This window comes from Lampetra fluviatilis, chromosome 16 (assembly GCF_964198595.1).
Source record: "Lampetra fluviatilis chromosome 16, kcLamFluv1.1, whole genome shotgun sequence".
Classification (NCBI taxonomy): Eukaryota; Metazoa; Chordata; class Hyperoartia; order Petromyzontiformes; family Petromyzontidae; genus Lampetra; species Lampetra fluviatilis.
The window spans coordinates 1,874,856-2,010,280 of record NC_136290.1 but is presented as its reverse complement, the minus strand read 5'-3'; the positions used below and the strand labels follow the sequence as shown (position 1 = coordinate 2,010,280).

Below are 135,425 nucleotides of genomic sequence, written 5' to 3'. Positions count from 1 at the left end.
GACCCCCTCTCAATCAGAAAGATTTCTGGCTCCCAGGTGCCTTTTGTAATGGGTTCCGGAGACACTTGTAGAGGTAACTTCTTTATTACAATCCAACACTCCAACAGTCCTGATACTCTGTTACAGCGTAGATGTAGTGGTGGTGTTGACGTGCGCCGACTGTGACAGTGATGGATCACGGGGCGGCGCGAGGTGCGGGGTTGGGCACGCGTTGTGGGCGTGGTGTGGACGCGCGCGCCGGGAGTGACAGATGACGGGGCGGCGCGGCGTGGGTGCTGAGGCACGCTGAGATGTGGGAAAACAGGATCGTAGCCAGCGCCCAGTGATTGGTCGAATAGGATGGGTGCTCGCAGCGACGTCCGCAGGTGGGGTATAAAGGGGGACGCGCGAGAGCACTCGGGGAGAGTTACCCAGCTGAAGACCAGAAGACGGAGCTGAAGACCTAGTGCCCCGAGACCCCTAGTCCCGCCGTCCTTGTGGGGACCGGGGCCCTGTGTGGCTCGGAGGCGAGACTGTGGGACCCGGGGTCCGACGCCCACGGGGGTCGGGCTGGGGACCCACAGTCAAGACGGACACCCCGGGCAGGGAGTGTCCCGAGTAGCTCAGTGGGCGTTAGTCGCCAGGGTAGCTAAGTGGGTGTTTGTCACCCGAGATACTAAGTGGGTGTTTGTCACCCGAGATACTAAGTGGGTGGTTGTCACCCGAGTAGCTCAGTGGGCGTTAGTCGCCAGAATAGCTCAGTGGGCGTTAGTCGCCAGGGTAGCTAAGAGGGTGTTAGTCACCCGAGTAGCTCAGTGGGCGTTAGTCGCCAGAATAGCTCAGTGGGCGTTAGTCGCCAGGGTAGCTGAGAGGGCGTTAGTCGCCAGGGTAGCTAAGAGGGTGTTAGTCACCGAGTAGCTAAGTGGGTGTTAGTCACCCGAGTAACCAAGTGGGTGTTAGTCACCTGTGAACGAGTTTGGTAAAAATAAAGAGTGTGTTACCCGTGAAGTCGTCTCCCGCAGAGTTACTACATTACATAGGTACACAGCCTAGGTACACAGCCTAGATCCACTACTCTGGCTACGCTCTGGAACTCGCCCTCACAAGGACGTAGAGCTGGGAGTTCCAGAGTACCACCACTGGCCCTCACATCGTCCTAGGGTCCTCAGATGGCTGGTCTTGGGTCTTAGGACTTGAGCTACAACTGGCCTCGATCGTCCAGGGAGCTGCCCTTTTTTGCCTCGTCCCCAATGAGGGGTGGGGTTGTGTGCGCCCCCAGATATCCCACAGAGCACACACAGCCCCCCCCGTTGGTGGCGCCAAGGGGCTTAAGCGTCTGGGTTGCCTGGGAACCTAGCGCCTGGAGCCAAGGGGCTTAAGCGTCTGGGTTGCCTGGGAACCCAGCGCCTGGCGCCAAGGGAACAGCCCCTCCCCTCTTATGTCACTACATTACCCTCCTCTATGTAGCCTCCAGCCGTCCCGGCTGTCAATAATTAGAAAGTTTAAATTAACGAAAGGGAGAGAAGAAAAAATACACGAGCCTCAACAGGAAAAGAAAAGAGAACAAGAAAGCAACCATAAATACCCTAACCAACCTGTACAACTTTACACTATATACAAGCGTTGATCAATAAAAAGGTGAAGCAATGACACGTGAACAAACGACCCGCGGCACAAAATATACAGATTCTGACGCGTTGGATGCACAACCAACACCGGTAATCGAACCGAAATCACACAACCACCGCATGGATGCCAGGGATCTGCCACCCTGCCACCCTGCCACCCTGCCACCCTGCCACCCTGCCACCCTGCCACCCTGCCACCCTGCCACCCTGCCACCCTGCCACCCTGCCACCCTGCCACCCTGCCACCCTGCCACCCTGCCACCCTGCCACCCTGCCACCCTGCCACCCTGCCACCCTGCCACCCTGCCACCCTGCCACCCTGCCACCCTGCCACCCTGCCACCCTGCCACCCTGCCACCCTGCCACCCTGCCACCCTGCCACCCTGCCACCCTGCCACCCTGCCACCCTGCCACCCTGCCACCCTGCCACCCTGCCACCCTGCCACCCTGCCACCCTGCCACCCTGCCACCCTGCCACCCTGCCACCCTGCCACCCTGCCACCCTGCCACCCTGCCACCCTGCCACCCTGCCACCCTGCCACCCTGCCACCCTGCCACCCTGCCACCCTGCCACCCTGCCACCCTGCCACCCTGCCACCCTGCCACCCTGCCACCCTGCCACCCTGCCACCCTGCCACCCTGCCACCCTGCCACCCTGCCACCCTGCCACCCTGCCACCCTGCCACCCTGCCACCCTGCCACCCTGCCACCCTGCCACCCTGCCACCCTGCCACCCTGCCACCCTGCCACCCTGCCACCCTGCCACCCTGCCACCCTGCCACCCTGCCACCCTGCCACCCTGCCACCCTGCCACCCTGCCACCCTGCCACCCTGCCACCCTGCCACCCTGCCACCCTGCCACCCTGCCACCCTGCCACCCTGCCACCCTGCCACCCTGCCACCCTGCCACCCTGCCACCCTGCCACCCTGCCACCCTGCCACCCTGCCACCCTGCCACCCTGCCACCCTGCCACCCTGCCACCCTGCCACCCTGCCACCCTGCCACCCTGCCACCCTGCCACCCTGCCACCCTGCCACCCTGCCACCCTGCCACCCTGCCACCCTGCCACCCTGCCACCCTGCCACCCTGCCACCCTGCCACCCTGCCACCCTGCCACCCTGCCACCCTGCCACCCTGCCACCCTGCCACCCTGCCACCCTGCCACCCTGCCACCCTGCCACCCTGCCACCCTGCCACCCTGCCACCCTGCCACCCTGCCACCCTGCCACCCTGCCACCCTGCCACCCTGCCACCCTGCCACCCTGCCACCCTGCCACCCTGCCACCCTGCCACCCTGCCACCCTGCCACCCTGCCACCCTGCCACCCTGCCACCCTGCCACCCTGCCACCCTGCCACCCTGCCACCCTGCCACCCTGCCACCCTGCCACCCTGCCACCCTGCCACCCTGCCACCCTGCCACCCTGCCACCCTGCCACCCTGCCACCCTGCCACCCTGCCACCCTGCCACCCTGCCACCCTGCCACCCTGCCACCCTGCCACCCTGCCACCCTGCCACCCTGCCACCCTGCCACCCTGCCACCCTGCCACCCTGCCACCCTGCCACCCTGCCACCCTGCCACCCTGCCACCCTGCCACCCTGCCACCCTGCCACCCTGCCACCCTGCCACCCTGCCACCCTGCCACCCTGCCACCCTGCCACCCTGCCACCCTGCCACCCTGCCACCCTGCCACCCTGCCACCCTGCCACCCTGCCACCCTGCCACCCTGCCACCCTGCCACCCTGCCACCCTGCCACCCTGCCACCCTGCCACCCTGCCACCCTGCCACCCTGCCACCCTGCCACCCTGCCACCCTGCCACCCTGCCACCCTGCCACCCTGCCACCCTGCCACCCTGCCACCCTGCCACCCTGCCACCCTGCCACCCTGCCACCCTGCCACCCTGCCACCCTGCCACCCTGCCACCCTGCCACCCTGCCACCCTGCCACCCTGCCACCCTGCCACCCTGCCACCCTGCCACCCTGCCACCCTGCCACCCTGCCACCCTGCCACCCTGCCACCCTGCCACCCTGCCACCCTGCCACCCTGCCACCCTGCCACCCTGCCACCCTGCCACCCTGCCACCCTGCCACCCTGCCACCCTGCCACCCTGCCACCCTGCCACCCTGCCACCCTGCCACCCTGCCACCCTGCCACCCTGCCACCCTGCCACCCTGCCACCCTGCCACCCTGCCACCCTGCCACCCTGCCACCCTGCCACCCTGCCACCCTGCCACCCTGCCACCCTGCCACCCTGCCACCCTGCCACCCTGCCACCCTGCCACCCTGCCACCCTGCCACCCTGCCACCCTGCCACCCTGCCACCCTGCCACCCTGCCACCCTGCCACCCTGCCACCCTGCCACCCTGCCACCCTGCCACCCTGCCACCCTGCCACCCTGCCACCCTGCCACCCTGCCACCCTGCCACCCTGCCACCCTGCCACCCTGCCACCCTGCCACCCTGCCACCCTGCCACCCTGCCACCCTGCCACCCTGCCACCCTGCCACCCTGCCACCCTGCCACCCTGCCACCCTGCCACCCTGCCACCCTGCCACCCTGCCACCCTGCCACCCTGCCACCCTGCCACCCTGCCACCCTGCCACCCTGCCACCCTGCCACCCTGCCACCCTGCCACCCTGCCACCCTGCCACCCTGCCACCCTGCCACCCTGCCACCCTGCCACCCTGCCACCCTGCCACCCTGCCACCCTGCCACCCTGCCACCCTGCCACCCTGCCACCCTGCCACCCTGCCACCCTGCCACCCTGCCACCCTGCCACCCTGCCACCCTGCCACCCTGCCACCCTGCCACCCTGCCACCCTGCCACCCTGCCACCCTGCCACCCTGCCACCCTGCCACCCTGCCACCCTGCCACCCTGCCACCCTGCCACCCTGCCACCCTGCCACCCTGCCACCCTGCCACCCTGCCACCCTGCCACCCTGCCACCCTGCCACCCTGCCACCCTGCCACCCTGCCACCCTGCCACCCTGCCACCCTGCCACCCTGCCACCCTGCCACCCTGCCACCCTGCCACCCTGCCACCCTGCCACCCTGCCACCCTGCCACCCTGCCACCCTGCCACCCTGCCACCCTGCCACCCTGCCACCCTGCCACCCTGCCACCCTGCCACCCTGCCACCCTGCCACCCTGCCACCCTGCCACCCTGCCACCCTGCCACCCTGCCACCCTGCCACCCTGCCACCCTGCCACCCTGCCACCCTGCCACCCTGCCACCCTGCCACCCTGCCACCCTGCCACCCTGCCACCCTGCCACCCTGCCACCCTGCCACCCTGCCACCCTGCCACCCTGCCACCCTGCCACCCTGCCACCCTGCCACCCTGCCACCCTGCCACCCTGCCACCCTGCCACCCTGCCACCCTGCCACCCTGCCACCCTGCCACCCTGCCACCCTGCCACCCTGCCACCCTGCCACCCTGCCACCCTGCCACCCTGCCACCCTGCCACCCTGCCACCCTGCCACCCTGCCACCCTGCCACCCTGCCACCCTGCCACCCTGCCACCCTGCCACCCTGCCACCCTGCCACCCTGCCACCCTGCCACCCTGCCACCCTGCCATCCGTCAGGTGGTGAGAAGGCGAAGACCAACATGTCTAGCACCCCTCTACACACACTTATCCGGACGTCTGTCTACGTCCCGGGTCGAGAAGTCGTACTTCAGGGCCGGCCCATGTACTGGGCAAAGAAGTCGCACTTCAGGGCTGCTCCAGTATCTACATTTTAAAATATATATATAAAATTGACATGACACAAACAAAATAAATCTGCCCGCTCCTGCCCAGAAATGGCGGACGCACGCGCGAACCGCATCTCCAAGGCATCCCATGCTTGCGTCCCAGCAGCCCTCACTGAGGACCACCACCGACATTACATGTCACCCCCTAGCACCCCCCGCCTTTCCGATGTGGCGTCTCCATCCTAAAACCGCGCACGTCGGCCATATCGGGGGGGGGGGGGGGAATTTCCATGTTACCACCACACCGCCTTTCCGACGCGGCGTCACAACCAGTAGCACGCGTCGGCCATATCGGGGGAATTTTAACCCAGTCTCTCTCCAAGACTCGCATCGCAGCATATAGCTGTACCGACCGAGCTGAGACGACCCATCGTTCACTCACTGCACAACATGCACCCTAACAACTGAGGGATACAGTCCCAACGTAACGGGACAACTACACCTGAACACTACGAATCTCCAGCCCACTGTTTCAACGCGCCTCGGAGTGTCGCAATCTCCGGGCCGTCAGGGCGAGCCTACAGCTCCAGATGTACCACAGAGGGTCTCAACCTCCGGGCCATCAGGTCAAGCCATCAGCCATTGCATGACGGGACCACACTCTCCGAGCCATGTGAGTGCACAGCCCACTAGGCTAGACATGCCACGGAGTGTCTCTATCTCCGGGCTGTCAGGTCAAGCCGTCAGCCATAGCACGACGGGACCTCAACTCTCGTGTTAGACACGCAACACCCACTGGGCCATCCTGGTCAGGATCTGCACCCCAAGATATTTGAGAGCCAGCACGACAATTCCAAATCCTTGGCAGCATGTCACCATCTCAAGATAAATGCCCCGTACAGTCTATACATCGTTAACAATGACAGCACAAGCTATACATTAACAATCACGAACAAAGCTCCATACAAACCATACATTGTTAACAATCACAAGCAAAGTTTCGCACACACATTGACAACACTCATGAGCGAAGCTCCACACAGTTTACTCAACAACAATCACGACTCCCCGACGACAACGAAGAAAATGTCAACAAAAATAATTAACCCGGAGCGCGTAAATGGACGAATTGTCAGGGGCCTGGTCTCCCGACCTCCAACCTTTGGCCAGAGCAAAGGCGACGACCAGCGTGTCGATCGATGTGCCGGCCCCGGCGCCGGTTACAGTAAGAATGGCGCCCTCACTGTCCGGTCGCAGCGCTGATGACGCGATATGCTAGGATGAAGCCAACTGTCTTCCGGCGGTGAAGGTCGCAGCGCTGATGATGCGGCGTTGTTTGGTTGGACCACGCTGGGCCCGGAAGTGACGTTGCTCCCAGCGGTCATTTCTCCCCCGGCGGAAGTGACGACACACCCAGAAGTATCCCCCACATTTGTGGCAGGAATGCCGGTGGCGGGAACGGTGGTGGCGGGCTCGGGCGAGCGCTGCGCCTCTTCTCTCCCTCCCGCCATCGCATGTGAGTGCCGCATCTCGCCCAGGAGGGAGGCGGTGGCGCCGAGCAGCTCTGTGAGGCGAAGCAACGCCTCCTCCATCCCTGCTCCCGACGCTGGAGAGGGGACGGTCGGCGGAGCAGACAGCTGCTCAGCCGGCGGCGCTGCGTCGCTGTCGTCCGGCGGCGCGGCGTCGTTGTCGGCCGGCGGTGCGGCGTCATTGTCGGCCGGCGGTGTGGCATCGCTGTCGGCCGGCGGTGCGGCGTCGCTGTCGGCCGGCGGTGCGGCGTCATTGTCGGCCGGCGGTGCGGCATCGTTGTCGGCCGGCGGTGCGGCGTCGTCGGCCGGTGTTGGCCGCCCCATCGCTCCTTGCTCCTCGACATCGCCGTCAGGACTGAAGGTACGTGGCTTACTTCTTGTCTCCATGGCCACTTCTGATGCCAAATGTAATGGGTTCCGGAGACACTTGTAGAGGTAACTTCTTTATTATAATCCAACACTCCAACAGTCCTGATACTCTGTTACAGCCTAGGTACACAGCCTATGTACACAACCTAGATACACTACTCTGGCTACGCTCTGGAACTCGCCCTCACATGGACGTAGAGCCGGGAGTTCCAGAGTCCCACCACTGGCCCTCACATCGTCCCAGGGTCCTCAAATGCCTGGTCTTGGGTCTTGGGTCTTGAGCTACAACTGGCCTCGATCGTCCAGGGAGCTGCCCTTTTATGCCTCGTCCCCAACGAGGGGTGGGGTTGTGTGCGCCCACAGATATCCCACAGAGCACACACAGTCTCCCCCGTTGGTGGCGCCAAGGGGCTTAAGCGTCTGGGTCGCCTGGGAACCTAGCGCCTGGCGCCAAGGGGCTTCAGCGTCTGGGTTGCCTGGGAACCCAGCGCCTGGCACCAAGGGAGCAGCCCCTCCCCTCTTATGTCACTACACTTTTATACAGGTAACGAGCTGAGATTAGGAGCACACTCTTATAGGGAGTGCTCCTAATCTCAGCTTGTTACCTGTATAAAAGACACCTGTTCACAGAAGAAATCAATCAATCAGATTCCAAACTCTCCACCATGGCCAAGACCAAAGAGCTCTCCAAGGATGTCAGGGACAAGATTGTAGACCGACACAAGCCTGGAATGGGCTACAAGACCATCGCCAAGCAGCTTGGTGAGAAGGTGACAATAGTTGGTGCGATTATTCGCAAATTTGAAGAAACACAAAAGAACTGTCAATCTCCCTCGGCCTGGGGCTCCATGCAAGATCTCACCTCGTGGAGTTGCAATGATCATGAGAACGGTGAGGAATCAGCCGAGAACGGTGAGGAATCAGCCCAGAACTACACGGGAGGATCTTGTCAATGATCTCAAGGCAGCTGGGACCATAGTCACCAAGAAAACAGTTGGCAACACACTACGCCGTGAAGGACTGAAATCCTGCAGCGCCCGCAAGGTCCCCCTGCTCAAGAAAGCACATATACATACCCGTCTGAAGTTTGCCAATGAACATCTGAATGATTCCGAGGACAACTGGGTGAAAGTGTAGTAGAGTTAACTACTCGATGTTCACAAACTGGGAGAGCAAATCGTTAACAAGGTTTTCCCGCTCAAACTAACGGTCAGGGTCTCACAAGCTGTGAGAGCTGACCGTAAACAAGGTTTTCCCGCACGACCAAACGGTCAGGGTCAGATAGGGTGAATTGGGATCCAAAAGCAGATTGGGAACGACCAATCACAGGGTTCCACAAGGTGGCCGGGGATTGGATAACCCGGCCACGAACAAGTATAAAGCCAGAGCGCTCAGAGCTCTGAGGGAGTTCGACTACACGAAGACCCAAGACGGCGGAAGAAGCCTAGGACCCTGGACCAAGCCCTCCAGCCCTTATAAGGGCTAGGGTTCAGTGTAACCAGTGGTCGGGGAGACATCCCCTAGGTCCAGTCAGAGGACATTGAAAGAGTGCGATATTAAGTATCCTGTAGGGTGCGGAGGCTTGTACGTTCTGAGTGTAACGGGTGAGGGGACCGTATACCCCTCAGTGCATAGGGACTGTGTTCATAAGACGAATAAAAGTGTGTGCTACAAAAGACGTTGAAGAGTCCGTCTGTACAACACTACAAAAGTGTTGTGGTCAGATGAGACCAAAATGGAGCCCTTTGGCATCAACTCAACTCGCCGTGTTTGGAGGAGGAGAAATGCTGTCTATGACCCCAAGAACACCATCCCCACCGTCAAACATGGAGGTGGAAACATTATGCTTTGAGGGTGTTTTTCTGCTAAGGGGACAGGACAACTTCACCGCATCAAAGGGACGATGGACGGGCCATGTACCGTCAAATCTTGGGTGAGAACCTCCTTCCCTCAGCCAGGGTATCGAAAATGGGTCGTGGATGGGTATTCCAGCATGACAATGACCCAAAACACACGGCCAAGGCAACAAAGGAGCCGCTCAAGAAGAAGCATATTAAGGTCCTGGAGTGGCCTAGCTAGTCTCCAGACCTTAATCCCAGAGAAAATCTGTGGAGGGAGCTGAAGGTTCGAGTTGCCAAACGTCAGCCTCGAAACCTTAATGACTTGGAGAAGATCTGCAAAGAGGAGTGGGACAAAATCCCTCCTGAGATGTGTGCAAACCTGGTGGCCAACTACAAGAAACGTCAGACCTCTGTGATTGCCAACAAGAGTTTTGCCACCAAGTACTTAGTCATGTTTTGCAGAGGGGTCAAATACTTATTTCCCTCATTAAAATGCCAATCAATTTATAACATTTTTGACATGCGTTCTTCTGGATTTTTTTGTTGTTATTCTGTCTCTCACTGTTCAAATAAACCTACCATTAAAATTATAGACTGATCATTTCTTCGTCAGTGGGCAAACGTACAAAATCAGCAGGGGATCAAATACTTTTTTCCCTCACTGTACAATCATGGAGTCATTGGTTGTGATGCAAACATCCGATATCTCTTCTACGTGGCCTCTCATCTATACTTTCTCACATGCTTTGCTGTAGAGTTTGCTGCATGGCAATCACACTTTTAGAATAAAAAATTGCTTCAGAAATGCAATTTGCCAATTTATTTGGAAACCTATTTCACTGGTGACTAGGCTGAGACAATGCTGGGATCACGGCTTCTACCCAGATTCAAAACCAGGGCCTCAGCGGTTCTAGCTCAGTATTTTGACAGAACACTCTGCGTGATTAATTGAATGGTAACTTTGTAAGAAGAATAGTCATGATTTGCCATAGAACACCCCACTCATGTCATCCAGTCATTTCTCCAACACACGAAGCAGGCCTGCATGATTGTTGAAGTTAACAAAACACGTTAATTAGCTGTGTTCAACACAATTCAATGTGCATTTCCCCCCCTCTTTGTATTTTTTTTGTCCAGCCCAGTTTGTACTGAGTCACGACGAGGTAAGTGTTTGCCAGAATTGGGTCACAGGTGCTAAAGTTCCCGTGAAGGGAAATGCTCGAAGTAGGCGCTTGGTTTCTCTAAGTGCAACACAACCTTTGTACACGCAGTGCTGCAGCACACACAATGCAAACGTCCAATTATTATTATCGTGGAGTTGTATGAATGGAGGGTGGGGCACTGCAGAATGTGTTTTTCAGAGAGCACTTTTTGAGAGATGGAAGGACTTTGTTTGCTTGTTGTTGAGTTAATCATGTTTTCTGAGTTCGTTTGTTGAACTTTTACACCGTACGTAGCCAACCGTGCAAATTAGAGGTGCGAGGAAAGGACAAAAAACTAAATACAAAAAGCAGTTCTAAAGAAATGCGTTTTCAATCTAGAGTATTTAAACGTGCACAGCTCCAGTGGCTTCCTAAAATCGGAAAGAGAGCGTTCCAGATGGCCGTAGAAGCGTGTTTGAAAGCGCGAGATGGGATGACTGTCTTGTTATTATTGAAGACTATTGTTGGGGAAAAAACGTAAAAGTTAAGCTGCTGATGTTGATACGATGACAATATTATACATATATTGTACACAACTACACTCAACATCGTGGAACCTTTTGCCAATATCAAAATAAGAATAGGGTTGACCCTTTCTGGCAATAAAGCAGGTGTTAAAATGTTTAAACACCAAATAGATACATTTTGCAAGGCATCAAGTCTGCATTAACCAAACGTACTTGTGGTGAACATGCAACCAAACATGCTCTGATAGTATAACGCAGTCTTTGACACTGATTGGCGTATACCAGAGACAGCCTTTTGTTTGGCCTAGTCTCACCAGTGTCAGACCAGAGAACGCCAAAAAGGTCCCATGATATAGTTGCTATGAATGTCTGATACGTACATCCCCCCTCTCTCTCCCCCACCTTTGCTCCTCCCCCCCTTTCTTTACCTATATAACCTCTTGCCACGGCAGCTCTCTCGCCCACTGCATTGGTATTGCTGCTACATTGGCATTGCTGCTACATTGGCATTGCTGCTGCATTGGCATTGTTGCTGCATTGGCATTGTTGCTGCATTGGCATTGTTTCTGCATTGATTGGCATTGTTACTGCATTAGCACTTGTGCACCGCCCATGCTCCTGGTGCACCGCCCATGCTCCTGGTGCTGTTGATACACTTGGGCGACACCCATCCCCAAACCTTTATAAACAGTTTGCCTTTAAAGGCTGACTCCTTTGCCTGATGACGACCGCTTGTGTTGCCATCGAAACGTCGTGATTTGTTTTTATTTATTTTTTGTTTCTAACTACGTGAATTTACTGAAATAACCTAAGAGTACGTACATTGTCTTTGTACACTTTTATTATTGTTGTACAACTTGATGCAGAGCTCTCACAACCTATCAACTTTCTCCTTTTCTCCAGGCTTAACTGCCTCTTTACTGCCCTTCAACTCCATGAACTGCCCTTCAACTCCCTTAACTGCCTTTACGCTTCACAGTTGACACGAGGGAGCTGGCATGTGGACTGGCAGGAATTAAATGTCTCAATCAGCCTGGGCCTCAGGACCGGTGTAGGGGCAGCGCGGTGGCGAGATGTGAACTACCTCGCCTGGCAGGAGGTCGTGGGTTCAATCCTGACCCTGACGCCTGCTGGATATTTGGAGTTTGTATGCCTCTGGGTCCCTTCGGAATTTCCCCTCCACGTTCAGAATCAACACGCGGTTAGAGTATTTGGCTGCTAAAAATTATTTCCGCGTGATCAGCCACTTCATTGAGAAATCATTCGTGATGGCCAGGTGGCTTCTGAAAAAAAGAGCTCAAAATATAGCTCAGTGGGCCTTTGCTGGTGAAATCAAAACACGTTTTAGTTACGTTTCAGAATCCACGTTTCAGAATCCACGGGCGATAGTTGCCGTCTCTCTTGCGCCCTCTGGTGGCCACGGGGGCTCGCGACACGCTGCGCGGAGCGTGGCATGGCGAATGTCCGCATTGAGACTCCAACAATCCGCGGTGTGTCCCGAGCTCCTGTGGGATTCCCTGCAGCTCCTCTCGGGAGGGAGGGGGAAGTCTCACGCCGCCGCCGCCGCCGCCTCACGCCGAAGTAAGAAAAAGGTAGCGGATATCGCTAGTGGTAACGACACGGGCGCGAACCCGAGTCTGAAAGAGTTCCATAATTCTTGAGAAGTAACCACTCGGCCACGCCGCCACCCGCTGGTTGGAGGCGCGCACGACCCCTTTGTAGGCGCAGCTGTGACTCGGTGGAGCCGGGGTCACGTGAAGACGCCACGCAAATCATTGGTGCTAGTGTGGAGCGTTGCGAGTAAGAGTCAATTATCAAGACACTCCCACTAACTCCTCCTTCCCATATCTGTCCCTTTAAAAAACACAACGGGGTTTTGTTTTCACATCCCACCAGCCACAACACGGACTACTATTACAGGGGTCGACAACATTTAAAAGAAAACGAAGAGAGCGATTTTTGTCTTTGACCAACATGACACACATTCTGAAACAAAGTCGGTGATGGAATAAACTACGTCTATTTAGTCCCCCCCCCCTAGTTATTATTTAATAATACCAGTTTGATGACATTTTGTTGTCACCAATACATTCCATCGTCACCCATTCCTTAACATATTGAATCAATTACTTTTTCTGTTAAAACACATTCCTGCGGAGGGAGCTGGTAGGAACGTTGGGTTGCTCGGTCAATGGCCAGGGTCAATGGCGGCGTGGTGTATTCTGCAAATATGCCTGACTGTGAGGGCGGGCACAAGCCGGCGTGAGTAGGTTAAACGTTGCGTTTTATAAGGGCACCACGGGGTGACCAGCCCCTCCCCACTCAGCCCCACCCCCCACCCAGCCCCACCCAGCCCCTCCCCACCCTCCCCACCCAGCCCCACCCTCCCCACCCAGCCCCTCCCTGCACGACGGACGGACACAATAATCCCCTGTGGGCTGGTGTAACCAGGAGGTTCCTACCAGTATTAGGTCTAAGATTTATAGTTTTTGTAAACGGATGCCCGCAAGGGGCAGCCAAAGAGCCACAAGGGGGCAGACAAAGAGCCACCGCACGCGTCTCCAGAGCCGCAGGTAGCCGATCCCTGGACTATTGGGAGTGCGTAACTTCAGCAGCATTTGGTTAAACAAAAAGCAAACTCTGAACGGGGTTTGAGATTCAGTGTCTCATCAGCAGAGCCACGGCTGGTGAACTGCCAGATGTTTAGACAAAGACCCTTGCTCGGTGATGTCAGTGCTTTCCTTCATGTTCCATTGGGAATGGTGTGGGTACGTGCCTTTGGACATCTGTGAAATCTCTCCTGGATATTTGTGAAAAGAGCTTCATAGCTCATCTGATTTCTCCAGGATACATAATGATTCTGTACTCTTAGGTTATTTCGGTAAAGTAACGGAGATATGGAAATAAAGAAATAACTGTTCACGTTTCGATCGCAACAACAAGCTTACGGGAGAGGTTTTCCACACAACTCAGACATAATTTCAACTGAGGAGATGGATGCAAAATTGAGCAATCTTTTGAAGGACGTTGATCAACCAGGTAGGGTGTTAACTGTTGTTAGCCGACTCTGAATTGTATTACATTTCTGCATTTTGTGAAGTTTGATATCTAAGCTTCCTTATCACATTTATTTTCTCTTTCACCCAAGCCCTCTTAGAATATTATCCCCACCCTCTCGCCCCTTTGCGCCCCTTCCCCCTCTATGTAATGCCTCGTCACAGAGGCATGTTTCTCTCTTTCACTTGAGGACGATCGCTTGTTGTGTTGTTCTTGTTGCGATCGAACCGTCGTGATCGATTATATATTTATTTCCCTATCTACGTAACAGCACACGATGGGGTGGGTGGCCAACACCACGCCCGCCCGCCTTTGTCTCCCCAGTGGCGATGTTTACACACAGCACCAGGCACTTATTTGAGGCTGAGTCGACCTAGGGGAGGCCGTGAGCGGGAATCGAAATTGGGTCGCCAGGTTCGAAGCGCAGCATAGCGCTAACCGCTCGGCCACTGCTCCCCACCCGCAACCAGCGTCAACCCTCACCAGAACATTATTCATGAGAGAAATGTCACGCGACCACTTGGGGATTTGAACCAAGAACCTTCAAATGAATTGGTGACTCGATGCTCAAACACAGACATAGAAGCTGCGAGTCGTCCAGCCGAGCAAATACAGTCGTTTTAATCCCAAGGCTCAACACATTACCTCGGCGCACACACAGGGAAGTCACGTCGTTGCACGCACGGTACAAAGCGCCAGCTCCCGATTCATTCGCTCCGTAGCCCATGTGTGCGCGATATGCCGCAGCAATAGAGTCTTGTCGCTCTCCCATACAAAGCAGCCGGCAGGTGTGCGCAGCTGTTGAAACGTTGATATCGACCGTGTCCGGTAAATTATGAATTTAATTGAAATGTATACAGTACTACTTCATAATGCACAGAGGTGATTAATAACTTCACGGGCAGAACACAACTTGATCTCAGAGTTTACACGAGTATTAACCTGATTGACTTTGGCAAACATTTGCATTAAATGAAGTCATCTGTACTCATGCATGTCAACATTTGGTTAAGATTATGTTTTGTATCCTGTTCAGGCTCATGTGTTGGCACGAAGGCCATTCCACAAGTGTTCTGCTGAAATGGACGAAAATCCGCAAACACGTTTTGTCTTTTGCATGAATCAGACCCCATGTGTTTCCTGCACAGCTCATTTTATGTTTACTGTGACTTCAATAATCCAATTAAAATGTCTGAAGAAAAAAAGTAATGTATTCAATAAAGGCTGATGATTACTGTCCCCATGAAGAGGTGATGATTTTTTTAAAATTAAGTTTTCGTGGCTATTTAATGAGCCAAATTGAAGTGTGCTTTCACTGCTAATTACTACACCAATGTTCCCGGACACTGAACAATGGCGTGTACATAAAATCAACGTGCTTCCAGTTCAACGGCATGGATTGTATCACTGCCACACAAACACACTTGACAATTAAATACACGCGGACAAACATTGGGCTGACTTAAAACAACAAAACATTTGAAACTACCGTGTACAACGCCCAAAACTGAGCAACTGGGAGAACAATATATACAGCACTTTGTGGAAATGCGTTACGGCAATCCCCTCGTCATTTTCTGTCGCACGAACCCTTACGTTTTGGTGTAGCGTCCACATGATGTTCTATTGTCAACAGAATTACCAAACACGGATCCATGACAACCAGGACGTTTGCCAGCCATTGCAGTTCGCACTGACGCGAACCGATGGTGCCAGCCGTGGTGGGAAAAGTGAAAAACTTCACTCAGCTCAGCGCCGATACAACGTTTTATTCGGGAATCGGCGGAGGAAATGCAATTCACAAAAGGTCAATTTGTATTCAGCGTTGCAGTGCACGAACAAATCAAGTTGAACGAATGTGATTTGCATCAATGTCCACCACGATTGTCCTACCACGCCCAGCAAAGTCCAACTTTGCATGAGCGTCCTCAGCTGATGCAGAGCCGTGTTATCATCAGCCGTTATGATTCGGCATTATCATCATCTTCATCATGTAAAAGCACTTAATATATTAATGTTATAAATAATGGTACTTACTTTTTGCACCTATAAAGATAACTCAATACAACACGACGAACCCATGGCAACCTCCCCTTTCTTTCTTCTCTGCCTCTCGCCATCACCAGCTGATAATAACGAAATAAAATTTATGGCATATCCACCCATCACTTTAGTCTTTCCAACGACCGCTCTGCATACCCAGAAGATTCCAAAGCACCGTGACATCGTCATACGTGCGAGGCCCATGGCTTTTTTTTTGGCTAATTCACCCTGAAGTGCTCGAACGTCCTCATGAACACTGCGCCATCAGTCGTCTGATGGAAAGTGAATGTCCATTCACTTTTCACAGCATCTTGAGATGCCGTTGTATTTCGAATTTTGTATAAACCTAAATTGCATTGCAATACCATTGTATACTGAGAACAAAATCAGTCTGGGTAGGTGTAGATGGTGGACGAAGAGGTTAAAGGTCATCTCCAAGTCCTTACCTCTGGCTGTCAGTGCCGATGAGCACCGTCCAACCTCTCTGTATTATTCAGGTTGTCCCACTGCTCAGAGCATTATGGGTAAACGTGTTCGGCAGGAATTTTGCTGGTCGGCAGAGCCGCACAAATGCGAATGGCCTCTGCTAATCGGAATGGTTGCAGTCACCGTCGTGCCCAGGTGTATAGGCTGCGAGACCTTGGGTGTGCACGGAAAGAGGGGGTGAAGGGAGCATCATTTGTCGGCCCGCACAAAGGAAGCGAACATGCTGTCATGCGCGAGCAGCGCGCTGGGCGTGTCATACTCCAGCACGCTGCCGCGCTTCAGCACCATCACCAGGTCCGCCGTCAGGATGGTGTGCACACGGTGCTGCACGCATAGACGCACACAAGAGACAAAGATTCCCCGTCAGCCCACACAAGATTGTTGGGGTAAAGTGCTGTTCGCGAACGCCAACGAAGGCCATCGTGGCGTCCGAGGGGTGATGTGGCCAGCAGCGTAGTTGATATTTACATCCCGCACCAGGCACATATTTAAGGCTGAGTTGATGTAGGGAGGCCCTAGACCGGTTCAGATGTCACTCAACACCGACGTTAGACATGGCTTGGAATTTAACCCATGTCATGGGGTTCATAGCACAGGGCTCTAATGACTACAAAGACAAAGATTTCCCCATAGCCATTCACAGATTGTTGGGGCAAGTACTATTAGTGAGCAACTATGAAGCCTGACACGGCACATGAAGCCTCCCTTCATGGCCAACACCACGCCCGGCTGCTTTGTCTCTCCACCAGTACTAATATTTACATACCACACCAAGTACTCATTACAGGCTGAGTCGACCTAGGGGGGGGGGTCCAGGACCGGCAAAAATATTCATAACTATTACTGATCATGAGCAGGAATCGAACTGAGGTTGCAAAATTCACTGAAGTGCATTAACTACTATGCCACGCTGCATAAAAAGACACACGCACATGGAAGCACTCTTATGCTGGTACATGTACACTGATACTCGCATGTCAATATACATTCAATGCTTGCATTTGCATGTAGAGTACATTGACATAGGAGTAAACGTTCACACGTGGCACACACACGTGGCCAGACATGAGCATCATCACTCTTTCATGTGAGTGTAGATATGCGCATGCGCACAAGCATGCGCATTCATTAAGAGCATAAAGACAAATATAGCCTGATTAGCATTAACAGACTGTTGGGGCAAGTACTGTCAGCGAGCACCTATGAAGGCCGACACGGCACACAAAGGGATTGGTGGCCAACACCACGCCCGGCCACCAGTGGTGATGTTTACATACCACACGAGGTACTCATTTGCTGAGTCGACCTAGGGGAGGCCCAGGACAGGTTCAGATAAACATGACTGATATTGGCCGTGAGCGGGAACCAAATTCGATTTGTCGCGTTCATTGCGCAGCGTGCTAACCGCTGCACTACCGCTCCCCACATGCACCTCTATACATGACTATCCTTTGCGATCAACATAATTTTATAATGAATGCATGATGAACGTTTTTATGCAGGAGCACAGGAGAAGATCTTGACTTAAAGCTTTCGTGACTGCAGGAATTCATATTATTTTGGTCATTTGGTAAAGTCACGTAGATAGGTTCAAAGAAAATAACAAAAAACTACGACGTTTCGATCGCAACACAAGCGGTCGTCATCAGGAAAAGGGGGTTAGCTTCGAAAGGCAAACTGTTTATAAAAGTTTAAAATTGGCATAGCCCAAATGTCAGCAGCATGGGTGGGGCAGCTATTGTTAATGTAAGTGATGGGCACGGACCGCGATTGGCGGTGGGTTCCACCAATTAAAGGGCTGCCAGGTAAAAATTTGCATGTTAATGTGAGATCAGTGAGCGGCCTCCACGGCGAGTGCGCTGAGGTGGCTGTGTTGGTGTGAGATCGAGACGTCGTAGTTTTTTGTTATTTTCTTTGAACCTAACTACGTGACTTTACCGAAAGACCCAAATAAGAATACAGGAGAAGATATTCAAATATTGCCACACGGTTCTCTGAAACAGACCACTGTTTCATACCAACCCCAATGTTTTCATCTCCTTACAAACCACTTCAGATGTTATTACTCAAGCCGTCATGTAGTTGTGGCTGGGAGAAATCAATTTGTGCTCAGTAATACTCACAGCAATGATGACTACTGTCCTGTTGGCAAACGCTGTCATCACCACCTTCTGGAGAATGCTCTCCTGAATAAGAACAAAAGAACAAAAGAAGCAAAGTAAAAATGCACACAGTCCCTCTAAAGATCATTCTACCTCTTCTGCTCGTGTTCTACCACTGCAGTCGCAGGTTTATCCAGTATCGAGCACGTGATGTGGCCAGCAGTGGACAGACCCTGGTACATGATGACGGTGATAATGTGGCCCGGTCTGTAGCCCTGGCAAGGTTTCTCTTGGTACACAGCTCCTCCAAGGGCTGACAGACGCTGCGTAGTCCGTGTCTCAGTCACGTGTGCCAGTGTTGCTCGAGGAGCCCCACTTTCCGCATGTTGCCTGTTAAGCTGCCCACTTCCGATCGAAGGCGAATTAAACATCGACAATGTTTTATTTCGCGCCCAAGAGTCCTTCGACATTTTACAGGCGTTGTTGTCAGTGCCGGCCCTGAAGAGGGCCCCTCTGAGTGGTGACACTGATGACTCCAGTGGTCTGCAAGGCATTAACCATCGTTGGTGGTGGTCGGTTTTCAGCAGGATAGTTCTGCTGTGCCGTGATGAAGGACACATGCAACAGAGTGGCACCATTGGCTGTGTCGAATAAACCTTCTCCATCAGAAATCCTCGTTTCAATTTGATGTGGTGCGGGGCGTTGGTACGGATATGTGTGAAACTGAAAGTGTGAATGTGAGGGTGTGTGTGCAGGTGCGAAGGCGTGAGTGTGTGAGGGTGTGGAGGTGAATGTGTACATGTATGTGTGTGGGGGTGTAACGGGTGCGAGGGACTGGTAACCCTTCAACCTTCAATTCATTACCACTAAACCATGACTGAAATAAGCTTGTGCCAGAGGCGTCTATGACGTCTCCTCGGGGCCGTCATAGAAACAACAAAAAAAACACTACGTGTGGCCACGTGGAATGTTCGAACGCTCACTGCGGAGGAGAGGCTGCCACTCCTCTGTCGGGAGCTGGACCGGTACCGCCTGGATCTCTGTGGTATTTAGGAGGTCCAGTGGACCGGCTCTGGCTCCTGCCACCATGAGGGGTCGACAGTCCTCTTCTCGGGGCAGGAGACTGCCAAACAACAGGGAGTGGCTCTTATGAACAAAAGAATGAAGGGGATGTGAGAGCATGGCATTGAGGTGTGGGAATCTGTAAGCCCCAGGCTACTTTGGGCTCGCCTTCCCATCAACCAGAGGCGAGGAGTAGTGGTCATGGTTACTTATGCCCCCACCGAAGACGAACATCCATGGAGGGATGCAGGCAAGGCCGATGAGTCAGATGCCTTCTATGACCTCCTGTCACAGATGCTAGCTAAAGTGGCCCCTCGGGATAAAGTCATCTTGTTGGGTGACTTCAATGCCCGAGTTGGTCATGATACCGGAGTGATTGTTAGGCATTAGCCAGATCAGCTCAATAACAATGACAGGAGGCTGCTAGATTTTTGTACAGCCCATGGGCTTGTAATTACCATCATGCTGTTCCATCATCAGCACATCCACACAACATCATGGATGCATGTCGGGTCCAAGCAAGAACATCTGCTGGACTACATAGTGATGGAACAGCGGATGCGGGCCCATGTCCTTGACACCCGGACCGACCTTGGAGCTGATCTGCCCACTGACCATCAACTTGTCATCTGTAAGATACGCCTGCCATTCTTCTACTCCAGTGGTGGGTGTACACCCAGGACCCCATTCAAACCCTTAGTGGCATGGTCTCAGCTAGCTGATGAAAGTTGCAAGCGAGAATTTCATCATCGCTTGCGGCTGGGGTTGGCATCGTCCCCCACTCCTCCTGATGTCGGGGGGAAATGGGCGAGGTTTAGGACTGCGGCTCATGCAGCTGCAATGGCTGCATTGGGTACACGGTCCAGACCTCCCCAGAGACCCTGGCTGACAGAGGAGGTGTTTAAGCTGGCTGAGAAAGAGCAACAGGCCCACTCTCATTGGCTACAGCATCCCACGTCGGAGAATGAGGAGGCTTACCGCAGCCTTCGCTTGGAGGTTCGGAGAGCCGTGAGGCGCTGCAAGGATGGGTGGTGGTCGCGGGTTGCTGAGGAGATGGAGTCTGCCTCAATGGCCTGCGATCACAAATCGCTTTTTAATTCCATAAAAAAAGTTACCTGCAGCGCCACACCTATTACCAGCATTAGGGAAAGAACGGTGATCCAATCTCCGACCCCCAGGAACAGGTTTGCAGATTTGCTGAAGATTTCTGTGAGGTCCTGGGGGAGGGGAAATCCCTCAGCCTGGAAAACAACGTGGGACAAAGTGGGGATGACCCTGCCGAGGCTGCGGTGCCTCAAATATTGGAAGAAGAAGTCACCCCTTGTGAGTGGCTGGCTGAGGTGCCATCTGTTGAGGAAGTACAGAAGGCGATCCAGAGTCTGAGACCAGGAAAGGCACCGGGCAGAGATGATCTCCCAAACGAAATGCGGAGGGAGGGTGGCGTTTGTGCACAGACTGCCCTACATCATGACATCATAACAACAGTCTGGACCACTGGACGGGTTCCGCAGGATTGGAAGGATGTCCTAGTCGTCCCCCTCTTTAAGAAGGGGGACCGCACAGACTGTAACAACTACAGGGGCATCTCACTCCTCAGTGTGCCGGGAAAGGTCCTGGTAAGGCTTATTCAACATCGCCTTGCTAGGCATGCTGAGGAGAGGATTGCGGAGCCCCAATGCAGTTTCAGGAAAGCGCGGTCCTGCACAGATGCCATATTTTCTGTCCATCTGCTACAGCAGAGGTGTAGGTAATTCCAACAAGACCTACATCTCTGCTTTATTGACCTGGTCAAGGCCTATGATACCATCAGTAGGCCTGGGCTCTGGGTTGTTCTTCGTCCTTTCGGAGTCCCTGACCCTCTGCTCATGATCATTAAGGACCTTCATGATGGTGAGCGGGCCCGGGTAAAACTACGTGGCCAGGAGACGGAGCCATTCCCTGTACACCTTGGGGTGCGACAGGGATGCCCTCTGGCTCCCACATTATTTCACATCTATTTCGACCAAGTAGTTCGTGAATACCTTCAATAGCTGTACCGGAGGAATTTCCATCTGGTACAGATACAATGGGAGGCTGATCGATCCCCGGGTGCGGTCAAGGTATGGCTCCCTATTGCTCAACTATGTTATGTATGCTGATGATCTGGTAATTGCTGCTCACTCAGAGGAGGAGTTGGAGGCGCTGCTGCTGAACCTGGAGCTTGCCACTAAGAGGTGGGGCCTTACGATCAGCCCCACCAAAACTAAGCACCTGCCTGGGTATTTTGTACCAATGGAAACTCCACCCCTACAACTCCAAATTGGTAATAGGGCAGTTCTGGAGAGGGTGGAGAGTTTCCCATACCTGGGCAGTGTGCTCATTACCGGCTCTGGTTTAACAGCAGAGGTCTCACTCTGAATCAGTTGAGCGGCATTATCTTTTCATCGGTTGCGTAACACTGTGTAGAAGCTACCTGGTCTGTCACTCCGCACGAAGCTTCAGGTCTTCTCGGCCACAGTCATACCCTCCCTTATCTATGCTTGTGAAACGTGGACCCCCCTAATGGAACATCTTCGCCAGTTAGAAACAATTAGGATGGCCTGCCTACGATCCATCCTGGGTTCAACAAAGCTGGATTGTGTGAGGAGCTCACAGGCAAGTCTGCGTTGGCTGGGTCATGTAGCCCGCATACCCAGCCACCGCATGCCTAAACAGCTTTTGTTCGGCCGGATCGAGGGGGCTAAACGGGTGCAGCACGGGCTAGAGAAGAGATGGAGTGATGTGGTTGAGGAGGATGTGAAGCTAAGTGGACTTGCCGATGACTGGTACCAGCAGTGTCAAGATTGGCCTCTGTGGAGGAGGCTCGTGAAGGACGCTACTGGGCAGTTGGAGGCATTGCCCTCCAACAACAACGAAGGGCAGAGAAGCGACGCTCACAACAACGAGTGGAGCGCCGGGTGGCGAAAGCACAGCAAGTTGGTACAGTAGGGGGCACAGGCGGTGCATCAGCCAGTCTTCTCAGTCAGTTGACCTGTGGCATCTGGGACTGCCCCGTGACCTCCTGCCAGCGGGCGTTCGACACTTCACGTGGCCTCAAAGTGCACATAGCCTGGCACAAGGGTCGTGGTGACGTCACCGTCACTTAGTGGCGAATGGCGGTTGTTGTTGTTGTTGTGTGGTGGGGGAAGCAGTCGTGTAGTCGTGAGCGCACCGGGCTACGAACCTGGGTTCGATTCCCGCTCATCGCCAACACCAGTGACGATTATCTGAACCAGTCCTGGGCCTCCCCTAAGTCCATTAAGCCCCAAATGAGTACCTGGTGAGGTGTGTAAACAATACCACTAGGGATACAAAGGCGGCTGGGCATGGTGTTGGTCAATGCCGACCTTCATAGGTGCATGCTAACAGTACTTGCCCCAACAATCTGTTAAGGTGGAGGTGTAGAGGTGTGTGGAGGTGTAGAGGTGTGTGGAGGTGTAGAGGTGTGTGGAGGTGTAGAGGTGTGTGCAGGTGTAGAGGTGTGTGGAGGTGTAGAGGTGTGTGGAGGTGTAGAGGTGTGTGGAGGTGTAGAGGTGTGTGCAGGTGTAGAGGTGTGTGGAAGTGTAGAGGTGTGTGGATGTGTAGAGGTGTGTAGAGGTGTGTGGAGGTGTAGAGGTGTGTGGATGTGTAGAGGTGTGTGGAGGTGTAGAGGTGTGTGGAGGTGTAGAGGTGTGTGGAGGTGTAGAGGTGTGTGGATGTGTAGAGGTGTGTGGAGGTGTAGAGGTGTGTGGAGGTGTAGAGGTGTGTGGAGGTGTAGAGGTGTGTGGATGTGTAGAGGTGTGTGGAGGTGTAGAGGTGTGTGGATGTGTAGAGGTGTGTGGATGTGTAGAGGTGTGTGGAGGTGTAGAGGTGTGTGGAGGTGTAGAGGTGTGTCTGGAGGGGAGTCGCTGCTGTTGGGCAGCTTGGAGCTCACCGTGGCCATGTCGATGGAGGCCGTCGCCTCGTCCATGATGAAGATGCTGGTTTTGCGCACGAAGGCTCTGGCCAGGCAGAAAAGCTGCCTCTGCCCCACGCTGAAGTTCTCGCCGTTTTCTGTCACCATGGCATCTGTGGAATGGTGGCAGCACGATCCGACATCAGGAGTCGAATTATTAGGCATCTCCAGGGCGACGTTTGAGAGCAACTGCCATCAGCCCAACAAGGACTACATTACAGTATTCCCTCGTTATCCACGAATCGCGTCTGGAACGCTACACGACTGCATCGAGAGAGAGATTGAGAGAAAGTGATGAGATAATGTCATGAGATAAAGTAATGATGCGCAGCATCATAATTTAAGGTAAGTTAAGTTAAAAACTATTATTTAATACGTTAATATTCATTTACTTTATGATTATTATAGCCATTTTTTGTGTTATTATGAAATGTTAATGTATTTAATCGCTCATTTATGTATTTATTTAAGGTAACCCATTTAGAAGATAGGTTTCCATAGGCCAATATCATTGTCCGCGAAATTTGCTGTTCATGAGCATCTCCGGAACGTATCTTTCACGAATAACGCGGGAATACTGTACAACCTTTGTTCTAATGCTGTGTAGCGTGCCACATTCTCCTGTGTATCAACATGTTCCACTGCACGAAAACAATCACCCTTTTGTTCTACCAGACATCAGCACTCTGGTCAGTACCGATTGGTGAAGAGGTGACCCAGAACCGGGTCAGATATTACACTTCACTGGCGTTGGCCGCGGACGGGAACTTAACTCAGGGTGGCGAACTCGTAGTGCAATCACCGCACCATCGTAGTGGCTGAATTTAAGCCCTGTTCTACACCACTCATTACATAACTTTCTGTTATCTGCGAGACGGCTAGCACAAGCAATCACGAGACATCGATGACCGGTAAGGAGCTATCCCTTGACTACACCCAGACAATAGTTAATCTCCCATGGCACCTGAGTCAGACAAAAAAAACCCGATGCAATGCATTGAAGATGGGAGAGAGGGGTAAGTGTGGAGGAGCCGTGACTGAGAGTTGGGGGAGGGGTTGACGCACCGAGGCCCCCCGGCAGCGCCTTGACCACGTGCTTCAGCTGGGCGATGTCAAGGGCCTCCCAGAGGACCCCGTCGCCACACGCCGCCTCCGGGTCCAGGTTGAACCTGTCACATAGCGTGGCACAGCAGCAGCGTGGCACAGCATAAGCCACGGCACAAACCTTCACGTCACATCGTGACGAGCGTTCATTATCAAAATGTGTTGCTGACGGTGCCACCGATATATATGAGTTTGCAATGTCTCTCTATGCAAAGTCTCTCTTCCCATGGTGGCATGGATATTTCTGTGGGTCCTCCAGTTTTTCCATCCATATTTATAAATCATGTGCGTTTAGCGTAATTGGCTGTTATAAATTTCCACGTGATATGCCACTTTGTTGAGCAATCATTTGTGGCCAGGTCACTTCTGAAAAAGAGCTAAACAGCTCAGTCGGACTTGCCTAGTAAAATAAAAATAGTTGATTGTAGTTTTGTTAACTTTCTGAAACATCAGGACAAACTAGATTTTAAAAGTCAAAGTGGTTTCCTGTACAAATGAGCACAGGGTGCTATTCTGTTTACACCCCTGAGGAAGCTGTGGAAATTCCACATTGGTATGGAAACTTAATTTAAAATTACTGCACGCACATTTCCATAATTGCTGGTCAGTTACGCATGTTAACAAAATATGACTTGCTGAATAAATGCTGTCATAATAAAAATCGCTTAACCCTTAAAAATATCCCCCCAAAAAATACCTGATAAACCTAACGCTAACACCTAACTTCATTAAAGTTAACAAATTACTGTGACTCGTAAAAATGTGTTTGGGTTAGATTGCATAAATATAAATGTGTCATGAACCCAGCACCACCACCCAACACAGCCAATCAGTGAGGTTTGTCACGTAAACAAAACGTGCCAATCAGTTACTACGTCAGCACACCGCTTGTGTGTTGGAGAGTAAACCCACAACATTTAAAATTTGAGCACGAAGTTTCTCTGGTGATTACAACTAGCTTCATCAGCCAATTTGCCAGGATTGTGAAGAAGTCTTTCTCTTTTAGTGTGAAAATCAGAGGAGGTTATTGTAACCATATAAATTATAATGGATTGTTAATCTGAAAATATGCAGACCATATTACCGGTTTGGTAACCTGAATAGGTATGTAATTAAACGGTGTATATGTCACAACAACATGTAGCTGTCAGAACAGTGTAAAACAAATTATTTCACTCAATTTCAATAGATTCTCTACATGGGCAGAGCTTCACTTCCAAACTGGACACCTTTATTAATTCAATTGCAGTAGTTTACAATTAAGATTAAAAATAAATGTATTAATTACATGCACCCGCAATTCCTAATCTGAGGGACAAAGCAAACTCCTGCTCCCCCCCCCCCCCGAATACAGAAGTCAAACTCTCTGCCTATGATTCTATAAATAAAGAGATATACAATAATTTTTAGGCGTGGGAGAGGGGTGGAGGTGACGCGCGGTGCACTAGGAGTGAGGAGGAGGGGTAACCTGATTGATCCACTAAAGAGGATGGGGTCCTGCAGGATGATGGACAGACGCGAGCGCAGCGTGTGCAGGGGGATCTTGGCAATGTCGATGTTGTCAATGATGATCCTCCCTGCGCACGGCATGCATGGGGAGGCGGCAGCGTTGTTACGGGCGTGCGATGGCGCCCCACATTCACCGAGCCAAAAAGTATCCATTTCAGTCGCGCTCACGAACCGTCGCGCGCGGGAATCGGTTGATCCCACGACTCGCGAAGCAAACGTGATGGTCGGGCTAATGGAGCGGAGTGCAACGGTACAAATGAGATGGGAAAAAACAGCAAAACACTACGAATGAGAGGGTAGAATGGCACATGGAGAAGCGATTCTTGAGTTGAATCAGAGCAACCGATTATGTCTCTCGTGTCTGGACCGGGGGTGGCAGACAAAGGGTCAGACTCAATCAAGCCTTGGTGAAATTGTCACAACACATTGCCTTAAGCGGTCTGTCCACTATTGTTATTAGAGACATCAGGGGCGTATTTCACAAAACTGCAAGGAACACTTGCTAACCTGTGAATTTACACCAACGTACATATGCGTAGCACAGAGATGGACATGCAAATGCATACACTTTACCTCATCGCGTATTGTGGTGAATGGTACATGATAAACACGGTGCGAACGAAGTTCAACATACATACAACGGCGCTATTACAGTACTGTATTCTGGACCAAATGCAACGATGTACTTCTTTACAACAGTAATGCAAGAGAACTTACATATTACAGAATTGTTAATTCCCAATTAAACTCTTTGCCAGAACTTATAAACCCCAACTCCACTATGTTTGTACCAAATTTCAGGTTATAACGAAGCATTTGTGCAGCACTCGTAGCAAACGGCAGTGTGAATGTGATCATTAAATTGTCACCTTCAAAAGTGTCCACCATCCGGAAGAAGGCCAGCGAGAGCGAAGATTTCCCACTCCCCGTGCGTCCACAGATTCCCACCTGGGCAAATGTTCATGGTTGCAGCATCAGGGTTCATCGGTTACTGTATACATCATGCAATACACGTAAACTAGGTGGGTTCTTCCCACTTGAGACTAACACGCTGACAAAAAAAGTAGGCCCAAACTAATTTAATTTGGTTTTGTATTATTATAGTTCTAAGCAAAGACTCGACGAGATGTCTGTCAATTTCACCTCACAGGCTCTTCTAGAACATCATAATAATACACCAATACCAATACCCGCCATTCGCCACTAAGTGACGATGACGTAACCACAGCGACAGTGCCAGGCCAGGTGCACTCTGATGTATACCACAGTCACTCACTCACTCACTGATTGAAAGAAAAAAATATTTTTTATCAGTCAGGCATCACAGCCAGGGAACGAATCGGCAAGACACAGCAGGAACTATTTGTCCTTCTGTACATGTGTGAAAAAGAGCTTCATAGCTCATCGGATTCCTGTTGCTGCTCTACGCCCCCTGTACCGTTCCCGTTCTGCTGCAATGTGCCTACTTCATCGAGGGTGATATTGGCCCTTCAAAAGAAGATAATTGATTGCTTGATTGATTGAAAATAATAAACGAACAAATAATAAATCCGAGCCCTGCTGGCCCATGCGTGTGTGCATTCGTGCTCCACCTTTTGGCTGGGCTGGATGTGGGCGTTGACGTGCTTGAGCACGGGCTTCAGCGTGCTGTCGTAGCGCACGGACAGCTCCTCGATCTTGATCTCACCCGACTGTGGCCAGTTGTCCGGCACCTGTGCTTGAGCTGCACGCGACAAGGCATGCATGTACCCTCGTTGTCGCTCGCGTGCACACGCACCCTCGTCGTCACTCGCGTGCACACGCACCGCGGCAGAACTGAGCTATCGCGCCTCACCCGCGGCGTGTGGGGACGTTGCCATAACGTCGGCGACGTCAGCCACGGTGATGATCGATCACATTCTTCACTTCCAGAAGGCCGTGGGGCCCATGGGTTGCGTAAATAAATTGTTTATTTCTCACGTGGAGAGAGAGGTATATGAAGGAGGCGTATTGCCCGCTTTATCTATTTTGTTCATCACATGACGAGGTGCAAGGGAAATCCGTTAAGGGTCGGCCAATTGGCACAGATTCACCTTCAGCTTTGTGCAATCACAAGTGTGCTTTGGGGAAATGTGTACTGCCGTTATGCAAGAAAAATGTGCTGTGCACAATGAAAGTTTCTTTTTTTAAACCTTACAAAACTCTATATATTGATTTGATATTAAAATACATCTTTCAGAGACAAACATCTTTTTCTCCACACACAATTACATTAGTTTAAAAAAATTATTTCATTACTTATGTATCTTCTGGACCAACAGTTTAAGCAGACGAACTCCAGTTTCATCAGCAGTGTGGTCTATTCATTAAATGTTGCGTGGTTGCAGTCATTTTGAGCAAATTATTAATTGGTATAAAAAGTCAGACTTGTACTTTACACAACGGCACATAAAGAGTTTTTGATTTGGATAATTATACTTGTTAATATTCCATAATTTAATCTGCCTTTCCTATCATCATACATTGTAACATTGACTGATAGGAGCTAAAAGCTTGAGTCATAAAAATCTAAAGACTATGTGCCACCCTTCTCAAATAAGCAATGGTCAAGGCTTCGTTAGCAGCGCTGAACCAATGTGCAAATTCCATATTCCCATTGGTGGGGGGCAGTCTGTCCATAAGATGGTCAGTGTTGACTTCCCCAAGAGTAGTATTCATTTTATCGACCATAAAGGTTGATGAGCTGAGTGGATCCTTAACTGGGATTTTAAATCAAACCCGATTGTATTTAAACCGCACAATATTCAACAATTTTTTTTATTTTACCACTGAGCTATATGGCACTTTTCAGAAGTGACCTGGCCACAAGTGATAGCCCAATGAAGTGGCTTATCATGTGGACAATTGTAGCAGCCAAATACTCTAAACGCGTGATTCTAAATGTGGAGGGAAAAACTGGAGGACCCAGAGACAAATCCACACGACCACGGGGAGAGACATACAAACTCCGAATATAAAGACGACTGAGTAGGGATATAACGCAGGCCCTCCTGTATACCAGGCGAGGTAGTTAATATCTCGCCACCGCGAGCTTTGTGCTGTCACCACAGTCACAAGACTTTCCTGGCAGTCTCCATTCAAAACGGCAATCGTGCGCGTGACCCAATCAGCAAAGAATAATAAACAGCCTGCTTGCCGTGACGGCAAGCTGCAGACATCAAGGGCTCGTGTGCTACTGCACAGCCTGTTATGGCAGATATAACTAAACCTGTCATCCGCACTTTTTGAGCTTTTTAATTAAATTTTTAAAGCCATTTTATCAATCCACTGCTGTGTCGGCGTTGGGAATTGTTCTTACCATACTTCACCACAATGTTCCGTGCAGGTTGATTAAGGGTGTGGCCAGGCCTGGCTTGCATATAACTTGACGTTAGCCACGGCTGGGAATTGAATTCGGTTCGCTACACGGGTTCGTAGCACGATGCGCCGACCCGCTGTGCCAAAGCCCCATCCAATATTGAGTTTGCAGGCCTGCAAATCCTATGGACTAACCACCGTGCCACAGTTCTTGGCGAGAAAATGCCGGAGAAGGCCCCAAGGGTCACTCACAAAGCAGCCCGTCGTAGGATTCGGTCTCGATCTGCAGGAGGTTGTTCACTCGCTTTATGGCTCCCATCTGCACCTCTATGTCCGCCAGGTTTCGCACGACCCAGTTCAGGTAGTTTGACACCTGCATCACAGCCCAGCGTGTGGAGGTCAGGGCGAACAGACAGGTTACACAGTGTCCAGTCGCTGATGTTAACATATCTCAGTCTTCGGCATTAGCTGCACACATCGTCACGGTTCAATGATGGGAAAGCCACCTTGTATTAGGCCGATACCATGAATCCCAGTTTAACACGTAGGCTTTCACGACCAATATTATTCATGTGTCGACACATTTATACTTACGTGGACTAACCCAAACACCTTTATTACCATTAATCTCAGCAACCCTGTGGACCAACAGGATATCATGTACCATGTAGAAAGACGTTCTCTGTTTATGATTGCATGTTTGGAAGTTATTTATGCTTGATGGATGGTCCGTGAAAAAATTGTCTTCCATGAAACCGGTCCCTGGTGCTAAAAAGTTATGGGGACCGTTGCCTGCCATAGAACATAAAAAAGCTCGCCTGCTAAAGAAATGCACCTCTTGACCACTTTCTATCACTTGTGGCCCTTCTGAAAAATAACTAATAGCTGAGTGGGCTTTACCTGGTAAAATAAAAAGTAAATTTTCCGATACTTTACACTCCTATCGTTCAAAAAGAAAATTGTTTTTATTGCTGTAACTTTCTGACCTGCCCCCTTTACCGGACATCTGAGTTTAAAGAACTTTGTAGCTCAACGGATTTCCCTAGGATAAATAAAAGATTATGATTCTCACAGCCCCCCCATCCCCACCTCCCGGGAGAAGAGTGTTTGAGCAGAATTGCGCTCCGTGCCGTTCCCAGGTGAAGGTAGCGGTAGTGGGCCTCACCATGAGCGCGTAGGTGAGGCACAGGCCCACGCGTGCCGACGACAGCGTGTTGTTCCACGAGTCGGTGATGGAGGCCACGGACGCGATCAGCACGATGCACGCCCCGATGTAATCCTTGCACCACGCAGAGAGAGTGAGAGACGGCACGGCCGCTAAACTCCCGCCGTGCAATTACCGCCGTCCTTCACTTGGCCACAAACGCCTCACAGAGTCTCAATAATATTTGAACTAATACTTTAAACTATTTTTGATTTTAGCAGGTAAGGCCACACTGAGCTGTATAGCTCTTTTTTTAGAAACGACCTGATTGCCCAATGAAGTAGCTTATCATGTGGAAATTTATAGCAGCCAAATACAAAAAGTGCATGTTTCTAAATATCGAGGGGAAAGCCGGAAGATCTGGAGAAAAATCTACACGACCACAGGGAGAACATGCAAACTCCAAATATACAAGCGGCAGGGTCAGGATCGAACCCATGAACTCCTGTATACCAGGCGAGGTAGTTAACATCTCACCACTGTGGCAAGATGTTCAGATTTCAGGATGGGCCCAAGTTGGGATGTTTGAACACTTCTCAAGTGAGTGTTCTGCACCAGAAAAAAAAACACATCCACGAGGGAATGACACTGCATGGATATAGGTCAGCAGAACACTTGACGTGCTGCCACCTGTTAGCCACGTCCTAGCTCAGTAAGGTGGGAATCATATAGGACATAATGAAAACTGCATGATCTTGATTTTAAGCTTTCGTGACTGCAGGAATCCATACTCTTTGGTTCTTTCAGTAAAATCACGTAGGTATAAATAAAATAAAATAAATCTCGACGTTTCAAACGCAACACAAGCGCCCGTCTTCAGGTGAAAATCGCGACAGCTGCGATGTCTGCTGCGAGCAGCATGATGTCTGCTGCCTTTACGTGACTTTACCGAAAGAACCAAAGAGTATGAAAACTGCATGATCCATCATCTTTGACTCCACATTGCAGTGTTACAAGTGTGAGGCACGATGCCATTGTATGTATTAATATGCCACCATCGATACATAACATAATTTGGCCATCATTATGAAGGCAGCACACGGTATGTATGGGCTTGAGGGCCGTACTGAGGCCATAGAGAGCCCAGGAATAGCCACGACTGCGTGGCTTTCACTGCATTGCTTGGAGTATTGCCCAAGTCGTGAAAAACTCAAACATTTTGATTAACCTTTAAGAAGGTAACTTAAAGGATTAAAGAACACAACCCAGGATAATGACGTAAGTAAAACGCTTAAGTCGAGCTGGGTAGGGCACATCTCAAGAAGGAATGATGGGCGATGGTTAAGTATAATAACGGAGAGGCGGCTAATTAATGGAATTAGTCCGATAGAACGTCCAGTAGGGAGATGCAGCAATGAAATCAGTTCATGGGTAGGTGCCAGATAGATTATTACATCACAGATTCGTAAGAGGTGGCAATAGCTTGGGGGGGGGGCTTTTTCCAGCAGTGGAATGACCATGACTGATGATGAGAACGATGCTAATTTTGTTGTACCAATATTCTTTAAGAATTCATTTAATTTATTGTATATTTCACATCACTTTAACTTGCCAGATAGATCTCCTGCCCAGTTTAAGTGAGTCCTCCAGGCTGGGCTGTCCAGGATGAGGGGAGACAGGATGAGTGGTCGTTACTCATTACCGGTTGTAACCTGAAGGATGAGCGTGGTGGTGAATAGCTGTAATCCAGTGCTTGGGACGGGATTCACAGATGACGCTGACTAATCAAAGACACGAGACTCCCAGCCTGGCAGACTATGAGATGGCCAGTAGATAGCATTACAGCAAATGAATTTATGACCGATATATACATTTAATTCATAAGGGTTCTTTTTCCCTTGCATATATGTGGCTTTTCTCCACATATTCCAAAAATTTACTCAAATGGAAAATGTAAGTGGCCAAACATCCCAATGCAAAGCCTTCAACAAAACATTGTGAGAATCATTATGCTTATCAAGATAATAAAAATCATAAATATAACAGACCGAATAGTTAAAATCAAATTGATTACGTATTTATTATTTATGTGTACCTGGCTGGCAGTAAATACACCCGTCAGATAATTTACCTCAATAACCAGACACTGCATGCCCCTGTGTTTACCAGATTCGGCCACCAGCCCCTAAAACCCTTACACTTGCTCATCCAGTGCACACTCACCACTCTCACCGCACACGCCCCACGTCGCTCGCCAAATGCCATCGCTGGCCAATTACCGCTGCAGCCAACTTACCAGGCGCACCTCCAGCCAGCGGTTGGCAGCTGACAGGAAGAGGTACGAGATGTTGTTGGCGTCCGTGAGCTCCAGCAGCCGCTGGCGGAAGCGAACCTCGTGCCTGCGCGAGACCGAGAACAACTACCGTGGGTCAAACACGGCGGAGACCTTTGGTGCACTCTCATGATCCAGCGCTGTGACAGACGGGCCGTGGCGGCTATGGTGCGTGTGTGTTGGTAAATGCCCGTGATCCAGCACTGCACCTCCAATCAGCAGAGTTGGCTACGCACGGTGCGAAAGAATTTCGATTTAAAGCTTTCGTGACTGCAGGGATTCATCTTCTTGGTTCTTTTGGTAAAGTCACGTAGAAGGGAAGTAATAAAATAATCATTGGAAGGACGTAATAAACCATTTCGATACACATTAGGGTGGGTAGAATAATACATAGTGTTATGTTGAAATGTATATATACAGTATATAATTTAATGTTGGGTTTATCTATGGCAGTATATAGTACGGTATATGCTCGTGTGATGTAAGAGAATAAAGTTTAGATGGAAGCGTATTATATCATTTTTACGACGTAGAATTGTAATGTATTACTTGCTGTTAGTAACTCAGCTTATTGTAGAGTATAGTAAGTATACTGATGGTGCTATGCAGTTTATACTTTAGCTTTTTATGTAGTTTATACTTTAGTTTTCTACGTGGTTGTTTAGTAACTGCAGCTACATATCATTAACATTCCTTTCCTTTGTTAATGCTACTCCCTGCACCCCCCCTTGGTGCTGTTGATCCTGCATAATGCATGGGCATAATATGACTTTGAAACCCCCCCCCGCCCACCTCCTACGCATTTACCATGAATATGCAAAATTCCTCTTCATATGCACATTCTTTTTGTTAAGGCGCTCTTCCACCTCCAACCCAGTTTAGATTTAAGCTCCTAGCTTGGTAGTGTCTCATTCTTCACCTGAAGACGGCTACTTGCGTTGTAGCCGAAACGTCGTGAGAATTATTTCATTTTATTTTTATTATTTTATTACTTCCCTTCTACGTGACTTTACCGAAAGAACCAAGAAGGTGCGAAAGAAGTTAAACATGCATACAACACTCGTTTAGTATTTAAAACTCAAAGTACGCAATTTTTCATTACATAAATTAAGGTCTACTGAGTGTATAGCTCTTTTTCAGAAGCGACCTGGCTATCACAAATTATAGCTCGACTAAGTGGCTTATCACGTGAACATTTCTAGCATCCAAATACTCTGAACGCGTGATATTGATTCTCAATGTGGAGGGGAAAACCGGAGGACCCGGAGAAAAATCCACGCGACCACGGAGAAAAAGATTTGCAAACTCCAAACATACAGCAGTCGTCACGGTCAGGATCGAACCCACGACCTGCTGTATACCAGGCGAGGTGGTTAACATCTCACCACCGTGGCAACCCCACGAAGGTGCAGCTATTTATTCCTGCATGAACAGAGGAGCAATGAAGAATACCGGAAGGCACGGATGGTGGTGATGCCCTCGACGGTTTCGGAAAAATGTGAGAATAGGGGCAGCTGGGTGCTGTCGTCCAGCTCCTGCAGGTCCCTGCGGAGCGACACAGACATCTGCGTTTCACGGAACGTTCATAATTACCAGAGGACGTCAAGTTCGTATATTAAGTAAATGGGAAAAAACATTGTCTTTAACCTTTCTGGCAATAATACTGGCAAAAAGGGTCCCGTAGTTATATCTGCTCAAACCTAGCTTTTAATGCTCTGATACGTGCATTGCCTTTGTGCTGTTCGCCTTTTGGCATCGTCTGGTCCAACACTGGTGAGACTAGCCCATGGAGAAGGCTATCTCTGGTGTAGACCAATCAGTTTCAAAGACAAAGCATATTATCAGAGCATGTTTGTTTGCATGTTTTACCACAAACATGTGTGGTTAATGCAGAATTGATGCCTTGCAATGGGTGTCTATTTGGTGTTTGAACATCTTAACACCTTATTCTTTGGCAGCGACCGCGACGGTTGTGGGTTTTCCACCATTAACATTAGCTTCCCCGCCCATGCTGCTGACATTTGGGCTACGCCCATTTCAAACCTTTATAAATAGGTTGCCTTTATAAGCTAACCCCCTTTTCCTGATGATGACCGCTTGTGTTGCGATCGAAATGTCGTAGTTTTTTGTTATTTTCTTTGATCCTATCTATGTGACTTTACCGAAAGACCCAAAGAATATGAATTTCTGCAGTCACGAAAGCTTTAAGTCAAGATCTTAACTCCTTCTGTATAGTTACAAAAAAGGGTACAAAGCCTGTTCTTTTTTCCCATCATTTTGATACTTGCAAAAAACGGTCCCATAGAGAAAAATAAATGTGACGGTGCATTGGCAGGGGTGCGAAAGCAGAAATGAAAAGAGCTCAACACATTCGTCGGTGCGAAAGAAGTTCAACATGCACATGCACGTACGTACAGGGCACCGCAGGCTGGTGCGCTCACCTAGAGGCAACACGGAAGTACTTCTGGATAAAGTAGTAGGCGATGGCGAGCGGCACGAGAGCGATGAGGAAGATGGGCGTCACGTAGGCGATTATCCCGAGCGCCGACAGGCACAGCAGCGCCGAGCGCATCAGTGACTCCAGCGTCGTCGGGATTTGCTGCGAGGAATCACCAAGAAGCAGTGGTCGGCATGTGCCTCTGTCTGTTTGTGCCTGTTTATCCTGTCTATCCGGGAGTGGAGCGGTTAGTGTAGCGGTTCGCATGCTGAGCTATGAACCCGGAGACCCCAGTTCGATTCTCGCTCTAACGGCCACCAACACCAGTGACAATTATCTGAACTGGTAATCCACCTCCCCTAGGTCGACTCAGACAGATTAGTAAAACATCGCCATTGGGGAGACAGAGGTGGCCGGGCGTGCTGCTGGCCACCCACCCCCTCGTGTGCCGTACCTGCCTTCATAGGTGCTGTTCTCTAACAACACTTACCCCAATAATCTGTAAAGACTATATGGCGAATATTTGTCTTTGTCTGTCTCTGTTATCGTGTATCAGTGTGCCCAGTATCATTATGACCATTCCCATGTGAACGTGTGTCCCTTCTGTGTCTATCTGTTCAGTAAAATTCCCTGTGCTTGCCCATGTGATAATGTATTTTCACATTTCTTAAAATGAAAGCAATATAATAAGGTACATCTCACTTTTAGAATTTACACCAAAAGTGAAGTACAAACACAGGATAGTTACTGCACGAGGCAGTAAAACTTCAGTGTGTATAGGTGAGCAATGTATAAACACAGGCTCTTATTCACAGATTCATCTTCTTTAGTTTCATCGCAGACTTGTGCGTCCTCTGGGTAATTAACATCATACTGGAAAATATTGGTCGCAAAAGCCTACGTGTATATCTCATGGTGGTTGTCAAGGGGGGCCCAACTCGAAGCCTTGGCCACCTGGGAGGGGGGAGGGGCAAGGCACCCCCTGCCCCCATGCTCGTTATGCTAATGGGTTCACCTATATAGATTTATCTTTTGCGTGTGGTCCCTATTATCTGTGTGCGTACATGCAGTACATTTTGCATCTGTAGATCGGGAATTCCATTTCACAGTCCAAAGACAACATAGTTTGGGAGTAAATAAAGGGTTTATGCGGCTACACGAGAGAGCTGTGACAACGTCTCATTACCGGTCAACAATCGTTCCTTGTTGAATTTGTCAGTGCTCTTTAACGGCTATCCCGCACACCCTCGTGAACAATTGTTATGAATTCAAATGTTGAGACGATAACAGCTTGTGGAGGTAGGCGAAGGGCAGCGGAAACTGTTTCTCTCCTGTACCGAGTCTCGTCTCTCAGGGGGAGTGACTGCCACTCAACAGTTGTGACCGTTCACAATGCTCCCCACAGCACTTACTCGTGGGATTTTAACATCAAAACTTCGTTTGACTGAGCTGCAGCGGCGGATCCAATGGGGCGAGTGATGTAGATTATTGCTTTCCGCCCAGGTGGCTTCGAAAAGTGGTATTTTATCGATATTTAGCAGAGAAAATGTATTTAATGTTTTATGCCTTTTTATGGTCTTTTTAAAAACCTTGTAATTTGGGGACCGCCTCCCTTGGGAATCTTTTAACTCGTTTATTAGCAACCCGCAAGTCATTTGGAAGTGACTGTCCATCTGTCCCACCCAGCCAGCCAGCAAAACTTTTAAACTTACATAGAACCCTGTGTCTCTCCACCTTTTGCCTTCTCTGTGCTGTATATCCCAATTTGTCTTACTTTGCCTCCATTTCCATCCGTTTCACTATGTCTCTGTCCCCTCTTCTACCTCTCCCTCTGTATTCCTCTCCTCCAACAATAAGAACAACCGCCATTTGTCATTAAGTGGCGGTGACATCACTACGGCCCTTGTGTTAGGCTATGTGCACTTTAAGGCCACGTAAAGTGTCGAACGCCCGCTGGCAGTAGGTCATGGGACAGACCCAGGTGCCATGGGTTGGCCGGGGTGGAGGGTGGGTGGCAGGGGAGGTGTGACATCATTATGATGCACAAACCAAGCTCAACGCTGTGACATGCGGGTGACATCATCACGCAGATGCGATCAGTCACATTACTACTGAGCACGTGCACTTGTGCGCTAGCCAGCCAGGCAGACAGGAATCCAGGTAGAAAACTTTTTTTTACATAGTATTATTTATCCAGAAAAGCTGGGAGGGTCCTGCATTGGGTTTTTATTTAAGATTAACTGCAAGCGGCACAGATCTACAACAGAAAATGGGAAATCCTTCATCCGAGCTGTGTTGGTCGTCCTCCAAATGTAAAGCAGATGGCAACTATTTTGATGACGAAGTGCAGGACCACACATTTGTAACAATGTCCGTCTCACAATGTCTGTGTCACACAGTTCTCACCTGGTCCATGATGTTCGTGTCAGCCGAGAAGCGGTTGAGGATGTGTCCCAGCGGAGTCGTGTCAAAATACCTGAAGTCAGAAAAAAAAAACATGACTTACACCTGACGGTACTTGCCTGTAAACACATTGTCAATACTTATATCCAATTCTAAAAACTAAAACTAAACCCTTTTTATTTCACCAGGTAAGGCCCACTGAACTATGTAACTCTTTATCAGAAGCGACTTGGCTATCACAAATGATAGCATAACGAAGTGGCTTACTTGTGGAAATGTATAGCAGCCAAATACTCTGAACGCACGTTGATTCTAAATGTGGAGGGAAAAACCGGAGGATCCGGAGAAAAATTCAAGCGACAACGGGGAGAGAGAGACACAGGCAAACCCCACATATACAGGCGTCAGGATCGGGATCGAACCCACGACCTCTTGTATACCCGGCAAAGTAGTTAACATCTCGTCACCGATACTGTTGTCTTAGCGCTCAAGACCGATGCTGCTGTTACTCTGATCCAGAAAAAAAAACTTCACATTGGAAGCCAGCAACCCTGAAAACTTTCATCCTATCTCAAGCCACCCTTGCCTTGGAAAAATTCCTAGGTAGGGTCATCTCATCACGTGACTTCCATTCACCTCTCTCTCCATCCTCTAACAAACCCAGTACAATCGAGTTTCTGCCAACACCATTCTGCCAGAGCTGCTCTCCTACGAGTGGTAAATGACCTCCTTCCTCCTCAGATAAGTTTTAGAGCATGTGACATTTCATCTCCCATCGTGCCTATAATTTTTAGTGATGCTTGTTTACCCAGGAGAGCCTCACTGAGTCTCAAGACTCGTTTTCAGGAGGGTCCTGCCAAGTTTTTCACAGTATGAGGGCAATATTGCTGCTGAGTGTAATCTCAAATGAGTCATTATTAGGTGATTTTTTTGCATTGGAATGTCTGGCCAATATTAGTTATATTGTATGATTTATTAGGTATTGGAGGAAACTGGAGAAACCCAGAGGAAACCCATGCCAAACAAGGGGGAGATCATACAAACGCCACAGATAAAGAAGCCTGAGTCGGGAATGGCAGACCCAGACCGTTGCTGCTGCATGGCACGAGTGTTTCCACTGTGTATACATATATTTGTGACACCGTAAGTAGCCAACCGCACTCATCAGAGGTGCGGGGAGAAAGAAGAACAACCACTGTGCCACTCCGCCACCCAGGGGCAAGTCTCGTGGAAGATGCCCTAAGGCACGTACTCATGAGAAGCTAAGTAACGCCAGGGGAAGCCTTCGTCAGGTGTGGAGGGGCTGATGGTCACTACCTTCGGGCTCATCTCTGCTAAAGAAGCACCGCAATCATGCCGAGGGCCTCCTGCGAGGGCCTCGCTCAGACGACTCAACCAACGTCCCTCGTGCATCACAGGGGCCCGGGCGTGCGCGCTGCTACTACCTCATAGGTGCCAGCACGATCCTCTTGAGCATGTTGTTGTGCACGTTCCTGGCCGTCTTGAGGCCGGTCCACTCCACGGTGAGGGACGTGATGAAGCAGAGCGCGATACCCGAGCAGCAGAGCAGCCCGAATACCATGGGGTAGATGCACAGGATGCGGCAGCCCTGCAGCTGCAAGGCGACACAGTGATTGTATTTCGGAATCAGAATCTCTATTTATACAGTACTGGAGGAATCCGCTGAGCTATAAAGCTATTTTGCATAGATATCCAATAGCGGCGGGTCAGAAGGTTACAACAACAAACAATACCAAAACGCGATAGTATAGCAAAGGTAAACAAATCACATAAAAACTATTCCATGTTTAGTTTACCAGGTAAATCCCATTGAGCTATTAGCTTCTTTTTCAGAAGCGACCTGGCCACTTCGTTGATAGCTCAACCAAGTAGCTTATCACGTGGAAATGTACAGCAGCCAAAAATACTCTAAACGCGTGTTTCTAAATGTGGAGGGGAAAATCCATGTGACCACGGAGAGAACACACAAACTCCAAATATACAGCAGGCGTCAGGGTCGGGATCGAACCCATGGCCTCTGGTATACCAGGCAAAGTCGTTAACATCTCGCCCTACTCAATAACAACCTCCACACTATCTCAATCACCATCACACTCAATCAGAATCGTATACGAGAATAAAGTGGAGTGTCCAAACAACTGGCAAGTGTCTCGTACACAGCGGCCTTACTGCTCACATTTGTAGGTATAGTCTGTTCTCCTACAATGTCTCGTGTTGTTTTCATAACGCGTATCGGATATAACGCGATGAATGTATTAGGAAAAACATTTTCTAAAACGCGGTTGAATGTAACGCGATTGAGTGAACAGAACAACGTCGCGCGAGTAGGAATAAACGGTTGTACGGCTGCCTCGGCGTAGCATCACACAAGGCGGGATGTTACTGGATGCTTATAGATGCTACCCACGTGCCTCAGGCTTTGTTCATCCTGTCTACACATCTCAAGTGTTATCACAGACTGCTTTGCCCTATATTATTTATTATAACACGGTGTTCTTCAGGAACACAACTACCGCGTTATAGAATAGACTGTACATGCCACTGCAGCCAACTATACGGTCAAACTTAACACTTCATGTGAGGTGATGTGCACTCATGGAGGTGCACCCAGGCCTGATGAGATGGGTGGGAATGTGGTGCAACTGGACAGTGACTCCAAGCTTCAGGGGGTCCCCCAAATTATAATTTAAAAAATATTTTGGTTTTAATTTACATGGGAAGGGATAGAAACCCAGAAGTGGAAAGTAAATGAAGATTGAGTCAAGAAAAGTAATGGCTCTTACCCTGGATATTCATACGTAAGCCGTAGGTACCAGGCTGTCCAATTACAGCTTGAATCTTTGTCATGTTATTTGATTACAACGTTTTCTGGATGGACTCCTGGCTGGATTCCTGTCTGCCTGCCGGGAGTGCGCCCAAGTGCGCGTGTGCAGTGGTGACGTCACCCGCATTGCACAGCTTTGAACCGGGTTCACGCTTTGTGCTGACGTCACTCCCCCCCCCCCCACCCTGGATGTGCATCCCGCGAAATTGCGATAGAGGAGCGAGGTAGAAGAGGGAGGTAGTGGAGGAAGGAAGAGGCAGAGGAATGGAGAGGAGAGGGGTGGGGAGAGAGTGAAAGGGCGTGAAATGGATAGTGAGGGAAAGTGACAAACAGTGGCAGGATTAAGGAGAGGGCAAGGCAGATTCAGATGGGAAAGGGAGAGGTGGGAATAAGGAAAGCGAGGGAGAAAGGTGAGAGAAACAGGGAGAGAAAGCGGGAGGGAAGAGGATGAGATGGTGTGGAGGAAGGAGAGGAATATAGAGAAAGGGAGGGAGAGCCAGAAGAGGGGACAGAGGAACAGAAAAACTGATAGAGATAACAAAGCGAGAAATCGAGATAAATTGGAAAATGCAATAGAGAGAAGGCATGGTAAAGGTGAAGAGAGACAGGGCTCTATATAACTGGAGGAATCCCTTGAGAAATTACGTATTTTTCACAGATGTCCAGTATAGGCAGGTCAGAAAAAATATCAAAAGTTTTGCTGGCTGGCTAGTAGGGAGGGAAGGATGATCACGTCCAAAGGACTTGCAGGTTTCTAGTTAATGATTAAAAACATACTTCATAGTTAACACATCCCTCCTACTTCCCCCAGCAGACATACCCTCATTCACTCACTCACCAATTCTAACGCCACACCCTAATACCCTAATTTCCCTCCCCCACAGCGTTCCTCAAAGCATCAGCAACTCCGCTCCCTCTCTCTCTTCCTCTTATAACGCTCATGCCCCGTGTGGGACCCCAACACGCTTGTTGGTGTTCTTCCGTTACGCTTCTACCCCTCGCGTTCCCCCATCCAGCCCCGTCTGTCTGTACGCTGTATCTTCCTGGTTTTTTTTCCCTACAAAATATATCTGGAAAAAATATACTTTTTAAACGTATACTTTGTAACAGAAGTATTTATGAGATGCTATGAGCATGAATGACGCTATATAACATGACAGTATTATTATGATTATCACTTCAGAGTGAAAGTCACCGCACGGACGTTGTGTTAAAACACGTGGGGATGGGGACACCACGTCGTGCCATGGCGATGCGCTAGACCGTCACTTTGAGGTCCTTATTTGTGCCGGACAGCTCGCGAACACGCAGCCCAGCGTGTCTAGCAGCCACGAGACGAGAGCCACGTGTTCGTTTTTTTGTGCGGGAGGGGGTTTCGTCTTCCTTCCGCAGAGAGGCTGCACGCTCGCCCCGGGCTCCGCCATACCGCCTGCGTGCCGTTGCCGTGGCTGCAGTTGGGCTGCTGCGCTGCGCCAGTGCAGTTGTAGGCATCGGACGTCCACTCGGAGAGCCAGAAGTCGATGGCCACCATGGCCGAGTGCTTGAGCAGCTGGGAGAGGATGAGCAGCAGCAGCAGAGGAGCGCCGCCCGAAGTGAGGTAGCGCAGGAACGCGCCCCACGGCAGCTTGGCACGCTGACGGAATACGGAAGATACGTCGTCCTCGTCATCGCTCTCCAGCTCCTCCTCTGCGGGCCGGGATTTCAGAGATCACACACAGAGCGCACCACCACGCAGGTGTCAGAGATCACACACGGTGCACTACCACACCGGGTGTCAGACATCACACACGCTGCACTGCCACACTGGGTGTCAGACATCACACACGCTGCACTGCCACACAGGAGAATGCCATTCAATCAACTGCACATGCTGAGGGTTCTCAATTATGGAGGATGTATCGAGCTCAATTAAACTTGTCAAGTACAATTAGAGAGATTACAAGGAAGAGTTGCGTATGTTTCCTGTGGCAATAGAGGAAGTACACTTTGCAGATTGAGAATGGGATTGCAGGAATGCGTTCATTCTGCACCATTGTTTTTATTTAAATGTTCCGCTATCTTCACTTATAAATTGCAAGGGGAAGGGGAGACAGAGGGAAGGAGAAAAAGGTGGAATTGCAACCATGAAAATGTTGATGATAAGGGTGATGATGTGCTTGGGGTAAGGCAAGATGGGGTTTTCTGTCACTCGTAAGATCTCCGACTGGTTGACAACGATCGAAAAATTTGACAGTGTACCACCACGAAGTGGTTGTAGAAGTCGACGTGTAAGTGTGGACGTTCCCTAATCCCAGCAACGTCTCACCCAACGCCCACACCCTTTTGTGGAATAATAATCTCGGGTGGAAACCACTTTCTGTTTGGTGCAAACTGGTTGCATTGCATGGATAATTAATTTTCAACTTCTTTCATACTGTACATAGCCAACGATGCTAATCAGAGGTGCGGGGGAAGGACAACAAACTTAAGACAAAAAACAGTTCTAAAGAAATTCGTTTTCAATCTAGATTTAAAAGTACATAGCTCCTGCGGCTTCCTAATGTCAGAAAGAAAAGCATTCCAGATGGCGCGATGTAGGGACCATCTTTGTTCGATAGCTATCCAATAGCCGCTGCTGCGAGGATGACCGCAGTTTGCGTGATGGTGTATGCTTCTTGACGAGATCAGCAAGGTATTTTGTTTCATGTGTGGGAATAACTCTGTCTGTAATGAGTGCGACCTTATCATGTATTAGTTCGGCAACCGAAATCCGCATTAATGACGGAAACACTTTAAATTTACACCACTATTTTATATTAATACGCTAGTTTGATATTGTATATATAACAAAAAAATTCTGCCTGAATTCTTGTTTGGATTCCTGGCTGGCGCATGCCCAAGCTTGCGTGCGCGGTGGAGACGTCGCTGGGCACATCCGCGTGATGACATCCCCCCGTGTCCCACAGCATTGAGCCGGGTTTGTCCGTTGCGATGTTACGACTCCCCCCCACCCCCACCCTCCACCCCGACCGCGTGTATCCCACGCAAATGCGTAGTCAGTGCGGGAGGGAGGAAAAAAAAGGAGGGAGGGACACGTCCTAAGGATGTGCAGGCTGCTTATGCTTAAAAAAAATTATTCGGCAGAAAATCAGGTTAGGGGCAAGACGTCAATCAGCGGCCATATTTTTCTTTCAATATTAAACCTTTGGGATTGTATTCTATCGGTATCATAACAATGTGGCGCATTACGCTTACAATGTCCGTGTCCCACCACAACCAATACACAACGCGTGATGACTACGTTCGGAGGGGGCGGAGCGTGACGGGCCCTGAGGGCTGGAGTGCGAGCGGCCGTTGGGGGTAGGTACCACACCTTCCTCCTCCTCGTCCTGCTGGGTTTTGAGCTGGGCTTCGCGCGAGTACATCGCCCGCCGGAGGTTCTTGCGCTCCAGCACGGTCTTGCTCTCAGATATCGTTTCCTGCAGCGGAAGCGGCACCAAAGCCCAGTTCATTTGAGGTCTACAATGACATTTGCTTACACCTGGCTAAGACCTCGAACGCAAGCATGGATACTTCTGTGGGTTAAGCTTCTGCTATTGGACAAAGAAGGAAATTAATGTCTGGGCTGAAAGGAACATCCCCTGGTGCTGAACTGAACAGGGAGAAGAATGGACGTCTGCATGTGAATTGGCAGCATGAAAATGTCATTTTATTGCGGATTTAGTCACGCAATTTTTTGTCCGCAACAAAAGTGTTGAAGGTAGGACGTGCTTTGTGAGTGGGTGCACGAAGGAACCTTCTCAAACTCCTGGTCCTGCCGGTTCATGAGCGTCTTCCAGTGTTCGTACAACTCGGGGTCGTTGTTCTGGATGTCCTTGAGGGTGCCCTCCCGAAGCACGGTCCCGTCCTTCATGGCGATTATCTGAAAATTCATAGAATGGAGTACGGGGGATGAGCAATGAACAGGCCATTGCGAAGTTTACATCCCGGCGGTTTTCTTATCATTCGTACATTTTAAACACGAATTTAATCACTGTAATATAGTAATACATCTTTGCACAGGAAAGGCTCACTGAGTAACGAGCAAAAACATTTGAAGAGGTTCCTGCTCAAAGCGTTTGTTCAGATGCAATCCACACACTCTGCCTGTGAGAAACCCTACCACACAAAACACCTGCACCAGTGCCGGGAAGTGCGAATCAAAAACGCACGCCACGTCGTCGCACACCACCGGTCTCCCGCAGCAGCTCTCACAATTCCGAATCCTCCTGCCGACGGTTCGTGCAGCACCCCTCTACGGCGGGTCACCGCCTGCCGCTCCAGCGAGGATCCCGGCCACGAGACAAGGAACGGGGCAGCGGCGGTGCCAGGACACGGCGGAAGGGGGTGGGGGGCGCGGCACCTACCCAGTCGGCGTGCGGAAGGTACTGCAGCTTGTGTGTGACGAGCACCACGGTGCGCTTGTCGTCACGCAGCAGCTTCAGGATTCCCTCCTGCATGAGGTGGTCGCTCAGGTGCACGTCCAGCGCCGAGAATGGGTCATCCTGAACGGGTGGGAGCGGAGGGTGAGAGGACGGGGGGGGGGGGGGGGGAGTCAACGCTGCTGAAAATGGTCGCCGGCGGTACGCGAGTCGGCCGAGGGACTCCTCTTCTCCCAGGTCAGTGCTCCCTCTGGCTCTGTCCGCAAACATCCCCACCGGGCCCAGCGGGGGTGGCTCATGGCTCCGGTTTGTTGATATAAAGGTGCAGCCTTGTCATTGATTGTTCGTGTACGTGTGTATGTGTGTGTTGAACTTCTTTCGCACTTTATGTAGCCAACCGTGCTAGCCAGAGGTGCAGGGGGAAGCACAACAAACTAAACACGTAAAGTTATTCTAAAGAAACGAGTTTTCAATTAAGATTTAAAAGTGCATAACTCCAGTGGCTTCCACGAGACCAAGCTCTAGAGAGACCCACGAGAGGATATTTTGTTCTGCTTGCTCACTCTCTTCGGACGTCTTGGAGGAAGTGGATGTATCCACGCTTGATCACAACACACACGGCCCTCCAATTAACTAACTGCGGTGTACCCATTTATGCTGCTGGGTGGACGGAAGCCGGAGTGTTTAAGAAATTCGGCCCATTGTTTCACCCGCCATACCAGGATACAAAATCGTGTCTTACTTTGATAAAACAAACATTACGAGATCTTAAGTCCATTGCGGATCATACCGAATCAAAATACGAAACACTTCACCATGTAAGGTTTGGGTTCGTCGCAACTTGTCTCAAATCACAGCTCCCCTGTGTGTGTTTAAACTAACGCGTAAGAACATGAACTCCACTTCGCCTCTGCGGGCAACCTGCGGCTCACGGGCCACCTGTTAACTACCTCGCCTCGTATACAGGAAGTCGTGGGTTTGATCACAACCCTGACACCTGTATATTTGGAGTTTGTGTGTCTCTCTCTCCCCGTGGTCATTTGGATTTTTCTCCGGGTCCTCTAGTTTTTCCGTCCACGTATAGAATCCAATGTGCGTTTCGAGTATTTGGCTATAAATTTCGACGTGAGAAGCCACTTCGTTGAGGTATCATTTGTGGCCAGGTCGTTTCTGAAAAAGAGCAATATAGCTCAGTGGGCCTTAGCTAAAAAAAAAAAATTATAGTCCAGATTTCCCATCACTGCTCTATGAGGTAGAAGATCATGCAGTCAATATATAAACTGTGACTAACAGTAGTTCTCCTCAATTCACTACCAGTGGTTTGCATGTGCCCTTTTATGACAGCTTGTTTATGTGAGTATGTATGTATGTTGAACTTCTTTCGCACCGTACAGAGCCAACCGTGCTAATCGGGGGTGCGGGGGGGAAGGACGACAAACTAAACACAATAGAGCGACGGAGCCTATCGACCAGCTGGGCGTCACACCAGGTCACAGATGGCGAGATGCAGCCATGCCTGTAAAAGAGAAGGCAGGTGGAGCGGGCAGTGCTGGCGCTCACCAGGAACACCATGTTGGTCTCCTGGTAGATGGCCCGGGCCACGCTGATTCGCTGCCGTTGTCCTCCGCTGAGGTTGATGCCCTGCAGAGCGGTGGTGGCGATGCATGCGGGAAACATTGAGTCAAAGGTACAGGAGGAAGCATTCAGAAACGACTGCAGTCCTGAGAAAGGAGGAAGCGCTAAACGTTTTGTAATCGTACACAAACCCTGCGTGATGCAGAGCATCGAAACAGAGTTTACCAATTTGTGCGATTCCAGAAACGTGTCCAACACTGCCCAGCTTCCTCTACACACAGCTCATCAGCGACCCCACCACCACACTGCCCAGCTTCCTCTACATACAGCTCATCAGTGACCCCACCACCACACTGCACAGCTTCCTCTACACACAGCTCATTAGCGACCCCACTACCATACTGCACAGCTTCCTCTACACAGAGCTCATCAGTGATCCCACTACCACACTGCACAGCCTCCTCTACACAGAGCTCATCAGTGACCCCCACCACCACACTGCCCAGCTTCGTCTACACAGAGCTCATCAGTGACCCCCACCACCACACTACCCAGCTTCCTCTACACACAGCTCATCAGTGACCCCCACCACCACACTGCCCAGCTTCGTCTACACACAGCTCATCAGTGACCCCACCATCACACTGCACAGCTTCGTCTACACACAGCTCATCAGTGACTCCACCACCACACTACCCAGCTTCCTCTACACACAGCTCATCAGTGACCCCCACCATCACACTGCCCAGCTTCTCTACACACAGCTCATCAGTGACCCCACCACCACACTACCCAGCTTACTCTACATAGAGCTCATCTGTGACTCCACCACCACACTGCACAGCTTCGTCTACACACAGCTCATCAGTAACCCCATCACCACACTGCCCAGCTTCCTCTACACACAGATCATCATTGACCCCACCACCACTCTGCCCGGCTTCCTCCACACACAGCTCATCAGTGACCCCACCACCACACTGCCCAGCTTCGTCTACACACAGCTCATAAGCGACCCTACTACCACACTGCACAGCTTCCTCTACACACAGCTCATCAGTAACCCCACCACCACACTGCCCAGCTTCCTCTACACACAGATCATCAGTGACCCCACCACCACACTGGCCAGCTTCGTCGACACACAGCTCATCAGCGATCCCACCACCACACTGCTCAGCTTCCTCTACACAGATCTCATCAGCGACCCCCACCACCACACTTCACAGCTTCCTCTACACACAACCCATCAGCGATCCCACCACCACACTGCTCAGCTTCCTCTACACAGATCTCATCAGCGACCCCCACCACCACACTTCACAGCTTCCTCTACACACAACCCATCAGCGATCCCACCACCACACTGCCCAGCTTCCTCTACACACAGCTCATCAGTGATCCCACCACCACACTGCCCAGCTTCCTCTACACACAGCTCATCAGTGACCCCACCACCACACTTCACAGCTTCCTCTACACACAGCTCATCAGCGACCCCCACCACCACACTTCACAGCTTCCTCTACACACAGCTCATCAGTGACCCCACCACCACACTGCCCAGCTTCGTCTACACACAGCTCATAAGCGACCCTACTACCACACTGCACAGCTTCCTCTACACACAGCTCATCAGTAACCCCACCACCACACTGCCCAGCTTCCTCTACACACAGATCATCAGTGACCCCACCACCACACTGGCCAGCTTCGTCGACACACAGCTCATCAGTGACCCCACCACCACACTGCCCAGCTTCCTCTACACACAGCTCATCAGTGACCCCACCACCACACTGCTCAGCTTCCTCTACACACAGCTCATCAGTGACCCCACCACCACACTGCCCAGCTTCCTCTACACAGAGCTCATCAGTGACCCCACCACCACACTGCACAGCTTCCTCTACACACAGCTCATCAGTGACCCCACCACCACACTGTCCAGCTTCCTCTACACACAGCTCATCAGCGACACCACCACCACACTACCCAGCTTCCTCTACACACAGCTCATCAGTGACCCCACCACTACACTGCCCAGCTTCCTCTACACACAGCTCATCAGTGACCCCACCACCACACTACCCAGCTTCCTCTACACACAGCTCATCAGCGACTCCACCACCACACTGCCCAGCTTCCTCTACACACAGCTCCTCAGTAACCACACCACCACACTGCACAGCTTCCTCTACACACAGCTCATCAGTGACCCCACCATCACACTACCCAGCTTCCTCTACATACAGCTCATCAGTGACCCCCACCACCACACTTCACAGCTTCCTCTACACAGAGCTCATCAGTGACCCCACCACCACACTACCCAGCTTCATCTACATACAGCTCATCAGTGACCCCCACCACCACACTTCACAGCTTCCTCTACACAGAGCTCATCAGTGATCCCCACCACCACACTACCCAGCTTCCTCTACACACAGCTCATCAGTGACCCCCACCACCACACTTCACAGCTTCCTCTACACAGAGCTCATCAGTGACTCCCACCACCACACTACCCAGCTTCCTCTACACACAGCTCATCAGTGACCCCACCACCACACTACCCAACTTCCTCTACACACAGCTCATCAGCGATCCCCACCACCACACTACCCAGCTTCCCTTACATACAGCTCATCAGCGACCCCACCAACACTCTGCAATTCACCAACTCTCAGACAAAGCAATTGAATGGCTAAATCTCTTTGAACTAAACCTCTAATAGCTAGTTTCTCTTCATTGGCCTACACAATCATCATCATCACGATAAACTGTGAAATATGCGTACGTTTGAAGGCTGGAACAAAAGTATCAAAATGTGTTCAGGCTTTGACATCCGTCATGGCACATCATACACCATGACAAACGCTTTTTTATTTATTTCTTCCTTCTGCTGTTATTTCAACAAACGTATGAACTGGCAAGTTTTTTTTATTATCAATTTAGGCTTCTATATATATAAAAGACTATAATATGTGTAGATAACGGACAAATCAATCTCCATCCAGGCACATTACTTTCACGTCTATTTGTTATGAGACAAGGTGAGAAATACGGAGTACCAGGATGCAGCAGGGAAAAATGTATTTCCAAAAGGTAGTGAATACTGAAGAGGCGATTGAAAATGCATCCCAGAAACTTTTAATACAGCAGTCAAAATGTTGGAATCAGGTCACCCAGTAACAGCTTCTGGTGAGTACTGCTAAGATGATGAATAGAAAATAATATGAATAATCCGATTAAATAAAGCTGAAAGGGGTAAACAGCATTTGCCACAGGATGGGAAATTGGATCACTTAATTACGATGGACAGAATGGAATAGTCGAGAGATAAGTAACACATCAGGGAAATATTTACCAAAAGTTTTGTTGGCTTTTTATACCAATTATCACCCAATTGTGATGCAATCGGTGTCACACCATGCAACAAAGACAACCCGCAGAAGTTGACATCAGAGCATCATTCTCGAGTCCCTTCTGTCAGCTTCATTATCCACACGAGCAGCACACCTTGTCTACGCCATGCAAAGAGCGTCCACTGCGTGGCAATCACAAAGCAATTCAGAATAACTATGAATTTGATAAGGATAAAACCAAAATGCATACACATTTCATGTTACTGACAATGAACTTTGGTTCAATGCATGAGGCCAAGGCTGGTGCTGGGTGGGTGCCCGGGGTGGGCCCTGCACCATCAACGTCCTGCTGGCCCACCCAAGTCCACTCCACCTAGCGGTCAATCACCATTACGGTGGCGGCTCCACACAGCAGCTCGACTGGACTCCCCCCTCACCCCCCCACGTCTGACAGCACCTGCAGCTGGGCCTGCATAAAGCTTTAATCCGATCTTAATGAATCACGTGGTAGTAAACTTTACCCTGCAGGAGATTTGGTTAGGCGCGCACTTTGTAATGATTGTTTAAATGGTGGTAGTACACTGACCCGCTCTCCGATCATCGTCTGGTCTCCCTGTGGCAGGATATCAATGTCTGGCTGTAGAGAGCAGGCGTCAATCACTGCAATGTACCTGTTTGAACAAACGAGGCACCAATTGTAAGGCACAACATGTGTACCCTGCATGGAACAATCAGGCACGCACGCACACACTCACACAGAGGAACGCATACTCATATACTCACACACTAAAGCACATACAAAATCATCAACTGCCGTTCACCATTTAGTGGCAGTGACGTCACCGCAGTGCCTGTGCTAGGCTAAGTGCACTGTGAGGCCACGTGAAGTGTCGAAGGCTCACTGACAGGAGGTCATGGTATACACCCAGGTGCCATGGGTTGACTGACGGAGATGACTGGCAGATGCACCACCTGTGCTCCCGACTGTGCCAAGTTTCTCCGTTTTAGTCACCTGGCGCTCCGCTCGTTGTTGTGAGCGTCGCTCCTCTGCCCTCTGCTGTTGCTGGAGGGAGACTGCCTCCAACTGTCCAGTAGCTTCCTTAACTCGCCTTCTCCACAGAGGCCAATCTAAACACCAATGTACCAGTCATTGGCAAGTCCAATCAGGCCCACATCCTTCTGTACCAAATCAGTCCATCTGCTGTCTAGTCCGAACCACACCAATTTAGCCCCCTCTATCCAGCCAAACAGAAGCAACTTCGACATGCGGTGGCTGGGCATGTTGGCTACATGACCCAGCCAACGCATCCTCGCCTTCCGGGGGAAGCACACTGATGAGCCTGCGTCCAGATCTTTCAAGGATCTGTGAGCTCCTCACAATCCAGTCTGGTTAAACCCAGGATGGATCGTAGACAGGCCATCTTGAATGTTTAAAACCGGCGCAGATGTTCCTTTAAAGGGCTCCACTTTTCACAAGCATCGAGAAGGGAAAGCATTACTGTGGCCGAGAAGACCCGCAACTCATATAAAGTTATGGCCCCGGTTGATTCGCACGGTGTTACGCAGCTGATGAAAATATTATTGCACTCAACTTATTTGGTTTGACATCTCCGCTGCCTGTCCAGAGTTGGTCATACGCACACTGCCCAGATACGGAAACTTCTCCACTCTCTGCACAACTGTCCCAAAACTAATCGGGAGTGGTGGGGCTGGAGTGTTTTATGACACAAAATACCCAGGCAGGTGTTTTGTTTATGTGGGGCTAATGGTAAGGCCCCATTTCTTAGTGACAGATCATTAGCATATGTAACATGGTTGACCATTAGTGAGTAATCCCTTAACCGCATCCAGGAATTGATCAACCTCCTATTGTATATATACCAGATAAACATTCCTCTGTTACAGCCACGGAAAGCTTCTCAAACCACATGTAATTTTTTTTTAAATAATGTAGAAGCCAGATGACATCCCTGTCGAACCCCGGGATGTACAGGGAATGGCACTGATTTCTGACGACGCAGCTTTACCTGGGCCTGCCCAACATCATGAAAGTCTTTAATGATTGAGAGCAGAGGGTCAGAGACCCCAAATGCATGAACGGTAACCCAGAGCCCTGGCCTATTGATTGTATAATAGGCATTTACGTGGTCGATAAAGCAAAGATGTAGGTCCTGTTGAAATTTACTACACCTCTGCTGCAGCAGATGGACAGAAAATGTTATATAGGACAGCCTGAAAAAAAATCAGCAGTTCACTTGGGAGATTATCTCTGCCTCGCACTTTTCCTGGTCTCAGACTCTGGATTGCTCTTGAAACTTCCTCAACAGATGGCACATCCGCTAGTCACTCACAGAGGGTGGCTACTTCCTCCAATATTCGCACATTCACATGCACACTCTTAAGAAAAACAAAGACAAAGATCCCCAGTATAGCCTTAACAGACTGTTGGAGCAAGTGCTGTTAGCGAGTAGCTATGAAGGCCGGCACGGCTCACGAGGTGGATGGCCAGCACCACGCCCAGCACACACGCTCACACACAAACAATCACGGACACACCCACACAAAACGGCTCAAACGCACACACATATACTCCTGGTCTAGTCACTGCACAATTAGATTGGCATCCTTCAAGAAACACCCCATCATGTCTCATCCATTACATTAATCTGTAGCCATATGAAGTTAAAGGAACAGCCCTGAAATCTGCTTATGCCACTTTTGGAAGGGCCTCCACCTTGCACGAGGCGGGAGCACCCTGTGCTTTAGCACATCACACGCGATCTGTCAATCAACATTGGGGAACCGTGGTGAAAGCAACATATTTTCAGGTAACAAAAAACAACGAAATTCCAGAGGCAAGAAACTTGCACCATTATTTCACTTGCTGTGCCAGGAGATTTAACTGAACCAGCAACTTCTAGATTGCAAGCAAATCCAGCATGTTAACTCACTAGTTATTTAATAAACTACAAAAGTCTATTTTCATTTTACCAGGGAAGGCCCACTGAGCTATACAGCTTTTTTTCAGAAGCGACCTGGCCATAAATGATAGCTCAATGAAGTGGCTTTTCACGTGGAAATTTATGGCAGCCAAATACTCTGAACGCATGTTTTTTAATGTGGAATAAAAAACCAGAGGACCGGGAGAAAAATCGACGCGACCACGGGAAGAACATGCAAACTCCAAATATACAGGTATCAGGGTCAGCATCGAATCCACAACCTCCTGTACACCAGGCGAGGTTGTTAAAATCTCGCCATCGTGGCATTAAACACGCCCACAGTGTGAGCACCAGCACAGTGTTGATGACGCTGTGCTCACCGCTGCTTGACGAACGGGCTGCCGAAGGTGATGTTCTCCTCCACAGTGGCATTGAGGAGCCACGGCTTCTGCGCTGCATACGCGACTGGACCCCTCTTGCGGCTGCCACAATGAGAGGAGCAGATGGAGGGCACGAGAGGCGAACACGAAGAAATTACTGAGCAGTCTAAGGCAATACTATTAAATAGTGTGATTATATATCATTGTATATATGCAGGACAAGTATATGCTGTGTGTATATATTTATCACTCGACACTTAAAAATGCTGTGCATTTATTTTATGAAGTAAAACATTAAATTGATGTTTTAATCCAAATAAAGCAGACTTAAGCCAAGAGAAGTCAATTGTTAAGTGAGCATATACAGTGAGGGGAAAAGTATTTGATCCCCTGCTGATTTTGTACGTTTGCCCACTGACAAAGAAATGATCAGTCTATAATTTTAAGGGTAGGTTTATTTGAACAGTGAGAGACAGAATAACAACAAAATCCAGAAAAACGCATGTCAAAAATTTTATAAATTGATTTGCATTTTAATGAGGAAAATAAGTATTTGACCCCTCTGCAAAACATGACTTAGTACTTGGTGGTAAAACCCTTGTTGGCAATCACAGAGGTCAGACGTTTCTTGTAGTTGGCCACCAGCTTTGCACACATCTCAGGATGGATTTGTCCCACTCCTCTTTGCAGATCTTCTCCAAGTCATTAAGGGTTCGAGGCTGACGTTTAGCAACTCGAACCTTCAACTCCCTCCACAGATTTTCTATGGGATGAAGGTCTGGAGACTGGCTAGGCCACTCCAAGACCTTAATGTGCTTCTTCTTGAGTCACTCCTTTGTTGCCTTGGCCATGTGTTTTGGGTCATTGTCATGCTGGAATACCCATCCACGACCCATTTTCAATGCCCTGGCTGAGGGAAGGAGGTTCTCACCCAAAATTTGACGGTACATGGCCCCGTCCATTGTCCCTTTGATGCGGTGAAGTTGTCCTGTCCCCTTAGCAGAAAAACACACCCAAAGCATAATGTTTCCACCTCCATGTTTGACGGTGGGGATGGTGTTCTTGGGGTCATAGGCAGCATTCCTCCTCCTCCAAACACGGCGAGTTGAGTTGATGCCAAAGAGCTCCATTTTGGTCTCATCTGACCACAACACTTTCACCCAGTTGTCCTCTGAATCATTCAGATGTTCATTGGCAAACTTCAGACGGGCATGTATATGTGCTTTCTTGAGTAGGGAGACCTTGCGGGCGTTGCAGGATTTTAGTCCTTCACGGCGTAGTGTGTTACCAACTGTTTTCTTGGTGACTATGGTCCCAACTGCCTTGAGATCATTGACAAGATCCTCCCGTGTAGTTCTGGGCTGATTCCTCACCGTTCTCATGATCATTGCAACTGCACGAGGTGAGATCTTGCATGGAGCCCCAGGCCGAGGGAGATTGACAGTTCTTTTTGTGTTTCTTTCATTTGCGAATAATCGCATCAACTGTTATCACCTTCTCACCAAGCTGCTTGGCGATGGTCTTGTAGCCCATTCCAGCCTTGTGTAGGTCTACAATCTTGTCCCTGACATCCTTGGAGAGCTCTTTGGTCTTGGCCATGGTGGAGAGTTTGTAATCTGATTGATTGATTGCTTCTGTTAACAGATTAGGAGCACTCCCTTTAAGAGTGTGCTCCTAATCTCAGCTCTTTACCTGAATAAAAGACACCTGGGAGCCAGAAATCTTTCTAATTGAGAGGGGGTCAAATACTTATTTCCCTCATTAAAATGCAAATCAATTTATACAATTTTTGACATGCGTTTTTCTGGATTTTTTTGATGTTATTCTGTCTCTCACTGTTCAAATAAACCTACCATTAAAATTATAGACTGATCATTTCTTTGTTAGTGGGCAAACGTACACAATCAGCAGGGAATCAAATACTTGTTTCCCTCACTGTATGTGAACTTGCTTGTGTATATACCGCAGTGTATAAACTATAGTGTCTGGTCCGTCTCCTTAAAGTGTCTCCAACGTCAACCAGGGACTTGGGGAGGTGCCTGCCTCAGCTGCTGGTCACTTTGAGCCCGTGGAGGAAATTCCACATTCCCATGGCGAGAGCTAGCCTCTCTGCATGGCCACTATTGGATTACCCAAAGAGTGGCAACCAATGTTATTAATTCCCCAGGGTTGACCAAGTTGACCCTGTAATTTTATGCTCACAACATTCCCACTAAGACGAGAACTCTGAGACAGCACCGCCAGCAGCCAGCATGCCGTGTAAAAGGCAAAGGTGCAGACCTGTATTCTCTTGCTCATGCCACTGCTGGCGGAAGGGCCTATCACTCAGGGTGAACTTTAGATTAACCATCTGTATGGTATATAATGGCCTACTCTTCCATTGCTGGCCAGACGTCTTTGGGCAAAGCGTGAGTTTTCCCCACCACACAGAACTTTTCTATTAAGTAACTGGTGCACCCATTTATACTGCTAGGTGGACAGAGTTTGGAGAGATTTAAGAGACTCGCTAATTGTTCCAACTGCTGCGCTGGGAGAATGGACCAAACCGGCGACCCTCTGGATTGCAAGTCCGGCGTGTTAATAACCATTACACTATGGCAATCAATATTTGCCCAGGTGCATCATGATATCCAACTCTTCAATATTCTACCTTTCCATAAGTAGTGGTGTGGTTGTTTAGAGTGTGGAGGTTCCCTTACCCAGGCAAATGCATTTATGACTGGCCAATAACTGTCAGTAGAAATCTGATGCCTGTGTAGGGGTGTTAGAGAGAGAGAGCCGTTATGCATGGCAGCTTATGGGAAACAAACACAGTGGGCGGGGCTACGTGAGTGCACGGGGGGGGGGGTGCTCTCAACGACGTCCGCACCAGGCAGCCCGGGGCCCCACCCCTCAGCGGGGGTGGAGTATAAAGGGGGATGTGTCAGAGGGCTCGGGGCAGAATGTTAAAGCTAAACCAGTGAAGACCGAAGATCGTCTAGCTAGAGCCCTGGACTCCCCTGGGACGCCGCCCTTGTCAGGGCCGCGCAGGACCGAGCCAGCGGCGTGGTCCCGAGAACCAGAGCTAGTGCTCTGGGACTCCGGGTACCGTAGCCCGACTTACCAGTGTCGGGCCAGACAGCCTCCCCTAGCCCGTTAGTGGAGGACTAGGAGGTAGGTCAGAGATAGCTAGCAGTGTATTCCCAGCTAGCCGGGTGAGGGGGCCGATACCCCCTCTAGTATTGTATGTCCACAGTTGTGACTACTTGTACGGAATAAATACGTGTGCCTCACCAACGGTGTCCAAGAGTCATCAAAGGTACTTCACCTGCAAGCAATCTTCTTCTTCTTTCGTACAGTTGATGTAGATGCAAAGCAACAACTACAATTTCACATTCAGGTGGTCAACCCAGATTACCGCGACAGGAGCCAGCGGAGTGTATCGCTGTGATGTCCCCTTCGTATTTATGGATCGAGCTTTGCGTCGTTATACGTTGTATGGTCTGTTCTGGATGACCAGGGTCCCACACTGGAGAGTTTTAATTTTCCAATTGTGCATCAGGTATCCACATCTGCCATGGGTTGTGCGGATGCGGTTTGGGGCAGACCATGAGCTTTGTGGAAGTCATATCCAGGGATCTTCTGCGTTGGGTCTTTCACAAGGTGATTGTTTGTGCATTATTTTGAACTACATTCAGCTATCTAAGCTTCATCGATGTTGAACTCGCATTGTTTAAAGGTTAAGCGTATGGGTCCAAAAGGGCTTACGTGACTTCAAGCGATGACAAGGGACGTTATTGAGGTCCTGATGAATGGAGAGGCGACTGTTTTCCTAAAGTCACAAGACTTCCCGGAGGGTTGCAGCATCGTTGCGGATGTGTGGGGGAGAGATGTGGGACAGCACGGGCAGCCAGGGAGTTGTGGTTGACTTGATTTTACTGGCTCTGCAGTGGTTTGCGAACGCTGCCTGACTTGTCTCTGAACACCGAGCTCCACGTCTTTGCGGCCCCGTGCCAGATTAACCCTGGTTGCACTGCTATATTGAATCGGCCCGCTTTAGCATGGTTGGATACGTACGGTGCGAAAAAAGATCAACATACACACACGCATATTCACCATGCACAGTCAAATATCATTCGGCTGGACAGATGGAGCCACACGGGGGAAGGGACATGACATAATCGACTGGTATCGTCATTTGGGAAAAATTGGGGACAATGTGGGTATACAATGGATATCGCACAGGCTAATGAACATGTACTCTTTGGTTCTTTTGGTAAGGTCTCTCTCTATTTAAGGCCTCGACACAGAGACGTATTTCTGTGTGCCTATGTGTGTGTCTCTCTCTGTTTGTCTCTGTGTGAGTCTCTCTCTGTTTGTGTGTCAGGTCTGTGTGTCTCTGTTTTGTCTCTCTCTCAAATTTAGCAATCTTTGGAAGAACGTAATCAACCAGGTGGGGTGTTGACTGTTTTGTTGGCCGACTCTCTGTTTTGTATTGCATAAAATTTCCAAGTTCACTATGTTTGTTTTCTCATTCATTTGTACCTGATGATGGTTGCTTGTGTTGCAATCGAAACGTCGTATTATTTAATTAGATTTCTTTCTACGTGAATTTTCTGAAAGAACCAAATAGTAATTCCTGCAGTCAAGAAAGCTTCGATTCTTATATAATTAACATGTAGTTCAAAGTCATGCACAGGGACTTGCCCGAAGAGTGCACTTGCTTTTGGCTTGCACTGTGTCAGAGCTATCCCCTGTGGAGGTTGGCAATTAATGGTGTTGGGCTGCCCTCCAATACCACAATGTGGTGGAGCAACCTTCGCTACAATGAGAAGAGTGCCAGGCAGCCAAAGCACAGTGAGATAGCTCTCAACACCTGTGCCAGTGAGCGTTCACTATTTGTGGCCTTATGGTGCCACGAGTCCCAATCACAGGCACTGGAGCCATGCCACCACCACTGACAGATGGTGGCGGCTGCTGCTGCTGTTCTTGCCTGAATACATCCGTCAAAACACTTCATAGCTAGTCAAGCAAATAGCTGCTGATAAGTGATGTTTTTAATAGACCACAGCAACTTCGCTGTATGAAGGCGAAAACTAAACTATTTTTATTTTAGCAGGTAAGGCCCACTGAGCTATACAGCTCTTTTTTCAGAAGCGATTTGGCCACAAATGATAGGTCAACGAAGTGACCTATCATTTATAGCTCAACGAAGTGGCTTATCATCTGCAAATTTATCACAGCCAGATACTCTAAATGCATGTTTCCAAGTGTAGAGGGAAAAACCGGAGGACTGGGAAAAAAATCCACGACCATGGGGAAAACATGCAAACGCCAAATATACAGGCGTCAGGGTCAGGATCAAACCCACGACCTCCTGCATACCAGGTGAGGGAGTAAACATCTCGCCACCGTGGCGCCCATATGACCGTGTTTACTCCAACCCCTAGCAGTCGGAAGGGTCGTGGATTCTAGCTGGCTCGAATGACTAAGATTCACATTCTGTTGATTCTTTCATGGCAGAATCCATGCTAGAATCCCGTTAAATAAAAAGGTTTCATCATTTGGAATCACCCACAGAAGAATCACGATTCTTGCGAGAATCAGGAATCTCTAATGCAGTGGTTCTCAAACGGGGGTACGCAGACCCCTGGGGGTATGTGGAAATGTCCCAGGGGGTACGTGACGTGATTTATAAATGTGTGAAATTACATCATACGTGAGAGTCATTGAATAATTCACGAATTAATCTGCCAATATAAAATAACTACGATAAGATGTTAATCCATATTGTAACCTACAACGATATAGAAGACCTTTCCAAACTCATTGATCGTACCAATGTGGTTTCCAAGAGTAACCGGCGAGCGCAAAGCGTCCGTTGAATTTGGTTTATTCGCTTGCAGTTACGAGCTAGTTAGTATACTCACGAAATGGAAAATTGGTTAAAATATTCATGTTCATTATTCATACATTTATTTCTCAGAACCATGTTGGGTCAGGTAAGGGGGGTACTCGGTTGAAACAAAATTCAACAAGGGGTACATGAGCCAAACAAGGTTGAGAACCACTGCTCTAATGGACATGAAGTGACATCGTACCACCCACGTCATGGAAACCTGGGAACAGATTGGGGAAGTTCCAGCATGCCGTGTGAAGTGAGCCCTGGATCAACCACAGGTCTGCTACTCCACACTCCGCATTGGAATAGAATTGCATAACACGACTTTTCATCTGCAATGGATTAAAAAAAACATGCCATGGTCGGTAGACATTATGATACTGAAACAAATAGTATTATCTGTGATGCATCTTGTATTCAGTGAGGACAGCAATCATTTTAGACCAATGTTCCTCGGTAAAACCGAGTCATGCTGGGGCCATTCAGAGCCATCCCGGCACAGATTGGGAGGCACCAAATAATCTAGACAAAGATCTCTCGAAAAGTCTGCAACAGACTGTTGGGGCAAGTGCTGCTAGCGTGACGCATCTATGAACGTCGATTACCATGGTTGGCTACATACAGTGCGAAAGAAGTTCAGCATGAATACAAATACGAGGAGGTGAGTGGCCAGCACCATGGTCGGCCACCTCTGTCTCCCCAGTGGTGATGTTTACACACAACACCAGGTACTCATTTGAGGCTAAGTAGACCTAGGGGAGGCCAAGGACCGGTTCAAATAATCGTCACTGCTGTTGGCCGTGAGCGGGTATCGAACTCAGGTCCCTGGCTTCGTAGCGCAGTGCACTAACCGCTGTGCCACCGCTCCACCCAACAAAGATATTTACCCACTGCAGAATGAGCAACTCACGATTCACCCTACCTCTGGCCCTGGGCCAGATTCAGACGTCTTCGCGTGAGGCCAGGGTTTCACGGTTTGGTTCTGGCCTGGCATGGCACATAATCCGGTACAAAACCACCCCTATCATGAGGCACCATGGGCTGGCTCAAATGTGCCAGTGGAGGGGTGCGATGACAGAATGTTCGTTTCAGATGAAAATCGATTTGCAATAAATACAAGGTACAAGATATGCAGCGTTGCCCATATTTTTGTTGGTCAATAAATATGTGCTGATCCTTGGCCTCTGCAACGTTGTGGCTGGATGCTTGTGTAAGTGGGAACTTTTAATGCATCCGATCCATTAGTGGAAGATGCTTCATAGCCAGATCAAGGACACCGTGATGTTGCTCCAGTGTATGGAGTCCCAGGTTCAGTCCCTCCCGAAGAATGACCATTGCTCATCTGCATGAATGGGCAAATGTGTCTCCAAAAACGGGGGCCAAAGACCACCGCAACGATGGACGGACAGACAGAAGAATGGGCATGCACATGCATGTTCTGATGCACAAGCACAGGGTTACGGAGGGTGGAGCTGAAGCGCGGTGGCGGTACCTGTCACTCTCCTCAGAGGAGCCGTCGCAATCCAGGGGGCTGCATGTAACATCCAAGTGCGTGTTAAGGTCAACGCTGCAGTGATGCGCCGATGCAAAAGGCAAGCTTGAGCATGGGCACAACCTGCTGCTACTGCTGCTGCTGCTGCATTCAGAAGCGGAGTATTTGGGCGATTCCCTCTGGGCCCTGCCTCACGTCTCTTCCTTGTGTGGTGTCCAGCGAGGGCACAGCAGAGGGCACGTGGCTCGACCCCAAAGCGACGGCTTTGGTTCTAGCGTAACTTCAACCCTCTTCTCTTATCCAACCCAAACCCATTCCCCCTTTTATCCCTACCCCTCTCAAATTTGGACGACATGTACGTTTATTTAAACAAATTATTTGGTGGTGATGCTGCTGCTGTTGTTTGAATTGGCAGTGGTGCACAAGCATAGCTAACAATACACTCTTCAACACGTTCATCAATACCACTGTGGCCTTAAAGGAAAAGTATATAATATGTATACTGTACTTATACCTTACCCTTTAAGGCTACAGTGTTATTGATGAACATGTTGAGTTTATTGTTAGCAGTGCTTGTGCACCACTGCCAACGAAGCAACAGCAGCAGCATCACCAAATAATGTTTAAATAAACGTAGATATTTAAATAAACGCAGATATATGCAGTATGTCATGTCTAAACTGTGCTTATACTCTTGCTTTAAGGTCGCTGTGATATTGATGAATGTTGTCAAATAAATGCTGTTAAAAGCTACTCTTTCAGGATAGCCGTGGTGAGAGTGTCGAGTTTTGTTTTGAAATTTTTACTTCGAAAGCCTTGCATCTTTAGAAAGGCCCATCGCTTCATTTCAATTAACTTGACAATTGCTACTTTGTGTAGGAATTACACAATTGTCTGTGGGTATGTGCATGCCCGTACGGAAATTGAGTCAAACTTTTTTTGGATAATTTCTGTTTCATATTGGGTGCACCGACATCTTGAGAATCTATCTCAACACCACCCAGTGCCACCCGCTGCTGCTATCGCCACTTGGTTTCCAGTTTATTTTGTCTAACCAGGTGAGACCAGGATCGTATAATTTGCAAGAGTGACCTGGGGCCTTAGTTTGTCAGTAAGAGGCAATCATTACTGTGCATCATCCCAATTAAGTAATTGCTTGGTAATTTGATTAATTGGCAAATTTAGGCCCTGATTCCAGTACACAATGGCCTACCCTTGCAAATGACGTCAGGGGATCTTTAACGTCGACTGTGAAGCAGCCAGTCTGTAGCATTACTATGGATTTATTTTTATTTTACCAGGTAAGGCCCACTGAGTTATATATGTCTCTTTTTCAGAAGTGACCTGGCCACACATGATAGGTCAACGAAGTGACCTATCATTTATAGCAGGCAAATACTCTAAACACACGTTGATTCTAAATGTGGAAGGAAAAACTGGAGAACCCAGAAAAAAATCCACGCAACCACGGGGAGAGAGAGACGCAAATTCCAAATATACAGCAGGCGCCAGGGTCGGGATCAAACCCACTACCTCCTGCATACCAGATAAGGTAGTTAACATCTCGGCACCATGGCACCCCTAATAATCAGGGCAGCCGTTTGATTTGAACCGTGAACCTCTCCAACGTGGCCAACACACTACGGGTGGGCCGTGTCACTGCCCTTGACACTGCCAAGCGTAGCGGTAGCGCACTGCACTCTGAATACAGCGTCCTGAGTTCAATCTCCGGCCATGGCTAACATCAGTTGCGAGTAACATCTGAACTGCACTCACTCCCCCCACTCTCCACAACGACACCAATTCACTCCGACCAGTTTGATGAAGCATGATGAAACAACCCACGTGACTGTAACGGTGCAGGGAAGCCTTCAGCGGTGAAATGAGAACAAGAAGAAAAATATTAATTAATTAATGAAAGTATATATTACTTAACACTAAAAATTGTCGTCAAAATATATTTCACGAGCTTGAATTTTCTGATCTTATCTCTGCTAGTTTAACACGTAGGCTTTCGTGACCAATATTGTCCATAATACAGGATTTTTGGGTTAGATCGCGTAAATATAAATGTGTCATTAAACCCGTCACCACCCGACATAGCCAATTAGTAAGGTTTGTCATGTAAACAGAACATGCCAATTCGTTACTAGTACAGCACACCGGTGTGTTGGAGACTAAATCCACAACATTTACAATCTAAGTACGACGTTTCGCCAGTAATTACAACTAGCATCATCATCCGTAATTACTGGCGAAACGTCGTACTCAGATTGTAAATGCTATGGATTTACTCTCCAACACACCGGTGTGCTGTACTAGTAACGAATTGGCATGTTCTGTTTACGTGACAAACCTTACTAATTTGCTGTGTCGGGTGGTGCCAGGTTTAACGACTTATCTCTGCTGCTTCCAGGGCGTTCGGGCTGGAAGTCTCGTGACAAAATCGAGCGCTATAGCTAGGCCTCGGCAAGATAAGGTAATTTACCCTTTTTACCGGGTAAAAGGGTAAAGGTAAAGGTGTCGACATGCCAAGGGGTAAGGTAAAGGGTAGGGTAAAGGTAGCTCGGAAGAATTACCCGGTAGGGTAAAAGTAGCGCGAAGTATTACCCGGTAAATACGGTAACTTGTTTACCGCTAGAAGCTCCGTGGTGCAGTCCGTGGCCTCCATTTAATAAGGAATATAAAAAAAACTTTTTAAAAACACGCTTTTATTTAATGTATGGGTAATGGCAGAACTACACGACTCCAAGAAGTGGCCCGAAGCTTGCCATAACGAAAGGGACCGTGGCCAATTACAGCCAACGTCAGTTGAGCGTGGAAAATTAGACCCAAGCCGAAACATAACATAAAAATTAATGTTTAAATATATATTTTATGATAGAATATCGTATTGTCATCAGTATGACATAAGTAGACCAAGTTTGCAGTCGATACCATATTGGGAAGTGGGTTAAAATTGAGTTACAAGATTTGAGGATACAACAACGACAACAATGACAACGACAACAACAGGCGTGTAAAATTGGAATCATCGAGTGTATTCTATATGACTAAAGCGCTCTACCTAGCATTTACCATTATAAACCTTTTTCATGTTTAGTTCCCTAGTAATTACCCTGTAATCGGGTAATTTGTATGGGGTAAGGGTAGAAGGTAGGGTAAAAGGTAGGCTCGTTGCTTTTTACCTTTTACCTTACCTGCTAAAGGGTAAAAGGTAGGGTAGAGTGATTGTATTGTGGTAAGGTAAAAGGTAGGGTAAAGGTAGGCTCGTTGTTTTTACCTTTTAACTTTTACCTTACCTTGCCGAGGCCTAGCTACAGCCCAGTATCAGTGAGTGCACAGTAGGTAGACGCGGTGTGAGCTGTGCAATGTGTGCGGTTATGTTTGCAGTACCTCCTTCGCCCATCTGGTGTGGAAGGACTCCCCACCCGACTAAAAAAGCAGAAACAACACAGCATTACAAGACGTGCCCACATCACAGCCTTGGGTGTGGTCAGCTGCTGTTACATGGGAATTGTATTCCAAATGCAGAAGACGTGTAAACTGGACACTACTCCATCCCTCTGTAGCCACTGGCGCGTCCTTGCGATCACCTGTTCCAGTTGACGGCTCCTGACATGGTCTGCATCTCACCAAGGGTGGCCAGCAGCAGTGACGACTTCCCACATCCAACCTGGCCCACGATCATCGTCATCTGCCCTGGGGATGAGTGGTGTAGGCGGAGTGGCAGAGAGATTGGAGTAGTGGTGGTGAGGGGGGGGTAATAGGTAGGGATGAGTCCGCCAGGTCAGGTGGTGGAGAGAGTGGTGTAGTGCTTGTCAGGGCGGGGAGGGGTGTGGTGAAGTTCTCAGTTGATAGATGATAAGCGTGTTTGGAGGATGGAAAAAATGGAAGAGGAATTTAAAAAGTTGAAAGGAAAGATGTGGAACAGACGGGGAAGAGGTGGGTGGTGGAGGACAGGAATCTGTAAACAGATGTTAAGATGAAGAGTGGATGTGCGAGGGAAGCAACAGTAGCTAGGAATAATGTGAGCGAACAGCCTTCGCACATCCACTATTATGTGAAGGAATAAACGGAAGGAAAAGCTGAACTGAAAAAAATAGATTGTGTTGTTGTAGTAACACAAATCATATCATAATTATCATGCTGTCACTGAGGACTCGTACAAGACCTTCATATTGCTCTGCTGGAAAATATAGTTTACCAATAGGCACCTGCGCAGATTTAAAAGGACTTCAGTGGCATTGCCCGAGCCCTCTCTACGTCCTCCAGAAAATAGCAGTGACAAATACTGCGCGTAAACTCGGTGATTTATAAAACTCCACCGAACTGTCATGATGTAGTTTTTTTACGACGGGCGATTAATAAGAAAGGGCAAAGGAGCAGGGTTCTGCTCATACCGTGAGGTACTTGGATGTTGATGTTGGAGAGAGTTGGGATGCCGCTGCCGGTCCAGTTGAAAACCCCACTGGTTACCTTGCGACCAGACACCATTACAAGGGCACAGACATGTTTGTTAAGTGTGGTGATAATTTAAAATGCTTTCATAGCAACAATAATAATTTTCTGCCCTTTGACAATCCATTACTGGGTGAAGGCCTCCCCGTGCTGCTTTGTCAGTCATGGGGGTTTGTTTTGGCCAAAGATAACCATGCTGGCCACGTCTCATACATTAGTGGTGAAACGTGCATTACAGCAGCCATTTCACTTTCACCGCCAATATTATTTGAACTAAATTCAAAGGGTTTTTTTTATCAAAAAGCCCTGCACATTCGCAATTTCCATGTTTTATGAAATCACCTTAAAAAATATTTATAATTGTATATATAAAACAGAAAATTTAGACAAACCCTTAACTACTATTTTAACTCAAGCTGGGACAACCAGGAGACTGAGGTAAAACATCGACTACCTGATTATTTTTATATTATTAACGACGATTTTTATATTATTGACGACTATTTTCATAGTCCATTATACAGGCTCCTTTCAAAATAGCGGCCTCCCCCCAAATCCAGCCTCTCTGAAGGGAGGAATCCGCCCAACAGCCACCCCGAGCATGACGTGGCCTATGATGTCACCAAGCCCTGCCCCTCACCTCCCGTCCAATGGCACGCAGGGGTGAAAGGGGCGAGGGATTTTTGTTCCAATTTTCTGTCACCCGATCAATGGAGAAATTGGACCGATAACCAATAGTGGTGATCGATCACAGCAATTTAAAATGGGATAGGCGAGGTCTACTACCGCCCCACGGCACCTGCAGACGTATCTAGCGTCATGCACGGCTCAGGCTGAGGCGGGCAGCACATAACCACGTGGGAGAGTGTAACTCTCACCCACCACCCCCCTCCCTCTTTGCCCCCCATTGCTTTGATGGTTACAATTCAATCGAAGAATGCATCGTATTTGTTTAAATGTCATCTTACAATGTTTGTAATAATTGTCTTTTTTCTACTCATCTGTACAGTTTGGTTCACTGGATATATCGGGTTCTGAATATTCTTGTAGTGTGACGGCATTATATATATAACATTTTAAATTAACCATAGGAAACCCACTGAGCTATATAGCTTTTGCAGAAGTGACCTGCCCATAAATGATAGCTCAACAAATTGGCTTATCATGTGAACATTTATAGCAGTCAAATACTTAAGCGAGTGTTTTAAAATGTGGAGGGAAAAAACGGAATAAGCGGAGATAAAACCACACGACCACAGGGAAAAAAAGACACGCAAACTCCAAATATACAGCAGGCGTCAGGGTTGGGATCAAACCCACGACCTCCTGCATACAAGGCGAGGGAGTTAACATCTCGCCACCCTTGCTGTCAATGTCCCTGTAGTGTACCGCACAGTCCACTGGATAATCCTCCAGTTACCTTCAAGGCCACGTCGTCTCCTTCACCGAGCGAGGGCTGCCGCCACGTCTGCGCGTCCAGAGAGCTCCAGTATCGCTTGCCTCCCGCCTTCCTGTTTATGGCCCTCAGTGGCTAAGGGCGGCAAGTGGCAGACGGAGGTTGCAGACCGACGCCAGACGACACACAGCTGTCACAGACGAGCTCTCACGTCACAGTCAATATAAACCTCTGATGACGATGGTAAGCACGTGCACAGAGGAGATTCCAAAGAACACAGGATGAGATGTTACTATCCTTTGTGCAAGCACTTCCAAGAGTTCATGAACAGTGAGTCTGGTGAAATTTGGGGAGCGCATCGTCAGTAGTGCTTCTAATAGCTAATAGTTGCAGGGGCAATGTGAAACCATTACACATTAATATGTAAGAACCAAAAGTACGATTTGATGCAGGTATTGTGAGCTTAATAATTGACAATAATCAATCATTTACTCAATCACTGGCGGAGCCAGTGGGAGGGGGGTTGGCACGTGCCCCCCCCCCAATGGACCGATCGAAATCCCTAATTTCGATCGGATCATTGGGGTTTGTTAGTAAATCGGCATTTTGCGACCCCTACTGCCACTGTGAAGCATAATATTACGTGCCAGGGACTCTATTAGATAGGACAATAGTCTGAGTCCATAATTGGCAATAAGTAACGGCAAAGCAGTTATAAGTGACTCATAGAATTGTGCGCAGTTGCATATACAGTACACGACTTCCCTGAAGGCATACTTTCAGCGAGCGCGATGCTGATCACACACGGTTCGAATTCGACACTCGATCGATGGCTGCGCCATCGCCGCACACGCGTCGAATAAAAAGCAAGGGAAAAGTCCTTACTTACAACTCCTATCATTTTTCATTGCTGGAGGGGTTGCCCCCCCACCTGAAAACCATGGCTCCGCCATTGGACTCAATGCATCGTTACACTCATAACACATACTTTACACAGTCTAGTTGTGTAATATTGCTGAACACCCTGTCCTCGTTCTTGCCAATGTGAATGTTTTTGGATTTTGTTGTTGTTGCTGTACTCCAGCACCACTGATCACCTTTGTAATACAGCCGGGTAACTGAATAAATGGGATCATCTGTGTAACAAATAAAACAAACTCAAACGTAATATAATAGAACCGCTCTTAATAACCACACATGTTAACAACTAATCGCTTTACGACGGGCCTCCATACAGCCCAATGTGTAGTGTATAGTAACGGAGTGTATAGTAGTGTAGTGTATACTCTTTGGTTCTTTCGGAAAAGTCACGTAGGTATAAAATAAAATAAATCACGACGTTTCGGGTGCAACACAAGCGTCTGTCATCAGGTGGGAAAGCATGGTCTGCTGCTGAAGCAGACTGATTTAAAAGGTTTGAAATGGCTGTAGCCCAAGGGTCATAAAGAAGTGGGCGGGGCTAGTGATGTTAACGTGAGAAATTAGCATGTTAATGTAAGATAGGAGAGCTGCCTCCTCGACGAGGGCACGGAAGTGGCTATGTTAATGTGAGAGATTAGTATGTTAATGTGAAATCGAAGAGTGGTGAAATCAAAAGGCATGAGTGCAACCCAAAGGGTGCAATCCAAAGGGCATGTGAGCATGAGAGTGCAATCCAAAGGCATGAGAGTGCAATGCAAAAGACATGTGAGCATGAGAGATCTAAGAGAGAAGCATAGAAAGAGAGAGAGACACACACAGAGAGTTGGAAATAACAGCTGACATAGGCAGGTAGGATGGAAACATCACAGTCAGTTAAGACTTTACCTGGTTAATAACGTCCTTCCAATGATTGCTCAGTTTGTACCCATCCTCTCGGTTGAAGTTGTGTCTGTATTTTTTAATCTGGATGGCTTCATGAACAAATCTCTGAAGGTAGCCGGTAGGTTTGCAGAGTACCTCCGTCTTGGAAAAATCAATTTCGTGTGAGCCCACAGCGTTAAAACAATGATCGGCAATGGCAGAGGTATTGGTCCTACCGTGTTTCAGATCTGCCTTGTGTTCACGAACTCGGTCCGAGACATGTTGTTTCGTTTCCCCAATGTAACTGCTGCCGCAACCACAACTCAGTTTGTAGACACCAGGGTATTGCATGTCAGGAATCACATCCTTTACAGATGGGATTAAATAACAGATTTTGTGTACTGTGTTGAATCTAACCTGAATTTTGTGTTTGTTTAAGATTGTGGAAATATTTTTGGTAACCCCTGCTATGTATGGTAAAATGATGGTTTTGGTTGGATCCTCAGAAGGTTGTCTCCGCATGGCTGGGGAGAAAGCTTTGCGGATTGTACGGTCCGAGTATCCGTTCATCTTGAGGGCTTGGTGTACGTGCTCCAACTCACAGGCTAAGTGGTGCTGGTCGAAGATGCAATGGGCCCTATGGTGTAGTGTTTTGATGAGGGAATTCTTCTGGGCTGGATGGTGGTGGGAGTCAGGCTTTAGATAGGCATCTGTGTTGGTAGCTTTCCTGTAGACCGAATGTCCCAACGAGCCATCAGGTCTCTTCTTGATCAAAACATACAAGAATGGTAGTTTGCCATCCTTTTCCACTTCCATGGTGAATTTGATAGATGGATGTATGGAATTGATGTGGTTGAGAAATTGGTTCAGTGCTGGCAGGCCATGTGGCCAGATGACGAACCTGTCATCCACGTATCTCTTCCATGAGGAAGGACGTAGGGTGGATGTCTGGATGGCATCTGTCTCAAATTTCTCCATGAAAACATTCGCTACCATTGGCGATAAGGGAGAACCCATTGGGGTACCCTCATTTTGTTTGTGAATGTACCATTCCAGGTGATATATGTGTTGGGAAGGGAATGCCTTGCCAAAGTTGGTACATCTGGAATCAGTCCTTGTTGGACCAAGTCTTCAATGATTGCAATGGTGTCAGGTACAGGTACATTGGTGAACAGAGAGACTACATCGAAACTGACAAGCAAATAATCTGGAGACAGTGAGATGACCTTGATTAGAGAAACTAAGTGAGCTGAGTTAAGTACAGCTGAGGTGGACTTGCCCGTGAAAGGAAGCAGAATCTCAGAAATAAATCGGGCCAGTTTGTAGGCGTGTGAGTTAATGGTGGAGACGATAGGGCGGAGCGGGGTAACTACTTTGTGGATTTTTAGAAGGCCATATAATCTGGGTGGTCTCGCAGCCGAAGGTTTTAGGGAGCTCTGCTTGGTCTGATCGATTAGAGAAGTTGATTTAGTGATGATATTGTTGGTTTTTGTAGCTAGGCGGTTGGTGGGATCTCTGTTGATTTTGGAATAGCTGCCATCATTAAGAAGGTCCTGAATTTTGTTGTTGTAAGTGTTTTTTTCCATGATGACAGTGGCATTGCCTTTGCAAACTGAGAGGATGACAATGTCATCTTTGTTTTTTATTTAGAGAGTTCAAAACGCTCGTTCTTGCTGATGTTGCTAATGGGTTTCTTAGCATTTTTGAGGATAGCAGGGATTTCAGATCTATAAACGTCTGCCGGGATGTGTCCCAAGCCTTTGAGGGCTACGTCAACCTGGGCAATTATATCATTCACTGGGATGTGTTTAGGGGTGACTTCGAAATTCAACCCTTTGGCTAGTACCGATTTTAGGCTGTCGGAAATTGGGATGTTACTATGATTGATGACAATCTTGTTAATATCTAACTTTTTAACGTGTGGCAATGGCTTCTTTTTTGACAGGAGGTTGAATTTAGCGATCAAGTTAACATTGCATTTGGTTGACATTGAAGTAGCAGAATAAACTGTCATGTTATCTACATGGTCCCAATCAGAAGTGGACATTTTATCTGTTAATTTTAAGTGTGATTGTAAGAGAGGCTTGTCTAAATTATCAAAATCGGAGAAATATTATTTTCTCTGAGATTAGCGATAAGCTGGCCCTAAACAAGATCCATTTAGCGTTAGGAGAAGTGACAGCAGCAGATGTGAGTGTAAATGTGGTCGGTATTACCTTGTTGTCGCGGCATCTCTTGAGAAAGGTGAAAGACTCGATCAGGTGAGCCTTCTTGTCTCGCAGTCTGTTAAAAGCTCTAACAGATGTGTGGAAACCCTCCCCGTAGAGGCGGTTCAATCTTGATTTGAAACTTTCGTGACTGCAGGAATCCATACTCTTTGGTTCTTTCGGTAAAGTCACGTGCGCCCGGAACGCCGTGATTTATTTTATTTTATTCCTACGTGACTTTACCGAAAGAACCAAAGAGTATGGATTCCTGCAATCACGAAAGCTTCAAATCAAGATTAGTGTAGTGTATATTGGTGTCGTGTATAGTAGTGTCGTGTATAGTAATGTAGAGTAGAACCCTTCTTAACAACCACCCCTCTTAACGACTAATCACTTTACAGTTAATATTAATTCATGCATTTATTAACCATGTTTCTTTAACATGATGTGTTTATGTTGTTAGTATCTTTATGTATTTATATCCATTGTTTAAATATTATAAAGTACGTTTTTTGGGTGAAAAATGGGTAACTTTCGGTGCTATTGGAACGAATTAAGTCTTTAATGTGCACTTTCTATACTCACATAATGACCAAATCACGTAACAACCGGTTTCGTGGAACTAATTACCGTCGTTGAGAGGTGGGGTTCTACATATATGACCAGTGATTATTTGTGGGTAGAGGATATAAAGGCCTTCATATTAACAACTGAAAGTACTTGGTGGGATGGATGCCAGTGGAGAGGGGATTTCAGATCAGAGTCGTGGTCAAGCAGAGAGACACACAACCGGTTTAGTACTGAACCAGTAACTAATTGGCACGTTTTGTTTACGTGACAAACCGAACGAATTGGCTGTGTTGGGTGGTGGCGGGTTTAACAACACATTTATATTTACGGGATCTAACCCAAAAAAAACTTGATGATGAAGAGAGAAAAACCTTGCACAAAGCAGAGGTTTGGTTTGAAGGTCAGAGAATAAGCAGTTGCTACTGGCGTGAAGAACACGTGGATGGAAGTCAGGAGAGGTACAGTTAGTGATGTAAATAGGGACAAGAAGAGGGAAACTCTTTAGCTTCGCAGAGTCGACAGCCAACATTCCTTGTCTCCCCGCAGCTCTCACTCACCCTTGCTGCATTCACAGACGTCTCTTCGAAGCCAGAACCCAGAGACACGGCCATACCATTCTGAACATCAATTCCACAACAGCACTCACACCCTCACTCACCATGTCCTCCTTGTTGCTTTCTGGGGGCGCATCCCATGCTGCACACGATCCCTCCTCACGGATTTCATCGCTCCTCAGGAACTCTTTCAGCTTCTGCACGCTGCACGGTCCGACCACACACACTCAGAGGACAACAGCCGGAAGCTCCGCAGTTTAACATACACAGCCACAGGCAGAGATCTCCCGTGGAGCCTTGCTTACATCCTGCTGGGCAAGTGCTGCTCGCAAGCACCAATAGCGTCGCGTCGGTGACATTGGCCTCGGTGCAAGAAATGAAATGAGGCCCCCTCTCCAATTTACTCCCTCTCTACAAACCTGACGCCTGCACCTATCTGGCCTGTGGGCCTGGTGCAGGCGCACTGCCTGCACACTCAATAGCTACACGACTGGCAAGCACCTTATAAGAGTCGGCACACCGAACGAGAGGGATGGTGTGGGCAGGAGCATGCCCGGTCACCTCTGTTTCTGCAGTGTTGCGGTGCTGAGTTTTACCCACCACACCACTAACCTTAAAAGACTATTGGGGCAAGCATGGTTAGCGAGCACCAAATGAAGGCCAACAAGGCACACGAGGGGGTGGATGGCCAACACCACGCCCAGCCACCTTTGTCTCTCCAGTGCTGATGTTTTATACACATCGCACCAGGTACACATTTAAGGCTGAGTCAACCGAGAGAAGTCCCAGGACTGGTTCAAATATTCACCACTGTTTTTGTGTCGTGAGTGGGAATTGAACTAAGGTAATCAGGTTCGTAGTAGAGTGCACGAACTACTGCGCCACCGCTCCCCGTACACAAACACATACACAGAGGAAGACTCCACAGATGTCAATGCACATGCAGGTGTCGTCAGGCCAGTACTATGCCCCACCATCTTTGTCCCCTTTGTCTGCTCAGCAACAATTGGCACAAGAAGCTCATTTTAGGCACAAAAACACCCCCCCCCCCCGTAGTACAACCAATCCTTATCATCACAATCTTTAGTCATCTGATGTGCAACACTCTATTACTTTGTGCCACCGCTGATGTCCTTGAGGACACATGATGCAGTGAAGGTCAAATTACAGCCCTTTATAAATCCACTGCTGGATGAAGGACTCCCCACACTATCTCGGACAAGGGGACTCCTAGACCCTACTTTACCACACTGGTCATTGTGGCTTAGTTATACTTACTCCAGTTTACGTATCACTCATAGTGCAGTGCGCTAACCACTGCACCACCTCGAACCCTCTGCTACAATTTACGTTCCCTGACACTATACGTAGCAAGCAAAACAGCCTGGGAATAGGCTTTCCAACTCACAATATTTATCTACGTCCCTTTAAAAAATGATTGGTTGCAGGCAACAACTACCACCGCTACCTCTCACCTTATCTTGATGGACGAGCACACAAACACTCAGGACGCGCAGTGGTCAACACTTCACTATCGTGTGCCCACGCTCCATTCATTCCACTGCAGTATTCAGGGGAAGAGGCAGCAGCCTTGGCTGTCAATCACATTCCTGTCCTATGTGGGGGCACTGATCCCTTGTCATGATGGCAGCAGCCGGAGTCGGTCCACTCAATGTATCATGCACCAGAGACCCATATGTGCCAGCCTGTCTCCTGACACAACAGTGACAGCCTCTTTCCCCCCAAGTGCACCTTTGCGTATTGTGCCTCACCAGCAACACAGGCTGACAATGCAGGCTTTAACAAGAATGTGCTGCAGGTTGTGTAACTGTGCTGGTATGAAGGAAAAGCTAACATGAGTTGACCGACTGCTTTGGTAGGATTAACCCTGATAGGATTGAGTATGGCAGTGAGGTCACATTCTGTAGACCTCCGTGGTGGCTGTGAGCGAGGCCGCTTCATTCTCCGGACCCATGCTCCTTTGCATTGCTGATATAAAGCCCTGAAATTACCAAATGAACGTGCTGGTTTTGAAAACACAAACAACACATTAAATTTAAACGAAGCACGAAGGATGAGAGAAGATCCTTCATTAGTAAATCGGAACTTTCAGCGTGAGTGCTGTTAGTTTGAGTCTCTTTACTGAGAATGGTCATTGCACCTGACACTCACTTAAGGCCGATTTGACCTGGGGGAGGGGCCCATGTTTGGTTTATATATACAACTTGGAACTGATGTTGTACACTACCGGGAATTGGATTTTGGTTGTCGCGATAACAGCACTCTCCGTGAACCAGCTACGACATTGTTCCCCGTAAAAAAACACACACATGGAATGGCCAGGCAAGCTTATTTTAGGAAGGCAAGATGACATTCTTTGCACATTAGCACATCCAGACACACTCAGAATGTATATCGTGTGACTAAGCAGCACTTAGTGCCACGCACGCGGAATACATCACAACCAGACATGCTTAAGATGTAAAGCAGATTGAGCAGAGGAGATCAACATACCACATAAAGACACCCGCTGCAGTAAAATAATACAAGAAAGGCTAACGTCTGAGTCCTGAATAAATAGAAGTTCGTAAATACGATGTGATGACAAAGTGCATGTGCAGTCCGTCTTCGGACATCTACCTAATTTTCCTAAGAATAGATTGAAAGACTCCCTTAGTTTAGCAGTTTTAGTCCTGAATATTTCCACTGAATAATACGAACTGGCATCCTAATCACAGTATGGGCAGTTCATGACTCAATACCCGCAGATAGTTTTAACGCAGTAGAATTCCATACTGCCTTTACAGTGCCATGCTATAGTTCTCAGCATAGTAAAGTTGGGAAATTGGTGACCAATGCAAGGACAAATGTTTGAATCCATCACGTGACACTCCAGTCATCCTCACAGCGGCTGTTGGCTGGCCATCGAACAAAGATGGTCACTGCATCGCGTGCTTTCAGATGCGCTTCTGTGGCTATCTGGAATGCTCTTCCTTCTGATATGAAGAAGCCACTGGAGCTATGCACTTTTAAATCTAGATTTAGGACGAATATCTTTAGAACTGCTTTTTGTGTGGAGTTTGTTGTCCTTCCGTTGCACCTCCGATTATCTCAGTTGGCTACATTCTGTGCGAAATAAGTTCATCATACACGCATATTAATGTGCTTAAGATCTACATTTGTTTTTGGATGATGCCATGCATTGGATGTTCTATGCGGACATTATCATGAAGCCTCCATCACCCGTTGAGATTGTTATGCTTACAAAGATTTTATATCTCAATGTATTGATACAATTCTGACTTTCCTGACTACATTTAATATAACATATGACGTATTTTACAAATTGCTTTGAGCTTTCAAACTGCTTCGAAGCCAAGTGGCTTTCCCCAAAAACAAATATAGATCACTGTATTTGCTACGGAAACCTACATGTTATAGAAATGTAGTGACTGGAAATGTCACTGTGTGGTGCCGGGCCTGCGAGGCCACGGCGGGATGTATACTGTTGTGGGTACACCCTGGACACGGGGTGTAGTACCAGCCCTAGTGGGGGCTTGGGTGAGCGCTGGTGAAGCGCGGTGGCACCACGCACAGCGTGTGGCGCGGGCTCCCATTGAGAGAGCGAGAGTCAGCCAGCTGGGGTTACGTTGGGGGCATGATACTCTGGCTGACCTGGGGACATGTGTCCGGATGATACTGGAGGGGGCCATCGGTGGAGGGGGCCAATGGGTGGTCACATGGTCTGGGAAGAACTCTCAAGAGCCTTCGGGCAAGGGGCGAGAAGGTAGGCGGGGCGAGAGGCGGAGCCAGCCCCAGCCCGGCCCAATATAAGGGGGGCCCTGTAAGGGGCTAGGGGTTCTTACTGTTGGAGAGGCAGGAGATCCACGTCAAGCTTGAAAAAGCCTCCAGCCATGCGGTCCGGGACCCAACTTGTGGTCCGGACCGGGATAGTGGCACCGCGTCTAATTCTGCCGTAGCGTAGTTAGTTTGGTGTTAATAGTCCTGGAGTATGTTTTGCAAATAGTTAATAAACGTGTTGCTCCTAAGACAACGTCTGCGACTCAGTTGGACTCACTACATATATATATAAACCTATTACATGGTTACATTTAACATACTTGCCATGTGGAAGTAAAGTTTAAGATGATAATATTGGTCATCATGTAAATCCTCTAAAACTATCTACCGCATGCTACTGTATCAATATTTTATTCATATAACTTTCATGTTTATTTTAATACACACTCCAAAATCTCAAATCCCTCATGTAAATTATCCGGGTTAGACACTCGATACACATCATCTCACTCAGAGAGACAGGACTACGATGGTGCTAAACCGGTCCACGTGACAATGGTGATGGGACGAAGAAGTGTGGCGATCGTGGTGTAGTTGGCACACGATGGACAACGGACGGCACAACTCCCCGGACCTCTGCTATCTGCCGAGTGGCTGCGTCACACCATTACCAATCCAGCTTCACGGCATTGCAAGATAAAATTTCACTTCAGGCCACGCGGCATGCCAAGCAAGTGCGCTATTCTTAACGCGACACTTCAAAAGCAGCATCTTCTGAACGTCCGTAGTCGTTTCATGCATAACCGTAGTTTGCCTGTGTGTTGCCAATTCCAGTTCAAACACCAAATGCAGGCTTCACAGAGCTGTGGGGGTTAATACGGCTGCACTTACTGGACCTGCATTCGCTATGAGACACTAAGTAGAGCAGCTGTGTTCTCATCGTGTGTGCTATAGCATTACAATGCTTGGCAACAATCGTTTTCACGTCACTTCATGGCCCACAGTACTGTGTCATAATATGATTTTGGAGATGCATTACTTTTCTAGTTATAATAAAAATAAAAAAGTCATCAAACCGTTTGAATGTACCATGTAGGTTCGGATGAATAATTGATGCAATATGCACAGTGAAGATTTGAAAATGCATGAAAGAGGCCCAAGGAGCTATTCTTAGTCAGGTGCAGAACGAGCGTGACTGGGGCGTTATTCATCTCAGACGTGAGCGGTGATTGACTTACAATGCCAGGCACAATGAATGTGTCACTAAATTTAGATGCCTCCTCTTCCTTCTCCTCTTCTTCAGTACATCTAGCTCATAGCTCACCCTAAATCACATCCACTGCACAAACCATGGCAGATGCGGATACCGGATGTACAAATGGAAAATTCAAAACTCCCCAGAAGTGTGCGACGGTGGTCATCCAGTACAGATCATACAACATAACGACGCAATTCCCAATCCACAAATATGAAGGAAATATCACAGCGATCAAACTCCGCTGCTCCTGACGTAGTTATCTGGCTTGACCACCTGAATGTGAAATTGTAGTTGTTGTCTTCTTAGGTTCTTTCGGTAAAGCCACGCAGAAAGTAAAATAAAATAAAAACAAAAATCACGACGTTTCGGAGGCAACACAAGTCTCCGTCATCAGGTGGGACCGTCACAGCCAGATTAGCTGTATCAAGTGAGGCAATGATTCAAGATGTAATCCCTTAAAAGCGAGTTGAGGGGGGAGGGAGAGGGAGGGGGGAGCTCATCAGACTATGGTAGCCAATGAAAGGAACGTATCGAGAGGGAGGGGGGGCGAGGCCAAAAGGGTGGGCGATGGACGTGGAAGCGCTTGTGCACAAGCGGCCAATTACTGCACACGCCAACACAATGGAGCGATTGTGCGCAAGCGGCCAGCCACTGCACCCGCCAACACAATGGGCAGAGAGGAGGAGGGGAGGTCTAATACACATGATAGACAAAAGAACGAAAATGATGATGGGTACAAACTTAGGGGGAGCTCATCAGACTATGGTGGCCAATGAATGGAACGTATCGGGAGGGAGGGGGGGGCCGGGGGGGGGGCGAGGCCAAAAGGGTGGGCGACGGACGTGGAAGCGCTTGTGCGCAAGCGGCCAATTACTGCACACGCCAACACAATGGAGAGAGAGGGGGAGGGGGGGGTCTGATACACATGATAGACAAAATAACTAAAATGCCCATGTTTATACCAATGCTGGCTGAACAATGAAGAGAGTACTGTTAAAATAACTGGGGATGTTAACACTCGGTAAAGTACAGTAAAATAGTGCCTGTCAGATAAGATGGTCCAAAAAATTTGTGATTAAGTCTTTTTTGCGTGGTTGATAACATCTTTCCAATGATTACTAAGTTTGTACCCATCATCACGGTTGAAATTATGTCTGTGTTTGTATATTTGTATGGCTTCGTGTACAAACCTTTGATGGTAGCCGGGAGGTTTGCAGAGAACCTTGGTCTCGGAAAAGACAATTTCATGAGAGCCCACCGAGTTGTAGCAATGATCGGCCACGGCAGAAGAATCAGTTCTGCCGTGTTTCAGATCTGACTTGTGCTCGCGGACACGATCAGAAACATGACGTTTCGTTTCTCCAATGTAGCAATCACCACAAATGCAACTCAATTTGTAGACTCCAGGATACTGTAAGTCAGGAACGACATCCTTCACAGATGGAATCAGATCACGGATTTTATGCACTGTACTGAATCGGACTTGGATCTTATGTTTGTTTAGAATTTTGAAGATCTTTTTGGTCACGCCAGCTATGTATGGTAACGTAATGGTTTTGGTCGGAGTTTCATGTGGCTGTTTCTGTGTGGTGGGAGAGACAGCTTGGCGGATAGTACGGTCAGAGTATCCGTTCATCCTGAGGGCCTGATGTACATGTCTTAATTCACCGGTCAGGTGGTGTTTGTCACCGGTCAGGTGGTGTTCTGACAAACACCACCTGACCGGTGAATTAAGACATGTACATCAGGCCCTCAGGATGAACGGATACTCTGACCGTACTATCCGCCAAGCTGTCTCTCCCACCACACAGAAACAGCCACATGAAACTCCGACCAAAACCATTACGTTACCATACATAGCTGGCGTGACCAAAAAGATCTCCAAAATTCTAAACAAACATAAGATCCAAGTCCGATTCAGTACAGTGCATAAAATCCGTGATCTGATTCCATCTGTGAAGGATGTCGTTCCTGACTTACAGTATCCTGGAGTCTACAAATTGAGTTGCATTTGTGGTGATTGCTACATTGGAGAAACGAAACGTCATGTTTCTGATCGTGTCCGCGAGCACAAGTCAGATCTGAAACATGGCAGAACTGATTCTTCTGCCGTGGCCGATCATTGCTACAACTCGGTGGGCTCTCATGAAATTGTCTTTTCCGAGACCAAGGTTCTCTGCAAACCTCCCGGCTACCATCAAAGGTTTGTACACGAAGCCATACAAATATACAAACACAGACATAATTTCAACCGTGATGATGGGTACAAACTTAGTAATCATTGGAAAGATGTTATCAACCACGCAAAAAAGACTTAATCACAAATTTTTTGGACCATCTTATCTGACAGGCACTATTTTACTGTACTTTACCGAGTGTTAACATCCCCAGTTATTTTAACAGTACTCTCTTCATTGTTCAGCCAGCATTGGTATAAACATGGGCATTTTCGTTCTTTTGTCTATCATGTGTATCAGACCCCCCCCTCCCCCTCTCTCTCCATTGTGTTGGCGTGTGCAGTAATTGGCCGCTTGCGCACAAGCGCTTCCACGTCCGTCGCCCACCCTTTTGGCCTCGCCCCCCCCCGGCCCCCCCCTCCCTCCCGATACGTTCCATTCATTGGCCACCATAGTCTGATGAGCTTCCCCTAAGTTTGTACCCATCATCATTTTCGTTCTTTTGTCTATCATGTGTATTAGACCTCCCCTCCTCCTCTCTGCCCATTGTGTTGGCGGGTGCAGTGGCTGGCCGCTTGCGCACAATCGCTCCATTGTGTTGGCATGTGCAGTAATTGGCCGCTTGCGCACAAGCGCTTCCACGTCCATCGCCCACCCTTTTGGCCTCGCCCCCCCTCCCTCTCGATACGTTCCTTTCATTGGCTACCATAGTCTGATGAGCTCCCCCCTCCCTCTCCCTCCCCCCTCAACTCGCTTTTAAGGGATTACATCTTGAATCATTGCCTCACTTGATACAGCTAATCTGGCTGTGACGGTCCCACCTGATGACGGAGACTTGTGTTGCCTCCGAAACGTCGTGATTTTTGTTTTTATTTTATTTTACTTTCTGCGTGGCTTTACCGAAAGAACCTAAGAAGATGATTCCTTGCAGTCACGAAAGCTTCAAATCTAGAATTGTAGTTGTTGCTCTGCATCTACATCAACCATACAAAAGAAGAAGATTACATCAATGCCACTTTTTGCCAAATTGTTTTCCAAACTCCACACTTCCTAACCATATCCTTTCATGACATTTATAGCATTCTCTGCATGCTTCTACACTCAAAAGCCAGAAACTTATCTTCTATATGCTTTGTTAAAATACATCCCTCTGACCCTTACAGCAATATCTATCACTCTTACCTTAACCATATATATGTATGTTCATACTAAAGATTTCAGTTAGTTTCATCCTATCAAATCCACCATGCCAATGCAGTCTCTTAATGTTCTGCATTACAGAACAAACCCACAGGCACTTCTAGAATGTCTACTGTCCCATTGTCTGATGACACCTTTGTGATAGAGATACACATTAGGGCCTTTGTCTAACCACCCAGTAAAAAGATGTCTAAAGTGGCTACAATCTCCAACAAGGAAAAAAAAACCTGGTCCGGTACAATTCCTGAAGCCAGAGGAACCTACAGAGTCGCAGCCTGTGTAAGCAAAGCATCACTCAAGCCAGATGAGCCTGCAGTGGTCAGGAGCATCCCACAGACTGACAGAGGAGTAGCTATTGCTCATTGCATTACCAGCCACCAATAAAGCCACGAGGCTAATTCGTGACCCGAATGAATCTCAGGGCTTACACAGCGTAAAATTATCATGACTGCTAGGAACGCACAATTATTGTCAATTAAGAAAAAGTAACAAACTGACCGAAGAGCAGGGTTGTGGATCACCTAAACAAATGTTAAACTCTACAACCCACTAGGTTTGTGAGGTGGTCATGAGGTAACAGTACAGCAAGTGGGCTCATAAACCCATCTGTACAGAGCTTTGAGAGTTATCCACTGGTATGCATGGTTTTTTCTGAGTACTTAGGTTTCTTTCACGTGAAAAAATACTGCTTTTAAAGGAATCAATTAAACATCCCAATTACGGACCATGCTCAAAAACATCCCAATTAAGGACAGTGCTGAATGAGGCTTTCCTGGCAAACTGAAGAACAGCCCTGCAATATCTTCTTCTCGCCACTGCTGGCGGAAGAGCCCTCACTCGAGGGAGCTCTAGAGAGCTTCCTTAGATGGAATTTTGGCCTACTCTTTCAGAGCAGCCAGATATCTTCAAAGAGGTGGTAGTACCCATAATAGAGGTTTTTGGGTTAGATCACGTAAATATAAATATGTCGTTAAACCCGCCACCATCCGACACAGCCTATTAGTAAGGTTTGTCACATAAACAAAACGTGCCAATTCGTTACCAGTACAACACACCGGTGTGTTGGCGAACAAACCAACAACATTTACAATTCGAGTGCCATGATGTTTCGCCGGTAATTGCAACCAGCCTTATCAGACAACAGCCGGAATTGTGGAGAAATCCTCCTGTTTCAGTTTTAAATAGAGGGATGCAGATAAATGTGATGTTGTCACTTGTGAGCCAATCAGGTACGAAGGCAAAGGGGGGGTTAATCTATGCATATAAATAACAATGGATATCCATCCAGATGGTAGTTCGCAAACTTTACCCGACCACATGCAACCCGCTAATAGACTGCGATGAACCCATTTATACTGCTCGGTGAATAGAGGCCAGGGGATTTAAGAAATGTGCCCCATTGTTTCAACTTCTTGTTGCCGTATGGTTGACGTTGATGCAGAGAAACAACAACAATTTCACATTCAGGTGGTCAACTCAGATAACTTCGTCACGAGTAGCGGAGTGTATCGCTGTAATGTCTCCTTCGTATTTGTGGATCGGGCACTGGTGTCGTTATATGTTTTACAGTCTGTTCTGTATGACCACAGTCACACACTGGAGAGTTTTTAATTTTCCATTTGTGCATGAGGAATCCGCATCTGCCATAGTTTGTGCGGATGCGGTTTAGAATCGACCATGAGCTTCGTGGAAGATCATTCCCAGGGATCTTCTGCGTTGGTTCTTTCACAATAAGGTGTTTGTTTGTGAGTTCTTTTGAACTCTATTCATAAACTTCATCGAGGTTGAACTTGCATTGTTGAAGGTTAATCGTATGGGTCCAAAAGGGCTTGGCATGCCTTCGAGCGATGACGAGGGACCTTAACAAGGTCCTGATTGTTTCAACTGCCCTGGCATGACATCCGGATTGCAAGTCCGGTGTGCTGACCGTTACACCGTGGCAGCATCCTTTCACCGTAAATTAAATGATGTTTACAATTATTCTGAAGAGCACCTGGGCCCTACCTGACGAGAGCCTTGACGGTGAAGCGCACCACGGTGGACAGGAGGAAGAGCGGCGTCACCAAGATGTGGAACAGCGACAGAGACGCGAACGCCACCGACGGGGTCAGCTCGGTCTCCTCAATGTGGGCATGAGCCACAAACGTCTACACAAAAAACAAAGACAGAGAGCCCCCTTATAGCCTCAACAGACTCTTGGGGCAATCGCTGTTTAGCGAGTAAAATCACCTATGAAGGCCGGCAATGGTAAACGAGGGGGTGGGTGGCAAGCACCACGCCCGGCCGTCTTTCTCTCCCCAGTGGTCATGTTTAAACACCGTAACCAGGTACTCATTTACAGATGAGTTGACCTAGGGAAGGCCCAGGACAGATAATCGTCACTGGTGTTGGCCGTGAGCAGGAATCAAGCTCGGGTCATCGAGTTCTTAGCACAGCATGCTAACCGCTGCGCCACCGCTCCCCACACACACGTGCGCGAGGTTACACGGCTATCAGTGAAATATCCGTGTTATAGTGTTAACAGCACAGAAGGAGAAACATTTTCGTGTCAGCTGGAGCTACTTTGCTCTGAAAGATCGCAGTTTGTGATGAACTCCAATCATTGTTTCATCCAAAGCCAAGCAAAATGTTCTCCTTGAGCAATGAGTGAATGAAATGGAAAACAAATGGAGCTGTGTGCCTTCACTTGGGCACTGTCACAAAAAATCCTTTAAAACTGCTTTTTGTGTTTAGTTTGTTGTCCTTCCCCGCACCTCTGATTAGCACGGTGGGCGATGTACGGTGCGAAAGAAGTTAAACATACATACGTCACAATGGTTTCATGATGGGCAGGAAGGAACATGTGTGTGGGTGATACTCACGGCAAGGACGGCTGCAATTGGAATTCCAGCATTCATGAAAACTGCACACACACAGAGGGGATATTTTGAGAACGTCTCAGACCAGTACAGCTGAGTGATAGCATGCAATAGATATTTTCAAACAAATTCAGAAACATTGCACGATTGTTATTGCCAGCAATTTACACTACATATGCATTTGTTGATGAAAAAAAAAATCCATACTATATTTGCTGTCGGCTCATTGTTTGTTATTTCTCAAGTACATTGTCCATTACTGTGGGTGCATGCTAAAGTGATTTGGTAAGCATGCATCAAGGTAAATGGCAGTGTGAGAAGATGAGGATCACAGTTGTTTTCACGTCTCTTGTGACAAACGTGGCCCGATTCATGAGATTTGTGGCGCCTGCTAGCTCTTGGTCAGTCCCAAGCTGCCCCAAAGCCGGTCCAATATCACCATCCCCTACTAGCAGACTAATCCACATTTGCAGGATGGTGGAGCATTCAACTTGAGTCATGACACCGTGAGAGCTGCCGCTGGGCGGTCTCCCTGGTTAGACTCCAGCACCACAGCAGGGCGATGGAGTGGTTAAGATATGATGTAAGGCACTGAGTGAGCTGCTGATGAATGTAAGCCAGAGTAGCAGGTGTGTTTATGCTCATGATAAAATATGAATATAACTATATTCTTTGGTTCTTTCGGTAAAGTCACATAGGTAGAAAAATAAAAAAACCACGATGTTTCGATCACAACACAAGCAATCGTCATCAGGTGGGACAACCACAGCAAGAAAAACTGCTGAAGTAGGCGAGAGATCTGCCGTGGCACGAGGTTATATAGGCCTCGGCAGTAGGGGGGGAGAGAGAAGGGGGGGGGGAGGAGGCGGGGCAGAAAATGGACCGCGCAGCAGCACCCGGGTCACTGGAGTAGAGATCAGAGAGAGATGCACAGAGAGAGAGAGAGTGAAAGACAGTAGCAAACTAATGTGAAATTCACAAATTGGGAGCGAGGGTAGGGCAGCACTGTCTGTGCGGGCCGGGTCGTGACCCAGTGTTGTTGCTGTAACGTAAATAAACACATTTCAGGTGTTTATTAATAAATACAACTTTACAACAGTGCCATTTTAATTAACATTGTTCATTATAAAGTTAACGCAGCTTAGTGCGGAAGGAATAATCACCAGGCCACTCACTGGTTCTGTGCAGGAAGGAAGGACTGGAGAGAGAATTAGTGGAGAAGAAGAGAGTGGTGCTCGAGAAGGAAAGAGGTTCACTGAACAGGGTGGTCCAGATGTGTTGTAACCCCCAATTCATTGACCCATATTTTGTTTTCCTTTGAATATTCATTTCTGCTTTAAATATAACCTTACTTTTAAAAACTATATTAATTTCTAGAGAATGAAATGGGGGTCACGAGACATCCGGACCACCCTGTCGAGTGTGTGCCCCCTCCGAGAGGGGGAACGAGGGGAGAATTGGAACTCACTGGAGAGGGATGTGTAGATGGCAAAGGTCTTGAGGCTCTTGAGTTCCTTCTCCCTCAGGGTCTCCACGCTGGAGCAGAAGATGTTTTCCCAGGCGTACAGCTTGAGCAGCTTGATGCCCTTGAGCATTTCACTCGTCTTCATGAGGCGCTCGTTGGAGTACTCCTGTCCACGCCACATTCAATGTCAGTTGAGGAAAATTACCCAGATATTCACAGCGCGCAAAGTCATCGCGTGGTAATGATGGGTCTACGTCAACCAAATGTAAAAGGTGTGTGCACAGTAAACCCTCGCTATGTGCGAGTTCTGGATTCGCGAGTTTCCCATATTCACGAGTTACTATATGTATACTGATTCCCTATTCCTGACCCGCCGGGCTCCAGTGTTCGCGAGTCTACGTAGTGCCGGACCACCGACACCGGGGAGGTGCGCACAGAATGTTGTTACATTTGAAACGGTCTGCAAAGATTAAGCAAGCCCTCTCGGCTGCCCGCTTAGTCTTCAAGTCTCGCAGTAATCCCGCTCTGACATTGCTACTGTGCATCTTTACTTTATTCTGTATGTACTTGCAGTCAACTGTAAGGTCCGTAAAAAAGAACCCGAGTGCAATCGGGGATTGCAGGAAGCTGATTGTTCACATTGGTGATGATTTCAGCTGTGAGGAGTAGGTGATGTGAAACTTTTGTTCCTAAAAAGTTTTATTTCAATGAAATGCAATCCAAATATTGCAGTAGTTCTCAAATCATGGGGTCCGTCTCCCCCCCGCCTTCCCCAGCATTTCAGGGGGGGGGGGGCGAGAGGCTGTGGCGTGGATACCATGCAGGAGAATTTTGAATGTGTGTAGGGAACATCAAGCACACCGTAATGCCTTACAAACCACACAAATACACAACATGAAACAAATGCCTTTCTAACTCCGCGTTGACTAGAGGCGTGGATATGTGACCTCTCTGTGGTTCTAATTGGGGGGCTGACATACCGAGCAGGTTGAGAACAACTAATGCATGGTGGGGAAAAAAAAACATTTAGCTTTTTAAAAAGGAATGCCTCGAGGGACGTCATTCCTACCCAAGGCTATAGTAATTAAGGACTGGCTGGCCCATACAAATTGGCAACCGGTAAAAGATAAGTATATATGTGATGCAACATAGCTCTAACATGAAGAGCACGCTTATTACCGGGAGGGAAAGGTAACAAGAAACACGAGTACACATTTCAGCATGCGTAATGTGAATTCAGTCTCAAACAAGGAAGTTAAAGCCATTGATTAATGGAATAATGGGATAAGTGGAGCAATTAAAGACATTTACTTGATGCAGTGGCTATTTAAGTTTCAGACAACATCGGTAGCGGTCATTCGACCCTTCCTGAAAACGATCACAAGAAAAACACCGTCACCGCTTAAGCGAAAGAGTAAACGTGGTTTCGTTTGTGAAAAAAAGTTGAAGTAAATTCACAGGAAACTACAATTAATTCGTTTAATGACTGCACTGCATGACGATGATGCACTGTGTCTTTGAATGCCGACAGATGCCATTTAGCTGTAAATGTCAGAAAGCATTTAGCTGTCTGTGCTTCTCAAGGGGGCAGGTGTCTCTCAGCCACACCGATGAACAGCCTGGGAAGACTCTAGAGCTGGGTCAACGCGTAGGCAGAAGGATGCTATCGTTAAATCGGATTTACGTTTAGAGAAGTCGAGACTGAGAGCACCATGGATCATTTCATGTAAAGCCCAAGCAGTTTTTCTTTGGTCGGATTAGATGTGGAAAACCTCTCGGAGTGATTTCTGCTTGGCAATGACTTCAGATTGAGACCAGGGTGCGACGTGTCTAGATGTATCACAGCATTCGAATGCACATGCGGCTCCCGAAGAAGCTCGCAGCAAGTGGCATGAGATGTAGGACATTATGCCGAACAGCACGCGGTACAGCCCACAAAACACGTTGCAAAAACGTGTGCAGCACACGTAAAATATTTTTGTGTGAGCATGTACACACTTTTGTTTTCCACTGCCAAGACATCGTACAATGAAAGACATTACGTTATATTCACTTCATCATCACGCACATCAAAAAGCATTTTCACGATCACTGGTTTGCTGCGTGTGTGAAAATGTTGAGCTAAAATATTAACGACCAATAAACGAATGCTCGTCTCAACATTATGGCCCTCTTTGTTAATCCCTGCGTGGAATGGAAGTTATTTTACCATGCCGCATGTCGGTAAGTGGGGGTTAGTGAAGGAAAGCAGCATTGATATGGTCGCACAGTACAGTACAACAATGGTATATTTTCTGCATTTCCCCCTGCTGCCCATTACCTATCACAGCCACAAAACATCAAATTATCATAAAGGTTTTTGGTTCTTGGTTAAATTGCATAAATATAAATGCGTTGATAACCCACCACCACCCGACACAGCCAATTAGTAAGGTTCGTCACGTGAACGAAACGTGCCAATTAGTTACTGCTTCAGCACACCGGTGTGTTTAAGAGTAAACCCATAACGTTTAAAATTTGAGTACAAAAGAAAAAACAACTTCACTATGATAATTGGTTTTTTACCCTTCTATCTGGCAACAAAACTGACACCTTTTTTTTTACAAGGAGTCATGTTTGCATAGACCGCAATACCTGCAGTCATCTGGTCCAACCCATGTGAGACTAGGCTCTAAGGAAAGCTGTCTCGGGTGTGGACCAATCAACTTCAAGGACAGTGCACATTGTCAGAGTTATGTCTTTTGTATTATGACTGCAGGTATTGCGGTCTATGCAAACATGACTCCTTGTAAAAAAAAATAGGTGTCAGTTTTGTTGCCAGATAGAAGGGTAAAAAACCAATGATTATATTTTTACTGGCAAATGAGGTTCCCATGGTGTAAAAAAACTTCACTATGAATAATATTTCCCGCGAAAGCCTACGAGTTAAAGCAGATCAATCACTGAAATAAAGAAATGTCCACCGCCCAATGATGACATGACGGAGCGGTTTAGTCGTTGGGCCACCAGGTGAGGGCCAGCTCGGTGAGCGTGGTGGTGCGCACTCCTCACCAGCGTGCACTTCTGCACGTCGGCCAGCTTGGTGGCAATGTAGTACTGCGCTGGGGCGAGCAGCGCGATCACCGTGGCCCCGATGAGCGCGCTCACTCCCAGCTGGTTATACAGGAGGATGACCCCCATCACTATCTGCGCGACAAAAGACAAAGATCCCCCGCGTAGCCTTAAGAAACTTTTGGGGCAAGTTCTGTGAGCGAGCGCCTATGTTGGCCGGAATGGCACACGAGGGGGTTGGTGGCCCACACCATGCCCGGCTGCCATTGTCTCCCCAGTTGCGATGTTTAGACACCACACCAGGCACTCATTTTAGGCTGAGTCGACCTATGGTCGGCCCAGAACCGATTCATATTATCGTCACTGGTGTTGGCCGTGAGCGGGAATCGAACTTGGGTTGCCGGGGTTCGTAGCGCAGTGGGCTAACCGCGACACTACCGACACATAGCAGGACCAGAATGTCTAAAATGTGTCTTGCCCAAGTCTTGAACAGGTCCACTCAACATTTCCTGACAGTTAAAACGATAAACCTAATTTGTGTCTCTCTCTGTTTATCAATGCAAATCAAATTGTTCATACTTCTTTGTGGACTCTTCTGCCATTTGTTAAAATATCATATTACATGGGAGGACATACAGTATATATTTTTTCCTTATTTATCCTTTGTAAGGTAATTTCCCATCCCCCGTCCTGGATCGGCAAAGTAGTCGATGTTGATTACTCAGTCACCTGAGGCACAGGGTTTGCTTGGTGAAATCGGCCTGAATAATTATGTCAGCAGTAGTGAACCGCAAAGGACATAGGAAGCAAATGATTATCGTCTAAACCTAGAAACAGCAGCACGGCAATTTCAGATCTCCATATTCCTGATAAAAAATAAAATTAGTGCATATATATACCATTAAGCATAGCTATTAATGGCACGTGTTTCAAGTTTATACATTTGAGTTTATGTAACATCTTTATACAGCCATGGAGTTAACATCTATACGTCTCAGAATAAGGTGGCTCATGGACATGAGCTACGGAAAATGACTGAAAAACTCGACAAAGATGGGTGCCCTAGTTGGGCCAAAGGTAAATATGAGCAAAACAAAAGTATAACAAACTTTTAATTAATTGGTGTAGGTATCCAACTGGTAAATACAACGGAATATGTATTCCTAAGACAGTTGCTGTAGGCAGATTGGGATAAAAATCCTGAAGAGGATAATCGAGAGCACGATAGAGCAATTTTGGAAAACTACATTTGACAACGAAAAGCAACAAATTTTCTGTGATGGCTTATGGAACAGAAACTTCTACCTCTGAAGCCATAAGCACACCTCTGAGGACCCCCAAAAAAGCTCACAGGTCCATGGGAAGCCCTGGGCCACAGCACACCCATTGCAGTAACCGCATCGTCACACCGCGCGGACCCCGTGGCATGGCAATCCCAGTGGAAGAACCTACCTGGACTGGCATGGCCCAGAGGTTGGGGCACAGGAACATAAACCACATGAGCTGGTTGGTGTCAATGGCCACGAGGTTGCAGATCTGCCCGATGGTCATCTCTCCCATGGACATGTTGGATGTGGACAGCCTTAGGATTTTGTTGTAGATCGTCGTCTGAAGGAAGACACGAACACGCACGCACTGAAGAATACCAACATTACAGCATGTTACAAAAACAGACACGCCTTATACAAACAGCGCTGTGTGGGTGTACAGAACACTATTGTGGGTACATTATGTCGATATGTTTTTTAGTGTGAGAGGTCTGTTGCTCGAATGGATCTTGAGCCCAAAGTGTCTCACTGCTCAGACGATCAGCGGGGCCATTGATCATCGCTATTTGTCATTCTACGCCAGTGGCAGACACCTCACCACCAGGGCAATGGTCTTGTCATGGTAATGACCACTGTTACATTCCCCCAGGGCAGCACTGTCTTGATTGCTCAGTAACCTGAGTAATTTGGACACTGAGGGCTGATCAGAACTTTTTTATTATTATTTAACCAACATCAGTCATCACATCAGAGAGCACATACCAACACGGGTAACATCAGCATGGCGAGGGGGGGGAGTGACGTGTGCTTTTCTCCTTAAACAGGAGCAGGTTAAGGTGGACCAGGTTTATGTAACTAACCCAACCACTCTCTCGGGTCGAGGGTACTCTGAGCGTAGAGAAAACCCCGGAGCCCATCCTCCTACCTCCGCAACCTTTTACAGTTTTGGGTGTTCTAGATTAACTCTACGGTGCGCTCCTATATGCAGACCCTACATGGGGTTACTGAGGAGTGACGCCGGCCGCCCTGTGCCACCCCGTGCCGCGTCGTGCAACCCCGTGCAGGCGAGTCCTCAAGTGTCTCTCTCTGACCTGTATGGCTCCCCGCAGGTTGATGCCAGTCTCGATGGCAACGTAATAGGAGGCCTGCAGGAATGTGCGCTGCAGGATGAGCGCCAGGAAGAGCAGCACCGCGAGCACGTAGGCGTTGGCCAGAAACTCCCGTGACGAGATGAAGTACACGCCAAAGAACTTGTCCTGGGAATTGGCACAAAGCACATGGCTAAGGCAGCAGAGGGACTCGCTGTCAATGAGCCACATTTCAAGAATTTCACTTCAAGGACGGACACAGCCAAGATGTTGGATTCGTTTATAGTAACCATTTCAAATGTTTTTTACGCAGAGACCAATGCGATGTGTATTTTCCCTCTGCTTAGCCACCAATGCTGCATGGAACATTAGTGTTAGATATGTGTGATGTGATTTTCACCGTGCGCTGCACCTCCTATTAGCATGGTTGGCTACGTACGGTGCAAAAAAAGTTCAACATACATACACTAAATTCTATCACATTGGCATTGTCAACCCTTAGCTCCAAAGTGCACGATTAGACTGTAATTCTATCTCAAACGCCTAATGTTTAATGCAATTAACTCCAAAATGTATCATGCACAATGTTGTAACAATGGATGGTACAGGTTTAAAACGGGGAGAATGATACAAGAATTCGGAAGCCAGTGAAGGCACGAACACCAGCCGCATTCCTGATACACTAGTGCCCTGTCCGTGTGCCGCTCGCGATCCCACAAAGAGGCTACAGCACTCGCAACTTGTCATCAAGTGCATGCGTCGCGCGTATCAGCAGCCATTGTCTCCGATCGTGAGGCACCCGGGGATGATAGCGGTTCACGCACAGGGCAGGTATGGTGCCGGCTCAAAGCCCAAATCAGTGGCGGCTCGGCACTATGTACTGTACGTATGTTGAACTTCTTTCTCACCGTAATAGCCAACCGTGCTAATCGGAGGTGCATTAGAGGCCGGTGGGGCAGGGCCCCACTCATGAAAAGTATAAAGTGAGGAGAGAAAAAAACTCAAACACAATACATGACTCCTCATTATAAATATTATTGGTTGCATTAAATCCTTCAACCCACCCCACCCCCACTCTTTCCCTGCTCCCCCTCCCTCCACGGTCTTCTATACCCCACCAATATATTGAACCCATTGATATAATCAAATACCTGTCTGCCATGCACTGAAGGATGATTCTCACAACAACACATTTGGAAATCAATCATCAGCTGGTGTGTTAATTTATCGAAACAAAACTCCTGTTCAAGATTCAAGCTTTTTTACGTGCTGCATAATGTTGTTTGAACTATTAAAGTAAACCTGACTTTAATATGTATTTTAAACGTTGCATCATAATATAATATATTTATGTATTTCCAAGCAAAAAAACTGAAGAGGATCAATAATTGTTTACATTGTTTTTAACACTTTATCTGCACAATGACACCTTGCCATATTTGCACTATGTTACCCTATTTGTATTTTTGTATTTTTATATTGTATATTATAGCTATTTTATAATTTATATTTCATTCAAATGTTTTACATACTTTAGCCCCTTAGTATTAGTTAGACTTTGTATCTTTAGTATAGTTAGATTTGTACACCACTTATTTAAGATTTAAGATTCCTATATGTTGAACGTATGCACCTTCCTGCCAAAGTAAATTCCTTGTTTGTGCGAACTTTCATGGCGAATAAAACCCTTTCTGATTCTGATTAGAGACCTTTTTAATTGAGGGAGTGGTGGCACCATGATTCGCAACCTTTGCATTTTGAAGCTGGCTACCTAAATCCCAGCGTAGGCCAACGCCAGCAGCGAGTGATATGTGAACCAGCGTGGTGAAATATGGTCAAACAACCCCATCTGTAACATAGAATTAGGAAGGCCTTCATCCAGCAGTGGATTGACAAAGGGTAATTCGTTTTTTATTAACACATTTGAACAAACATGGGGAATATTACAACACAAATAACAGTGCTTTATTTATCCGTGAAATACTGAATCTCAAAGCTATCATTCCGGAGGATCCTGAATTTGGATGTTTAGTCCATTTACTAATATTTGGCATGAGTATTTGTTATATTAATACGCTTGCGGGACACTATATAAGTATAATACCAAACTTCATTGCATTGGAGCATATGGGCTTCACGAATTGACACCCGTACGAATCCTAAGGATTATAATAGTCTGTCCCTATGAGCCTCAAGCATTTACAGTAAACCTAAAGAATCCAAATGTTACCTGAGTCTGGGCTCTGAACCCCAGGTATTACCAATGAATCACATGCATTATTTTGTGTTTTTTAGATCATGTTAAGAATCTTTACGGTGCCGTGGTCAAAATGTCAAAGCTTGAAGGGGCATTGTTATGGAACTTTGCGCTCACCTTATCCCAGATTGAATTTGTGGTGAATGTGGCGTTTCTAGTGGCACCGTGTGCTTGTCCGTGGGTCCATAATGACGAACCAATTTGTGGCACCACGTCTTTCACTTTATTCACTTGCAACACGACAATCAGACACATTTAGCTACTAGAGTGGCACTGTGCTGCATGCACAATGAAACAAAAAATATCACATGTTAGAAATATCGTTTAACAGTTATTTTTTGGCTTTTTTTTATTCTGGCTGTCATCTGATGAGTCTGGTTGCAATTGCTGGCGAAACATCATACTTGAATTGTAAATGCTCTGGGTTTAATCTCCACCACACAGGTGTGCTAAACTACTAACAAATTGGTATGTTTTGTTTACGTGACAAACCTTACTAACTGGCTGTGTCGGTGGAGGCGGTTTTAACAATACATTTATATTGACAAAATTGTAATTAACATTCCCATGTGGTTTTATTGTGAGATGAGCTGACTGAGCTTGTAGGGCGAGCAGCTTGCAATCAAAACTTCGTGAGTTCAAACCCTGGTTGGGGTCGACTCAGCCCATTGTCCCTCTGGTATGTTTAAACTTAGTTCCGTACCACTATGTGGGGAAGGCAACAGTGGTCGTCATTTGGATAGACTATCCTCTACCATAGGAATGTTGAATTTCCACAACTGACTCACGGCTTATAAAGAGGAGATGAGCACCAATGCCCCAATGGCCATTTCAGCCAGGTATTTCTTTGACTTTGATTGTGAGAAAATAGTCCACAGATACCAGCAGTGACTCAGTTCCAAACATGCAATGTGACAAGATGACATGAAGTATCGCAATTACATTGTATCATAGGTTTCATTCGTATTTTTGTTCTACGGTTGTATTTATCCTCATTATAAAATGAATTAATAAATAAACAATCCAGATAAATACTTGCTATAAAAAAGCAAGAATTTAGAAATTTAGAAGACTGTCCAAATTTGGGTGCTTTTGGTAAAGACAGGATTTATATTAATACTTTAGCCGGTAATGTTCTTAGATATTATCAACAAAAACCAAAAGTGGTGAATGCTACTACATCCCCTGTAAAAGGAAATGGACTAATTCCACACAGCTGAGTTATAACTACATCCACATCGGGCTCTCCATCCCATTCTAATTGTGGTCATAATACTGTCGACATACACTCACGATGGCTATGTTCGTATTCATTCGACTAGAGTTTTGCCAAAATGCCATCAGAAACTCTACCCTTCATACTCGGCCGTGTAAGAAGCAATCCTGAAAACTAAGCTAGATTGAATCAACATGGCCATAATACAGAGGTATCAGTTTTACTGCAAAAATTACAGCATCAAAATACTAACCAATTTTAAAGAACAGTCAGCCAATCGCAAAGCTGCAATAAAAACCAGGAAAGTGTGACCCCGAGCAAGGACATCAGAAGAAAAAAATACGTCAACTATACGTAGGTTTAATTTTAGGGGAGCTCTACCAAAGATAACCAACAATATTAAAATTAAAAATAGTTAAGATTACATGCATCTTTTTGGTTCTTCCGGTAAAGTCACGTAGAAAGAAACTAAATAAAATAAAATAATAGAATACGAGGTTTCGATTACAACACAAGCAATCATCATCAGCAATCATCATCTGATGATCGAAACGTCGTATTCATCATCTGATGATGATTGCTTGTGTTGCAATCGAAACGTCGTACTCTATTATTTAATTTCCAGCAGTCAGGAAAGCTCCAAAACAAGTTTATTACATGCATCATTGTCAAAATAAATATAGGTCGTATTAAACCAGGGCTGTGTATCTACAGAACACAAGTGGAATCACATTCCACTTACTCGATTGGCCCACCCCCACGTGTCACACGACACCAGGAGTCCAACTGGTGTCACGTTCCGGCAGCTACTGCCGCTGTGAGAAGAGGTTTGCAGCGAGTGCGCAAACCGAGTCAAGCCGGTAGAAGAGTCTGACCTGCGGGTGCAGCTTCTTGTCCTTGTTGCTCAGGTGGTGGACGATGCCCCATATGCAGAGGGGGCCGGCGAAGCCCAGCAAATCGGACAGGTAGCGGTAAGTGCTGCTCAGCAGGATGGGCCGGCCGAAAGCACGGTACAGCGAGCGCCAGATGGAGGGGGGCTGCGCCTCTCCGGCAGACAGCTGCGGAGAGAGAGCGGCAGAGAAACGCATTTCTCAGCTAGCACCGCACACACACACGCAGCCGACGCCGCCAGTGCGCAAGTACGAGGCCAGGCAAAATGAGGCAAGTTACTCGACAGTCTCCCTCACACGGCAGGTGTGCGAGATCTGCAGCGGTTATTACAGAGAGCACCGTTGCCTGCATCTCGCTTAGTTAATCGACATTCAAATTTAGACCCCCATTGAAAGCGTGAATTAGATAATTTGCCTGTTATGTACAGCAACTCTCCGATGTGCTCTCGGGTTGTTTGGCATGGTGTCCGACGTTTCGCTCCACATGCTGCGAGCGGTACAACACGAAAAGACATCAGAAAGCTGTGCAGCTAAATCGCAAAAACCTGCACAGTGACATGTGCAGTAACTCCTAAATATGTGTTACCAGTGCAGAACTGGGTGGTAGCTAAGAAGACGAATCCTGATGTCATAATAATCAGACAACACTTGGTAGAGACTGGTCCATGTCATGCAGCACTACTGCAGATTGTCTGTGTGTAGTAAGTTTTGTGTGGGAATGATGAAGCCAATCACTGCACCAACCCCTTCACATAAGCCACGTGACTTTAATTGTACTTGCAGCCAGGTTGCCTTCTTGTAGCTCATCTATTATATTGGTTTAAAAAAAATGGCAATGTTTTATTTTAAGTTCAATATGTAGATGGTCGGTCAAAGCCTTTGGCAGCAAGTCATTGACTTATTCATTTAGCTTGGTTGTAACACCTCCGATTAGAACGGTTGGCTAAGTACAAGGCGAAAGAAGTTCAACATACATACATACAACACCCTGCTGCCTTCCTCAGGGGGCGTTACACCTTACTGCTGAGGGGGTTGAGACCCACCTGAGGAAACTAGTTGGGATTAACTAGTTGGAATAAGCAAGTTTGAGGCTGGGGCGTTCTGCTTCTGTAGGGCCCAGAAGCATCACAATGTTTAATGTATCAGACACCACGCCTACACCAGCTCGTAATATGCACGCGCGTGCAAGGTGCATCGTCTTAAACGTGTTTATTTTGTCTCTTGCGGTAGGCAACGGGAGAAATCCTATAATGCGGCTACGACGCGGGATACCTTCTGCTCCTCGTAGGCGTTGCGAAAGCGGATGTAGTTGGTGAGCGCCCGCATGGCGATGGGCAGCTTGCCGATGCTCTTGAGGTCGATGGGGCGGCGGTGCGCGCTCGTGATGAAGGCGTTCATCCACCAGTAGGTGGCCTTGGACAGGAGGTTGACGAACGGCTGGAGGAACCGCACGCCCAGGTCCTGCAGGTCCTCGGGTGGCTTCACCTTCTTTGGGTTGCGGAAGCCAACGTACTTCTGTGACCGAGGGGGCACGGAGGGACAAATGCGGCCGAGCTCGGCCATTAGGGTTAATGTACTCGAATGTGGCCATAGTGGCCTGTGAATGGACGCGTGGCCATAGTGGCTGCAGTGGCCGCAGTGGCCTGTGAATGGATGTGTGGCCATCGTGGCCTGTGAATGGATGTGTGGCCACAGTGGCCTGTGAATGGATGTGTGGCCACAGTGGCCTGTGAATGAACATGTGGCCGCAGTGGCCTGTGAATGAACATGTGGCCGCAGTGGCCTGTGAGTGGACGCGTGGCCGCAGTGGCCTGTGAGTGGACGCGTGGCCGCAGTGGCCTGTGAGTGGACGCGTGGCCGCAGTGGCCTGTGAGTGGACGCGTGGCCGCAGTGGCTTGTGCATGGAGGCATGGTCACAGTGGCCTGTGAATGGAGGCGTGGCCACAGTGGCCTGTGAATGGAGGCGTGGCCACAGTGGCCTGTGAGTGGACGCGTGGCCGCAGTGGCCTGTGAGTGGACGCGTGGACACAGTGGCCTGTGAATGGAGGTATGGTCACAGTGGCCTGTGCATGGATGTGTGGTCGCTAATGTGTGCAAGTGTTGCTCCGTCCAAAATGGAGGTGCAAAATTGTTGAGTTAAGCTAAAGATAGCTTAGTGCAACTTTCAAAATGGCAATGAAGATGATGATGGTGAAGATAATGACATGGATGATGATGAATATGCTAATGAATAGTATGATGATTATGACAGCAATGATGTGGATATGAAGATGGCAATAAAGATGGTGAAAGATGTTCCAATTTGTGCTTGTGATGTTGATGATGATGATAATGGTGTTGCTGCTGCGGTTTATAATGATCCACCAACCCTCACCAACTCTCATCTCATGCAGATCCACCAACTATAGTCTCCAAAGCATTGCATTGCTGAGTTGACCAAGTGAAGGCTCAGAACAGGTGCCAATAAAGTTTGCAACGGCTTGGAATTAAACTAGCTGGGTTCGCCATGCAGTGCTACTCCCTCAATCAACTGGGAGGTGGTGGAATGATAGCTAAAAAAGGGCAGGAACGAAGAGACAAATTCGTTTGTGTGGAAGGTCTCGCAAGGGAGCTCGATTTACACGATGAGATGAAGAGGACCAAGTAAGACGAGCAGCTAAACCCATATGAAGACAAATGTGAGAAACTCTGAAGGAGCACTGACTACAAAGTAAGGGCAGAGGCAGGTCACAGAGCGACGTGGAGAGTGGCCACAGAGACAGGCAGGGCATGCTCATTGTTTCATAATTCAATTATATTTTATATGAGGAGAAATCATTCAGCTTGGGAAAAGAAATAGCATAGTCCAATATGAATATATGTTGAATTTCTTTTGCACCGTACATAGCCAACCGTGCTAACTGGAGGTGTGGGGGAAGGACAACAAACGAAACATAAAAAGCAGTTCTAAACAACAAGATAAAGCACTAATGCATGGGAAAAATAAACCATCTTGTTTGTGATTCATATTTTGGCAGAGGTCCACTTGACCGTGGTAGAGTTAGTCCGATTTGGTGAAGCGAATGGAACAATAACAACACACATTGCTCCGCCAATCCCACACGGCCTTCTGCCAATGCATGAGTCACCCCTTGTAAGTCCAGACCACGCTGTTCTTGTCAGCACAATGGTATTTTTTATTCAGTATCACGCCAATGTCATCGACTGATTCATCCATATTTCTTTTCCACTCTTATCCCATGCCTACCCCAATCTCTCCCACTCCCTCCTAAAATCTTTCATCTCCGTCTGCCGCAACTACACCATTCTCTATTAACGATTTCTATTACTTACCCATCTTATCCCAACATACGGTTGATGCCTCTGAGGTACAGCAAATCAGGACATATCACGTGAAGAAGTATATCTCACAATACCAGAAGAGGGGAGAACTGCACGTAAGCAAAATTGTGTTGCATTATTATGCAACTGACGAAAACCAGGATTGTCAGTGTCCTGGCAAGACTTACATTTTTCCCAGGGCAGCTCCCACATAAAGAGGACAATCCTGGTGAAACTGGGACTGGTGGCAACGTATGGGCGCCACTGTGGCGAGATATTAACTACCTCGCCTGGAATACAGAAGGTCGTAAGTTCAATCCCTATCTTGACGCCTACTGCTGTATATTTGGAGTTTGCATGTCTTTCTCTCTCCCTGTGGTCGTGTGGATTTAGAATCAAGATCACACATTTTAGAGTATTTGGATGCTTAACATTTCCAGACGATAAGCCACTTCGTTGAGCCATCATTTCTGATGACCAGGTCACTTCTGAAAAAAGAGCTACATAGCTCAGTGGAGGCCTTACCTGGTAAGATTTAAAAATAGTTGATAGTTTAGTTTTCTTATCCCTGACGAACACGCAGGGTGCGGGTCTCTCCTGTATGTATGCATGTTGAACTTATTTCGCACCGTACATAGCCAACTGTGCTAATCGGAGGTGTGGGGGGAGGACAACAAACTAAACATAAAAAGCAGTTTCAAAAAAATTAGTTTTCAATCTAGATGATTTAAAAGTAATATCGGAAGGAATAGTGTTCCAGACGGCCGCAGAAGCACATCTGAAAGTACCACGATGCGGTGACTGCCTTTGTTTAATGGCCAGCCAAAAGCCGCTGCTGCGAGGATGACCAGAGTTAACGCGATGATGGTTTATGCTCCTTGCTGACGAGATCAGCGAGGTACTTGCTTGTAACGGCCTGGGCACGGGGGCCGCCCCAGGCTCGCCGAGGACCCACCCGCATGCGGATGACGTTGAGCTCGACGGAGAGCAGCATGCCGTAGATGAGCACCAGCAGCCCCGTGATGCAGAAGCGCAGCTGGTTGAAGCCGACGCCGTGCTCGCAGAACTTCACCAGCTTGATGGTCTTCATGGTGAAGGCCAGCAGCCAGTAGACCAGCAGGGCTGCGGAGGGGCACAGAGACAAGGATCCCCACGTATAGCCTTATAGGAAACTTGGGGCAAGTGTTGTTGGTGAGTAGCGCCCACGAAGGCTTGCACGATATACGAAGGGGCGTGGTTGGCCAGCACCTATCATGTGTATATTTATAGCAGCAAAATACTCTAAAAGCACATTAATAAATGTGGAGGGAAAAACCGGAGGACTCGGAAAAAAATCCACATGACCACGGGGAGAGCGAGATGCAAACTTCAAATATACAGGAGTCAGGGTCTGGATCGCAGTGGTTATGGCAATCTACCATGAACACAGCGACCTAAGATTGATTCCTAGCCACGACTAACATTAGTTACGAGTGATATCTGAACAGTCCTGGAAAACCCCCTATCTGCCTTCAACAATCCACGCTTACCTGCACGGTGAAGTATGGTCAGAGCACCCCCATGACTGACAGTGTGTGGGGAGGGATTGATCCAGCAGTAGATTTACTAATGGATGAATATATTTTATACAATTCGACAGCAACATAGAATGATGCTGTATACTAAAGAAAAAACGTAAAGTATTTAAAAGTGCTGCAAATAACAACACTATTGTGTGTATTTGTAGTGAAATTTAACTTACAACATTTCCCCAAAGAGTGGATGATTCACGCTTGTCACTCTCCCACACCATCCCTTAAGCTACTGGTTTCCCATCTCCAGCGTCTGAGCTAGAATCATTCCAGAATGTCCAGAAATTCACAGAAGGAAATTGTAATTGTGTAGTGACGGAAGAGTTGTCTATGATAGTGATTTAGCAAAACAAGTTTACAGGATGTAAGCCGATGCTTCGTACGTGGCATCAGTGCAAAGCTCCCCTCTGGTTAACTACTGTGGTGAATGCAGTTCGATTCAAAGTCTGGGAGACGTTAGTGCTTCCAGGAATAGTTTTCCACATTAAAACCATCCACTCAGTGGTTGTTGGAGATTCCAATGGCTTGTTATTCAAGATCTGTATCGCATGGTGAACCTCAGTGAAAGTCACTGAAAACTGATTTCCTCCGACATGTATACACACTCATTAATTGCCTGAAGGAAAACATATTTCACAGAGAACTGCAGAGCTTGGCCAATTATTGGTGGTGCCGGCTCAAAAGGAAGTTCTGCTGCCTCCCTTTTTGTACGTGGTTCCTCAGTGATTGTGAGATACAATTTGCATAAATGATGCCGTATAAAACGAAACATTATTACTATTATTGGAGGCTAGCAAAAATAATTCTCAAAATAATATAAGACCAGCGCAGCTGAATGGGACCTCCAATAATGTTTTTCAAGAAATATTGAAATTACTGCTTTGCAAACCTCTCGATTGTAAAATAAATAAATAAACGAGTCACTCCATGAGAAGCAGACTAGGCACATGAAAACACATAAGAAGATTATGGGTTTAACATTTGCAAAATATATATAAATAGCAATGGATGTTGGTTTAAATGTTTTACTGCCGTATGCTCTGACTTATAAAAGATGCACTTTTTTTATTCAATGTTAAAGCAAAAGTCGGGGGTGTGTATTATAATTCGGTTGAGGTGTGTGTGCGTGACTAGATTTGTGTAATTCTATTGACACCGGGCACAAGTTTGGGGTACATTTTACTTTCTCATGCGCCTTATTATTTGGAGCACATGGATACATTTTTGTTCCCTGAGATCCATTTTGAACTCGAGATTTGTTGTTGAGAAACATCGTCACAAAGCAACGTGATACACTGTACATCACCAACAACAACAACGGTATCAGGATAGAGGCAACCCAGGTGATACCGCAAAGGGGCTTAACTCTCCTCATTCTTTTCTGTATCTCTCTCTAGGCAAGCAACGGACACTCCTTCCTGCCCATTACATCACGGCCAGAGGGAGTCCCCAGTGCTTCCGGTGCAATGTCCATCCCACGCACGACGATGTGGATTGTGTTGCAACAGAAAGCCAGAGACTTCCTTCCAGGTGCAAATGTCAGGTTAGTTAAAATCGCAGAATCATTATTTAACTTATCACTGGTGGAAATGTAAATTGTTCAATGTTAAGTTAGTACAATCCTTTCTGTAATGAATGTATAACAGTAACTTCTCACACACACGGTTCCATGTGTGTATCACGACTCTAACATCTACCAGAATCGACAAAACAATGTATAGTCTCACTCTGCTATGTAAATACTCCACCACGGAGGAAGTATATAATCCAGGTGGTGTCAGAGTGTGAGTACAGTACCTCTCTCTGCTCTTTTGTATTGATAAAATCGAGAATATTTGCATGCAAGGAGAATCGCAGAGTGAGCTGACTGCTCTGTTGCACCCCGCTGGACTGCATAGTTATTGTTTTTGTTGTTTTCTCATTCATGTTATACAACCCACCGAGCAGAAGCTTGGGAAAGTTGGACGTTTCGATGTTGTGGTAGTAGACGATGGAAGTGGTGGCAGCGATGAAAGCCATGATGGCCGGCATGTAGAGGTGCAGGTGGCGTGACTCCATGAACCTGCCCGTTACACCAACACACGCACGCACGACGCATTAATTTCACTTTATTTAAAGCTTTATTTTCTCTTTTCCCCCAATTGTATCCTGAGCACGCTCTCGATGTTGTGCCATGAGACGATCCATTTGGATCTCTCGCACTGCATTATGATGCTTAGTATTAGAGAATGGCCCACGGAAGCGGACACGACAGAGCTACCGCTGAAATCCCTTCAGGTGACCTGTGGTCCACATAGTAAAGGGGTAACACATTTCCACCAGCTCTATAGGTGGGACAGAGCTGAACCAAAGTTCAATGCAATGCCCTTTTTGTGCAATTAATTCTTTAGCCCGACCGAGACAATCAATTTATCCACTCGAGAACTCGGTTTAATCCCAGGTGACTGCCTGGAATTGAACCTAGGATCTCAGCAGTTCCAGCTCAGCGCATCTGAGGCACCTGGCTATCTCATCTTAAAACCTATTAAAACAAATCTGATTCCTGCATTTTTTTACTAAATTCATCTTGTTTGATAAATCAGTACTTTTGTTACAACATAATTAAGAGCCTCATAATATTTATTGGCTTACTGCCAGTACTGTACATCCATAGCCATCGCTCAGACTGCCGCATTGCTTGGTATTGAGTATCAGGAGCAAGACAGCATTCAGTATCTGTGGTAATACTCATCATATAAAGGAGAAAATGTAGCTATTAGTCCTAATAACTAAAAGGTTGATTACATTTTAGTATCTGCGGTAGCATGGTGATCAGAGTACTGCACTATGAACCCGGCAACCTGAGTTTAGTTCCCGGCGATGGCTAACATAATTTTGAAAAACTGCATTCTTACCTGACAGCAGACATTATATTAACAGCACCCCAGTTCCTATTGCAAGTGAAGCCATAAGTGGTGTGCGCACTCACATTTGTGACAATTACTAAGTCGTTTTCCCCCAGCCTGTGTCGTAAGAATTCGGGGCTGGCAAGTCTCACGCACTGCGCGTGTGGCATGCGCAGGCCCATGGGCCCCATCACACACAAGACGTGGTGTGGCTGTGTAACCCGTTTACAGCCTCTGCTATCCACCCCCACCACCACCCGCGCCAACACCGACATGCAAACACTGTGTACAAACACCCACCAATCGCAAGCAATCGGCATGAAAGCTGCCCCCTAAAAAAAAAACACTCACCAGCACGGCAGTACCTGGCAGCTGACAATGCAATTTACAAGTGAGATTCACCGACTGGCAGCCTTGACAGTGGAAATGATCGGTAAATATGATGCATTTCTCATACTGAAACCTGACAAGCCAAGAAGCATCACTACTACCATCACTACTAGCATCACGTTCCGTTTGTGTGGGAGGTGTCACCGCATTCGTTTGCGTGGTGACGTCACCACATTCCGTTTGAGTGGCCTACGACTACCACCACTAACATTGGCTGCCCTGCCCATGCTGCTACACCTGAGCTACGCCCATGTTAAACCTTTACCTGGCAGCCCTTTCATTGGTGTCGTTGCCCACTACTATCATCACTTACATTAACATTAGCTGCCCTGCCCATGCTGCTGACACTTCGACTATGCCCATTTTAAACCTTTATAAACAGCTTGCCTTTAGAGGCTAACCCCCATTTTCCTGATGACGACCGCTTGTGTTGCAATCGAAACGTGGTGGTTTTTATTTGTATTTTATTTTAATTATTTTTATTCACTTTATTATTCTTTTTCTATCTACGTAACTTTACTGAAAGAACCAAAGAAGAAGAATAATGACATTTATAACGTGCCAGATTGTGCAGACAAGTTAACAACTCAGAGTCACGGAGCCAAGCTCAGGGCTGCTCGAAAGCATGAACCAATACAGATAGAGTTGCCTTTAGATGTTTCTTGAAACTAGTCAGAGTGCATTGATGTTGCGGATGTGCAATGCGATTTAAGAGTTCCACAGCGAAGGGGTGAGAGCAGAGAACCGACGTGAGGCTGAGACCTTGGTGTCCAAAGAGTGACGCTGCGTAGGGTTCCACCATGAGCTTCAGTGCAAGGCCAGAGTAGTGATTCTTGTTTTTTAAATTACAGAACTATTATTATCATTTCACCACCCTCATCTCCTCACTGCTTGAAGCCAGATGTAGGGGTGGGCATTGGATTTGGTTTAACACGTAGGTTTTCGCGACCAATATCATCCATAATAGAGGTTTTTTGGTTAGATCGCGTAAATATATAGATGTGTCGTTAAAATCCCGCCACCACCCGACACAACCAACTAGTAAGGGTTGTCACGTATACAGAACATGTCAATTCGTCACTAGTGCAGCACACCGGTGTGTTAGAGAGTTAAACCACAACATTTACAATTCGAGTACGACATTTTGCTGGTGATTACAACCAGCCTAATCAGGCGATAGCCAGAACACACTGATGTACGGAACTTGTAACGAATTTCATTTACCACACGTGCAGTTAATGTTGGGCAAACAGGACGAATGATCAGCACTAGACTAAAAGAACATCAGATAAATATTAAATTCTCCCAAATACAACTGTCAGCAGTAGCAGAACACGCGTGCCAACAAGGACTCTCAATTTATTTTTATAATGGTGATGTTTTGTGCAAAACTAGCTACTACAGGCCAAGACTAATTAGAGAATCTATCGAAATTGAAAGAAATCTAAATAACTGTAACCGTTCGGATAGCTACTGCCTTAGTGCTACATGGAAGCGAATCATCAAATACGAAACAGTAAGACTTCACAAATCTGGCTGTCGCCTGATGAAGCTAGTTGTAATTACTGGTGAAACGTCGTACTCAGTTTGTAAATGTTGTGGCTTGGCTCTCCAACACACCGGTGTGCTGTACTAGTGATGAATTGGCACGTTCTGTTTACGTGACAAGCCTCACTAGTTGGATGTGTCGGGTGATGGTGGGTTTTTAATGACACATTTATATATTTACGCGATCTAACCCAAAAACCTCTATTATGGCATTGGATAAAAAAAAATGCATTTGCACAGCAAAGCACGACGCACGTGCTCGAAATGCAGCGTGCTCGAGGTGCAACGTGCTCAGTGCCCAATGATAATGCATTGTCTGCAACTCTCCCTCTACTTTTCGGGAACAAGCAGAGACAATTAACACATTTTTATAAAAATGCAATGAAGGTAATTTTGCATTGAGCTAAAAGGACGGTAAGAAAATAATTTCTACGCTCTGTACAGCGGACAGAAGCAGGATATAAAAAAAAAAGTAGAGAGCATCCCGCTGCTTCCCCCTGTGGTAATTGGTGATGACATACTATCAAGAAGGGTGCAAACTGTGTCGCAGCAATTCAGAGAGCGTTATGTTTTAGTGACTTTCCAGAAGAAGGTGGTAGAGCAAGAAGGCTTTCGTGACCAATATTATCCATAAGAGGTTTGTTGGGGTTAAATCGTGTAAATATAAATGTGTCGTTAATTCCGCCACCACCCGACACAGCCAATTAATAAGGTTTTTCACGTAATTAAAACATGCCAATTAATTAGTAGTGTTGGAGAGTAAACCCACAACATTTACAATTCGAGTACGTTTTTCCGGTAATTACAACCAGCCTTAGTTGTGGAGAAATCCTCCTGTTTCAGTCTTAAAAAATGTATAACCCTATTATGGACTCTTATCAGTTGCCCCCTCACATGTGTAATGAGCAACTTCTACGACACGTCGTATAGAGGGTACTTCTTCTTTATTACTCACACTGGGCACAACACTGGTTCTTCCTCCCACTGAATATACTCGTGGCAATAACACCTCTACTGGCTACACGCACAGCCGATCACTCAGCGTCGTACCCTCGCCCTCAGTCGTCTCCGCCGCTGGCTGGCGGCGTGATGACGACGGCAATGGAACCCACGGAGGAGATCTTCCACGTGGCCGGACGATGGAGAGAGATGTCGGTGAACAGCGACATGCCAGGACCCCACACACGAGCCCCGAGCTGCGGGTCCGCTCCCCCTTATATCCCCCCAGGCGTGGCTAGGCCCTGCCTCCGGCCACGCCCTCTCGTGGAACCTTCGAGCAGGTTCCCGGAGTATCTCGGCGAGCCCCACCTTTGCCCCAGATACACCTCCTTCCCTGATTGGTTGTTACCTCTGTGGCATTACCCGTTAATCCCTTCCCAGGCCAGCAGGTGTCACCCTGTCATGTCAGCAGGTGTCACTCTGTCATTACACATGTATAGGATTTCTCCGGGTGTTCTGGCTTCCTCCCACATTTAAACATATCTTCATATATTGTGGACCGCAGAGCTAAGGCAATTGTCAATAGCGCTGCTTCACTACCCGTCTGCCGATTGTCTGAGGTTCCCTCAGCGATTGTGAGATGCAATTTGTATGAATGGCAGCGCTATATATATATCACTAAACATCATTTTATGGCAAAAAGAATGTACACAAATTGTGCCACCTCAGGAAAATGTTCCTTGATTGGGAAGAATGGCCCACCATATAGAGAAGTAATCTGATGTATTCACAGTAATGAGAGAAGCTAGAGAGGGGGGAGATAATAGAAGCGGTGATGATTTTGGGTGCATGCAAGAAGTCGGGCAAGGTGCATTCTGGATCACTTTGAGTGTCGCGGTGAGGAGTTCGGGGAGGGCAATGAGGCGTTACAGTAATTAGGCAAAATTATATGAAAACACAAATGTGTGTAACAGTAGGCTCAGAGAAGTGACTTTGTTAGTTGGTTGGTGACTGGGCAACAACTGCAACATTGGGTAAAACATTATTGGTGGTGAGGTGTTGTGGTGGTGTCAACACCATTGGCCATCGTAACCTCTTGTTCTTGATGTCTAATAGACAATGAAAGCAGAAGTAAATGTATTTACGTATAATTGGTGAGCATTAAAAAAATCTACAAACATCCACCATATAGCAAAAACAGACTGTTAGGGCAAGTGCTGTTAATGAGCACCTATGAAGGCCGGCACGGCACACAAGGGGGTGGGTCGTCAGCACTTAGTCCGGACACCTTTGTCTCCCTAGTAGCGATGTTTACATGTTATACCAGGTATTTATTCGAAGCTGAGTCCACCTAGGGGAGGCCCAGGGCTGGTTCAGATGATCATCGCTATCGTGAGCAGGAATTGGTTCATAGCACAATGTGCTAACCACTTCACCACCGCTCCCCCCACACGCACAACGTTTGGTGAGCAAACACACACACTGCCTCAACTGACATGAGAGCTTGTAACACGACATACGTCCGACATCTCTATCCCTATGCCACAGCCAGGCACAGAGATACGCATCCCATAAAATGGCCCAACATTCTGGCAGGGATCCTCTGTACTAAAATGTCATTATACAGTACCATCAAACTTCAATTCGCGTTTTCATTATTCACGTTTACATTTGCTGGATGTGGGAGTTGCTTGCCTGAAATCCATCACTTTGAGGTGGAGTTGGTGGATCGTGCGGGGATCAAAGACAAAGATCCCCTGTATAGCCTTCACAGCGTGTTGGGGCAAGTGCTGTTAGCGAGCACCTATGAAGGCTGGCACGGCACACGAGGGGGTGCGTGGCCAACACCACGTCCGACCGCCTTTGTCTCCCTAGCGGCGATATTTACACACCGCATCAGGTCCTCATTTGAGGCTGAGTCAACCTAGGGGAGGCCCAGGACAAGTTAAGATAAACGTCACTGGTGTTGGCCGTGAGCGGGAATCAAATTCAGGATGCCAGGTTTGTAGCGCAGGACGCTAACCGCTACACCACCGCTCCCTACCATGTATGTCACATGCATTTTTCAGGGGAACCACAGTTCCAGAGATGTAAAAAAAGCGATTGGATCGTGATCTATCTCCGGAGGTGTTTGAGTATCACCTCCTCACATGCGCGTTTAGAAATACGCAGAAAGGAAATAGCTGAGCAAAAAAGGTCCTGGCTAAACATCATGAAAGAATGACCCTCATTAAAAACATTGATGTTGACACTTATTTGAGGCTTGCTAGGGTGAATGACTGCTACATTATGAAGCATCACAAGAGCGACAACATAGATAAACATGGACATGTTCAACTGTGCTCTTAATGCATATATGAAAATGTATTTTGCTAAATAATTATGCTCGTGACGTGAGGGAAATAACAATTTGGTTTAATGTAAAACGTAAGAGTAGGATTGTTTCTAATTATGCAAGAGCTCACAGTGTGTTTACACCGTTGAAAAATCTTGTTATGGCCATCACAACACAATTGACAGCAACTCTGAACATTTCTCAATAACACTGTGGCCTTAAAAGGGAGAATACATAATATGTGATTTTCGGGGGAATGGCGCTTCTTCAAAGCACTTAAAATTAAGGGCCATTGCCTGAAATGTTGCCTATTTTTCTATGTTTCCTTTTAAAGCAACAGTATTACCGACGAATGTGTTGAGTTTTTTTTTATTGTGCTTGTGCACCAATGCCACCGCAGCAGTAGCAGCATCGCCAAATACATTTTTTGTCATTAACGGCAAGATCACATCAGCAGCAGTTTCAATAAGCGACCTCAAAGAGAAACACCCAAACTATAATTATATATATATATCGTTTTACCAGGTAAGGCCACTGAGCTATATAGCTCTTTTTCACAAATGATAGCTCAACGAAGTGGCTTATCATGTGGAAATGTATAGCAGTTACCAAATACTCAAAACGCACGTTTCTAAATGTGGAGATAAAGAAACTGGAGGACCCGGAGAAAAATCTACGCGACCACGGGGAGAACGTGCAAACTTCAAATATACCTGCCATCAGGGTGAGGATCAAACCCACGACCAAGCAGAAATCACCAGAAAACAACACTATAAGAGCCGGGACAACAGCAAACAATTTACACCTAATATCTCGGCCTCGCTGTGCGCTGCGTTGCACCGCTAGTCGAGTAGATAACCATGTGTTCAATAAACCCTCGGAGCCAGGATGACCGTCCAACTCCGATTGTCATTTATTGATTGTAACAGGTAAAACTGGTGAGAAAACACAGATACAGCATCTGTTATAATTCGGAAACACCCACACAATGAACACCACAGCATCAGAACATTGTCTCAGATAACAATAGATCCTGGAAGGACCAGGCCCCCACATTACCCCTGAACAACTAGACAAAGGCACAAGCTGGTGCGTTGCATACAGGCACATAGTGTATTCATCCCACTGCACCCCAAATGTACAGCATTACACTTAACACTAAACTGTGGATAAGATACTTCGTCATCACTCTCAGGATCGCAACATAGGCACAAGTCTGACTCGACCTACTAAATCACAAGTAACATCCACAATAAGGAAAGTCACAGGCTTCGTTACTAACTAGGCCTCGTATTTACTACAACAACTTAACGGCACCATAAAGGCATTTACATTGCTATAACGGTCATTCCAACATTACAACAGCATTTCCAATATTATAGGAATATAAACAACTTACAGATAATGCTTCTTAAGCTCCCACAATGGACAAGTGCGGCTGTGGTCTCACTGAGATGTGATGCGTGCCGCCATCTTGACTTATCTGTGTAATGGCTGACGCCCGCGTGGTACAGTGAAAATCTAACATCGTCACTTCCTGGTCACGTGACCAACATTAGCATCAAAAAACAGGAACTTCCTGTGAACGTACGCTCCCCATCTGCCGTGAGGCAAGACACTCCCCGTCTGGTATCTAGGAGATACCACCATTTATTTCCTATCTCATAAACAAGTGTATAACAACTTCAACGGGTCGACTTATTTGTCCATATCTTTGCGAGAGAGAAGTAGTACTATCTCGACTATGGGCCTGATGAAATTTCTTGCGACTCCTTGCTTCGCAATCATAACCTCGACCTTTCGAACTTTTCCATCGGCACTTGGAATCGACTTGAGGATGCGGCCCATTGGCCACTCATTCGGTTTGGCTTGGTTGTCCTTCAGTAGGACGAGGTCGCCTTCTTGGATGTCTGGTCTATTAGACTGCCACTTGTTGCGCACTTGGAGTGTCGTAAGGTACTCGTTTTTCCAGCGACGCCAGAACGTGTTCGCGAAGCTCTGCACTTGTCTCCATTGACGTCTGTAGAGGTCTGCAGTGCTGGCCTCCTCGGTAGGTGCTGTGAGCACATCTGTCTTCTGGGTAAGAAGTGTAGCAGGAGTCAAGATGAATGGTGACTCCGGGTCGGTTGAGACGGGGATCAGGGGTCTTGAGTTAATTATGGCTGAGACCTCGGCCATGAGAGTGGTCAAGACCTCGTGAGAGAGCCGTGTGGACCCGACATCACATAGCATGGAGTCGAGAATGCGTCGAGCAATCCCGATCATGCGTTCCCAGGCTCCACCCATGTGCGAAGAGTGGGGAGGATTGAAGATCCATGTGCAGCCTTGGTCACTAAGATATTTCCTGACAGAATAATCTTCGACATTCTCCGTATTGATCTTAAGCTCTTTACATGCTCCTATGAAATTGGTTCCACAATCAGAACGGAGTTGCTTGGCTGGCCCTCTGATGGCGAAGAACCTCCGGAGTGCATTTATAAAGCTCGAAGAGTCCATGGACTCGATGACTTCGATGTGCACTGCTCGTGTACTCATACAGTTGAACAGCACTGCCCAACGTTTGCTGTTCGCGAGCCCTCCTCTGGTGCGGCGGGAGATGACTGTCCACGGTCCGAACACGTCAATCCCTACAGAGGTGAAGGGAGGTTCCACACTGAGTCGATCGGCTGGGAGGTCTGCCATTTTCTGTTCTTCCTGTTTTCCACGTAGCTTGCGACACGGGATACACTTGTGGATTGTGCTGGCGATGCACCTCTTTGCTCCAACGATCCACAGCCCTGCAGATCGGATTGCTCCTTCTGTGAAGTGCCGACCTTGGTGCTTGACCTTCTCGTGGTAGTGGCGCACGAGTAAGATTGCGATGTGGCTCTGGCTTGGGATTATGAGGGGGTTTCGTTCATTCTCATCTAATTTTGCATTCCCTAGCCGACCACCGATCCTGAGCAAGTCGTCTTTGTCCATCCCGGGGTTTAGCTTCCTGAGGGTGCTGACCCTAGGAAGGTCTTCTCCCTTGTTGATGGCCTTGATCTCACTTGCATAAGCTGCCTGTTGCACACAGCGGAAGATTGATTTCCTTGCTCTGGAAAGCTCGTCTTTAGTGCGTGGCACTGTGCAGTAATGCCATCCATTGCAGCTACCAGTGGTGCCTCTCATCGGGCGATGGAAGCAGTCTGCCATATGCGTTAAATGTGCTATCGCTCGCACAAGCGTCGTCCATTTCGAGAAATGTTCATAATGGTGTGGACTCAGTGGACTTCTTGGTCGCACATTTGTTACGAAAGTTGTCACTAGAGGATGAATCTCCTTGTCGGACTCGGGCTCTAAGAGTCCAAAGGTCTCCTTGGTAGTACATGGGCCAACGTCACGTCGTAACAGGAACGCTGGACCCGTCAGCCAGATAGTTTGATTCGGCAGAGATGCAGGGACGGACCTAGTTGCGAGATCTGCTGGATTCTGGTCAGTTGGAACGTAATTCCATTGCTCCGGCTGCGTCGATCTCCTGATGCGCTCCACCCGGTTGCTGATGTAGGTGTAGAACCTTCTGGTTTGGTTGTTTATGTAGCCTAGTACGACCTTACTGTCCGTGTAGAACTTGACCGCGTCCAGTTTGACGTCAAATTCGTCTAAGATCAGTTCCACCACCTCTGTAGCAAGAATGGCTCCACACAGCTCGAGCCTTGAGATGGTATGTTCCAGTTGTGGGGCCTTGCCGTGGAACTCCTTCCAGAATTCCCACTCGGACGATAGCTCCGAGTCGAGGAACGGAGAGGCCACGGTCACAGCGACCACCGCCACGACCACCAGCAGAGCGACGAGCAGCGGCTTCACCTTAGTCTTCTTCCCGTCAGTCAGGACTGGCTTGGAGAAACGTGGAGGAACAAACTCCAACGAAGACGGTGGATGCATAAGCGAAGTCATGGTGGCTTCTTCGTAAGTCTGCACGGTACAGCCTTGACTTCTCTCGCCGAGTTCCTCTTTCAGCGTGAAGTGGTTGGGGCACGGTTTGAAGAGCGACGTGCGTCCATTCGTGAGCACACTCGTTCTGAATGTGCTAATGTGGTCTGGTTTGTGTATTCCCTTCAGACAAACGTCACCTACGATGACCCATCCTAGGTCGAGTCTCTGGGCATAGGGAGCGTCGTGAGGTCCATTGCGTTTGTTACGAACCTTGTGGACTCTCAGCATGACCCTGCCGAGCAGAAGTAAAATCTGTGCCGCGTGATCCAATGGCGGGATGAACTCTGCTATGGGTTTCAGGTGTGGGTGGTGACGTGCAACTTCGGGCGTGGGAATCTCACTCCTGTCGTCCGGTATCTCGTTGCACTCTGTCACCATAGGAAGGGCTAGCTTCATGGTGCTATCTATGGTTTCCACCATGAGGCCGCTCACTCTTCTTCCCGCTGTCTCCATCAGTCCTGAGCATGTTCTGAGCGTGTATGGAAAGGAATTCCCACCTACACTTAGCTGATCAAAGAACTCTGACCTTGCCAAAGACCTGTTGCTCTGGTCGTCCATTATGGCGTACATCCTTACTGCCCTTTCAGGATGTCCTTTGGGATAGACTCAGACGAGGAATATCTTTGAGCAAGATCTTCCTTTGAAGCCTTCTCCACAGACTTCTGTGCATTTGGTTGTGATTGATGAAGTGAGTGCGGCGATTTCGCCTTGCTCCCCGCCGTGCTCTGCTTCGGGATCGGAAGCCTTAGTGCTACTGGGTTTCGAGTAAAATGTGTGCAGAGCAGTTGCGTGTTTGTCGCTGCCACATTCCTCGCACTTGATATCTGCCTTGCAATTCCTTGCAAGGTGGTTAGTAGAAGCACAGCATTTGAAGCACACTCCAAATTCTTTCAGCATGTTCTTCCGCTCTTCCAATGGCTTCCTCCTGAACTCACGGCATTTCTGGAGGGAGTGAGGTTTATCATGTAATGGGCATTGCTTCTCTGGATCTTCTATCTTTTTCTTTGTGGTGGTTGCCTGGACGGAGTCTGCGAATGTCGCAGGAGAGACCTCAGTCTTGTGTACGGAAATTGGCACTCTCGCTGTTCCTCGTTTCGCCGTTGTCCTTTCCATTTTTGGGAGATCTGGACTGGAAATCCCCGTGGTGCCAAACATGAAACTCGGGTCATTTCTAGTCTTAGCCAGGTTGCGGATAAACTTTGAGAAAAAAGAGAATGGGGGGAATGCAACCTGATGCTCTGACTTGTATCTTGAACCCGCTGTTCTCCATTTTTCCTGCACGTCAAATGGCAATTTCTCTACGATGGGGTTCACGCCATGGTAGGTATTCAAGAAAATGAGACCTGGTAAGTAGGGATCAGCCTGGGCTGATTCAAGCTCCATCAAAAGATCTCCAAGCTCCCGTAACCTTTTATTGTCTCGACCAGAGATTTTTGGAAAGTTCTGCAACTTCTTGAAGAGAGCCTTCTCAATGGTTTCTGGGCTACCATAGCACTCCTCGAGCCTCTCCCACACCGCATGCAGGCTTGAGGCGGGGTCGTCAATGTTTGCTGACCGGATCCTCTTCGCGTACTCTGCAGATTAATTTCCTAACCATTTCACCAACAGGTCGAGTTCTTCACTTGCAGAGATGTCTGCATTTCGGATTGCATTCCTGAAGGTAGATCTCCAGGCTCGATAGTTCTCAGAGTGGTCATCAAACTTAACGAGTCCTGTGTTGATTAGTTCGCGGTGAGCCAGGTACCTAGCAAAGTCTCCTAGTCCTGCTGATCCAGGGTGTGTCCATACTGGCGCTTGTGAGGCGGCATTATTGGCTGTATTGCCTAGCATGCCGTCATTTGCGATGGCGTTGGACTGTGGGCCCAAAGGGTTTCGATCACGTTGGCTGGATCCCTTTATGTGACTGTCTGGAATGTGGGTCTGACTTGGTGCATCCACGTCTGACCCCACGTGCGCGACGCTGAGTTGGCGACTAACTGCCAGGGCAGGATATGCATTTCCACCATTCCTGTAGACAGCATTAATGTTCATTCGGTGTGGAGATGGCGATGCCTGAACGTCCACCCTTTGTTCAGTATCGTTTGGTGGAGGAGCATTGATGCATTGTTCAGACCAGTACAAAATATTTTTTCTGGTGAGTTGATCACGGTCCTTGACAGGTATCTGAGTGCCAAACTCACTCCAATTCTCTTCCTTATCCAGGTTGGCTGCTGCCTCGAGCACCTCTGCCTGGGCCATTGCAGCAGCTGCTTCCCTTTTGAGTTGTAGGGTGCTTAACTTAGCATCCAGCTCAATGTTCTTCCGCGTGGCGGTAGCCACTAATATACTCTCTTGCTCTTCAAGCTCTGCTTTCTTCCGCGCAGCAGTAGCCACTAATATACTCTCTTGCTCTCGTGCGGCAGCAGTTGCTAATATACTTTCTTGCTCTGCTTTCCTCCGTGCGGCAGCAGTTGCTATGCTTGCTTCTTCTTGTATGTGGGCCTTTTCAATTAGCATGGCTTCCTCTTCAGCCATGTAGGCAATACGGGCGTTTGCTGCTTCTGCTGCTGCGCGTGCCTGAGCTGCTGCCATACTAGTAGATGATGTCTTTGAGTGTGCTGAGGCTTTAGATTTTGTGGTGGACCTGGATGAGACAGAGTGCTGAGATCGTGTCTCTCTTAAGCCCTCCACACGGTCCATTGCATCTTGTATCACTGCCTGCACATTATCATCGAGCAGTTCAAGGAAGTGCTCTTGTCTGCGCACTCCCTCAATGCCCTCATCTGTTTTCACCTTCATCAGGAGCGAGATGTATTTATTTGCCAGGAGCTTGTAGCTTGAGCTGCTCACATTCACTCGCTGGATGGCCCGCTGAATTGAGGCCACTGTGTCTGAGGCGTTTGAAGCTTCAGATAAATCTGCTTCAACCCGGTTCCATGCCCGTTGTATCCTGGCATCAAGGTCCTGTTTCTCAGCTTCATAGCTTTCCAAGGCCCGTTGCGTCAACCTGACCTCCCTCTGGGGCCTTGAACTCCCTTGGTCCTCTTGAGGCAGGATGGGAGATCCTGGATTGCTTGGTTCACCATCTTCAGCATCTCTCCCTGCTGAACTGTGGCTTTCCATGCTGCGATGCTTGCAGCACGATTTTAATGTAGACTCGTTGCAGAGCTCCTTGCTTGTTGCAGGCTGACTGCAGGGCTGGCTGCAAAGCTGGCTGCAGAGCTGACTGCAGGGCTGGCTGCAGAGCTGGCTGCAGGGCTGGCTGCAGAGCTGACTGCAGAGCTGGCTGCAGGACTTCTTGGGAACTTGAAGAAGAGTGTCTTTTTACTATCTCGGCCTCGCTGTACGCTGCGTTGCACCGCTAGTCGAGTAGATAACCATGTGTTCAATAAACCCTCGGAGCCAGGATGACCGTCCAACTCCGATCGTAATTTATTGATTGTAACAGGTAAAACTGGTGAGAAAACACAGATACAGCATCTGTTATAATTCGGAAACACCCACACAATGAACACCACAGCATCAGAACATTGTCTCAGATAACAATAGATCCTGGAAGGACCAGGCCCCCACATTACCCCTGAACAACTAGACAAAGGCACAAGCTGGTGCTTTGCATACAGGCACATAGTGTATTCATCCCACTGCACCCCAAATGTACAGCATTACACTTAACACTAAACTGTGGATAAGATACTTCGTCATCACTCTCAGGATCGCAACATAGGCACAAGTCTGACTCGACCTACTAAATCACAAGTAACATCCACAATAAGGAAAGTCACAGGCTTTGTTACTAACTAGGCCTCATATTTACTACAACAACTTAACGGCACCATAAAGGCATTTACATTGCTATAACGGTCATTCCAACATTACAACAGCATTTCCAATATTATAGGAATATAAACAACTTACAGATAATGCTTCTTAAGCTCCCACAATGGACAAGTGCGGCTGTGGTCTCACTGAGATGCGATGCGTGCCGCCATCTTGACTTATCTGTGTAATGGCTGACGCCCGCGTGGTACAGTGGAAATCTAACATCGTCACTTCCTGGTCACGTGACCAACATTAGCATAAAAAAACGGGAACTTCCTGTGAACGTACGCTCCCCATCTGCCGTGAGGCAAGACACCTAATGTGTTTTTCTCTGCCAAAGAGAGAAACATCAATACACCCAACACGGGAGCAAAATAATTGACCGTTTCCAAAATACAATTTCCTCATGGTAAAGGCTCATTGTGAGTGCCACCGTCTCCACGGACCTCCGCTCGAGCTGACAAAATGCGTTCATAATTGTGGCCCTGTGGAAACACTAAGACAATGGCGTTCACGCGAAGGGGCTGAGCGACATTTTGAACTGGGGGTGTGCGCGCGCACGCAAACACGCGCGATGTACTACGTACGCTTTGCTACGTTATCAAAATCACTGCACGAGCGAAAGGCATCGCGCGCTGAAGGAAGCCACTCATTTCCGCGTGCATTCATTGTACGCAAATGAACATCACGGCGTGTGAGAACCCGCCGGCTTGTCGGACGGCGTCACCTTGTCACCGGGAAATGCATAACAGCCCTTGGCAAGAAAATTCCATGGAAAAACACACATTCAGGATACGGCAGGTGGAATGGAAAAGAACATAAAGCAGACTTGCTATATTTAAACAAGTGTGGCTACCATTTATAAATACACGTCTGTGCCAATCTTGACGTTTATATTTTACCGTGAGCATTCAAGTACAATGATCACCCGACATATATTTGACATATCTGTAGCTTGATTTGTAATTGTACTACGATCGACCTGCACATTTGCAGAGAAACCTGGAGGGAAAACTAAGACAAATTCCTGGCAAATCAGGACGAACGTCAACCGTACAAATCCTCCAGTGGATTGGACACGTGTCCACAAGGTAATGCGTGCCCAGTAAAAATGGAACGTTGGGCCAACTTTGTTCCAACGTTGGTCCAACGATGCCAACCAAGTGCCGATGCCAACCACATGCCTACAACGTTACATGTTCACTCCGCAGTTCCAGGTTAGGGATTAAATCTTAGCGACATCAAAGGACCAAAGTGCCCTGCACTTCAACGAGATTACTTAAGAGAAACGTCATGGTTTCATTCAGGGACTGGTTTTATTATATATCGCGCCTCCAATTTTTCACGCATCCCTCGCTGAGTGTGCACCAGCCATCAGCAGGAGCAGCGTATGACTCTCACAGGAATCCCCATCGCCCGGTGATCATAGATTTTAACCAAAGCCCATTTAGGGGCTCTTCAGATCCCTGTAACAAGTTGCTTACAGAGTGCACAGTTAAACCAACAAAATCAAGCTTTGGGTTAAGGATATGTGCTCTTGCACTGTACATGCAGTGTGTTGCACCCTATAACTAGTCGGTCATGCGAGTGATTGTTATTTTTAGACGATAAAGAAGGGAGATAAAGAAAAACGCTTGAGGCCAATCCGTGTACGAGCCGTGAATCGGCACGAACTTCCTAAGCTGAATCACATGGTGCTGAGGGTTCAGGTGCAATACCCAAAACACGAAGAGCCAACATAAGGCAATCTCATGGGAAGGAAATAACACCCCATGCCGGCCTATGTGGCTGCCTTTGGCAAACAGCGTATTATGTGGCTACAGACTACCAAATAAACCTATCCTTATTATCCTAAATGTTATCTATAAAGTAAGTGGTACTGACAGATGGAGGCAGTTTAAATAAACAAGCCTCGCTTGAAAAAAGGGACCTGACAAATATAACTTGTATAGGGACCTGCAAATGCACTGTTGAAAGAAAACACACAGGCCAGGGCTTGGTGAGGCTGTGTGCCTCCTGCCCCTTCCAGTAAGGCCACCCACTTCACGAAGCAACACAAAGGGTCCGGACATTCAATCGCTTTTTCTTCCTCCACACCAACCAACTGGGAGAGTCCTCCCAAGGGCTTGTTGTGAACAGAAACCGCCCTGAACTGCTGCACAGAGCGGCCCACAAATCAAAGCAATTACCAGCAACACTGCGGAGAATATAAATAACAAAATAGGCAAGTAAACACCATATCTCCTCCATATGTCTGTCTTCCCACATTAAACAATATGTATTTTTTACACATCCCATCAGGCCCACGGCTTTCTGGGAGTGAATTATTTCAGTAGCATTGATTTAGTACAAGCAAAATATTGACATATGCTGTATCACAAATGAACCACAATACCTTGCGAATCTCGTCAAGGAGCATAAACCATCACGCAAACTCCGGTCATCCTTACAAAGGCGGCTTTTGGTTAACCATCGAACAAAGATGGTCACTGTATCGCATGCTTTCAGATTATGTGGCCAACTGGAAAGCTGGTCCTTCGGAAGCCACTGGAGCTATGCCCTTTCAAATCTAGATTGAAAACTAATTTCTTTAGAACTGCTTTTTTGTGTTTAGTTTATTCCTCCCCCGCACCTTCGATTATCACGGTTGACTAAGTACGGTGCAAAAGAAGTCCAACATACATACAGTGTCTAATCAGCATAGTTGATTGATGGAGTCAATGCTGGTGAATTGCCAGATGCCATAGGCAAAGATCATCCCTTTATGATATGGGTCATCATTGGACACAAAATCATATAACTTAAAACAATAAAGAATACTTTTATTTTGCACGTGGAGAGACAGATATACGAAGGAGACATCATGTCTGTTAGTCTATTTAGCCTTTAATAATGATCGCTGGCACGAGCTGCAGTGCAAGAGTAACTGAGGCAGCCGAGAGCACCGCTTGCAGACACAGATGTCCAGGATTGAACTGCCACCGCTTTAACAAGTAGCTGATGTGTTAAGAATATGCCTATTTTGGTGTTTATATTTAAAAAGAATACATTTTACTATTGTTGCCACTGCCATTGATAAAGCATTGTCAAGCCGATCAACAATAAAGTCTATAACCTATGCATCAGCTATCCCCATTTCCCCTTAACTTTGTAAACAAGAGCAACACTGTGAATGGACACGATACCGTTAAAACAGAATAAAGGAAGATCTTCCTGACATCCATCCTATTCATATAAAAGATGATTGTATACCAAACAGCAAGAGCCAGGGCTTGTGTTGTGATTAACTTTGTAAACCTCGAACGAACTTTCCCGACGTGTTAAATGTGCGCGTGCACCTCGGAAAACGATTGCGTGCAGCGTGTTGTGGTCGTGTGATTGAATGCAGGTCGCGCATGGCAGAGGAAAGTGTGGGGACCTCCATCACTTACAAGATGTCTGGCCGTGTGAAAGAGTGGGCCAAATATCCCCTTTAGGATATTTAGTGGAGGCTCTTTCACATACAGTGGTGTGAGCAAGAAATTGCTGGGCTGCACCTTTACCTTTTAACCTTTACCAGTTTCAATGAGACATCCGCAATCTATCTATGAGCACCGATACAATGATGTAAAAACAGACGAAGTGAACACATTCCAAATATCTTTTAATAGTATTGCACATATGGGAAGTTGTGTGCTGAATGAACCATGTTATCTGCAATGTCACAAGTTCAGGACCGAGGAAATCTTCAGGTTCTTAGTGAAAGGGAACTCGACGTATTGATATCCTATACATTAGCTCGAGGCCATTATGGCAAACCACCAACACCTTAATATCTCTTCCTCTCTTATGCCACATCTTGTAATGCTTGCATACTCAACAACCCCCTACCTCCTCTTTTGAAATCTCCCTTCGTCTGGTGTTTTGTTATCCTCTCCTTGCTCACTGCCCTCTCCATCGCCGGTAGTAATCTAAAAATGTGTTATTGATATTGCGCCCTCCTTTACACTGGGGCTTCTGTACACGATAAGCGACTTACGTCACATCTCATCTCGAACACGTGGGATGGCTCAGGGCACCTGGCCTACAATCGGGCATTAGTCTGTCAAAAGGGGCAACGATTATTCTGTGTAGTCCCAAATTAGTAATTTTCTTTCCGTCATTCAAGGCTTGAGGTCAACAGATGCCACATGAGATGTGCGGGCAAAAGGGTTATTTGAGGAGGAAATTGTTCTTTTTCGATTGACATTTATTTCCACAGCATACAAAGGGAATCTTCACATCCTGAGCAGGATACACGATCCTTTGACCTGCAGTCATATAACACCCTGGGGCATCAATAATGAAACAATCCACCAAAGTGCAACGTCTGCTGCCAAAGGCAAGTTTGCCGTATGTTACATGACAGGTTGCAATGCAACGCTTCTTCCTGTGCCCGTTCCCCTTCTCCGCAGCAACCTCGCTCATGGCCACTCGGAGAAGACGCATGCAGCGCTGTGAGAAACCCCTACGCAGTCAGGCCCCGCTCTCTGAGGTGGCGATACACCATACACTATTAATAATAAGATATGGCCTTGTTTCCTGGCTGGATGCTGGCTGGGCTCCTCTCCACCACAACTATAACCCTGTTGCTGTTGTTTAGTGGCTGCTGTGGACCGTCATCACCAAAACTATCTGGGCAAATTACTAAACGGGATTTTACACAGAACAAATAAACTTGTAATGAATTTCGATGTAAAGCTTTCGTGACTGCAGGGATTCATCTTCTTGGTTCTTTCGGTAAAGTCATGTAGAAGGAAAATAATAAAAATAAAACATAATAAAATAATTCTCACGACGTTTCGGCCACAACGCAAGCAGCCGTCTTCAGGTGGAGAACAGGTCTGTCGAGAAGACTATAACCCTGTCGAGAAGACAGACCTGTTTTCCACCTGAAGACGGCTGCTTGCGTTGTGGCCGAAACGTCGTGAGAATTATTTTATTATGTTTTACTTTTATTATTTTATTATTTTCCTTCTACGTGACTTTACCGAAAGAACCAAGAAGTTGTAATGAATTGAAAAGGTGGAAAAAGAAGTTCGTAAGATGTATAATAGATAGTGACACCGATGAGGTGGGAGTAACGAATAAAGAAGGCTGACACAGTTCATTTAAAATTGATCTAACTTTTCAATTTGTGCTAGTATGAATGTCATTATTTCACCAGAATTACAAAAGAACATAAAAAAACTCACAATATATTATGTGGCCCTGTCTGCCTGTGGTCGAGTGGAATTTTCTCCGGGTCCTTCGGTTTTTCCATCCACATTTAGAGTATTTGGCTGCTGCTATAAATGCCCACGTGATAAGCCACTTCGTTGAGCTCTCATTTGTGGCCAGGTCGCTTCTGAAAAAGAGCTAAATATAGCTCAGTTGGCCCTACCTGGTAAAATAAAAAATAGTACTACGTACAAATCAGGTTCTCTTTAGTGCTCCTAGTAGAGGATTGTGAGAAGAGCATGAAAATGACAGCTGTCTCTTATTTTCAGTTGCAGACCAATGGGTTCTTTACTCGTTTGATTCACTATTTGTATTATTAATCTTGTTTATACCCAGGAAAATCTCACTGTGTCTCATGATTCTTTTTTAAGGAGGGTCCTGGCAAGTTTCCGTAGAAGGGGGACGATGATTGCTAAGTAAAGTTTCAATTTGGGAATTTTGCGCCTAATTTTCCAGATTCGCCCAATTTGGACCATTGCCGTCGGCACGCAATCGACTACTCTTGCAAATGACGTCACGAGTCAAATTGTATTTAATGGTTTTAAAGTCTCCATAAACAGCACTTTGACAGTTTGTACCGTTTATTCCATTGATTGTTATAATGACTGTCATCAGAAAAGTGGTTCATACCGTCTCCATTTATGTTTATTCCAATCCAATTTGGACAAACATATTCTACTGTCGCTTTAAATAACCTGCAAAAATGTGTGACCTCGTCTGACTCCCCTTCCAATATATATGTTATTTTCTTCTTCATACAATTCAGTGTAAATGTTCAGTTTTACGTGTGTACTTGTGCATAGTCATCATACCAATGTGTCAGGCAGACAGCGTTTAATCAGTGTGTATTGCATACTATGAAATATGGATCAGAAACATGGACGATGACGAAGCAAATAGACAAAAATCTGAAAAGTGTTAAAATGAAGCATGGGAGGAGAGGTGCATGTTTGAAATTACACTGGAGAGGAAAAGCAAACCCATTGCTGGGGGAACATACGCACACTATAGACAACATTGACTGTAAAGAAAAGTACGTGGGCTCGGGGAGGAAATCGTTGTGAGAAGGACCAACAGTCAAAACTGGCGATGGCGTGGCAGCCAGGGCAAGTCGTCTTCCCCGTGATAAATTAAGTTCATTTGCAGATGCCGGACAGATCGTCACATCACAAGACCATAAAGTAGAGGTGAGGCCTTCATCCAGCAGTGGATAGATCATGGCTGATGACGTACCATTTTTGTTGATTGTACTGCACAGTATTATATTGTACAGTACAGCACTATATTTTGACGTTATTTAAATTTACGTCGATAACAAAAACCCCGATGCAGAAAATAACCCTCGTTGGGGATGCAGCAAGTCAAAACATAACGCTGGAACTATTTTTTTTACTTTCAGACTTATTATAGAGTTAGAGTTCCACAACTTTGAACATACACAGAACATGCTATAGCTTTATTTAACGGGTTGATTTAAGAATTGGCAATCCTAGCACTGTTGGTTTAGTATCAAGAGTATGACACATAGCAGTATCATGTATATGTCAATTCGTTGAGCACGAGTGAATAATGTATTATGTTCCAGTCACTCTCGGTAGGAACCTGTAAATTCAGTATCATCGTACCAGTGAATTGCAATATGAATTAATTTTGTTGTCAGAGACGATTGCTGTTATCAGTAGCAACAAGTCTAACAGTATTGTATTTGTGGCACTCGGTCGCAGGACATTTAGCAGTGTTATGTAATCGTGCATATCAACAATAATTTATTTTAATAGTACGATAGTTCCCATCGGTGGTAAATTGTAATTGCTGTATTCAAGCATGCATGCTAACTCCGCCGATTACAGCAGTGGGGTGCTGCCAGTTTATAAGCGTCGTACACCGCGCAGCGATTCTCCGAGCAAATATTGTGGCAAAAGTCATTTTCAAGATTATTACAAATCGGTGCAGTTATCTTTGAAAGTGAGAAAAAGCATTTTAAATGTGGCAGCTGCTTAAACCAGTCATGTAATGTAACAGGTAATTTATATATTACTTATTATGAGAAATATACAAATGTTGTTTTGATTGTTTGTCATCATTACGAGAGGAGTAAATTGGAGTTGCAGTGCTGTTTGTGGTGGTGGTGGATTTCTATAGTGAGTGGCAACTGTGGTAATGTTTCTGTTGTCAACTATATTCACATTATGAAGGTCGTAGCAAGTCGCCTGTGTAAGTCATGCACTTACAGGTGTGTATCTTCACCAACCTGCACTGACCAGCGTGGTGGAGTTTGGTGAAACAGCCCTCGCTTATCCAACGGCGGATTGACAAACAGGCTATACAACAACAACCGCCATTCGCCACTAAGTGGCGGTGACGTCACCACGACGCTTGTGCCAGGCCATGTGCACCTTGAGGCCACGTGAAGTGTCGAACGCCCGCTGGCAGGAGGTCACGGGGCAGACCCAGGTGCCACGGGTCGACTGACTGAGATGACCGAGATGACTGGCTGATGCACCACCTGTGCCCCCTACTGTGCCAACTTGCTGTGCTTTAGCCACCCGGCGCTCCGCTCGTTGTTGTGAGCGTCGCTCCTCCGCCCTCCGTTGTTGTTGGAGGGCGACTGCCTCCAACTGCCCAGTAGCGTCCTTCACGAGCCTCCTCCACTGAGGCCGATCTTGACACCGCTGGTACCAGTCATCGGCAAGTCCACTCAGCTCCACGTCCTCTTGTACCACATCACTCCATCTCTTCTCTAGCCCGTGCCGCGCCCGCCTAGCCCCCTCGATCCGGCCGAACAAAAGCTGTCCAGGCATGCGGTGGCTGGGCATGCGGGCTACATGACCCAGCCAACGCAGCCTTGCCTGCCGGAGGAGCTCACTGATGGGACTTTGCCCAGATCTTTCAAGGACTTGTGAGCTCCTCACACAATCCAGCCTGGTCAAACCCAGGATGGATCGTAGGCAGGCCAGCCTAAATGTTTCCAACCGGCGAAGATGCTCCACCAGGGGGGTCCACGTCTCGCAAGCGTAGAGAAGGGAGGGAATGACCGTGGCCGAGAAGACCTGAAGCTTCGTGCGGAGCGACAGACCAGGTAGCTTCCACACAGCGTTACGCAACCGATGAAAAGATATTGCCGCTCGACTGATTCGGAGTGAGACCTCTGCTGATAAACTGGAGCTGGTCATGAGCACACTGCCCAGGCATGGGAAACTCTCCACTCTCTCCACAACTGCCCCATCACCGACTGGGAGCCGTGGGGGCGGAGTGCCCGATGGCACAAAATACCCAGGCAGGTGCTTAGCCTTGGTGGGGCCGATGGTAAGGCCCCACTTCTTAGTGGCACACTCCAGCCTCAGCAGCAGCGTCTCCAACTCCTCTTCTGAATGAGCAGCTATTACCAAATCATCGGCATACATAACGTGGTTGACCAATAGGGAGCCATCCCTTGATCGCACCCGGGCGTCGATCAGCCTCCCATTATATCTGTACCAAATGGTAATTCCCCCGGTACAGCTATTGAAGGCTTCACGAACTACGCAGTCGAAATAGATGTTAAATAATGTGGGAGCCAGAGGACATCCCTGTCGCACCCCAAGGTGTACAGGGAAAGGCTCCGACTCCCGGCCACGTAGTTTTACCCGGGCCCGCTCACCATCATGAAGGTCCTTAATGATCGTGAGCAGAGGGTCAGGGACTCCGAAAGCACGAAGAACAACCCAGAGCCCAGTCCTACTGATGGTATCATAGGCCTTGACCAGGTCAATAAAGCAGAGATGTAGGTCTTTTTGGAATTCCCTACACCTCTGCTGTAGCAGACGGACAGAAAATATGGCATCTGTGCAGGACCGCCCTTTCCTGAAACCACACCGGGGCTCCGCAAGCCTCTCCCCAGCATGCCTAGCAAGGCGATGTTGAACAATCCCCGCCAGGACCTCACCCGGCACACTGAGGAGCGAGATGCCCCCGCAGTTGTCACAGGCTATACACGTACAATTACACACGCGCACTGGCCTTACGTGTTCAACGGACACACGGTCGACCGCTTCCCTCTATATTCACTAACCACGGGCGTCCCGTGGCTGCCTCTGCTCGTCTCCTTCCGCCCATGGGTGGCGACAGGCTGACTGCGATGATTCCCCGTCAAACTCACCCGTCAGACACGACCCCCTCGGCGATCTCACACACGTGCACGAAGAGCAGCACGAAGGTGAAGATCCAGCGCAGGTTGTGGCCGGGGAAGTGCAGCCACGTGTTGTGGTGGATCTGCACCTTGGAGCTCTGGCTGCCCCATCCTGCTCGCGCGCATGCACGCGTTACCATAAGACGTTGTATGTATGAGTGTATGTTGAACTTCTTTTGCACCGTACGTAGCCAACCGTGCTAGTCGGAGGGTTGCCATTCCACAGGGCCGCATTGTTTTTTTTCCAGCCCATGCTGTCCTCCACACCTGGACGATTGCGAGCCTCTCCATGCCGTGCGGGGAGTGGGGGTTATTTGGCCGCAAGTCACCACGCTGGCTATTTAGTCTTTTTCGTAATTTAATTCCGGTAATATGCACTTAATTTTCCCGTTGTGCATTTTGCTTTGTATCGTAGCATTTTACTTGGAAATGCTGAAAAATGTTCAATTGTAGTCTCAATGGAAACTAACGGGGTTGAAATTGAAATGTTCTGTCACAATAACAAGTTGTGTTTTTTTAATGGAAATGTGGACCAGGGAAATCAGAAACGTGTTACATTATTTATTTTCATGAGATGACGACCGAGGTCGCTTGAACCGTGTAAGTGAGCAAGTGAGCTGCGGCAACCTTCTCACGCGGTGAAATCGTCGCAATGTTCTCCCCTCGAATACGAGCTGCTCAGCAGGCTGAACAAACGTCACCGCTGTTGTCATTAATAACGAATGAAAGGTTAACGCAAAATACAAACGGGTTCTCTCTTTCACTGCAAGAAAACATGATCTTGACATTTTGGTCAACTTTCCCTCTTTAAGATATGACAATTTCAAGAAAGCAGCAACTTTATACAAAGCATGAAAAAATGCCACCTAACCAATTAGACATAACATGTGTCACTGACCTTGAAAGCAGAATATTTGTCAAAACAACATAAACAAATGTGCGTCTGATTGAAATAAACTTTACACAAAGTATTCGCGTGCAATGAAATCAAGAGCTGGGATTAAGTCACCTGACAACCAAAAGAGGAGAGGAGGTGACACAAGCATGCACCTGTGAGGAGGAGAGGACACAAGAGTGCTGGCACATGGACACACCTATGAAGAGGATGGGGAAGGTGATGAAGAGCAGGAAGACGTGCGGCACCAGGTTGAGCGCGTCCACGAAGCAGCCGTTGCTGAGCACCCCGCGGTCCACGCTGTACGCCGACACGTTGGAGCTGTCGCTGCCGCAGAACGCGAGCGCCATGGCGGGGCTGCTGCGGCCCTGCCGCGTCCCACACACAGCGGTGGGATGGGGGCGAGGGGAAGGAGAGCAGCGACCCCGGTGACCGTGAGGTGAGACGGGGAAGGGAGAGTGTGGAGGAGTGGGGCGGGGGGGGAGATATCGTGGAAGGAGGTGGACGGAACACGGTGGGAAGGGGGAGGGGAGAAGAGATGGGAGGGTAGGGAGCGGTGAGGAAGGGGAGAGGAGGGGTGGGAGAGACGAGGGAGAGAGAGAGAGGCCGTGGCACCGTGCCCACTGCCTCATGGATGGGGACGCATCACTCGGACACCTGCTTGAACCGTTGCGTCACTGAGCATACGCGCAGGGCACACACAAAATAAACACAGCAACAGCAGCCCGTAGTTTGCAATGCAAGAGGGATCTATAAAGCACCTGAACACAAATGTAACTCAAGATGCTGCTGAACACCCAAGGAATAGGGAACGGAATTGCTTTCTGACAGGGTTTAGAGATTAATGATTGTAAGGAGCTGTGCAGAGCGATGGTATGAGCGTGTGATTACAATATTAATTTCCCTCATCATGTGCAGCAGAGCAACCCACCACTGATTGAACATTGTTGCTTATAAGATGAATACGACAAAACATACCACACGTGACTGACCTTGGGAGGCGTTTTACATTATTCAAACTGAGACGTGTCCATTCAGGTCGGGAAGGGGGCCTGAATGCCACTTCTTCCTGTGCGGGGCTCAGAGCAACCCCTGCTCATACGACCTCTCACTACCTTGGCTCTCAACACAGTAACATTTCTGGGGACATGAGCCCACAACATTGAATTTCAAGGGACACGGGGAATTCCATGTGATTACAACACAGGGCACACTGACAATCGTTAGCACGGGGCATGATCACAAGAGAATTGGAAAATTAAGAGCCGGATCCCACAATTTCAACACAACGGACACAATCCCAGACAAGTGCTATTAGCATCCCACACACGTGCTTCGTGGCATAAGCGTATCACAGCTACAAGTGGTAAGAACATCATTATCCATGATTTGTCCACTGCTGGATGAAGGCCTCCCCAAGTCAATGCCATCTCTCGTTATCTCACTATGCAACAATCGATCGAGCTTTTACACATGAGCTGATTTCAATTCTTTATAACGGCAAAAATACGTCATGTCGGGCGTTCTCTTCCTGGACTGCCACTCCACGATTAGTATCGACCACTGCCCACCAATCCTTCCATTGACGCGTCCTGCCCAAGCACACTTACTTTTATTAAGTCAATATAATGCATGATACAATATAAAATGCTCTCTGATCCACATGTTCCTCTTGCTGTCTCTGAACATAATTCCACTCATCCGCCTCTCCACCGCTTCGTGGCACACTCTTCCGATTGTGTTTCCGTAACCCTTTGTCGACGAATATACTTCTGCCACCTATGTCACAGCAGATGTATCGCCCGCCAAGTGGCAAGGTCACAGATGCAAGAAAAATCTTGTCCGATCATACAGAAGAACGCAACGGGCGTCTCGAGTTACAATGGGAAAAAGGTGTCCCCCGCACGCTACACAGGAAGCACGGTGCACGCGTATCCCCTGGGTGGACCTTGCTGCCTGAAGAAGACTCATTGCGCGAAACGTTACTCCGGTTTATGTCCTGGCCATAGCACGGTGTTAAAGACCACCAAGCTGGTTACTTTCCACGTGACCCTGCACAGCTGTGAGACACGTGGGTCCTTACACAATTACGCCGCCGACGATTATGATCCCTGGGCACTCGGGGAATAATCTCAGCCGGAGACATACGGGGCTGAGCTCCGGAAGAAAGGAAAAACCCCATGGATTAAATGAGAAATGAACCGCTACTGACAATGACAATTGGAACATGGTCGCTGACACCCAGCAGATGGGTTCCTGTGAAGGAAGGGGTGGGGGGGTCCCGTCCCGGCCCCCAAGTCCACACAGCCCGTACGGGCTGAGCGCTGTTCACGGGATTCAGGACAAACATGGACACACTGGCCGCCCGCTGCTGCTGCGCAAGGCGCGTTCAGCAGCGGACGCGGAGCGCTGCGGGGAAGAAGGAAGCGCCGCTGCGTGTCTGTTCAGGCTCCTATTACGATGAAGATGACGACGGTGGTAATGGTGGTGGTGGTGATGACGACGGTGATAGTGATGATGGGTGAAACCATCATCGCCCACCCCACCCACCCCGTCACCTACCAGCTTCACCCTGTTCATGGTGTTCATCGCTTCCGAACAAAACGACGGCGCCTCGCATCCCCAGCGAGAGAGCGGGGAGAGCAGTGGGGAGAGGGAGGGAGAGCAGGGAGAGACGGGGGGGGGGAGAGTTGGCGGGCGGCAGGGAGAGGAGGTGGAGGAGAGAGGGGGGATGGAGAGAATGGGGAGAGAGCGCGGAGGAGAGAGGGAGGGAGGGAGCGTGAGTGACCTTCGGGCCGCAGTGACGCGGGGACACTGGGAGCCGCGGGGGAGGAGACAGGGGGCAGATGGGGGAGCCGGGGACAGATCGGGAACAGACACGGGAAGGAGACGAGGTGACGACAGGTGGAAGATGACGAGTGGAGATGTGGTAAGAAGGGAAATCTTTCATTTAAAGGGGGGGGGGGGCACATAAAGCAAAGCATTGAAAATAAACACAAAAAAACGAAATGATGAACGAAGCAAAATGCCGACTACACCGAGCATCTTCTTGTTTCCTCTGATCGTAAAAAAAGAAGGGACAGGAGGATAGCTCAACGGCTACACCCTGCTGATTACAATCATATAAGAATCTGGTGCAGGTTAACCGCTTACACGCTGCTGTAAATAATTGGTGCGGAAGGAGCTGGCCTGGTGGAACTTGAGTCTTCTTTGACGGGTGAGTAACGCGTCAAAGAAGAGAAGAGGCACAATCCAAGAAAAACTCCCTCTCCATGACGTCCGTGCTGTCGACTCCATGTATTCTCTTCTGCCAATCTCTTCCTCTGGTGTTACACACCGTTTGTCATCTAAACGATGCGCGTATTCCCAGAGGTTTTTATTTATTTGGGTACCTACAGAGTCTTGAGACGCAGTCGGATTTACTGGTAGGAACCTCCTGGTTCCACCAGCCCACAGGGGATTATTGTGTTCGTCCGTCGTGCATCCAAAAATGGGAGGGGTGGGGCTGGATGGAGAGGGGAGGGTGGGGAGGGGCAGGGTGGGGAGGGGAGGGGCTGGGTGGGGAGGGTGAGGCTGGGTGGGGAGGGGAGGGTGGGGAGGGGCTGGATGGGAAGGGCTCTGGGTGGGGAGGGTGGGAAAGGCTCTGGGTGGGGAGGGTGGGAGGGGCTGAGTGGGGAGGGTGGGGAGGCGAGGGTGGGGAGGGTGGGAGGGGTGGGGCTGGGTGGGGAGGGGCTGGTCACCCCGTGGTGCCCTTATAAAACTCAACGTTTAACCTACTCACGTCGGCTTGTGCCCGCCCTCACAGTCGGGCATATTTGCGGAATACACCACGCCGCCGTTGACCCTGGCCATTGACCGAGCAACCCAACGTTCCTACCAGCTCCCTCCGCAGGAATGTGTTAGCGGGTGTACCCCACCGTCGGAGTGTTGTTTGCATGATAATGCACCATCAGAGGAAAGCCTCGGGATGTTGAGACCATGCGTTTGAAGGATCGAGTTGACTGAAAGAGACTGCAAACCCCTCACTGCTGAACAATCAGCCCCCCATTATTCTGCATACCTCTTACAGACCAATTCAGACCTCATTGGTCACCCCGTGACCCTTATACATCTCGACCTCCATCTTGCAAAGTCCCATTACAAGGGAGAAACACAAACAAATAGACAAAATAAAATTTCCCGAATTGAAACGGCTTTACGTCGTATGGACCTGAAAACTCGATTTCCCTATACAATACGGGTGAACCGTATGTGTTGACAGGTTTGCTTCTGGTCAAACATGGTGGTGCAATATTTAAGTACTGTACAGTAATTTGTATCTGTGCTGATGACTGTTGAGCACCCTGTAATGGCTGACCACACACACTGCTTTGCTGCGGTATCCTTGTACCTTTGCAGCCTTCATCTGACGATATATGAAGCGTAGTAGGCGGAGGGGGGCTGCAGGATAGGGGAACTGTGTGATACTGGGACTTTGTGTTTTTGGCAAGAGTTACATTTCTCATTCGAGATTTTCTTCGACGCTTCTGGCGTCTTGGCTAGATTGTGTGAAAAGATAAAACTTGGAGCATCGAGGTGTGTGAGCCACATGATGCTTGGGGTGCGGGTTTCGTTGATACACTCGAGGTTTCGTTGCATGCAAAGGTTGATGGACTATATTTATGATATTCTACTTAATGGAGTTAGGCAACAGCACCCGGTTGCATAATGAAATCAGTATGTTGAATACCTGTCAACCAATACGGTTTACCCGTATTCTTGTACAGGGAAATTTAGTTTTCAGGTCCATAAAGCGTACAGCTGTTTCAATACGCGCAAAAAAGTATATTTGTTTGTGTTTCTCCCTTGTGATGGGACTTTGTAGGATGAACTTTGAGATTTATAATGGGCATGGGGTGACGGAAAAGCTTTGAATTGGCCTACAATGTAGAAGGCACTGATAAGGGGTTGACAGGTATGATGTTGTGGATCACAGTGTCCGCGGTAGGTCAAATCCCTTTAGCTGTTGTGTCGGGGTGTGCAACAAGGTGTTTGTTGCGATCCCTAGCACGGTTCCGCACAGCAGTTGTGATCCCAGAGTTGTTCATGGGACTTGAGACAGGGCCTGGAAGGGTTATTGAGCATCTCGCGAATGGGCAGGCTCGGCGTCGAGATACTTAATTCCCTTGCCTGGTATGTATGAGGTCGTAGGTTTGATCTCGACCCTGACAACGCTTGTACATTTGGAGTTTGCATGTTATCTCTCCCCTCGGTCTTGTGAAATTTTTTTCCGTGTTCACCGTTTTTTCCCCTCCACATTTAGAACATGCGTGTGGAATATGTGGCTGCTATAAATTTCCACGTGATAAGCTGCTTCGTTGAGCTATAATTGTATGGCCCGGTCGCTTCTGCAAAATAACTATATAGCTCAGTTGGGCCTTACCTGGTAAAATAAAAAAAGTTTAGTTTTAATCTAATTTGGGTGAATTCGAAGACTATTCGGGCATCTCTTCAGATAACCCAGCAGTGCGATGTGGGCGAGGGAGTGAAGACAATCGGTTGGCGTTGCTTTGAGGGTCCCTGTTATTGCGTTGTTGAGGTGAGGGTCGAGCGTTCTCGAACGTGAGCTTGGCGACCAGACGAGCGTGCAAGTAACTCTGCAAAAGGCGACAATATTGCCAAGTGTGGCCATTCTTAGATCTCGGGGCTGACGCTCCTCAGGTTATCCTGGAGAGTTTTGTAAGAGAAGTCCAATCCTTGACTTGACATTTTCTAGGATCTTCTCTTAGATGAGTCCAGAAGGTCAGGCTTCAGTTGGAGGGTGACCCCAAGGTATTTTTGGAAGGGGTCGTTTTTATCAGAGTTGCCACACAAAATACATATCAATCACGTCCCTTGTGGCCTTATTAAGATGAAACACAGTGGGCCCTTGTTATAGTCACGTTGCTGAAAACCCCATCTGTGGAAGTATGTTCATGCTGCTAAGTAATTGGTCAGTATCTTGCTAACATTCTCGATGTTCGGCCCTCGGGTTATGAGGGCTGTGTCATCCGTATATATGCATTTGTGGGACATGGTTGATAAATCACTTACAAAGATTTTTAAAAGGGATGGTGCCTGAACCAACCCCTGTGGGAGTGTGGATCTAGCATGTTTTTTTCCAAACAGATGCATGCAAACTGTGCAGTTGCTGAGAGCTGAGGAAAGGAAGCATATGGTCATGCGGCACTTGATTACAGCAGACCATGTCTCCAGATGGTATCAGAGGTCGCTGAGAGGTTTATAAAATGCGGCCTCTCTTATTCTCTTTGAAAGTCAGTTTTTATTTAGCTGTGAATGCCAGAAGCAGATTGCTGCAGCTTCGTCCTGGGTGGAAGCCTGCATGTTCGATTGGGAGGTTGTCCTCTACCCAGGGGTATAAGATATGCGAGTAGGGTGCGATCCATCACCTTGGAGGTCGCTGACAATAACAATATCGGGTTATGACTTGAAGGTTTGTCATGAGGCTCTCCTGGCTTGATGGTGGTGACCCTTTAGGCAATGTCCCTGTTGTGTGTATGACTGAGGGTCACCAGCCAGTCTCGTCCACCTGTGCCCTTATTCTTTAAAACTTCAGAGTAAATATGTAATTGTCGGCCACCTTGTTTGAGTTATAGCCCTTGAAGGCCTTATCAACCCCAGTCCTGAGATAGGGGGCTGCAAGTGAGGATGAGGGAGCGAGATGACAGAATGTATCTATGTTCTTGCTTGCAGACTTTGCGTGTTTAAGAGCTTATTGGTCAGCACCTTAGAGTGGGGAAGAATGCATGTCGCCACTGGGTTACTGTTTTTGTGTTTTGATTTTAAAAAAATCTGAGGTCTTGGTTATGGTCTGTGCACCACGTTCTGAAACGGAAAGTGCCTGGTTATTTCAGGTCGAAGAGTGCAAGGCTGTTTGGGGTCGAAATGAAAACCCATTTCTTTGATCCTGCTTTTTTTATTAAATTTGTTGTACTTCCACCGCACCTCCAATTTGCACGGTTGGCGAGGATCGGTACGAAAGAAGTTCAACATACATACATACCTACAGTTGCATGTGTTTGCTGATGTGAATTCCGTGAGCTGTTCACCTACCTTGTCAATGTTTGAATAGCCCCAGTCTGTGTTCGTGGCTGTTAAAATCACCAACGGGATCACTGTGTGGCTTGCTGGTGGAAGTGCTGGCAGGGGGGAAGCCAATGTTCGGGGCCTTGTAACCTTCGATGAGTGTAACTTGTCTGAATCAGATTGTGATGGCAGATACACATGTGTCCATCCATGTTCTTTATAAAGACTTCAAAGTCCATTAGGCCTTTCCTGACGCAGATGGCGAAGCCGTATTTTGCATGATCGATGCCTGTGCTGAGGTCGTACCCAAAGATCCTGTGATTTGAGAGCCATTCGCTGTTTTTGGCATGGGGCTCCTAAAGGGCGACATTGATGTTGTTGGCTGATCGAGTGCTGCTGGAGAAGTCTCATTTGGAGTGCTGCTCGCGTAAGGTGCTACCACTACTATACAAGGTATGACTGTCAGTAATAATACTATATGATTGTAGCCTATATTTCTGTAATCATAAAAACAGGTTCATTTCTATATATTTGGTTTAAAAGAAAAAAATAAGCCGAGATAGATGTGGTGTGACAAATTAATTCCTGTAACGGTATTTTCCAGACTTTTCTGTCTGAAATTAAGGAACGGACTTTGTTCAGAGAATTGTTGTGCAGCAGAGGCAGTGGACCAGGGCTCTGGGCTTCTATTGTGGGGGAACCAAAGAGCTGTCGTCGCCGTCGTCATCTTGGAGCGGTCGTCTTGATCGTCCTGGAACGGGCACCTTGTAGTCTTGGAAGGCTAGAGTTATATTGTCTCCGTGACTGCTACGCATCCGCTCCTGTGTAGCTAGCCAACTACACAGGGAGCGTCGCGTAGAGTCACATAAGTTACCCAAGTGGAAATAGTCACGCGCGGTTGCTCGTTAAGTTATCAGTGAGTCGGTGGACTTTATTCTTCATAAATATACATATAACTGAGCAAGGTGTCTCTGAGAGCTACATTACAAAAGGAATGGAATGAGGACACCGTCCAATCTTCCCTCTCTTCACAGCCCAGTGCATGGGCACCTCCTACCCATGGGCCCACGTGCAGTTGCACCGCCTGCACACTCGTTAACGATGCCACTGAGCGAGTGACTGGGTAGTTGTACTCGGTTGGGTTGTTATAGCGTTGTCAGACAACGGTGAATGGGGATGCTGCTAATTAGGAGTTGCAGTGTCCCAGGTGTGGGTGGCGTGCGAAAGAACGATCTGGTATGGAGGGGTTCACAGGGTACCCTGGGGGCGGGGGGGGTGTTGGGTGACCTCTTGAGGCAGCCAAGCTTCTGCTGACAAACAGCGCGGGTGGAAATGCGCAAGCATCCTCCGCGTGCACGTCCACGGCTTCCTGCCATTCACACGGCTCACGCCTTCTCAGCCACACACGTCACCACCTCCTCCTCTTCCTCCTCCTCACCACCTCCCCTCCCTCCTCACCTCTCAACCACACCGTCTTTGTCCTCCTCGCCTCTTACCACGTCTTCTGATCCCCCTTCATCACCTCTCACGCACTGCTCTCCCGCCGAACATATCAACAGCCTCTCTTCTCACTCCTCACCTCCTCACCTCTCACCACCCCCTCTTCCTTTCCCCTCCAAATACAAAGTTCCTCCATATAGCCTTAACAGACTTTTGGGGCAAGTGCTGTTAGTGAACACCTATTAAGGCATGCACGGCACACGAGGGGGTGGGTGGCCAGCACCACACCCGGCCGACTTTGTCTCCCTAGTGGCGATGTTTAGACACCTCACGAGGTACTCATTTGAGGCCGAGTCAACCTAGGTAAGGTCCAGGACCAGTTCAGATAATCATCACTGGTGTTCAGTTGTGAGTGGGAATCGAACCCGGGTCGCCGGGTTCGTAGCTTAGGGCGCTAACCACTGTACAACCGCTCCCCTCCTCACCTATGACCACATCCTCTCCCTCCTCACCTCTCACCACACCTTTTTATTCTTCATCCTCGCCTCTCACCACCCCTCTCCCTCCTCACCTTTCACCACGTGCTCTTCCTCATCACCTCTGGGCAGTGCATGATCTCAGCTAAATGAACACATAACAATGTCCACTGCATATGCCATGTAACACGTGTTTATATTACTGCTCTGGTCACACTGTGGGTAAGAGGGTGACTTGCAAACGGAAGGCTAAGAGTTCAAATCCTAGTTGGGGAGGGGGGGTTGAGTCAGCCTATTGTTCCTCCTGGGTCAATGAAATGAGTTACACGTTGTGGGAGGTCGAAGCGGTTAATCTATATATCTATAAATATACCAGCCCTCGTCATGAGAATGTAAAATGTCCACCACTGCATCAGGACCATGACCAAAAGTGAACAAACAGCATGCTCGTTTGAGCAGTAAAGATTGAGAGCAGAGAGTAAATTTTAGGGCTTCCAGATATATCCACAAAGGGTCACATTGATGGGCTATGTCTAATACATCAATTTGTACTCGTAACCAGGGGCGGTTTCTTCATTAGGGCGATTGGGCGACGCACCACCAATGTCATTCAACCACAGAGTCACGCTAGCCGTCACTGTCAGCCTCTGGATATAGTCCAATCAGCGTCATGTCACGTTCTGTGGAGTACCGCCTCTTTTTGGGCGATTTCACTACGGCTGAGAATCGCCCCGAGTGGCCCCATAGACTTACATTCAAAGATGTTTTTTTTCGAACGGGGGCGCTGCAATGCATTCTCTATGGCTTCCGGGAGGGCATGCACTAACGTGCTTACGTCATCATACGTGCTAACGTCATCATACGTAAGCACGTTTCATCCAACAATATAATTTATCGCCACCTAGTGGAATCTTTAATAAAATAAACTTGAGTGGTTTGTTTTAATAGTGAGTATATAAACAAACAAGATGTATTGTAAGAGTCACTTTATTTTTCATTAATATTAAAGAAGTGAAGTTGCCTTTACATGCTTAAGCTGTTAATTTATTCATTGCATGGGTGGACCTTATCAATCATCCAGACATTTGCCCCCCCTGAGAGATTTTGCAGGAGCCGCCACTGCTCGTAACTATTGATTAGCCGTTAGAACGGGGTATGTATAAACTATGAATGCAAAAGTAAATAAATTACCCGGTGGCACATGGCAAATAATTCAACTAACGATTCGATGTGTCTAAGTTCCATCCATGTTTGGGAGTTAAGTTCCCCTATATCAATGAAACATTACCTCATCATTCCTCTAGAGTCTGTAAAATTAGTATCAAAATAAGTA

General features: G+C 47.9%; 1 protein-coding gene across 3 annotated transcripts; it reads right to left on the bottom strand.

Annotated features, from left to right (window-relative positions):
* Nucleotides 1-14,377: 14,377 nt before the first annotated feature.
* On the bottom strand, nt 14,378-128,294 carry LOC144936460 (ATP-binding cassette sub-family C member 8-like). 3 transcript variants are annotated; one of them, XM_078863530.1, is made up of 40 exons: nt 128,265-128,294; nt 125,311-125,468; nt 124,187-124,328; nt 100,896-101,017; nt 98,340-98,506; nt 95,336-95,578; nt 94,049-94,231; nt 89,704-89,868; nt 88,797-88,952; nt 87,345-87,479; nt 84,297-84,459; nt 82,832-82,872; nt 81,975-82,117; nt 71,639-71,738; nt 66,446-66,556; nt 64,968-65,043; nt 64,161-64,266; nt 63,961-63,999; nt 60,565-60,603; nt 53,192-53,293; nt 50,456-50,540; nt 46,487-46,567; nt 44,912-45,049; nt 44,302-44,427; nt 43,879-43,984; nt 41,953-42,212; nt 39,127-39,296; nt 37,685-37,754; nt 35,283-35,440; nt 34,294-34,386; nt 32,806-32,908; nt 30,531-30,644; nt 29,618-29,738; nt 27,622-27,752; nt 26,899-26,977; nt 25,989-26,097; nt 24,482-24,585; nt 23,396-23,529; nt 18,424-18,486; nt 14,378-16,624 (listed from the first exon to the last, which is right to left on the bottom strand). In XM_078863530.1, the coding sequence occupies exons 2-40, from the start codon at nt 125,459-125,461 to the stop codon at nt 16,490-16,492; spliced, it is 4,764 nt and encodes a 1,587-aa protein (XP_078719656.1). In that variant the 5' UTR covers nt 125,462-125,468; nt 128,265-128,294; the 3' UTR covers nt 14,378-16,489. The 3 variants fall into 3 exon arrangements, with proteins under 3 accessions (XP_078719656.1, XP_078719654.1, XP_078719655.1); XM_078863528.1 differs by lacking the exon at nt 128,265-128,294 and adding an exon at nt 127,674-127,842 and having other exon boundaries at nt 125,311-125,479; XM_078863529.1 differs by lacking the exons at nt 60,565-60,603; nt 128,265-128,294 and adding an exon at nt 127,674-127,842 and having other exon boundaries at nt 125,311-125,479.
* Nucleotides 128,295-135,425: the final 7,131 nt, after the last annotated feature.

What these genes read in the sequence shown, in the direction of transcription:
- LOC144936460 (XM_078863528.1), bottom strand. Translation starts at nt 127,700, where the DNA reads ATGAACACCATGAACAGGGTGAAGCTG. An exon ending in TCCTCTGAGGAGAGTGACAG is followed by an intron (nt 53,294 to 60,564) that starts GTACCGCCACCG and finishes TCATTGTGGCAG; the next exon opens with CCGCAAGAGGGGTCCAGTCG. An exon ending in GGCGCTGCCGGGGGGCCTCG is followed by an intron (nt 23,530 to 24,481) that starts GTGCGTCAACCC and finishes ACCATTCCACAG; the next exon opens with ATGCCATGGTGACAGAAAAC.